General features: G+C 31.2%; 9 protein-coding genes, 1 long non-coding RNA gene and 1 pseudogene across 12 annotated transcripts in view; 7 read left to right on the forward strand and 4 right to left on the reverse strand.

Annotated features, from left to right (window-relative positions):
- LOC121218211 (protein ALTERED SEED GERMINATION 2) overlaps window positions 1-4,897 on the forward strand; it is a 12,389-nt gene extending 7,492 nt beyond the window's left edge. The window contains exons 14-20 of the mRNA XM_041095075.1: window positions 1-210; window positions 558-648; window positions 1,814-1,909; window positions 2,011-2,081; window positions 2,159-2,286; window positions 3,976-4,088; window positions 4,599-4,897. The exon at window positions 1-210 is cut by the window's left edge and continues 140 nt beyond it. Coding sequence (XP_040951009.1) covers window positions 1-210; window positions 558-648; window positions 1,814-1,909; window positions 2,011-2,081; window positions 2,159-2,286; window positions 3,976-4,057 — 678 coding nt within the window. The 3' untranslated portion in view covers window positions 4,058-4,088; window positions 4,599-4,897. The remainder of the gene's footprint in view (window positions 211-557; window positions 649-1,813; window positions 1,910-2,010; window positions 2,082-2,158; window positions 2,287-3,975; window positions 4,089-4,598) is intronic.
- Window positions 4,898-11,136: 6,239 nt separating this feature from the next.
- Window positions 11,137-12,896, forward strand: LOC121218212 (serine/threonine-protein kinase-like protein At3g51990). Its single transcript, XM_041095076.1, has one exon. The coding sequence runs from the start codon at window positions 11,368-11,370 to the stop codon at window positions 12,808-12,810; it is 1,443 nt and encodes a 480-aa protein (XP_040951010.1). The 5' UTR covers window positions 11,137-11,367; the 3' UTR covers window positions 12,811-12,896.
- Window positions 12,897-18,734: 5,838 nt separating this feature from the next.
- LOC121218213 (serine/threonine-protein kinase CTR1) lies at window positions 18,735-20,879 on the reverse strand. Its single transcript, XM_041095077.1, has 3 exons — window positions 19,995-20,879; window positions 19,742-19,836; window positions 18,735-19,222 (listed from the first exon to the last, which is right to left on the reverse strand). The coding sequence occupies exons 1-3, from the start codon at window positions 20,115-20,117 to the stop codon at window positions 19,150-19,152; spliced, it is 291 nt and encodes a 96-aa protein (XP_040951011.1). The 5' UTR covers window positions 20,118-20,879; the 3' UTR covers window positions 18,735-19,149.
- A 20,634-nt stretch (window positions 20,880-41,513) lies between these two features.
- Window positions 41,514-42,694, forward strand: LOC121218214 (zinc-finger homeodomain protein 2). Its single transcript, XM_041095078.1, has one exon. The coding sequence runs from the start codon at window positions 41,845-41,847 to the stop codon at window positions 42,583-42,585; it is 741 nt and encodes a 246-aa protein (XP_040951012.1). The 5' UTR covers window positions 41,514-41,844; the 3' UTR covers window positions 42,586-42,694.
- Window positions 42,695-59,679: 16,985 nt separating this feature from the next.
- On the forward strand, window positions 59,680-63,104 carry LOC121218215 (transport inhibitor response 1-like protein). The gene is made up of 3 exons (XM_041095079.1): window positions 59,680-60,715; window positions 61,027-61,528; window positions 61,610-63,104. Exons 1-3 carry the CDS (start codon window positions 60,129-60,131, stop codon window positions 62,366-62,368), a joined length of 1,848 nt encoding a protein of 615 aa, XP_040951013.1. The 5' UTR covers window positions 59,680-60,128; the 3' UTR covers window positions 62,369-63,104.
- Window positions 63,105-74,552: 11,448 nt separating this feature from the next.
- On the reverse strand, window positions 74,553-79,773 carry LOC121218217 (pyridoxine/pyridoxamine 5'-phosphate oxidase 1, chloroplastic-like; annotated as a pseudogene).
- Window positions 79,774-83,523: 3,750 nt separating this feature from the next.
- On the forward strand, window positions 83,524-85,821 carry LOC121218218 (bet1-like protein At4g14600). The gene is made up of 4 exons (XM_041095080.1): window positions 83,524-83,753; window positions 83,890-84,013; window positions 84,665-84,721; window positions 85,496-85,821. Exons 1-4 carry the CDS (start codon window positions 83,686-83,688, stop codon window positions 85,655-85,657), a joined length of 411 nt encoding a protein of 136 aa, XP_040951014.1. The 5' UTR covers window positions 83,524-83,685; the 3' UTR covers window positions 85,658-85,821.
- Window positions 85,822-86,598: 777 nt separating this feature from the next.
- LOC121218219 (serine/threonine-protein kinase PEPKR2) lies at window positions 86,599-89,881 on the reverse strand. The gene is made up of 4 exons (XM_041095081.1): window positions 89,655-89,881; window positions 88,471-89,337; window positions 87,601-87,897; window positions 86,599-87,277 (listed from the first exon to the last, which is right to left on the reverse strand). Exons 2-4 carry the CDS (start codon window positions 89,219-89,221, stop codon window positions 86,916-86,918), a joined length of 1,410 nt encoding a protein of 469 aa, XP_040951015.1. The 5' UTR covers window positions 89,222-89,337; window positions 89,655-89,881; the 3' UTR covers window positions 86,599-86,915.
- A 5,167-nt stretch (window positions 89,882-95,048) lies between these two features.
- Window positions 95,049-99,218, forward strand: LOC121218220 (uncharacterized). The gene is made up of 3 exons (XR_005914408.1): window positions 95,049-95,356; window positions 95,499-95,818; window positions 98,932-99,218. It is a non-coding gene; the product is annotated as an uncharacterized lncRNA (long non-coding RNA).
- Window positions 99,219-100,623: 1,405 nt separating this feature from the next.
- On the forward strand, window positions 100,624-107,548 carry LOC121218221 (chaperone protein dnaJ 1, mitochondrial). 3 transcript variants are annotated; one of them, XM_041095085.1, is made up of 20 exons: window positions 100,624-100,783; window positions 101,101-101,133; window positions 101,258-101,363; window positions 101,450-101,539; window positions 101,629-101,720; window positions 101,800-101,883; window positions 101,984-102,022; window positions 102,236-102,379; window positions 102,467-102,508; window positions 102,597-102,684; window positions 102,975-103,039; window positions 103,158-103,220; window positions 103,302-103,374; window positions 103,863-103,954; window positions 104,222-104,293; window positions 104,632-104,688; window positions 105,029-105,077; window positions 105,195-105,264; window positions 106,109-106,198; window positions 106,963-107,548. In XM_041095085.1, coding segments are annotated over exons 2-20 (1,344 nt in total). In that variant the 5' UTR covers window positions 100,624-100,783; window positions 101,101-101,106; the 3' UTR covers window positions 106,964-107,548. The 3 variants fall into 3 exon arrangements, with proteins under 3 accessions (XP_040951019.1, XP_040951018.1, XP_040951017.1); XM_041095084.1 differs by having other exon boundaries at window positions 106,982-107,548; XM_041095083.1 differs by having other exon boundaries at window positions 107,018-107,548.
- Window positions 107,549-107,775: 227 nt separating this feature from the next.
- LOC121218222 (protein TRACHEARY ELEMENT DIFFERENTIATION-RELATED 7A) lies at window positions 107,776-109,106 on the reverse strand. Its single transcript, XM_041095086.1, has one exon. It carries the CDS (start codon window positions 109,046-109,048, stop codon window positions 108,008-108,010), a length of 1,041 nt encoding a protein of 346 aa, XP_040951020.1. The 5' UTR covers window positions 109,049-109,106; the 3' UTR covers window positions 107,776-108,007.
- Window positions 109,107-125,225: the final 16,119 nt, after the last annotated feature.

Here is a 125,225-nt window from a genome sequence, read left to right on the forward strand (position 1 = left end):
AGGGAAGATTCTGATTATGATGAGGAGCTGGAATTAGATTTTGAAACTTCAATATCTGGTGATGAAGGCCATGATGTTGAATCCAATATGCTACATGGAAGTTTAAATCTTAGAATTCATCGAAGAGGTGATGCAATAAGGGAAACTGGTCCAAACGGTTCATGTGGGTCTCCATCCTTACCATCACAAAATAAGAAATCAGCTTATCAGGTTCACATCTGCACCTTCTGTTTAATTTTTCAGATGAATCGAATTTTGATAAGCAGATGTCTCCTATTTAGTTATGTCATTATCAAAATATCATCTTGAAAAGTGATTGCAGTTGAGTATTAATTATCTGGGCATGACTATTGCTTCAACTTGTCATGTGCATTAATGCATTATTTCTGATAAATGGCCTGAGATGACTAGCCTATAATAACAATAGCTTGCAAGAGAATTTTGTTTACCATTGCATGTTTACTTCCAGCTGGCCACAGTTTAATCATATTTCTTGTGATGCATTCTTTATTGATCTTGCTTGAGATTTTCATGTCTTGCATTCGTATCTTTTCTAGCCCGAGGCAGTTATTGATATGAAGCAGAGATACATTGGCCATTGCAACGTTGGAACGGACATCAAACAGGCGAGTTTCCTTGGTCAGAGAGGTACGTTTCTTGCATTATCTCATATATAATTTTATCTGCCATTGAAATTATTTTGCTTTTTTTCCTCTCTCTTAAAACCTCTTTAGAGTTTTCTTTATGGTGTTGAATTTGTGCTTTTTCATTAGCATTCACGATACAAGAAAATTCTGGTGCTAGAGTATATTCAAGAATATAGGGTAATTGGGCTGAAGTAGGAGAGTTGATAATGGAGAATTACCCTCAAAGAAAGCAACCAAAACAAGGAAAGGGAAATAGGAATTAAAGAGATGAAGAGAGAATGGGAGTGTTGTACTTTCTTGAAAAATTCATTAGATGCCCACTGGTATGGCTTACACTTATTATTTATACACTGAATACAAGTGCTGTTAACTGATCTTGCAGCCCATTCCTAACTGCTATTAACAGCTTTGCCAACACCTTGAACTAGTAACGGCTTTTGCTGCCAGTTACTGTCACCAACAGATTTCTGAACTACCGACACTAATAGCTAACTAATTCTTAGCTGATTAGTTCTCATATTGTTTCACAGGTCCCCCCCCCCCGCCCGCCTTTTATATTTTGTTTGTTTGTCACACACCATTAAACCCTTGGTCAAGTTTGCTTATATTATCTGTGGATCATCATTTTAGTTTTATGGTTGAGCTCAACACCATTTTGAGAACGAAATTAAAGTTGTAATGACTTTCTATCTGTTGATGATTCAATTGAAAAGAGTTATGGCATTCTTTTGTTGATTTATGAATACTGAAATGAAACGAATATTTTTTTCTGCAACAAAGTTTTTAATGGAATCCACTTATCTCAAAGGAATCGTTGAATATGGATGAGCTCTGTAAGTCATTTATTGGAATCCACAACATTTTTTTGCTTCTTGGACATTTGATTTGTAATAATGAATTGTTATCAAGTCCATTTCAATTGCTTCTGCTGCCTACCAGATAGGGGCTTCTGGGTGAAGTGTCCTATAGTTCCAGGACACCTGATTTGCTTTTATTCGCTTGATCCAATTTCATTGTGGCATTGTTAATATCTTGTTTTTCAAACATGTGCCAATTTTCGTAGCAGAAAAACTGTTTCTCATTGCTAGTGGAATTCGGTCTGCATGCAATTTTAGCAGCAAAACAATTAGGATGACATCCTATGACATCCTCTGATTGATTTGTAGGTGAATATGTTGCTAGTGGGAGTGATGATGGGAGATGGTTTATTTGGGAAAAGCGGACTGGTAGATTGATAAAAATGCTTCTTGGAGATGGCGCTGGTAATATTTCTCCTCTCCAGTCTGATCTTCTTTGCAGATTATCGATTGTACCGTCATCCTAGTGTTTCTTATTCACTGTAAAATCTCATTTTCCTCCACAGTTGTAAATTGTGTACAGTGCCATCCATTTGATTGCTTTGTTGCGACCAGTGGGATTGATAGCACAATAAAGGTGAGCATTACCATGGAAAGAGTATTATATGCAATATTCAAGATCACTTGTCTAATTTAAGCTGGAACTTGGTGTAGCTTTGGTGTCCAACTGCTGCTGTTCCATCAATGGTTGCTGGAGGATCAACAGGGCCAGAAACTTCTAATGTGTTGGAAGCCATGGAAAGTAATCAACGCAAATTATGTCGTAATCGTGAAGCTATCCTGTAAGCACTATGAATAGTATCTCTTGTGTTTTAAAAATGGAACATGCATCAGATGAGAAAAAAAATAATTGTGGATGCCTGCCCTTCCTTTCCCTCTTTCACTTTCTTGTTTTGTTCTGGTTGATCATTCCGGTAGTTGATGCTTATTATTCCAGTAGACGAACTTCTCTAGCCCTCAAACTTTTTCAAAAACAGCAATTAAGCCCCTGCTTTTTTTTGCACTCACTTGGGCACTTGAACTTTCAAAATGCATAAAAAAGGCCTTTAAACTTTTTCAAAAAAATCAATTAAGCCCCTACTTTTCTTTTTGACTTAATTGGGTACTTGAACTTTCAAAAGGCATCAAAAAGGTCCCCAAACTTTTCCAAAAAAAGCAATTAAGCTCCTGTTTTTTGTTTTTTGCATTCAATTGGATACTTGAACTGCCCCTAATTTTTTCAGTTAAAGCCACCATGTGTCACAACTACAGCGTGACAGCGTGACATGTGGCAAAAAAATAGAAAAATAAAAAACTATATAAATATTTAATATTTATTAAAAATTAGGAAAAAAATTATAAAAATCGTAAAAAAATTATAAAATATATTTTTGTAAAGAAATATAAAATTATCATACTAAGAAAAGAATTTTATAATTTTTCTATAATTTTTATTTATTATTGTTTTTTGCCTCATGTCACTCTCTGTTGCGAGACATGATGGCTTTAACTGCAAAAAAATTAGGGGTCATTAACTTTAATGGTTAGCTATTAAATTAATGGTTAAAGGACTTTTTTGATGCATTTTATAATTTTTATAAAATTTTACAATTTTTTTACAATTTCTAATAATTTTTTTAATAATTTTTATTATAGTTTAATAATTTTTATAACTTTTGTTGACTTTTATTTTTTTCCCACATGTCACTTCGTGGTTGTGGCATGGGGTGGCTTTAACTGAAAAATTAGGGGCAGTTAACTTTAACGGTCAACTGTTAAACTTAACAGCTAAAGGGTTTTTTTGATGCATTTGTTAAGTACCCAATTCAGTGAAAAAAATAAGGGCTTAATTGTCTTTTTTTGAAAAAGTTTGAGGGTTTTTTGATAAATTTTGAAAGTTTAAGTACCCAATTGAGTGAGAAAAGAAAGTAATGATTTAATTGCTTTTTTCTGAAAGGTTTGTGGGCTTTTTTGATATATTTTGAAAGTTCAAGTACTCAATCGATTGCGAAAATAAAGCAAAGGCTTAATTACTTTTTTTGAAAAAGTTTGAGGGCTTTTTACACCCTTAAAGCCTTTTTTGTATGATGAAATTTGTATGGCAAAAAAATTACCATCTGATTATGTACAATAATATGGTCGTTTTATTTGGCATGTTAGGTTTTAAATCTCCTACTTCAGGGCATTTCTGCCAAAATGTAAATTTTGTGGAGATCTTTATCTTGTCTTTACAAATTTCCCATCCTATCAAAACATTATTTCATGAGAATGTCATTCCAATAATATACCTGCTTACCATCAGAAGTTGTTTCCAAAAGAGATGGTCAAGCAAGATGAAACTAAGTTATTTGACTTCAAATTAGATATAGTTTGGGACTTCTAAGCTAGTTATTCCTTACACTGATTGCTGTCCGAGAACATTGTGCTTTTTAGTGCTTGGTTCAGATTTCGTTATTGGAATTACATGCAAGGTTGGTAAATGTTATTTGCAGGCCCTTTGAACTTTTGGAGCGGTTACGGATGCATGAATTTTCTGAAGGATCCTTGCATCCATTTGAGTGTGCCCAGAGCTAGTTTGCTTCACAGCTTTATAGAAGGCATGCAGGTAGCTAAGTTAGGCTCTCTTTTGTGGAATAGGTTTTATTTTCAAGTATTTTACCTCTGGATATTTTGCAAAAATTAGTAAATTACAGTTGCATTTACTGGAAATACCGGTGCACAGCATTGTAATGTCATGATGGTTGATAATCGGAAACCATATATTGGGTCTTTTCTTTAAACAGTAGTTGCTAGTTTAACGTCTGGCATTAGTAGTATTCATTCATTATGGAGGTTTACAGCTCACCTCTGTGTAGCTAACTTTGACGTTGTAAATCATATAACTATTTTTCCTATTTGATTTCTTAAAGTGAATGACACCTTGAAACTACCTAGCATAAAAATGAAATCTCATCCCGGGCCTGCATATGTTCTTATAATGTTAATCATTTATTGCTGCCAGATTATTACTGGGAATTTCGGGTCTTATTCTGTATTTTGCGTAAGACCCTCTGTTGATGGTTTTTGGTCTTAAGAGTTTTATCTGTAGCACTTATTATTATTTGTTTGTTTTCAGATTTTTGTTACGATGGTGTCACTAAGCAAAACGGGAAGGAAAGGAGTGGCCTTGGGCACAGAAAATATCCAGCAGGAGGAGGAGGAGGAGGAGGTTAGTTGACCTTTGTAAAGCGTTTTAGTATTGTCAGAATAAAGCTTAAATATCAAATAAGGTATTCGATTAATAGTTAAAGCATGTCAATCAGTTTTCATGTAGATATCCTTTAGTTTTCCAAATATATTTGGCCTGTCTATGTACGTTGTTTGAAATGTTTTTGCATATAGTTGAGGAATGAGGATGCTTGTCGTTTTGGTATATATGTTAATTTTATGTCTCTATATAATAATTGATTTTGTCGTTGTTTCCTGTCTCGACCTTGAACAGTTTCGAATGGAAACCATGCCCCATGTCCATCTTGATAATTAAATTTATGTACACTCCGGCACTTGCTTAGTCAACGGATTGTCGGTTCTCCTAATTAAATAACCTGCTTATGATACCCAGAAGTACTTGGGAATCAGCACTACCATTAAATACTGTAGAAACTAGTCCATAAAAAAACAAATTAAAATAAATAATAGCAGTCATAAGTACATTTAGGGTAAACCACCAAGGGACACAAGTCTCACCTCTTAGCCCTTTTATTATTTTGGCAAAAGGGTCTATTCAAAGTTTGACTTTATAATGCTCACCGTTATGCTACAGTGACTTTTTTAGATTATATTTTCCATCTTTGATCGGTAATCATTTTCATGAATAATAATTACGGGAAGCTTTGGCTGATCATTGTCGTGTCATACTAGGTAAATCAAGTATTGTAGTTTTAAATGGATTTGGTATTTGCATTTACGTGGTATTATGTATCAAATCCAAGTTAGGGAAATACTTGCAACTAAAGTTTAATTGGTTTTTCATGAGATATGGTAAAATTAGGGTGTTTATAATTTTAGAAAATTATTGTCGTTTTTATTTTCTTTTCCTAGAAAATGAAATATTTTCTTTTTAACAATAAATGGGCATTATTTTACTTTTTTTGGTATGACTATTTTAGCCTTAAGTTTTAACTTTTGGTCTTAATTTTACTTAATCACTTTGGACCTCAACTTTAAAATTATTGTTGATTTTGATAACCTGTTTTTAAATTTTTATGAATTATTTTGAAACTTGTTGATTTTTTTTAAATATGTTTTATTATTGCTTTAGTGTATGGGAATTGCAACCTAATGTTAATGTTGTTAAAATGTTAATAGGTAAATTAAATTTTTGGGAGAAAATTTAATTTGATATTTTGGGTACAGTTTTGTTAAATTTTGAAGGCTAACAAAATGATGAAAAATTAAGATAAAATTCTTTTAATTAATAAAAAAATATTTTTTTTTTATTCGATTTTTTTTATTTACGTTGCTTATATTAGTAGAATTACTACTCATTCATAATTATTTTTAATTTAATTACAGCTAGTCCGTTCGTTTATTTTTATTTAAATTAAAATTGTTATTTATCATACATTTTTATGGAAAGTAATTCTAAACTTAAACTACAGTTTAAGTATAGTGTAATCTAATTAGTGCTATTAATTATTTCTTAAAGATCCTTCAACGATCCTATCGTAAACATGTTTTCATACTTCTATTTTTGAAAATGAATTTGCTTGAATCACGAAATGGTAGTTAAATTATACATTTTTATTCAAGTTGATACTTAAATGTTTTGGGGTTAGAAGTGGTATCAAAATTGTACTTGCTTAAATTATATTTTGTTATTCTCTTTTTTAAATAGCCAATATTTCATGACACGTGGCAATTTTAAATTAAATTAAATTAAATAATAAAAATCATATTTAATAAAATTAAGTTTTCGTTATTTTACACTCTTCCCATGATTTTTTTTTCTTTTGACGTATTTTTTAATTGTTAGATAATTTTATTTGTAATTCTCTTACCCTGTTTTTACTTGATTTTTTTCATTTCATGTTTTATCTAATTTTTTTTGGTTATAGAAGTTCATTTAACATTAACTATTTTATATAACTTATACAGAAAAGAACAAAAAAATTTATTTTTAAAATAACAATAATAAATGAATTTTGAATTTGGATGAGAAATGAATTGAAATTGAGATTTAAAAACAGAAAAAAAAAAAGCTCATTGAAATTTAGATTTTGTTATCGAAAACTAGGTTTGGATGAATTTTTTTGATGAATTTTTGAATTTTTTGTAACTAAGTTGTTGGGTGGAAAGAAAGAAAGAAAAAGATGAATATATTTATAAGTGTTTTTAAGAAAGAAGTTTAAGAAAATATTTTTTATTTAGTTAAATATTGCTATGTATCACAAAGTGATTAAATAAGAGATTTTTTTTTAACAGATTGGGTAATTTGAGTAACATAATATAGTTTATGAGTAATGAAGTTTAGCTTAGGTATCAATTATGATAAAAGAAAATAGTTCACTTGTTTTTTTTTTTTTTTGGTTTGAGCCACTGGTTTTCAATTTTCATTTTAATAAAAATTTCCAATTTTCAAATTACAAAATAAAAGTAAATTTTATTATTATGAAAACAAGAAAAAAAAAACTCTCCTAAACCGTAATTGAATTTTTTTACAAGAGTAACAAGTTGATTAAAATTAATTATCAAATTTAACAATATAATTTTATTTGTTTTGCAAATAATTTTTTTTCCATACAAATTGAGGTGGGGATGGGTAACGAGGTTTGAAATTGACAAATAATTGTTTGATAAAAATTTTAATTATCATTTCATATAAGTTAAAATGACTCAATATCAATAAAAAATATTTTTATTTTTATAAATAAATAAGTATATATATTTAATTTATTCAAAATCATGGATGATCCATTTTAGTAAGATTTGTTGGGTTTGGGGTATAAAATATTTTGATAGAACTTTGGATTAATCAAATGTGAGTTTTGTTTGTACTTTCAAAAGGAACATTTGAACAATATATTTGAAAAGAGGCAAAGCTAAAGTCAAAAAAAGAAACATAGAAAACCTAATAATCCAAGTTGATTTTTGACAAAAACAGGAAAATGAGGGTGAAAGCTGAAAGGGTGAATAATTTGGGTAACCCCATTCTCCACTTCCATTTGAATTTTCCGTAAAAATAAGTAGGTGTTGGTTGGAAGAAACGACCCCACTCTTATAACTACTACTATTATAATATTTTTCTTCAATTCGCCTAACTCTTTTAAACAAAGTTACAATATTATCTATGAGAAATTTGATTTACCATTAGACTTATATGAGATGACAAGTGTCTTTTTTTACTTTAATCGGTGATTGAGAGTTCGATTCTCGTTCTGGGTATGGAGCAACTTTAAAACTCGTAATCAACATCTACATCTATCCCCTTAATGGGTTTGCAGAATGCTCTAAATTAATTATTGAGCTCCCTTCAGTAGATATATTGAGAAATATTTTTTTTTGATTTACCATGTGATATATGATATATTTTATTTTAATTTTCTAAATCATTTTGATTTTGATTTTTACACATGGAAAAATTATTTACTCAACGTGAAATAAGAAAATTTAATTTTTTAAAATATATACAATTGATTTAAAATCATTCTTTTACATATTTATATAAGAAATATTGCATATAAAACTAGAGTTAATGGTGATTCTTAATTTTATTTTTAGACAATAAAAAAAATAGTCTTCGAGTTTTACTATTATTTTGTAAATTTAAAATTTAGAGATATTTTTACCAAAAGATATAATAATTTGAGGATAAAGAGAAAGATAGCATGATTTTAATTTTTTTAAACGTAATATGTCCGAGTTATATATATATATATATAAAGGAGTTTACTAGTACAATTATATGTGCATGTATAAATTAAAAATAATAAATGTATAATCAACTGAATTAAAATTATTTAATATGAAGTACGATTACTAAAATAAAAAATATATTCAATCAAAATTTCCACACAATCAAGCTTGAATTCAGAATATTTGGAAGAAATTTGGGATGGATTGATGTTGATTCTACATCAAAGCAAAAATACATTTAAAACAAACTTTCCTTTTGATATACTGTTATAATTAACATTCTTTGTTTTTTGAAAATTTAATTATTATTTCCAAAAAAGATTTACCTACTTTTAAGTTTTTTTATATATATTTAATTAACAGTGTGCTGTCTAGAATCACTGGAGATGTTACATCACTTATTTAATAGTATAGTCGATTAAGTCTTAGTTCGATTGGTATGTGCAATGTTGTTAATGTAGGAAGACGTGAGTTCGAGTGTGTTAAAGTGCATTATCCTTCTATTTATGAGTTGGGGAGGGATTATGAGTAGTTCTAAGTATTGTATCAAAAAGAACATGATATGATCAGAATTTATAATGAAATTGTTCATATTTATAGAGGGAGGGTGGTTACTTGTGAGTCTCAACTATTGAGTTATCTATTTTATAATCGGTGATAAGATGGTAAAGAGATAACCTTGTTCGGGATGTGATTGATTCATTGATATCATTAAATACTCTTCCTTGTATCTCTTTTGAAAATTGTGTAAGCTCACTTGATATGACATGATGTTTAAGTGAGACATATTGTTTCGCCTTGCATAAAGTTGAGTTTCGTCAAATTTTTATAGATATTGAATAAACCGTCAAGAGGGTCTAGGTGTGAGTATAACAATTGGGCCTCTAGACAAAATGCAAGTTTTAAAGTAGTCTAGCTTGAGTCGATTCTTTAGCAAGACTTATTGCTCCTCCTTTGGATCCTTCACCTTGAGTTTAAGAGAGTTACATTTGTTGAGATTTAGAATCTAAATAATTTTTAAATATTCTACTTTAACGAGCATAGTCACAATGACACAACCCAAATTATCACAAAATTTATAATTACATTTAAAAATAAAATATATTCACTAAATTAAATTCTCAAATTTAATTAATAGTTTTAAAATATATATTTGCATTCAAATATATTTATATGTTTTATCAAAAAAACTATAAATATATGAGGAAAAAAATTCAAAATATCAAAAAACACATTGACTCTAGTAGGTATTAGTATCAAAACAATACAATATGTTCATCAATACCACACCATTATTATAACAAACATGAACATTTAAAAATAATTATAATTTTCTTTAAAAAATATAATTTAATAAAAGTATTGATAACTACCCATTTAAAAATAATAAGAATTTAAATTATAATCATTAGTTAAAAAAATTGTGTTAATTTTAAAATAAAATTATTATTTGAATAAAACTCTAAGCATATAGGAAAAAATTATGATAATTATAATTATAATTTACAATTATTAATTAAAATATTTTAAAAAATTTATGTAAAAAAGTTGTGTTAATTTTATTATTGTATAATAGTATTACGACTTGAATAAAATTTTAAACATTTTAATTATCACTTAATTAATATTAGAATTAATTATGTTAATAAATTATTATTTTAAATAATATTACTTTACATTAATTAAATTAAGTAAAATTATATTGTATGTTAAAAATGTTTTAATTATTATATTTTAAAAAATAATTATAATATGCGAATTAATAAATTAATATATTTAATTAAAAATATAATATTTAAAAAACTAATTAAAAATTAGGATACATTTCGTTTTTTAGAATGTTAGCTGTCAAAGGCCCCATTAAACCATTACAGAACAAAAATAAAAAGAAAAGCCTCAAAAGAGCTAATTGGCAAATGTTTATGTTACCTTTATTTTAAAGTTTTAATTTTTTTATCCTTTTAATTTATAAATTAAATTTCTTAATTTTTTTTACATTTAAATATGTGTTATGAATTTAATTTTTAAATTAGAAATTTAAATATTAAAACATCACGTGTTTGAATTTAAAATTTAGAAGTTAATTAAATTTTTTAACAATTTTTTTAATATAATGCTTAGAATTATTTATATCTTCTTCTCAATTCTTAAATAGAAGGATAAAACGCGTCTGAGTACGCTAGAACCCATATCTTTTTTTGCATTGACAAATACTTTTATAAAAAGTAAAATTATATAATTTATGGTTAATAAAATTTCTAGATTTTAATAAATAAATATGATATATATAGTTTTGAAAGTTTCATCAGTACAGATGCATGAAAAGTACAAATATATGTTCGATCAACTATCACGTAAAATCAAATCAATATAATACATAATGGACGAAAAATGAATATAAAAGAATTAGACAAAACTCACTTAAAACATACACAATATATAAAAGAATATTGTAATTATAAATGATGCTCGAGCCCGAACGTTCAAGATCCGAAACCTCAACATTTGCTTACCATGCCAAACTTTATTAGCATAAATATAAAATATTTTTTAATATATTAAAGTTATAAAAATAAGAATAAAACTCAAAATGAAAAAAGTGTGAAGAAAAAAGAAGTATAGTAAAATAATTGGTGGAGCCCAGTTTGGCCCACTTCTTTAAACCTTCCCCGAGAAATTCCCTCTCAAAGTCTCCAACTTTTGCATGGCGAAAATCAATACTCAATAAAAAATATATATATTATAAAAATTTTCAAAAACTTGAAGCTTTGATTGTTTTCACATCTCCAAAGCTGTAAAATCAGTACTCACTTTAAAACACTTTGGATAGCCAGCCAAAGCCGACCCCTTTCGTCTTCCCCAATACCCATTTCTTTTTTCATATTTAAAAGGGTTAGTTTAAAACCTTTATTTTCAAGTTTAATGGTGGTTGCCATGATCAGCTCAAAACCATCCTTTTTTTTTGATTAATCTCTAGCTTTACTCATTTCATGGGTTACCTCTCTTGCAATGCAGAGTCCACCATTAAAGTTTGTGATCCTGGCAACTGGGATTATTATAGAAAAAAACCCAAGAAAAACAAGCCCAGAATCCGGCAGTTTCGTTACACCGATCTTCTTACCGCCACCAATGGCTTCTCTTCCGATAGCTTCCTCGGTAAAGGTAGTCACGGTTCCGTCTACAAAGCCGTACTTGACGATGGCAAGTTAATCACCGCCGTTAAGAAAACGTCAAAGAACTGTAACAGTCCTGCCGACAACGAGATCGAGATTCTTTCCCGAGTTGATCATCCTCGACTCGTTAATCTCATCGGTTACTGCTCCGATTCGCTTTGTAAGAATAAATTAATCGTCGTGGAATATATGCCCAACGGTTCATTGTACGATCTTTTACATTCTTCTTCTTGTAAACCGCCGGGTTGGTCCAGCCGGGTTCGATTCGCTTTACAGGTAGCAAAAGCGGTTCAAGCTTTACATTCGGGTAGCCCGCCGGTGATCCACAGGGATATAAAATCGTCCAATGTTTTAATTGATCAAAGGTGGAACGCTCGATTGGGTGATTTCGGGCTTGCATTGATAGGACACGTGGAGGATGTACGGATTAAGTGCACCCCACCGGCGGGGACGTTAGGATATCTCGACCCGAGTTATTTAGCCCCGAGTGACGTCAGCACGAAAAGTGACGTGTTCAGTTACGGCATTTTGTTATTGGAGATTATTAGCGGGAGGCATGCTATTGATTTGAAGTATAGTCCGCCGTCAGTTGTTGACTGGGCGGTTCCGTTGATAAAAGGAGGAGATTTCGCCGCCATTTGCGACGGTCGTGTTGGGCCACCGGTGGATGAGGAAGTGATCCGGAGTTTGGCGGTGTTGGCGGCTAGGTGCGTTAGGTCCGCGGCGGAGAAACGTCCCGGGATGGAAGAAGTGGTGGAATGTCTGACGGTGGTGAGCAAAAGAGTTCACGCTGGACCCGTTTGGAGCAATCTAAGGCGGTGCGTGAGGTGCGTGCATAAACCGATGGCGATAAACCACCCGGTTTTTGAAGGGAGCGAGGAGGCGGCAAGGAGCTCGAGATGTGGAAGCAGGAGAAACAGCCGAGAAGGTGTGGTGAGATCGAAATCGATCGGTTCGTTCACGGAGGCGGTGGCTTCATCGGTGATGAAGATAGGCCCCACAGAGATTGATATGGACGGCGAGCACGTGGCGTTGGTAAGAAAAAAGCCAGCGAAAACGCCGACGGTGAAGCTGAGCAAGTCGAGGTCAATGGGAGTGCTGCAAAGTCCAAGACTAATGAATCTAAACGGCAAACAATACGTATTCGAGATCGGAAAAAGAAGGAATTCAAGTGAATTCGATATATCGAAGCTGGTTATCAATTTCGATGATGACAAATCCCAAAGAAAAATATTGGAAAAGCCCTTGGTTTTTGTTTAAAAAGATTTGATTTTTTTAAAAATGTTTTTAATGTGTTTATTTGTATCTCAAATTATTTGTGAATTTAAAGTTTAAAACTTTTATTATTATTATTTTTACATTTTGTTACTTCCATTAAATCCTCAAAATTTAAGAAAGTCAAAGGACCTGATTATGGGTCGGGTTGATTCACCCGAAAATTAGGAGGGTTTAGACAAACATATAAACTCAAAAAATGAACTTGGACAGAAAATAAGGCTTATTTCTTAAACAGGCTGGGTCTTGAGTAAGATTTTTTCAAACCTAGGTTCGGCTTGAATAAGTTGACTATTTTTTAATAACAAATTATAATGCTTCTTTTTGTTGTTGTTGGTGCTGTTCTTGCTGTTTTTTTTTTGGGTGTTGTTTTTTTGTGCGTTTTTACTATTGTTTCATTGCCCTTTTTAATATAATTTAAATATTGTAGAACTTATATTTTATTGTTAATTTTGTTACTATTTTAGTTGTAACTATCTTAGTATAAAGAACTTTTAATGTATTTTTAATATTTTTGTTGTTTAATATTTGTTTTAATTCTTTTAATTGTATTTCATATATTATATTTTTAAAATTTTATTGTATATAATAAAATAATTTAAAAAAATTAACACGAGCTGAGCTTGGACAAACCTTTAAGCCTATTTTTCGAGTCGGGCTGACCTGGATTTAAAAAATGAGCCTAAAATTTTGTTGAGGTGTAGCCCAACCAGGCTCACGATTAACTTTAATTCCGATCAATTTGAATGAAAATTTCAATATAATTTAACATGAATCCTTTCTTTTTAAATTGATTAAAAATCGAAATTATTTAAAAATCCAAAATTATCTGATCCGAAAATTAATCCAATATTCTTAAAAAAGGAATTTGATAGGATCCAAAAACAGTACCATCTAACGGTAGATGGGTGTTGGTTTGTATCCACAACAGTATGGAAGAAGAGAATGTGAATGGATGAATTGTGGGTACAAATCACTTGGGATCACACTTGTGATATCAGTTAAAAAAGAAAATGTTAAAATAAAAGTAATTTAATTTCTCTTAAAAAAATCGAAATAATTTAATTCATGTTAATTTTGAAATCGAGCAATTAAAGACAGTTAATCACCAACTATACATAATTTTAATTAGCATCATAACAAAATTTAGCATTTGATATTTATACATTTTGTCGATTTGGTCTTGATTTTAAAAACTTCAATATTTACATAGATACACAAAATATTGCGAGTTAAATTTATTAAAGGGGACCAAATTAATAAAAATAAAATTATTAATATATCAATTACAGTTGCATACATTTAAATTAATTACTCACCATCAAAATTAATAATAATTTTTAAAAAATAGAAAAAAAATATTTTTATTAAAGGAAAACAAAGAAATTGGTAAGAGGCAGAGATGAGTGGTAGAGGCAAACAACTTTTACAATAAATTCCATTGAAAATGGAAGGAGACTGTCATTTAATGTATTCTGGATTTAGTGCCTGCTTCTTTGGCTGCATTTGTTTCATTGTCTAACTAAGCTTAGCCACCTTCTCAATTTCAATCACATATCCTGTCTCTCACCTTACAAGTCAAAGAATGAAGTTCATCCATGGATTCCTTTTTTCTTTTTCTTCCTAGATCTTTCTTTCTCATGATAGATATATCTCTTGCATCGATAATACTATGATGATTTACGAGTGTTATGGTAAGGTATGTTATACTTTTAATAAGAGGACATAAATTTTAAAAACTATCATTGTTGGAAGAGGTAATAATAAATTCTTGAAAAAGGATTTAATTTCATATATCATAATATAGATATAAAAGATACTTTGGTTATTCAAAATAAAAACTCACGCTGTGAAAGGCTCGAGTTTTTACTTAAATTCTGTAACCGGATCCGAGTTTGATTAATCATAAGCTTTTCGCTACTCAAAAATCATAATGTGGAAGTGAACTTTTTCCTCGAGTCTTGAATTAAATTCGAATTTTAGAGTCGATATTGTTGGAGGAGTTTTAACTAAATAACACCCCTGACACGAACAAGACTTCGCTCAAATAGCAAAATTGATGAGGACACACATGGTTATACCAAACAAAAGTTCAAGCTTACCTTATTTCTAGATTAGAGTTAGAGTTCAAACTCTTGTCATGTACAAAATTTTAAAATTAAACTCTAGTAGTTGGTCATTGGTCATGAGTAGATCTGTTCATAGGCTAGGTTGTTTACCCAGGCCCGAAGGCTCGCCCAAATTTTGGGAGGGTTTGGACAAAAATATTAGACCCGAAAAATGGACTTGGGCAAAAACTTAAGACCGTTTAAAATATGGGTCGGGCTCGAGCTTGAACATTTAAGACTCGAGCTCGAACCATTTTTAACTTTGCAGTGCTTTATATTATATTATTTTTATATATTATGTAATTTATAACACATAAAATAAATCTATACTAAATATACAATACTACTATAATGTAAATGTTAAAAAAATGTTAAGACGAAAATATAAGAAAATTAATAAATAAAAAATATTAATTATTAAATTATTAAATATTAGATTAAATTTTTTTAAAATAAAAAAATAATATTTGTAGACCTAAAATGGGTTTCGATTAGCCATTCACAAATATGAGCCTTGGGAAAAATTTTAGGCTTATATTTCAGGCCGAGTTGGGCTTGAGCAAGTATAAGGTGTGTTAATATCATGCTTAGGTCCGGCTCGAATCCGACCTAGCCCATGAACATCATGGGCATTCACCCACAACCTACGTCATAGGTTTGAGTCATGGTGTGTGTTGGATCTGGTGCCAAAAGTGTAGTATATTCGTTTTGTATATTTGTATTTTTTGAATAAGTTAGTTTAATAATATTCATTAATTACATTAATACACTTTGTATATTATCCTTAATATTTTTGCACGCAAAGCAAGATAGAAGCAAATATTTGCTCACTGGTTATCTAACTAACGTTTAACTAATATTAAGTAATATTACGTTGTTGGGTCGTAATATAGAAAAACAACTTGTATTATTAGTTTAATTGGAAATGAACGAATTGATTGAAAGATTAATATGTCATCTATTAAGTCCAATTGGGGAAATGTTTTGTCTTGAGCATCGGGGTGGATGACTCTTAGAAGATAAAGATGTAGATGTAACTAACCAAACTGACAGTGCATCGGACAATTAGGTCCACTTTGGTACATGTACTTTTTTTTGTCCTATTTGATATCTAAACTTGACAACTAAATCCATTTTGGTCCCTAAATTTGAATCTTATTAAGATTTGATGACGTGACTAGTGTTATTAGAATATGACTAGATTGGTCGGTTGAACATGATTTGAATATACAACCTATACATAATAGTAGAAGTTACTTTAAAAAAAATAGAAATCTTATCACACGTGTATGCGTGTGGAAATCACAAATTTATAAAATATATAGTTTGAAACTAATTAATAATAATAGCACATGAAATAGGTACAATGTTAAAATAAAAAAAAATAGATTAAGATTATTTATCCTAGTGTTGTTGTCAATCTTGAGTCGATATTAAATTAAGTTATGACACCAACCCAGTCAAATACATTAATATATGTACACAAATAATTGATAGAGATATTGAAATGTATACAAAAACATTAAAATAAGACTTTAATTGAATGGTAAATCAAAGATCTTTCTAATCTAATTAGTTTGAGTTCAAAACTCGATATATACATTTTTACCAATTTTTTAAATAAAAAAATTATTTTAATATAAAAAAGATATTTTAATAGTTTTTCGAAATAAATTAATAACCTAATTAAGGTGATATTTTAATAAATAATCTTTGGAGTACCTCTAGTCCTCTACTTTTCCCATGTGGTGTTGGAAGGTAGATGTAATTTAGTGACCCACAACATTAAATGATATGTTCCATTCACCTATGGTTAGAAGGTTCATTTCAGTGTCATATGCTGAACCAGAAGGTTCTTTCTTTATATTTCCATCAACCTTGTAGGTTAGGACAATTGAGGGGTTTTTTACAAAATTATTATAAAAAAATTAAAAAATAACTAAAATATTATAACTTTTTTTTTATTTACCAAAATATTATAACTTTTTTATTTACTAAAATATACAAAAAAAACAAAAAAAAAACCTGACACAGCTTGATCAGGCCAATCACATTAGCGGCACCAATGGTGCCAAAGGACTAAAATGTTAGTTAAGGGTAGTTTCAAGGTCCTGACATGAAATTTACCATTTTAAATTTTGAAAGTTAATTGCTGCTGTGCGCACTAAAATTGAAATATGGCTAATTACCTTCTAAGCCCTCCTTATTTATTATTTTCTTTTTATTCCTCTTCAACTCACTTTTTTATTTAATAACTCTATTTTAATTTATTAAATTTAATAGTTTATGTTTATAGATAAAATAGTTTATGTTTCCATTATTTTTTTCCTTTTGATTTAATATTAGTTAAGGGAATATATTAAATTTATAAAATTAAAATAGTTTAATTTAATAACTCTATTTTAATGTAATAAATTATTCTCATTTAATAACTCTATTTTAATTTTAAAAAAATTAAATTAAAATATTTTAATTTTATAAATTTAATATATCCCCTTAACTAATATTAAATCAAAAGGAAAAAAATAACGGAAACATAAACTATTTTATCTATTTATAAATTTAATATATTCTTAATAGACTTATAACATAAACATGTTAGACTATTTTAATTAAAATAGTCTCTTAAGATATTATGAAGCAACAAATTTTATATTTCAGTAAATTTTATATTTTAAATGAAAATAGAGTTATTAAATGAGAATAGTTTATTAAATTAAAATAGAGTTATTACTTAATTAGAATTCTAAGCATCTTAATTATCACTTAACTAATATTAGATTTAATTAAAAAAAATTAATAGAAATACCAGGCACGCCTTATTGAAAAACCAGAAGAAATAATAAAACTGATCACCCATAAATGTAACCCAAATAGAAAAAATAAATTATAATTATATTATATACTCTTAATAACTCTATTTAGTAAATTTTTTAAATAAACTATTCTCATCAAATTATCAAAATAATACATAAAATGCGAATTAGTTTATACTTTTTTAAATAGCATTATTTTAGGTAAAATATATTTACTTTAATAATAAAATAAAGGGCTTTTATGAGTAAAAATCATAGATTAAGAGCTTATTTAACTACAAAAATAAGTTGAGGGCTTGTTTATTAAATAAAAAAGTGAGTTGAAGGGGAATAAAAAGAAAATAATAAATAAGGAGGGCTTAGAAGGCAATTAGCCATATTTTAATTTTAGTGCGCACAGCAGCAATTAACTTTCAAAATTCAAAATGGTAAATTTGCATGTCAGGTCCTTAAAACTACCCTTAATTAATATTTTAGTCTTTTGGCACCATTGGTGCCGCTAATGTGATTGGTTTGATCAGGCTATGTCAGGTTTTTTTTTGGTATATTTTAATAAATAAAAAAATTATAATATTTTAGTTATTTTTTTTATTTTTTTATAATAATTTTGTAAAAAGCCAGACAATTGAGTGAAACAAAGTGTATTGCCATTGTCCAACCATGTCAATTACTTTGTTAAATGTGTTTGATTTAACTTGAAAGGACAGTGGCTAGCTGTCTTTATAGCCTTCTTTCACCCACATTAAAGTATGTGTTGAGTTTTAACTTTATTAACATACTATTATTGTCTAGAGAATATGGGTTAGACAGTAACATAGCATGTTATCCGGATTGGACTTGAGCTGAAAAATGCTTCCCCAAGACAATATTCGATGTCACTGCCACCCTCACCCTCCTCATATCTTTGTATAAAGCTTCACTCTCATTCAATGCTGGTTTGACAGGATCTTAACTCAACTTCCAGTCCATTACAAACACAGCAAAATGAATACAAAAGTAGGGGCTAAAGCAAACTTTTTTTACTTGCTGAATCATCTCCCAAGTTTTTTGTTCCATCATTGGCATGAATAAGAACACCGAAAACACGAAAAGGGAATAACCAACTTATCCGATTTTACATACACTGGCAAATTGCTTTATGTGGGGAAAGGCAACCCCCCATGCAAAACCTACATATAATGAACCCAACTCATTACAGCTTTGCTATATTTTTTCCACCTTATTATTAATGATCATTATAGGCCTCAACTTCTAATGGGAACTGCCTTCCAAATGGGTTAGATAAAACGTCTACAGTTCCTGGAACCAAAAACAAAGGTTGGTGGAATAGAATCTCCAAAATCAGCTGCTTTCAGGTTATTCAAACGACACCCATTGTTACTGTTTTCCTTTCTGCATCGCTACAATGGAGATTTGAGCAACTTCTTTAATGTTATTACTATATTCCCGAAAGACGGCCGCTGAGCGGGATCACTGCAAAAGAGTACATATAGCAACTATCATCAGGAATTTTTAGTATTCTCAAATATAACTTCAGCAAATCCAAGAAATACTTGGCACCTATGTTAGTCGGGATAGATGTGACCGTGAAGTTCAAGTATGTTTAGTGAAACTTGGGTTTTTTTTCATTTCTCTTTTACTTAGGGTGAGTTTGGATAGGCGATGAATTTACCTGCTGTTAGTGTAAAAATAGCGGTTGCGGTGAGATTAGATATTGTAGTGATACTGTAGCGTAAGACAAAAAGTAAGTTAAACGCACCGCACCCAATCGCGCATCCAAACCCACTCTTAGAGAGTAAGCTACTGCTAATCTCTCTCCTTATTGGCCGTAACTACAATAATAAACTGTCAAGGAACATCTACAACAAGCTGCTCCTTGGTCCTACCCGGACCGATGCATTCAGAGAAAAGATAGCTATAGAGACTTCCCAGTCTAACTCATAATATAAAATTAAGTGCAGTGAATATATCTAGGACAAAGTATATACTTACTCGGCCCAACAAGATTCCATGAGGGAAATCAACTTTGGGGAGGTGTTAGGAGGAATGGCAAGCTTCCTATTCTGGAAAGCTACAGCACCAACCACCTACAATTTGCAGCACCACAAGAAAGGGGGTGACGGAATTAAGAAATACAGCATTGAAATACTTCGACAGTTGGTCAATTACATTGATATTTATGCATGCACTTGTTAAGAATAAGAAAAGAACCATAATGAAAAATAAGAAAATCAAATTTATCAACCTGGGCAGTACTGATTCCATTCCATGGTTGTTGCACGGTAATAAGTTCCCATAGGATTACTCCGAAACTGTAAACATCAGATTTTTCGTTTGAAGGCTCTCCGCGAAGGAATTCTGGAGCCATCCACTCAGGCTGAAAATGAAAACAAGAGATTTAGATGCTGATTGATGCAATAGGAAGAAAAGTTTTCAAGGTACATGAGACTGAAAGAAACATCCAACTTCATATAGAATGCAAGTCTGCAATGATTGTATCTGTTCATCATTGTACAAAACTGAACTAGGATTGGTTTTATGATAATGATTGTGAATTTGTGATTGTTGTCTTTAATACAGATTTAATGTCATAATGGATCATCAATACGTCAATGGAGTTCAACATTGTTACTATGGCTTATTATCACTCTACACCATTAATTTTCTATATAACCAGTCTGTCATGCCAAATGCAAGCGTTAGGAATCGACCCGATTAAGCAACAAATAATAAAAATAGCGGAATAAATTGAGAAATTGAACACACAAATTTAACGTGGAAAAATTCCTCCAAAGAGGATAAAAAGCCATGGGCAAAGATAATTTTACTATAATAACAAAAGAATAAAGAGTACAAAAGATGAAGATAAAACTAAACTCCAAACCCCGAAAACAAAGAACACTCAAAACGTAAACACAAAATTCTCTAAATATGTTATGAGTTCTAATATCTAAATAGGTATTTTTTCTAAAATTGTAAAAGAGCCTATTTATAGGCTAAATTAATATGTCAAATAATAATAAAATAATCTAAACTAATCAGTATTTAATTGAAACAAATAAATAAAATTTAACTAAAAAATTATTTCTCAAATTTAACTGAAAATAAAAGTTATGCTTATCAGCAAGCCATCATAGGTTCGTAGGTTCCCGACCTTTATAATAAATTTACAGGCCTTGGCAACCGTGACCTTACCATTGCTCGACCACCAAAGTCAATCAAGTCTGGACCAGCATCTCCATTTGGCGGGCAGATACCTACGATCCGTAGGTTGGTAGTCCAGCTAAAATAGCTGTCCAAAATCTCCCATTTCCAGTTGTTGCATTCATCCACCATCTCACTAAAATTGAAGTTTATACCAATCTCATCAATATGCAGTTTGTGATACTTAGAGATGGTAAAACTCTGATGCCCACAAATTTTAGATCGATTTGTTTTGATTGGAGTGGAATTTTTTTTTTCTTTTGAGCAGTTAGTCTATTGCACTATTTGAAATTATCATTTTATCATTGTATTTGTATAATTATAACAAATGTAAAATTGTAATAATGTATTGTAGAAAAAATGTGTTTTATGTTTAAATGTTTTTCTTAAAGGAGTATATTTAAATATTTATTTGACTTTAAAACAATTAAAAATATTAGAAATAACTAACAAAAATAAAATTAAAATGAAGTGGGGCGAGGTGAGAATAAATGCATGTATCCAAAATTCATAGAGGCACTACAACAGAACAGGTTTTTAGCGGCGCTTTTTAACGCCACTAACTCCATTTCCGGCGCTTCTAGAAGCGCCACAAAAAATGCCGCTAATGACAACGTCGCTAACTTTTGTGGCGCTTACATAAAAAAACGCCGCTAAAGATCATGTTCTTTAGCGTCGCTTAGAAAAAAACGCCGCTAAAGATCATGTTCTTTAGCGGCGCTTGTTCAAAAACGCCGCTAAAATTAGTGTTCTTTAGCGGCGCTTATTTCACAAACGCCACTGTTTTGATATGACTTTTAGCGGCGCTTTTTTAAAAAACGCCACTAATTTTGGGAATTTTTTTATTTTTTTCAGCCATCCTGCAAAAAAAATCAAAAGCAACCAAATCTAAACTAACCAAAAACAATAAATTTTATAATATTTCAAATTAAAGGACTAAAATAATATTAATTGATAAATAAAAGTCAATTCATACTTTTATTTACAAAAGCGTTAAAAGTATTTATGCAACATACATTATGACGGCGGAAGTTGCGACTACTTAAACATCGTCATCATAATCTGAAGCTGCTGTTGAAGTTCGTCATACTTTTTGCTCTGCTCTGCTTCTCTCGATGCCGCATCTTTTTGAAGTCGTAGCTGTAGTTCTTCATATTTCTTTTGAACCTCTGCTTCTATTGCAGCTTCTCTCGCTGCTTCTCTCGCTGCGGCCTCTGCTTGTCTCGCTGTAGCCTCTGCTTCCCTCGCTGCCGCCTCTGCTTTAAGTTGCTGCTGAAGTTCTTCATATTTCCTTTGAACCTCAAATGTGGTCGCTTGCATCTGAGCCATCTGGTCTTTTAACCTCTGAACTTCAGCTTGAGATTGACTCCCCGAAGCCATGTATTGGTGCGAGCTGGATCCAAAATATTGGGTTGGGCTGATAAAAGATCATTAAAATTGAACCCGACCATACTTTTCAGGACCCAAAACTTCAGTAATAATCCGGTTGTCAATGTCTTCAAGATGAACCGAACTATCACTAGAAGCAATCGCTTCGTACTCCGTCTTTTTTTCCTTTAGTTTTTCCTAATAAATAAATCACATAGTTAGGAACGCAATATATAGTAAAAAAAACAAATGCAATATAACAATAGTCGCATTACATGCAATGAATTAAACCATTAGAAAATAAACACTATAAATAACTAAATCAAGTGAAATCGTATTAAGTAAACGTACCATAATTTCACCAGCTTCAGGAGTCATAGCAGATCCATCTTTCTTCTTATGTGTAATTTCAAAAAGTTGAAGGCGTCCAACTTTTTGACCGGACGACCGTTCCTACAATATAGTAGTAAAAATATTATTTAATAGAAAGTTATACATATTTGAGAATATTAAAAAATTAAAAATACCTCCGCCTCAGCTACACATGCAAAACTTCTCGACCCGGCTATGTGAGTGAATTTTTGTTGCTGCCGGCTGCTTTTTCCAAATCGTTCACGATCCTACGTTATAAAATTTTTAGTACGTAAATAGTAAATACTATAAACCAAAATAATTACAATAGTTTGGAAGTACGTCGTACCTCGCCTTTCTGAGAATGCCAAAATCTAACCGCATCTTCCCATTGGTACCTCAACATACCCGACGGGACATTTTGCAATTTCTCATCGAGGGTGGTTTTTGTCTTATAATAATTTTTCTTCAAAGTACTTTTATTGTCTCTCCATCTTTTTCCCAATGCCTTCTTTACATAAAGATCGGAGACCTCTAAAGCAAACCTCGCCTACAAAAAACACAAGTTAATAAAGTAAATATAAATGAAACTATTTCCCAAGCATTATAGATGACATTAACATTTTGTTACCTTAATATTATCGAGGGCTTGGTTTTTGTTGCTATCGGGCATTTGACGCCATGACTCGTAGTTGATAGGCAACATATTCGGATTTCGTGCTAAAATGCCCATGTATCCTGCTAAAAGTCGAGCTTCTGATCCAACAGGCTGACCAAAACTGTTTTTGCATACCTTGACACGCTCGACTGGATCTAACTCGTATAACTCTCTAAGCATCGTATGACCTCGACCTCTACGCGTCCCACCATTTTCAGCTACAAATGGTATATTATAATATAAGAATTTGAAAAATAAATCAATTATAAGTCAACACGCATGGAATTAATGTAAGTTACTTTGAACTTCCGTAGGATCCTCGTGTGTAATCGAAACATTCGAAGATCCAATTGCTGTCTGTTGTTCAGTACTATTTGTTTCTGTCGAGTTTGGATTATTTTGAACAATGCTTTCCCTTATAATTTTTCTTCTAGGCATTTTATCTGCAATACACATAAAATGTAATTAAACTTAATAACTAATTACAACAATAACAGCACATATAAAATAGTTGAGCTATATAATAAGACCAAGATTTAATACTAATGTAAGTTACATACAATTAAACAATCGTAAAACCTTACTACATCATTATTCGTAAATATCTTCATCCGTATCCTGACGAACCCATTGAAATTATGCACTAGTACTAGGGATATTATCGTTTAAGTCTTGTTCTGGAAATGACAAAGTTTCTGATCTGTCGTCGAGGTTATCTCTACTTCCACTGCCCATGTCAAACAAGTCTCTAGGGATATTACGGAGTACAACGTACCAACCCTCATCAGATGGATATTTTGAGTAAAAAACTTGTTTGACTTGACTTTAGAATACATACGGCTCACCTTTCAGTTGTTGTCCTGTGTGAATCAATCGGTCAAAGTTCACCATTGTAAAACCAAATTAATCTTGCTTGATTCCACGAGCTATATTAACATCGGCCCAATCAGCTCGAAATAAGACAACTTTTCATTTGCCGTAGTAATCCAACTCAATTATGTCAGTAAGCTGTCCGAAATATTCCACATTTCCCTCGACGGGATTATTGTCCCTAGCGCTAGCATAACTTGTAATTGCAGAATTAACAACTATTCCACAATTTTGCGTTCTCCTCAACCTCTCACGATATTTTGTATGAAATCTGAAACCGTTGATGAGGAACGCACTATATCTTTTAACCACTCGATTTGGACCTTGGGAGAGCCATTTAACTTCGTCGTTTACTCTCTTCCCATTCCAAACCTATTGAATGGAAAGTAAACTAAGTAATTAAAAATGTTATGAGAAAGCATTATAATTTGTAAGCGAAAGCTCCAACCACATACCGTTTGGCTTAACCATTCATAAAAAGATTCTGAAAACAACTTATTGATATCTCGATGTTGTGTTCTTCGGGAGCGCGCACGAGATCACAATAATTGTTTGTACTCACTATGTTAAAAAAATGTAAGATATTTGTTAGAAGATAAACAATTTTTAGTTTGCTAGATATTTATAAAATTTGTAGAACTTACTTCCGTAAAGGTTCCAATGATTCGTGGTGAAACAGAACATATCGATGTGCTTGTACCCACGATAAATTATCTAATTCCGCAATTTCAACTTTGCCGATTGGTTGTCCAAAACTTTGGAACAAATAAGTATCGGCTAAGTCATAGTCCGTGAGTCCAGCATTCCTATTTGGTTTGTTCAACCTTGTTTCCACATCTTCCAAATATCTCGAGCAGAAGGTCATACATTCCTCTGCCAAGTAGCCTTCAGCAATCGATCCTTCTGGATATCGCTTGTTGCGGCAGTAAGACTTTAATTTGGATAGGAACCTAAACATAATATACAACATTATCAAAAGTTGTAACTAAAGGCATTGAGGTGAATAATTAAAAATTTTAAAAATAATTCCCCAAAACCTTTCTATGGGATACATCCATCGATAGGAAACGGGTCCGCCAAGAATTGCTTCGTATGGGAGATGAATTATCAAGTGAACCATAATGGTGAAGAAGGAAGGTGGGAAGATTTTCTCCATGTTGCTTAAAGTCAAAGCGGCTCGATCCTGTACCTTCTGAAGTTCTTGAACATCCAAAACTTTGCCACAAATGGCTTTCATTATGTTGGATAGTTCAATGATACAAGACGTCACCTTCTTGGACATACAACATCGTAGAGCAACTGGCATTAAATCTTACATCAAGATGTGATAGTCATGTGATTTTAGCGAATATAACCTTCGATCTTTAACACTAACACATCGAGATATATTTGATGCATACGCATCCGGAACCTTTATATCCTTCAACACCATGCAAAACAGTTCTTTCTCCGTCTTGGACATTGAGAAAATAGAAGCCGACAACCGATATTTCCCATTCGGAAGTGGCTTGGGATGAAGATCAGGCCGAATTCCCATTTGGACTAAATCAAGTCGACTTTGAAGATTGTCTTTTGATTTTCTGTCGACGTTCAAAATTGTACTCACAATGTTCTCGCAGACATTTTTCTCAATGTGCATAACATCAAGATTGTGTCGTAGAAGGTGATGCTCCCAATAAGGTAACTCAAAAAAATACTTCTTTTTTTCCACAAGTCCGCCTCATTAGGATCGTCCTCTTCGTCGGAGCTTTCATCGGTTTCATCATTTGATCTTCTGTTTCTCTGCGTGTTTGGCGGTTGGTTCATCTTCCCATAAATGAAATTTATATCTTCCAACATGAAGCAGATTTCAGAGCCACTAGTCTGGGAAGGAGCTTCTCTGAACTCTTCAGTGCCGTCAAATACAGAACTCTGAAATCTAAATCTATGATTTTCCGGTAACCACCGACGATGCCCCATGTAAGAGAACTTCTTCCCATTGTACAACCATTGTGAGCATGTTTGTGCAGCACAACAAGGACACGCATAACGACCCTTAGTACTCTAACCGGATAAATTGGCATAAGTGGGAAAGTCATTAATGGTCCACATCAAAGCTGCACGTAAATTAAAGTTCTCCTTTCTCAGCACATTGTATGTCTCGACACCAGCCCATAATTGTTTTAACTCTTCAATAAGTGGCTGTAAATAAATGTCGATATCATTCTCGGGCCCTTTCTCTCCAGGGATAATCATAGATAAGATAAGGGGAGATTGCTTCATGCAAATCCACGGAGGCAGATTGTAAGGAACAAGCACTACTGGCCAAGTATTGTAGGCAGTGCTCATGATCTTGAAAGGATTAAATCTATCAGATGCTAGCCCAAACCTCACACTCCTAGGATCGCCTGCAAAGCTTGGAAATTTATTGTCAAATGCTTTCCAAGTTAAAGAATCTGCCGGATGCCTTAGTAATCCATCATCGGTTAGTCCATCATAGTGCCACGTCATTGACTCCGCTGTCTACGATGACATGAAAAGCCTTTGAAGCCTTGGTATCAACAGAAAATACCGTAAAATCTTAACTGGCTTCTTCCTCGACTGTGCATCATTTTCATCGTCGTTCCCGTCTTCTGTGTTTCTATTTATCCAACGGGATTGACCGCATACATGACAGCACTGTTGGTTTTTCCGATCGCCCCAATACAACATGTAGTCATTTGGGCAACTATGGATTTTGTTGTACCCAAGGCCTAAATCTTTTATCATTTTCTTTATATCCTTGCATGACTGAGGGATTTTTGCAAACGGGAACATCTCTCTCAAAAACTCTAATAGCATTGTCAACGAGTTGCCGGTCCACCCTCCCAAACATTTTAACTGAAAAAGACGAACACAGAAGGCCATTTTTAAAAATTTTGATCCCTCATACAGTTCTTCGTTCATGTCATTAAGTAGAGCGTAGAACTTCGCCGCTTCTCCATTTGGCTATTCATGAGGTACACTACTTCCCGGTTCGGTAAACGCAGTTCCACCAATATTACAATCATCAGATGCCATAAAATCCCCTGGGAATGATTGCACACCATGACTGTGCATATTAAATGCATCCCGCAACATACCTTCCATGTCATCTCCTCTATCAGACTGATGGTAAGCAGTAACAGGATAAGATACCTCCATCGTTGAAGAAGAAGTACTTCTAGGGCATTCTCCATGAAAAAGCCATTGCTTATAACCCTTAACAAACCCATCAACAATTAGATACTCGTATACAACCTCACGATGATGCCAGTTCATGTTGACACACTTCTTACATGGGTAAAGAATCATGTTCTCTTGGCTTGCATATTGAAATGCAAAACTTAGAAAACTCTGCACCCCGTTTCGATAACCGTTGCTAACCCTTGACAAATTCATCCAAGACCGGTCCATTTCTTAAATCTTGAAGTTTGACGTTGACAATAATTTGCTCGGGTTAGTCAAAACGCCAGTTATAACTATAAATGAATTTTAGAAAGTTGTGATGTGATATATTTTTATGTATTATGTAAGTTATGTAAGTTCTGTATTATGTATTATGTATGCCCCATGTAAGTAATGTAAGCTATGTAAGTAATGTAAGATATTTAATTTATGTAAGTTATGTAAGATATTTAATTTATGTAAATTATGCAAGATATTTAATTTACTTAATTTATGTAAATTATGCAAGATATTTAATTTATGTAAGTTATGTAAATTACTTAATTTATGTAAGTTATGTAAGTTATTTAATTTACTTAATTTATGTAAGTTATTCAAGATATTTAAGTTATGTAAGTTATGTAAATTACTTAATTTATGTAAGTTATGTAAGTTATTTAATTTACTTAATTTATGTAAGTTATTCAAGATATTTAAGTTATGTAAGTTATTCAAGATATTTAATTTATGTAAGTTATGTAAGATATTTAATTTATGTAAATTATGCAAGATATTTAATTTACTTAATTTATGTAAGTTATTTAATTAACTTAATTTATGTAAGTTATGCAAGATATTAATTTATGTAAGTTATGTAAATTACTTAATTTATGTAAGTTATGTAAGATATTTAATTTACTTAATTTATGTAAGTTATTCAAGATATTTAATTTATGTAAGTTATGTAAATTACTTAATTTATGTAAGTTATGTAAGATATTTAATTTACTTAATTTATGTAAGTTATTCAAGATATTTAAGTTATATGAGTTATGTAAATTACTTAATTTATGTAAGTTATGTAAGTTATTTAATTTACTTAATTTATGTAAGTTATTTAATTAACTTAATTTATGTAAGTTCTGCAAGATATTTAATTTATGTAAGTTACCAAGAATTACTTAATTTATGTAAGTTATGTAAGTTATTTAATTTCTGTAAGTTATGTAATTAACCAAATGTTATTTAATTTCTGATACCTAAACTATTATTCAATTATGATTTTTAGTCTAAATGTCATAACAGGGATTATTAAAATTGTTGGCTACTGTAAATAATCTCATACTGTAATGTGACATTTTTAATTACATTTTGAATAAAATTGTATGAAATAAAAAATTAATAATTTAATCGGAAATATAAATTTTATATAAATTATAAATTTAGAACAGACATGAAAATTTACAATAAATACAGAAGAGGACTGATGAATGTCAAAGAAAATTGGAAGACCTAAATTATGGTGTAATGGTGACATGTCAATGGAGCCACGTCTCCCCGTCAAGTGGCACATGCTTTTCCCATATTATTGTCCCATCAATCAAACACCCCCAAAGTAAAAAAAAACACACAACCATAAAGCTTTTAACTTCAATTTTTCCTTCTTTTTCTCTTTTTACAGGAACTGCATCAATTTTTCCTTCTTTGTCTCATCCAATTCCTTCGATCAAAATCCAAACCTTTTCCATCAATTTCCCTACTTATGAAACAAACTGTTTGAAAAAGAAAAAAGATGAACCCTTTGCTTTGTTTTACAAGCATGGAATCCTAGCTCTTGTCAAGTTTCCTCCATGGAAATATTTTTAATTAGATATTTTAATTACATATTTTAATAAACATTCAATCTTTAAAGTAAAAAATAACAGTCATGAAACTGAGCAATTATCAACTGTGGTAGATTACCAATTTATTGTGGAATTACACCTACACAACAGCAATAATTTATTAAACAAATATATATTTTATTTTACTTTTTAAAAATCAAATTTAAAGCTGAAGGCTTAATACTGTAAATTTTATAAGCACCTACTGGAATTTGTAAATTAGACCAAGATATTTAATTTACATCCAGCACCAAAGACATATAAAATAGTTGGAATTTAGTTCTAATTTTAATTTCAAGTATGAGTACTTTTAACAGTAACAAATTTTGAATTTAGTTCTAAAATTACAATTTAACATCAAATATTGAATATACATTTCTAATTATAGTGTTTGTTTACTAAAATGCTTCTAATTTTCAAACAATGAAAAATATTGTTTGAACAAATCAGCAAACTACCCTAAAAACGAGCAGTAAGGAATGCACCAAAAATTCCAAAAAAATCGAATTAAAAGCAGTACCCTTCAGCGATCGAGCAGTAAGAAATGCAGGAAAAATTTTACATCCATTCAACTATTGATAAATGACCAAATCAGCAAACTTACCTAAGTACACAATTTTCAGTTCTCCTTCCTTCAACAGTTAGGCAAATGCAGACTCACTCCTGGAGAACAAGACATGATTATCGAACAGTGAAAGGAAAAAAGTAGAAGAAATAAAAAAGCTCGACAGGATCGCAACCAAACCCTAGACACGCAAAAATTCCCAAATTCCCCAAATTCCAAACCAAATTTGTAAGAATTGCTTCGTGACTGAACTAGGACCCTAAACCCCAAATTCCTAATTTACTCTAAACCTAAACCCTAAATAAAGATACACTGTTTCGAAAAAAGCTTACCTTTTAAACACAGATGACGCAGCTTTGATAGTATCCTCTGAAGCCTTCGTTTCCACAGAAAGATTTCTCCTCTCCATTTCTTCCGTCGTTTTTTCTCTTTCAATTTCACTGCTTTCGTTTCTCCCCCAATTTTGTTTTTGCAATGTAGAATTCTGGCCACTGAGATACACATAAATTGGCATAAGTTAAAACACGGTACAGAAACGACGACGTTTCGTCGAAATTTTAAGAAACATTTGCGGCGTTTTTGAAAACACGCCACTAAATTTTAAAGTTAAAATAGAAATGGCGCCGTTTTAGTAAACTGTAATGCACAATTCTGGCGTTTTCTCAATAAACACCACAAAAAATTAATAGAAACGGCGTTGTTGAATTAATATATATAAAAAAGGTTAGTATAAATGTGTGTACAGAGACGACGCCGTTTAGCAAAAAATTGAAGACACTTTCTCGGCGTTTATTGAAAAAACGCCGCTATAGCTTGTGTATTTGCGGCGTTTCTTAACAAGCGCCACAAATAATGAAGGTTTAACATCCGAAACAGCGCCGTTTTGCTCGGATTTATTGCACATTTCTGGCGCTTTCTTCTAAAGCGCCACTAAAAATTAATTTCCTTAAGTTATACGTCGACGTTTAGCCAATATATCAAGTCACTTTTCTGGCGTTTCAAACACAAACGCCACAAAAAACTAACATAAACGGCGCCGTTTACTTAATATAGAGAAAATGCTAATTTAAGCCAATATTTTAACTTACTTTTTAATTCCATTTACACTAATATTAATTAAATACATCAATTGGTTTAGATTAAATTTTTAAAATATATTTTAAAAATACTAATTAGTACTCTAAACCCAAAACCCTGGTCTGACCCCAAAATTCCTAAACCTTAAATCCCAAACCCTAAATCCATACAAGTGTCCACCAAGCATTGCTATCCCATTAACATATGTAAATTTAAATACAATTAATTAATCTGATTTTTATTCCAGCCAATTGATTTTTTTTTGCTATTTCTCTAAGAATTATTATTTTATCGTGCTTTAATGTGGTGTTTTATTAATTATTTCAGATTTGGTTGGTTAATATATAATTTTTATTTATGTTCAAAAATGTAAGAACATATTTAAAATATAAATTAAAGAAACTAAATAAGATCTAAACCCTAAGTCCTTAACTGTTAACTTCTAACCCCTAACCCTATAACTGTAACCCTAAATTCATATATACAAGTGTCCATCAAGCTTAATTTGTTATTCCATTTACATATGTAAAAGATCTAAACCTAATACCCTAACCCGACCCGCCTAAATCCCTGGCTAAACCATAAATCCCTAACTCCTAACCGGCCCATAACGTCTAACCCAGCTCCTAACACCTAAACATTAAATCTGATCAGCTATTACATATATATATATAGTACTCCTGATCAATTACAATAACCTTAAAATAGTAACCCCGGCCCTAAATATGACCTAGCTAAAATCTTAAATTAATAACCATATATATACATATATATTATACTGAACAGAGCACTAAAAATACTGAACCGAGATGGGATAAGATGGGGATATCCTTCTGGATATAGCTTATATCGATTTTGAATAACCAAATCTTCACACAATTTTAAAGATAGAAATTAATATTATATTTTTTACAATTATATAAGAAATTAATTAATATATAAATTACAAAACACTAGTTAATCTAAATTGTAAACCATAAACCCTAAATTAAATCATAAATCTTTAACACATATATTATCCGGAACCTTAAACCCCAACCTTTAAACCATAAACCATAGACCAAATACGATAAACTAAACATATATATTAACCTACATTATATAATGCATGGTTAAGACCAAAACTCTGCGTTTTGGTTAATACATTTTCCGGCGCTTATCAAAAAGCGCCGCTAATACAATGCTATAGCGGCGATTTCTCGTGAACGCCACTAATTCCAGTATACATCAAGACTTAAACGCTGCGTTTTTGTGAATATCTTTTGCGGCGCTTATAAAAAAGCGCCGCTAATAATCTACTTTAGCGGCGATATCCAAAAAGCGCCACTAATTCTAATATACCTCATGTAAAAACGCAGCGTTTTGGTGAGTATATTTTGCGGCGCTTCTGCACAAACGCCGCTAATACTATGATTTAGCGGCGTTTCTTTATATGCGCCACTAGTAACTGTATACATCGAGACAAAAACATTGCATTTTTGTTGTCAAATTTTGCGGTGCTTATACGAAAGCGCCGCTAATAGTATGCATTAGTGGCGTGTTCGCTCTGCGCCACTAATTCTAGTATACCTCAATACCAAACTCTGCGTTTTGGTTAAGAGGTTTTGCGGCGCTTACCACAACACGCCGCTAATATTATACTTTACCAGCGTTTTATATTAATCGCCACTAACTGTAACATACACCAAGACCAAAACGGTGCACTTTGGTTAGGATATTTTTGTGGCGTTTCCCCATAAGCGCCATAAATTGTAACATACCTCTAGGCCAAACTCTGCGTTTTGGTTAACATATATTGCGGCGCTTTTAGTAAGCGCCGCTAATACTTGCTTTAGCGGCGTGTTTTGTTAAAGCGCCACTAACGCTAATATACAGCGAGACAAAACGGTGCGTTTTTGTTTAGATTTTTGCGGCGCTTTGGCCATTACGCCGCTAATAATTGCTTTAGCGGCGATTTACTATAAACGCCACTAATTATTGTATACATTAAGACCAAAACGATACGTTTTGGTCTTCAGATCTTGCGGCGTGTGGCGATAAATGCCGCTAATGATGTTCTTTTACGGTGCTTCTCATGATGCGCCGCTAATTCCTGATATTTAGCGGCGGTTTATTTTTTACGCCGCTAATGCGAGATTATTAGCGGTGTTTGTAGTGCAAACGCCACAAAATATGCCGCTAAAAGCCTCATTTGGTGTAGTGAGATGGTAGTGACTTTTAAGATCAAATATTCCTAAGGGAAGGAGGCGGGTGGTGGAGCAAAACATACCAACTGTGAAGCAGTAGTGAATTTGGCAATATCCATCCTCGTCTCGCTCCATTGTCATCCGTTATAGTACCACAAAAGACCCAACAAACATCTATCCAAAATTTCACCTCTTATCCTTTTTACCATCCAATACGTAAACACAAATATCTCATTTGTACTCCTAATTAACATCTTTTGGTATGACCTATACTTTTTTTTATACCCATTTTATAATCTATAATTTTTTTTGATAAAATACAATATACCTTTAATTTGAAAATATTTGATCAAGAGCCTATACTTGGTTTATTAGGACAGGTAAAGGTGACTAAAATTATCCATCAGTTGGGTCGGGTTCTTGATAAAATTTTGGGTGCGTTTGATAGGTTTGGGTTGAAAAATGAGCCTAAAACTTTTTCCAGGCCCAACCCGGATAAAAATACTAAAACCCGAGTTCGGTCTCACTTGTATTAAATTAAAAAAATACCTCAAAAATACTAAAAATATTAAAATAAATATTTCCCAACAAATTGAAAATAAATTAAAAAAATATTTATGCTTAAATAACACTAACATAGGTGCAACTTAAGTAGCAAAATGAGCAATAAAATAAGAGATATATAATGTCCAAACAATAACAACGAAATAATAGTAACATAATAGTAAAATGACAATAAAAAGAACGAGAAAACAAGAAATCAACATTTTTTTTTTACAAATTCGGGCCAAATCGAACCAAAAAAACTTTACTTGAGGCTCAACTCATTTTTAACTTTTTATCTAAATCTATTTTTCGAACTTATATATTTTTCTAAACTCTCCCACTTTTCAGACTAATCTTCGGGCTCAACCATGTATACATATGTAAAGGTGACAAAACAAAGCATGGGAATGGAAACTAATCAAACTATTGTCAGCAATTCAATGTCTGCTCTTTTTTTTTTCTTTTCTTTTCAATTATTTTTCTCTCACTAACTACAACATTGATAGATTGATTGACAGCAAGCTTTTCAATTTCATTCTTTAAAACGGAACGGAAAAAGAAATAAAGCATCACAACGTACGGGGTTCCCCTCCTGACTGTACGTGGGGATCTGACATATAAATAAATATATCCGATAAGTGTTTATATTTTATATCAATTTAGTCCTTATTATTTTAGTTAAATTATCGAATTTGATCATTAAATCTTTAAGAATTACTATCTTTTAATGAAACCCGCATAACAATTTACATTAATTCATGCTACTTTTTTTAAATTTTGTATTTTTTTTAATGTTGTATAATTTGTAAATTATTTGTTAACGTGACATATAAGATAAATAATATCGTGTCAACATAAATTACACATAAATTTTCATGCAAACATCATTAAAAAATTAACGTTTTTATCAATATTTTCATATAAAAAAATAATTTGACTCTTTTTAAGACGTCTAATTTATAAAAGAAAAAGTAAAGGTTAAATGTTAAATTCTTCATTATACCATAAAATTTAAAAAAAGAGTGTTTTTTTATTAAATCTGAAATTATGGCAAAATTAAAATAATACTTACTAAAAGGGTTTTAACTTTTAAGCTAAAGTTACATAGGGGATTAAGTAATTTAGTTACTACAAATTTGTAGTTAAAATTAGAAAGGTTAAAATTCGCTTATAGTTCCTATACTTTTCGAAAATTAGGAATTTAGTCTCTTTGTATTTTTAGGAAATTTAACCCTCTATTTTTTAAATTTTAAAATTCAAGTCATACTGTTAACATTATTATTTTTTTAAAATTTATTATTGTGACATTTTGATAGCCACATAAATAAAAAATATTATAATTAACCTAAATTTAACAAAATAATAATAATAATATAAACAGTTTGACCCGAATTTTGAAATCTAACAAAAAAAAATTAAATTCTTGAAAATACAAACACTAAATTACTAATTAAAAAAAGAAGAAGGACTATAGGCAGATTTTAACCTATTAGAAAATAAGTGGGTTGGTTTCCCGCCAGCTGACACGACAGTGACACGCGTACAGAGCGCCAGAGTCACGTCTGATGTATACATACCCAAACACATAAGATAGTTTTATATTGAACACTAAATAATTACATAAATACAAAACTAATTATTGTAGGTAAAAACACCACATCCACCCTCTTCAAACAATTTAATTTATAATTAATTACAATTCCTTTCATTAAATGTACATATTTTTTATTAGTATAATATTAAATTTATTCTTCAAAATTTATATATTTTTTTAATTTAATAAAATTAGCCCGTAACATTTATATATTTTATCAGTTTGGTCCTAATTAAACAAATTTATCTCATACTATTTATACAAAATATATAAAAATTGATGGCTAAATTTATTATTATGTCAATCAAATTTATGTACAATTGACGAAAAATGTTAATGCCGTCAGCAGTGAAGCTAGAAAATTCTTTTAGGGGGAACCGAGCTTAAATTGTAATTTTTACGATAGTAAAAATGTAATTTCATCATTTTAATAGCCTATATCTTTTTAATTTTTAAATGATTAAATTGTTTTTTATTACCTTAAGGGTCAAAGTACAATTTTATCGATGTACAAATATTTCAAAATCTGGATGATATTTTTATATATAATATATTAGTGTAACAAAATAAGATATATAGATATAGATAATGATGGTTGATGATGGATATTGGTTATTGGATGGTATCACATGACAGATGACACTCACCATACCACCTGCTGACATTTGTGTGGAATATTTTTATGCAATTTTTTGGACTGTTTTGTTACGTCCCTATCTTTTCCCACCTACATTACCTCTTTAATTTTAATTCATAAGTAAAAAGGATCTCTTTGTCATTCAAAAATCATATAATATTCTCATGTCAATCCACCCTATAAAATCATTTTCTAAAATAAAATCTACCCAAAAAAATGAAAAACAATGGTTAAAATACGTTGTTAGTCCTTGTATTTTGACGAAAATTTGAGATTTTTTGCACTTTAAAAGTTAGAAATTAAGTCTTTTAACTGTTTTAATTTAAAAATCTGAGTCCAATCATTAAAATCATAAGTTATTTCTGTCAAATTTTGTTAATTTTGCATGTTGAGTAAATTGCCCTCATGCATGTGACATGTCATTGGGGTGTAATCAAGCCGAGTCAAGCCCAAATATTGCCAAGTTCAAGTTTGACTCAAAATTTGGAGCTCAATACTCATCTTGAGCTTGGTCGAACGTCTATTTTTAAACTTGAGCTAGACTCGATAATTAAGATTTGGATTAATAATATATATTAAGGGCAATGATGTAATTTAAAAATATATAAATTGAAAAGCTCGATAAGGTTTGTCAACCATTCAAGTCAATTATGGCGAAGCTCAAATTAGATTTGATCGATAGCTTGAGCTTGAGTTCAGCTCGATAATCACTGAATTGAATCCCATGTCTCAATTACATCCCTACTTATCATATGATTAAAGAAAAATACGGATTTTAAGTTAACAAATTTTAATAGAAACTATCAACAAAAATAATTATAACAATAAAAAATATAAATTAAAAAAAATAAGATTGAATTTTTAATTTTTTAAATATGTAAAAGTATATTTTTGAATAATCTCAATAGGTTCTGATCATATCTGCTTTGTTTTTTAACAATGCCTAGAACTATCCATAGTCCCTCATCAACTCATAAATAGGAGGTAATGCGCTTTAGCACACTCAAACCCACATCTTTCTGCATTGACAATAATACTCATACCAATCGAGCTAAGACTCAATTGTATTTCTAACTTAAAAAAAATAAAGCTTACCTAACATTTCTTGAATTCTTCAAGTCCCAAGGTTCCAAAGTCTACTCTTAAATAATAATATAATAAATCAAAAAAATTGTAGCCTTATAATATTATTTTGGTTTCATGCATGCACTTAGGATATGAGCAAACAAACCAAGAATAAAAAATTATATCTCCATAACTATTGCCTATTTTCAAATGCTAATTTGCTTGACAACAACGTGGTGTGATTTTTCATTAATATTCTTTACGTTTTATATAATTGCTTCTCAAATTTTGAAATGTATTCAAGATTAGTTCATGCACATATAGTCCATAAAAAGTAACAAAGTTCATGCATATATATCTCTTATAGTAGACCTAATAAATGATTAAAAAAAAACTTTAATCAACCGGTTGAGTTCTAGTTCAATTAGTATATATGGGTATTGTTGTCAATACAAGAGGATATAGATTCGAGTGCACTGAAGCGCATTATTCTCCTATTTATGAGTTAAGGAGAAGTTATGGGTAATTTTAGGCATTGTGTCAAAAAATAATAGATATGACCAGAACTTGTTATGAAATTATTCAAAAAATAAAATTTTAATCAATACATACTTACAAAAATTGGATTAATAGTTATTTATGGATTATTTGTGTGGAATATTTTTATACATTATAAACTTTCTAGGTTTGTCTTGATCCTAATCGAGCTGATATCAATATAATATCAACCACGACAATGGAGACTCAATCCAAGTGAAGGGAAAAGAGTGTACACGTAGACTTTAAGTTGTGAATTGACTGGAAAATTTAGAAGACAAATTTTACTGATAACTTTGAAAGTGCTATAACCTCTGAACATTTTCAACAATGAAAAATTCTTTTGATTTTTGTTTTTAGTTAGGCTTGGATTCAAGAGTTGTTTAGATTTGATTTTAGATGGATGCGGGTTGTTTCAAGTGTTATGTTGACTTACTTTTGAAACGGATTTGGACCTCCTTTCTTCAATTGAACTAGCTTTTCTTCAAAACGAGTATGGTGTTCGTCAAAGTTTCTTCAAGTTCTTTAATTTCTTTAGAGATTTCTGTAAAGGCCCTCTAAACTTCTTGAATTTGTGAATGTGTAAAATGGGTTGGAGGTACCTTCACATCTTCTTAACCCAAAATGACTGAGGAGAGGAAATGTTCCTTTTTTTTTAGGTACTCCTGGGAATAGATCCAGTGGAGACTAGGTAAGGCCTGTAGCTCAAAGGATTAGAGCACGTGGCTACAAACCACGGTGTCGGGGGTTCGAATCCCTCCTCGCCCACAACCAGCCCAAAAGAGAAGGACCTTTCCCTCTGGGGGTAGGAAAATCATGATTGAGATAGCGGACCCAAAGCTATGGAACTTGGGCGTGGGTTTTTTGTCGAAATGGAGTGGCCTTTTATTTATTATTTATCATATATTTAATTTTCTATTTTATATTTATATATAGTATTACCAGCAAAAACAAAACAAAATAAGTATATTTTTTTGTTTTATGCCCCGTGACCCTTTTTTATAGAATTTAATTTCTTTCTTTGAGTGTTCTACAATAATTTAATTTTTTATTATTATTTATTTTATATTAATTTAATTAATTAAAGATAAAATAATCATTTCATAATTTTTATTAATTATATCTTAATTAATTTAAATTAATTAGAGAAAAATAATTATGACGCAAATACAATATCATCGTTTTTATCATGGTAATCTCAACTTGATCAATGATAATTTCAGAATGACACGTGACGCTTTGTAATTGGTTTAAAATTTTCTTCATCTAGAAAAAAAAAAGAGAAAGATTTAATGCATTGGAAATGGTCAATGGTGGTCTTAACTTCGCTTGAAACTCTTCTTTTTTAGTATAATCATGAGAGTCTTCATTCGTTTTACGGTCTAAGACTAATCCTATTCAGGCATAGGGTAGTATTCAAGGAAAGCCCTCCCAACAAAATTGATCCAAATACATGAGAAAAAGTTCAGATCCACTTCTTCTAACCACTTGTCGGTGTCGTATAAAACTCTTTGAATAGAAAAAGAAAAGACATTATAGATCAACGTTACATATAACTGAACCAATAAGTATTAAGTGTAAAAGTAATATATATTGCACTTTTAAAGAGGATGCGGATTCGAACCTTATTGAGAAAAGAAACCATAAACTTCGAAAATGGACAATGAAATAAAAATAAAATATTAAAAAAATAATCTTACATGTAGCTGAGGGAGATGGGTTGCACTTGGGCACCTGTGGACATTTTATGTCCATAGCCGTAGGCATCAACTAATTAATTATACAGTGTAAAATCCAAGTACTAAGTTTTAAGCTGATCTGCTACCCAATGTTGAAGCAGCTGTCCCCCTTTTGGGTACCCATATCTCTCTTGTCAATCTTAGATAATAATATTATATATTAAACTCCCACTCCTTATTCCTTTAATATTAATTATGGTTTTAATTAGGTATATTTAACATAATTAGAGACGATGATGGGTCGGATTAGGTTGTAACAAAGTTTCAGGCTTGCTTGATAGATTTGGGCTAGGCTCAGTCTGAAAAATGAGTTTAAATTTTTGTTGAAGTTCGATCTAGATAAAAAGTTAAAACTTGATCCCGGCCCGGCCCACTTGTATTAAAATTTTTTATATAAAAATAAATTTAACAAATATAATCCATCAAATACATTAAAAACATTAAAATAAATGTCGCCCAACAAATTGAAAATAAATTAAAAAAATTATACATAAATAACACTAAGATAGGTGCAATTTAACAAATAAATGCCTCTAAAGTAGTAGTAAAATTAACAATAAAGCAAGAAGTATACAATATTCAAACGATAACAACAAAATAGTAGCAATATAATATTGAAATAATAACAAGACAGTGACAAAGTAACAATATTTTTTTTGCAAATCCGAGCTAGAAAAAGCTTACCACAGACAATGTCTAACGGATCTTTTTTTTCTAAACTTATTTTTCGAACCTATATTTTTATTTAAACTCTTTCACTTTTCGAGTATAAATATAATTTAACTCCTAATTATACGAATACAAATCATATGTCTTCATCTTTAAAAAGGTATCATACAATAAAATAGAAAAATAAAGAAGTGACACCAATTTTCAAGTCATTAAATAATTAACTATTATTGAAACCCATAAACATTGAACAAGGAATATTATTTGTGATTAGATGTGTTTATTCATTGAATAGCTTAATTAAAAAACACTTAAATAATGCCTAATCCTCAACCAGCTAACATTGGATGATTGCATTTTATCTTAATATTTTAAAAATAAATAAATTAGTCTTTATATGATAAATCAAGAAGTAAATTAATCATTCTGTTAAAAATTTCATCTATTTCTATTGTTAAAAATTGATACATTTACGTTAGTATGAGATACATGTGACATGCCGTATGTCACTGTCTAGTTATTCTGTTACCCACGCCAATTTTTAATAGAAATGATCGATTTGCTCTTTGATCTAATATATAGAGGTTAATTTGCTCATTTTTTAGAAGAGTTTGCAAAATGTAATCTGATTTTTAATACAAAAACCTCCATAAAATTTTTAGAAGAGTTGTTTTCCATGCATACATCCTCCAAAAGTACAAGAAATTATTATCTAATTGAGTTGAAGAAATTTTCATATTCAATTAGTATGTTAAAAGGATATAAATTTTAATGCGAACTTAGTTTTCTTTCGATAATAACCTCGAATATAAGAAGGTGTAATAAATACGTATTGGGTACAATGATAAGATATATTATATTCTCAGAGGTTTGAATATGGTTCAAACTTTGAAAAAAGAACATTATTGGTAAAAGCAACCACAAATCTAAGAAAAGATTAAACACATGTTCAAACTTTGAAAAAGACATTGTTGGGAGAAGCAAGCACAAACTCACGTCAGCGCATAATCCCTCCCCAACACCATAAATAGAAGAATAATATACTTCAGTGCACTCGAATACATGTTTTCCTGTATTGATAACAATACCTATGACAATTGAACTAAGACTCAATAAAAAAAAATAAACTAACTTTTGTTAATAATTATTATTTTTTTCTATTTTAATTTTTGTCTTTTTTTGTAACATTAGTTATTGATATTCCTCACAAAATGAATATATATGTTTTTTAATTTTTTAGATTTTATAAAATTTTAATTAATTAATTAATTATTATTGGATTAACAGTCGATCCGATCAGACTGGTTGAATCAAGAATCAGTGGTCTAACATGTTCAACGACTGGTCCTGTTATTAAAATACTGAATGTGACATTCTGAAATTATATCACATCATCACCTGAAGTTTTATATAACTTTTTTATTTTTATTTTTTTAGATGTTTATAAAATTTTATTTATTTATTGTTGGTTTAACGGTCGAACCGATTAAACTGATTGAATAAAAACCAATAGTTTGACATATCTGATTACCATAATATTATTTAGAAATTGATAACTTAAGTATATTATCATTAAATTTTTATATTTTTTAAATTTAGATATTACAATGAAATGATAAAAGTGGACTAAAACATTAGAAATAGTAATGTGAATCAGGTGGAAATTGGAATTAGGTAAGTAAATTGCTTATTTGGTTTCAGAAAATGGAAAGCACATGAAAACCTTTCTAGTAAGACACTTTTGCAGGTTAGGGAATTCATGGCCACACTCTCTTCCCTTCTCTTATCTTCTCTTCTCAGCTAAAACCCATAATTTTTATTCTCCAAAGCCCTTTGTTTTATATTATCTAAACTCGCTTCTTTTTTCAATTATTGTTCATGGTGGATCTGCTGAGTTAACTCGGTCTGCCATGTAAAATCTCCCCCACCCCCAATCAAATCCACAGAACAAGAAAGTCAAAAAAGAGGGCAGTGAAAAAATATGGATTTTGATGAACATGATGACCAAGAAGAAGAAATGGGTATGGCTGTTCCACCAGGCTACGATTCACTGGGTACCTTATCGGAAACTTGGTCGAAACCGGGACCTACCACCACCGGCGGTGGTGATGGCTTGGCGAGAAAAGTGGGGTCCACCACGGTAAGGTATCGAGAGTGTCTGAAGAACCACGCCGTGAGTATCGGCGGCCACGCGGTGGATGGTTGCTGCGAGTTCATAGCGGCGGGTGATGAAGGGACCGTCGAGGCCTTGAAATGCGCCGCCTGTAACTGCCATAGGAATTTTCATCGCAAGGAAACCGAGGGGGAAAGTAATGTTTATAGCTATAACCCTCACTACCACCACCACCAGCAGTACCCCCAATTCTCGCCCTACTATCGGGCACCACCACCAGCCGGATATCTCCACCTCACGCCACCTTCACAGTACAGGCCATTAGCGTTGCCGGCAGCGTCAGGTGGCGGCGGGGACAGTAGAGAAGAAGAAGACGTCTCGAATCCCAGTAGCAGTGGCGGTGGCGGAGGATCAAAGAAGAGATTCAGAACAAAATTCACAGCCGAACAAAAAGAAAAAATGCTTGATTTCGCTGGAAAACTGGGGTGGAGGATTCAAAAACATGATGAAGCTGCCATACAACAATTTTGTGAAGAAACTGGTGTTAAAAGGCATGTTCTTAAAGTCTGGATGCACAATAACAAGAACACCCTTGGTAAGAAACCCTAACAACCATTATGATTATTATAATGGGACAAAAAAATCATGATTAGGGTTTTTAATTTTTATATTTGTTGTGAATGAGCCATTGCTCAAAACTATAAAACATCTTCTCTAACACCTAGCTTTTGTTATTAATTAATCTCTCCCTTTGAGCTCAAAAACTGCAACATCTTAGCTTGGAATTTTATCAGGTCATTTTCCCTTCTTCCACCATTGAAATACTTACTTTGTTTCATCATCATGTGATGATCAATGAGTAAATTTCAAAAATGGAAATCAAAACGTGTTTGTCATGCAAAGCTGCAAAATATTTATTTGTTAACATCTGTCACCTTCTCCATTTTTTTCTCTCTTGTCTTCTGCATTAAATTTGTTTCCACTTACAAATCTCTAGGCTCTTCCTTGTATACCTCAAAATCACCTTATTCTTTTTTTGCCAAGTGATCAGCTTTAGATCATGAGATTAATTACTCATTTTCCATTTATAACCTCTTCTTCTTCTTCCCCTTTTTGTCTCATCTTTCCTTTATCTTTACAGTGGGTTGTTCACCCTTTTCTCCCTTCTCTTTAATTTTTATTTTTCGGTATTAAAAATAATTATAAGCATTTGATTCTTTTATATTTGATTGGATTAAATACATTTTATTTAACTATCCTTAAATTGAAGTGAAATAACTATAAAAATATAAAAATTTAAGACATACTAATATAGACAATACCTGGTTTAATCAACTGATTCTATTAATTAATTTGACCAGTTAATTTTATTAACAGTTTATTTAAAAGTGTTTGATAAAACGTAGCTGAAAATTGATATGTGTAAAATGACAAATAAGGGCATGATACATTTTATTGTTAAGTATTTATTTGTTTATAATATTCTAGTCTTTATTATGAAAATTAATTAGTGAATGTTTTTAGAATTTTAAATAAATAATTTTTTTAAATTCCTTATTTGCAAATATTAACCTTGTGAAAATTGATAAATATTAATAATGTATAAATACAATTGTAAATTATATTCTTAGTGATAATTATGTATGTAAATTAGTGGTAATTATGTTACACTCTAAATAAATTTGTCAAGTAGCATATTTCAATTAATAAAAAGTTGCATAGGAAAACATCTTACACAAGTAAATTGAAAATAAATTAAGAGTGCATAAATATTCAAGGATGAATGGGCTCGATTGAAAATTTCTTGCGACAATGTTGATATTTGTAGATTCATGGTGGAATTTTTTTTTTTTTAGATTTACTTTGAACTTTAGAGATGAAAGTGAAAATTGGAGAATGAAGGCTACTGATATCTTGGCACCCCTGTTAGGTTTGAGAGCATGTTGCATAGGGAGTAATTTTTTTAACAAATATGGTTAAATATGTCATTTCACATATCTCATACCCAATCCATTGTTGAAAAAAGTTGTCCATCCCAACTTTTTTATTTTAAAGGTTTTAGCTCAACAAGCTCTTGCAAACCTCCATTTATCAAATACTATAATCAGAGGGTTTGACTATCCAATCCTTAGGCCCAAAACTCTGTTTATTAAACATTCTTGATATCTAGAATTAAGCATGGTTCCTTCCTTAAATAAGAACTAAATTTTATTTCTTAACTAATAAACAATTAATAAAAAATCACTTATAATAATTAATTGATTAAAATTTGATTCATTAATGTTTTTATTTAATTAAAATTAATTAAGATCATTAATACTACGTAAAATTGTTATGAATCTTGTACCTAATATAAAAATGGTCACAAATTCCATATTACTTAATGTCAGATTAGTTAAGAAATAGTGATACTGAGGTTACTCCATATTAACACATTTTTGCGTTATTGATAATGTTATATCTTCATATTTTCTTTATTTAAACGTGAAAATAGGATTCCAAAATGGAAAATTACCACCGATAATCTTATTTTTATTAACCAAATTTTTGCATCCCTAATAGGAGGATTCAGGTTCGAATATTAGAGACGACATTGTTGGAAGGGATAGTCACAAACGGTTAATGTTATTTGAATATATTTATTTAGATGTAATAGTTTTTAACAGAAATAATATAGTGATTAATTTACGAAAGGTTCAAAAAACTTATAAATATACCTACTTTAATTCATTAATGCCTCGTTTGGTTACTAGTATAATAACTTAAGGAAAAATGCTTATTTAACACAGCTGTTTCAACATGAGAAAAAACTAGTGTACTAACATGATAAATAAATAGTCCATCATTTGGTAGGTAGATTGCTAATCATGTAATAAATGTCAAAATATTAACTTGATTATTTTTTACCATTGAAAATGATTTTTTTTTCCAAAACAATCATTTTTACTATTTACCAAAAAAAGGTAAATAAATTTTTAATAGAAAAAGTAAATAAATTGATTGAGAATGCTTTGTTTTATTTATTCTTGTTATCACTTTTTCTTTTGGTTTTATCAGATTTTCATAATCTTATTTTTTCTAAAAAAAAAATCATACAAGAATCTGACAATAACTTTTTATGAATTGTACAATCTTTTTTTATTTTGATTTTTCTTTAAAAAGCACCAAACAATAAATAAACATATAATCTAGAAAAATAAATATACTAAGTTTAGAAAAAAACCACATCTACTAAATATATCTGAAATCATTCATATCAATACTTGGAATATTCTAATATTTTAAGACTAAACATATTATAACCAATAACAAAATCAAGTATTTATGCCACTAAGATGGCTTTTAGTACTTGAATCATATAATAATAAACTATGCATATTAAACTTTTTTTGCAAATACGTTAGTGAAATAAACAGTAATATAAAATATTGATTTAAATCCCAAGATCGAACCAGAACAATATATATATAATATGAAAAAACAGAAATTAGAAATAAAACTAGATCAAAATTGTGTATTAGTGGGTAGGCAAAAATTTGACTGGTAGTTGAGTCTTGTTTTCATAGTTTCCTTAAAACAGATTCGGCCGCTTCTTTGATGTTGAAGAAACGTTGGTCGACTGTCTCTTAAGATACAACAACGAGATGAGCACGACAGTAGCATGGCTACAGTGATCAACGAATTATACCCTAACTTTCTTTTATTACCAAAAATAGGTTTGAAATATGCAGGGAAAAGATCTCGAAATTTTTGTAGAAAAAATAAAGAAAAGTTCAGTGTGTTTTTCTCCTGCAGATTATTTCGGTTTTAAATAAAATATTTGAAATGAAAGAATTTTATTTATTTGACTAATGGAGCCATTAACGTCCGAGATTTAAGGGCCATTAAAAACCAAAATAAAATTACATAATGGGCTAAAATACCCACCAAAAATATCCCGCAGGCCTAGAAGAGCTTGAGAGAAAATGTCTAGACCAATTTGCCCCCAACCTCAACAGGTTTGGATTTGCACCCCTTGCAAGCAATAATAAGCGCTAAATTAGTCATTCAATAACTACCAAGTTGGTCTAACCAATGTGGAACTAAGTTTTCTAATTTCCTCAACATAATTCACAAGTGGCTTACTTTGAGCGCCAATTTCTCATTCATCACTCAATTATTTTGAACATATGATATACCATTGTAAAGGTCTCATGGGGTAGAATATAAAATCATAATTTTATGATTCAGATCTCCACCTTTACCAATCGAGAATATGCCTCAGAGCTTCCAAAAAATCCATTTTTTTCCAACAACTTGAATACTAATAACAAAAACTAGTAGAATAGTCAATGTTTTTTTTTTCCATGTCTTCAATAATATAGACACCAAAAGTAAGAAATGAGAGAAAGAAGAAGAAAAATTGGGAAGGAAGGGAAAGGAGAACGTTGCATTCTAATCTAACTACCGATCAGAATCTCAACATGTAGTAAAAATATTCCTTAACGCAAGCACCAAGACCAAAGGATATACAAAAACTTAACGATTGAATCAACAAGTTAATTCTTGATAAAAATTCGCACAGAATTAAACTTAAAGCAATGACTCAATAGTAAAGGTTAATTATAAAAGAACAGAACTTCCTAAAGCATGACTTGAACCTCTAACTTTAAACAAAGACATAGAGCATATAGCCACAAATATAAAGATTCAAATTTTTAGAGTATTACAGGACATGCTAAGAAAATTATAAGAAAAGAACATGTAACTTAAGATTTATTAACTAATGTATTATTTTTTTTAAAAAAACCAAACAACTGTTTATATTACTGTATAATTCTAAATAATAATAAATGTGCTTCAAAATAGGGAAAAGAAAGTGTTATAAAAGAGAAAATTAAAAGAGAAGAAATAATAGTAAGTGGGGAACAAAGACAACATGTTTGATGTTGGGGAAAGTCAAGTAAAGAGATGAGATGGTATAGTGGAACTGAAGCTGTCGGAAATAAAAAGCGTTTGGTAAGAGGTGTTAGGGAACCATGTGGGATTGTGGGTTCTCTCTTTCAAGGAAAAAAACTATTAATTGCAATGCTCAAAATAGAGTGTTTATTGTTCAGTTAAAATTGAATTAATCGATCAAATCGATTTAATTCAGTTAATCGATCAGTTACCGAATTTAGTTTGGTCAAAAATTAGTTAATAATTTTTTACAACTTTAGGTATCAATTAATTCGGTTCAAAATCAGATAATTAATCGAAATAAATAATATACAATATATTTTTTTTATATTCAATGTATTTTTTGAACTATTATTTTTTATATTAATTGAAATAAATAATATATATTATATATAATTTTTTTTGAACTATTAAAAAATGAAAACGGACATTAGCAATGTGTTTTTTATATGTTTTATACTTATTTTAACCAAAAGACAAAAAAAAATATAAATTTTAGTTAATTTGGTTAACCGACCGAATTACTCGAAATATTTCGGTTCGGTTAATGTATTTGAAAAAAAAAATCGGTTCAGTTAACAGTTAAAGATTTTTACATTTTAGGTAATTCAATTAATAGTAATTCAGTTCTGTTAATAAATGAAACAATAATCATTTGAACAACCCTATATCAAAGCTTTGTTGTGCTTGTTATTGTCTCAAGGGTTAATATATTATTTGATACCTAAGTTTGAATTTAATATTCAGTTTGATACTTGAAACTTTTTTATCCCAATTTAGTACCTAAGTTTGGTTTTAATGTGCATTTTTGGATTTGAGTTTTTAAATTTTGATACTTGATTTTATTTGTCCTAATTGTGTGCTTGGGTTTAGCCTCAATGTTCAATTTTGATACATGAATTTTTTTTACCCAATTAAGTACCTATATTTTTTTACTAGAGCACATGTGTCAAACATTCATTTGGTTACATGGTGTTGTTTAGTTTGGGTACTAGATTGAACATTGAAGTCAAACTCAACTACCAAATGATATATTAACCCTATATATAACTAATATTGATCCTTACCCACGCTTTTGGTTGGGTTAGTTTTCTTTTTCAGTCAAATTATAGAGTAAAAATTTGAAGGTCAAAATATGTTTCAAGTTTTTGTAATGTTCGTAAATTTGGAAATTAGTCTTTTTACTTTTTGGATTTGAAAATTCAGGTTCAGTTGTTAATAACCTTGAAATTCTTCTATTAAATTTATTAGTATGACATTTTAAATTAAAAAAAATTATTTGTCGGCCACGTAACCAAAAAATTATTGTAATGGAAATGAATTTAATAAAAAAAATTAAAGATGTTAATAGTTCTTAAAATTCATTTAAGTATTTTAATCATAATAAAATATCTAGATTAACTAGTGTTATTATAAAATTTGAGATATAAAATTATGTGAAAGATTAATTATAGATATTAAATCTCAAATATGCGAACCAAAATTAATATTTGGCTATTGTATAATAATAATAATAAAACCAAAAGGTTGTGACATGTGTTGCATAAGAAAAAGCCCATGGCATTCCTTTTATATATAGTAGTATAGATTAAATATGGTTATGTTAGGAACCTCGCCTAATGGTCAGGGTGTTCTCCACTTTAGGTGTGGCCTGTGTTTGAGTTGTGCTAGTTACGTTGTTATTAGGACTTTACCCTCCTCTTGGAATTCATAAAAAAAGAAAATATAGTTATATTAGGTATAAATAATATTTCTAACCCTTTATAATGATTAAATTTGAAATTTAATATCTATAATTTAATTTGGTAAAATTTGTGTTAGGTATAAGCTCTTACTCTTAGCATACAGTCCCAGCAAATTGGTGAGATGAGCATGGACAAACCATGGCTTCCTCCTCTCAAATTGATGCTTTCTTTAACCCAGCAAACCCAACCAACTCCACCAACCCAGCAAACTTTTCAGCTTTGATGAACCCCGCCAACCCCATTTCCCCTAAGCTTCCTTCAAGCCAAAACTTCACCCAAACCATTCCCTTGACTTAGTCACCAGCTTCAAACAGACCCAGTGTGTCAATTTCTCATCCTCTCCCTTCATTCTCGCAGTTATTGGCATCACTTTTTATTCCACCAAATCATAATCTTGTCCTATTTGTTGTTTCTATTCCACCTATTGTTTCTATGGCCAAAAGGGAAGAGAGGAAAAAGAAGAAAAAGAGAAGAAATGAGGGGTGGAAGTGGAGGTGGAGGTGGAGGTGATGGTGATGGTGAAAGAAAAGAGTAGAAGAGAGGAAATTGTGGAGATGAAAGAAGAGAAGGTGGAAGGGGGGAGGTCAGCAAGTTGCCACCGTTGCCGCCCCAAGCGGCTAGGGTTTGAAAACTTACCAGAGAAAGGGGAAAGGGACAAACACACGTGAGAGATAAAATACAATAATTAGAGATTGGTAATTGGTTATTGTTATGATGTGTCTTGGTGCATTTTCAGTGAAAATGATCGAGTTTTACGACATAATTTTGATTAAATTTTTAGGAGTATCTTAGTTTACGATTCATAGTTGAATACATGCATTTGTGCATATATCTATGTTATTATTTATGAGTTTGATTGAGTTGGCATTACCTCAACTCTATTATGAAATTATCAAAAGCTCGTTATTTTTGTAAATCAACAAAAATTATTGTGAGGGTATTTTTGTCTCTTTATATTCTATATAAAATTTAGAAAATTACTTGCACATAATGGGATTTAAACCCCAAGACATTATGATCTTCACTATTTTCAATTTACCATTTCAATAAAAGCCACAGTTGATTTTTATATCAGTTTTGTACAAATTTGTTACATAAAATTTTACCCACATCATAAACATGCCACAGTCAAGTGTATATGTATATATATATATAATAAGTATTAATTTATATCAAAATACTTTGAGGTTGAGAATATTCCTTTTCATGGTTATTATGATCGAATCGAACCAGTTAAATTGATATTATTGATCCAACATATCCGATAGGTACCATAAGATAGGAAAAGGACAGAACCAATAAAAACTAGTTAAACCGCTAAAAAAATTGTCAAACAAGTTTAAAACATGTTGAACTGGGTTTAAAGTTTTAATTTATTTTTATAATTTATAAAATAAATGTTTATGTTTCTTTTATTATTTATTTTTAATTTTATTTTATCTGTTTTTTTTACTTCATAATTTAATTGGAAACTAGTAATCTGTCCATTAACTTTTCTTTTTTTTTTTAAATAAAAATAAAAAATTGAATTTTTAATTACCAATCTAAAATTTTATAGAAATACAAACACTAGCAGCATATATTTTAACATTTTAATAGTGATATATATATATATAACATTCACATATTGACTTGAATCTCCTTTAACAAAGCGACAAATTAAATCTTAAATATTACACATATTCCCTAGGAAACAGTAGCTAAAAAGTAATAAAATATGGTCCCTCACTGATGTAGCCATGCCCCATCACATTCAATGTAGAATCAACTGCCATCTGCCATCTTTTATTTTGGGCAAATTACACCATTAGTCATTAAATTATGAGTATTTTTTTTATTTTGGTAGTTTAACTAGAAAATTTTACAATTTAGTCATTAAACTGTTCAAAAGTTTTCATTTAAGTCACTGGATTGTTAAGTTTTTTTTTTAAATTTCGCCAACGAGCTTCAAGCAATCATCGACAAGTAAAAGAGCATACTTTAGGTCCAATTCGATCTGACGGTTAATGTCAGAGATCGAAGAAAAAATTGTTTGAATTTTGGTTTGGAGATCCGTGATACCCAAAGTTGTTTAATGAAAAAAAAATTGTAGAAGAAAAGATGAAGGAAAGCTTTTGATTGGTGCAAGTAATGCTAACAGAGAAAGCCATTATATCATCATTTTTAATAACCTGGTGACTTAAACGAAAAGTTTGAAAAATTTTAGTGACCAAATTATAATTTTTTTATTAAATGACCAAAATAAAAATTTATCCAGTAGCTTACCGAACTTTTATTTTTCCTTTCGTCTTTTAGCATTTAGAAGTTACAACGACTCCAATTAAATTTAAAGTGGGGTTTCGGAGATAAATTCTTTCAACCTTTTTTTTTTATTCGTAAAACTCGAATTTAACATTCTATTTAAGGAACATTAATCTCTTTACTAGTTGAGTTAGATATATGCCATAAAATTAACCTATGCTCAAGTTTTTGGACCTTATTGTTGAATCCAGAGGCGAAGCTAGGGATTAGCAAGGTCCACACCTCTAAAATGGAAAATTTTTCATTTAAGCTATTTTAAATTTATAAAATTTTAAATTAATAAAGGTAGAATTATACTTTAACCCTACAAATATTTTAAAAATTATTTAATCTTTTAAAAATTATAAAGATATAAGTTGTTAAAATAATGAAATTATATTTTTACTATTGTAAAAATATATAACTTAACTTCAGTACCCGAAAAGTTTTCAGGCTCTAATTGGATCCCTATTTGGTCCAATTTAAAAAAAAAAACAACTTCCAGCTTATGATCCATTGAGTACATTATATTGCACCTTTTAGAAGCTCAATATTTCAGGTCAAAGATGCATGGACATTTTGGGCCTGCCTAGTTTCCCCAAATTTCTAATTAGTACCTTTCCAAGTAGGAGCTATGGTGCATCATCATTTTCATCATTGGAGGTTTTAGAGAGATAACATATTAGAGAAGGCTCTTAACTTTATTCTATTTTTTTAAAAGATAAGTCTGTATACCCTTTTTTAAGTCCTAAATAAGTCATTTTTCTCTAAATTTCAAAATGAAAAGTTGATTTATTTTAAGTTTTTATTTAGGAATAAATTAAGTTTTTAGGGGTTTGATTTGATATTGGTTAAAAGGCTTATTATAGTATAGGTTACAGAGTTAAGGGCATATTTGGGTTTAAAGAAATGTATCGAGACTAGATTAAATGAAGTGGTGAAATTTAAGGTTTGAGCCGAGCCGATGCATAATTTAAGGCCCACTTTTAGGCCTTGAGCATAAAAAATAAGCCTAAAATTTTATCCAAGTCATTAAAATATAAAACTCAAGTCCGACCGTTTTAGATTATAATACATCGAATACACTAAAAATATTAAAATAAATGTTTCTTAACAAATTGAAAATACAAAAAGGGAGAGAGAGAGAGAGAGAGAATAAGCATGTGATTCGAGCCAGGCTCGAGTAAAAAAATATGCACAAGGCCCAACCCGTTTAGAAAATAGGCCTTATTTATTGTCCAATCTCATTTTTCAAGTCTATATTCTTGCTTAAACCCTCTCACTTTTCGGACAAATCTTCGGCCTTGAACGAATGACCCGGCCAGGTCTACATGAGATACAAGTCATCTTTTTTTATCTACAGAAATGAAATTTTCAATTTTAAAAAAAATCACCGAATCTAACGGCTCTTCTTGTCCTTTTATTAGGCTCGCAAAGTTTAATAGATGGACTCAAAACTGATGCCCATAAACAAGTGAAAGAAACCCCAAAACAAAGCAAAAGCCTGCCGACCTATGGTACTTCAATAAGTTTTACATGAATCTCAATATTTTCAATCAAATTATGTGTTTCATCTCTGTATTGTAATATGATTCGTGACTTATTCCATATTTTCACTTTACTTTCGTTTTGACGATTTATGTTCAGAATTTGTGATTATTTTTTTCAACAATGTTAATCCAATATCCTAACCCGTGTTTTTTTGTTTAAAAGTGTAATGTTCCTTATGAATTACTATTGCACCCAACATTTATTACTTTAATTTAGCTAAAGAAAAAAAACGGATTATTTTTATAAAATGGATTTCCAGAATACAGAGAATTAATCACTGGGTTTCTTTTATAATACCAAAACTATAATTTCGCCAATACTTGTAGCTGTTTTGAGCTGAAGATTCACACATTTATTATTGGTACTCACATAGAACACATATACTTACAAAATTGGTTCAAATCTAATAGTTTAATTGGGTTTGTATATACAAAATTGGGTCTGCAAAATTCTATAGAAGTGATAAACTTACTATTCAATTCAATAATTTACATACAGCTAGCCCCACTTTAAGTGACTAATAATTGTTCAAGATATTATGCTTTCACTTATTACATCCACACAATTAAATATTAAGTTTTGTCAATCAAATTTCCTCATTTTTGGAACTTCAACCACTGCTTTGTCTGTCAAACCTATATTCTCCATCATTGAAAGCATAGCTATAAAGCCTATTCCCAACTTTAAGCAACACACATTTTTTACCCTAGAAACCCGTCCTCAAAAGTTAGTCCACATTCATAGTTTAATCATATATGTGTCAATATTTTTTTGTTGCAGGAAAAGAAGTTAGGTATGGAAGCCTATGCTCCTTGGATTTGGAGTGATAAACTGTGAGTTTTTTAGGATTTAAATCTCTGATTTTACGAATAAAGTTTATTTAGGGTTCAACCCACATTTATTGAACTGATTTTATCGAGTGTTATGTGGTGAACCAGATGATACGATGATGTATTAGTTAATTCACTAATAGTATATAGAATTGTATGTATGAATCCTGTATACATTATGATCTTTTACAATTTCTTTTTCTCATATACACAAAGATACACTCTCATGTCACTCTTCCTCCTCAAAACTCTAGTATGCTTAGTGAATATATCTGGCCATAAAGTGAAGGCTACTTTTATAGGAATCAAAGGCCTCAAAGAAAGCTCTCATACATGTGTGGACAAATGTTATCAGAAAAAAGAAAACATAGTTGTCTTTGGATTGATTCATTGAATAAAAAATGAATGATTTAATCAATTCAATTTGTGATATATAATTGAAAACAATTAGAATTGATTTCAACGGATAAAAAATCAATAATAAAAAACATTTAAATACAAAAAAAACCCAATTTTTTTTTAAATTTTAACGAAAGTATTTTAGATTTTTATTAGGACGGTTAAACTAATAACTATAGTTTCAATTAGTTCAACTTTCAATCCAGTTCTTATAATACTGGAAAACAAGTAAGATTTTTCATGTATCAAAATTAGTTGTTTCGACCCGAAATTATTCATATTGGTCTAATGGTGATTCTGAACAGATATTGTTTTTGATATTATATAATCAAAGGAAGGGTATACAGAAAGGTCCCCATAAAAGAAAATTGATGGTGAAAACTCTGATTTTGCACTTTTTGTTCAGAATGGTTGGTTTTCAATGTTTATAATGTAAATGGACAGTTCATATCCTTGTCCAAACATATATATTTTTCAGTGTTCCCTAAATGAAAATTTCTCTAGAAAAATAATAGGTTATTGATATTTTAAGGGTGGGTTTAGATGGACGGTGCAATGCGTTTAGCTTACTTTTTGTCTCGCGCTACAGTATCGTTATAGTATCTAATTTCAACGCTACAACTGTTTTTACACTAATCACAAGTAAACGCACCGCCCATCCAAATCCACCTTAAATAAAAAAAAAAAACCCAAACCCAAACACGAACACAAACAAAAACAAAACAAAAATCAAATCAATGGCCAGCTGGGCTTCCAATTTGGTTGGCTAAAAGTTTTGAAGTAAACCATAAATATCTTTAAAATCACTATTTATTGTTCCTTGCCTCTCCTCTCCTTTGAATGGAATTTATGCTCACAAAATCTTATTTTCAAGATTACTAAAGAATCTTTAAACTAATGGTTGCCATTGGCCATATGCTACTTGAATGTTAATATGTATATACTTATAAAATTTCTTGTAATTATTTTGGAATAACATAGGAGAAGGATGAATAAAAAGTTGAGTATGTTTGTTAGATTAATTATATGGAAAGAATAAAAAAATTTAATGCATTTAAGTTCTAAACTTTATTAATTAAGTCAAATATATTGTATAATGGGGATTAAGTCCTTATATTTGTTACAATAAACGTCGATAATAATGGTAGAATAATCATAAAAAAATACAAATTTTGTGTGGAAACCTTTTTGGGGAAAAACCATAGAGGAGGAAAAAATTCATTAACGTTGAAAAACGAATGTACAATATGAGTTTTGGCTACGTCTATTTAAGGGTTGAAAAACCTTGTTCTAATCAAAATCAAATAGAAGAAGAATAATTCCCTTATTTTTCACTGTATTTATTTTTTAACAAGTGACAGGATTCGGGTTACACAATCTCTAACAATATCTTTACTATATATGGGAGAGATTTATTTATACCGATATGAAACTTAAGTAATTTTACATCATTTCGTAATTTTTTATGCAATTAATATTTTAACAATTTAACCGTCATATTTCAGGTTCCGTTCATGTAAATCATGCATACAAATTAAAATTTTTTAACCATTCAACTGTTAAATATATGTTAATATAGACAATATTTTATATCGATATAATAGAGATATCGGATCAGTTTAAAAATTTAATGCATAAAACAAGTACAAATATATTGACAAATTCAATAATTGAATTGTTAAAATAATAATCTTGTAAAAATTATTTTTATATATTTGTCTTTATTTGGTACGTTTGCTTATTATGGTGGAATTGTTTGGTTGACAAGAAAATGAAGGAAAAGATTCCTCAAATTAAAAAGAAGCCATGAAAATCCACCAATATTTTCTCTCTCTCTCTCATTTGTTTTGTCACTTTCCACGTTGATGATTAAGATATTTTCTGACATTAGGAAAAAAAATCTACCCACAATAGTCATTGTTGCAATCATCCAAAAAAGAAACACATAATATTTTTTTAAATAAATAAAACTAAATATAATAATTTAGAGTAAAAAATTAGATTAGGACCCTTTTAGATTGATGTTTATTTTTTGTGCGGCGTGTTTAGTTTTTTTCTCTCATGCTATAATATTGTTATAATATCTAATTTTATTGTCACTATTATTTTTTCACTAACTGTAAGTAAGCACACCGTCTATCCAAATAGACCCTAATCTGATTAGAGTTAATATAAGAAATTTTGAAGATTTGAAAGTGAAATTTAAATATCAGAGATAACCATAAATTCCGAAATTTATCCTCGAAGCATACATTGGTTTCAGTAAATAGAATGCTTTACAATCTTGATGCATAAGTGTTTTGGAATATTGAAAATTATTTAATACTATTTTTGTATATATTTTAGAATTAATTTTTATGTGAAATAAATAAATTAATTTAGGGATAATATGATTTAAAATTATATATGAAATTTTAGTTTAATGTACAAATTGATACGTAAATTGTGATTTAATGTAATTATATATATGAAACATTGATCGTGGTTCAAATTTATCTATGAAACTTTAATTTTTATTCAATCGCATGCATTTAAAGAAATAAATATATCGATTATTTTTATATTAAATAAATATTATTATTTGTGTGCAATATGTATATATAATGGTATTAGTGGTTTGTAGATATTGAATTAAATTAATATTTCATGCATAAAATTAAAATTTATGTATAATATTGAACATTAGATAAAAATTCGTGCGTAATTTTATAACCTAATTTTATAACCTATAAATTTACGAGATATTTATAATTAAATAAAAATAAATAAATCCATAAAAGATATAATTGTCCTTCTATTTTGTGAATTATTGGACGGTAAGCTGATAATATTATTAAAAAATCATTAAATACTTTTTAGTACTTTTTGAAAAGGTTTTGATTTGTTGTAAAGTTATTGGACATGAAAAATAGAAATATCATAAAATGTTTGAAAATTATATGATAATAAATAAAATAAAATAATGTTGTACTTGTTTCGTTGAAAATAGTTTTCGGAAAATGATTTCTAAAGAATGGATTGATTTTCTGAAAAAAGTTATACTTTTTAATGTTACGATGATTTTGTGTAAAATATTTTCTGTTATTTGATAAATTATATAATATAATATTTTATAATAAGTAATATCGTGTATAAACTTAATAATAAATAATTCCCAAATTACATACATGAGAGTGAATATGATCACATTAGACTTGAAAGGGATAAATGAATGTCAGAATGATTTAATGGATACTTATATTTATATAATTAAAATATTCATTCAATAGTGGTGTATTTATAATTTTAATATATATTTATTATTAAAAAATCAATATTAATATTTTCAGTAATATATTAAGAATATTATTTAAATTTTAAAATTTATTATTCAAATAAACTTGTAATATTAAATACTTTATTAAAATAATAAGCTATATTCATAAATTATTATTTTGTTAAATATAAATAATTAAAAAAATAGAAAAAAATTGATTCAACTATTTTTATAGTACGGTTCATTCGATTTGCAGGTTAATTGGTCTAACCTCTTATTTTGAATCAGTATTCAATCAGTTTTCAGTCTAATCGATTCGGTCTATTGGTCATGTTCTAAATACAATTGCTTATTGTTGATCGAGCCTTAGCTTAATTGAGACAGTTGCTATCGTAGCAATCAAGTTGATGTGGGTTCGAGCATGCTTAAACACATTTTTTTAAAATGATTTAAGGACTAAGAAGAATTATGGATAAAAATAAACATTGTATAAAGAAAAAGAAATATATGTTTATTTTCTTTAATCTATAGATTTCTCATCACAACTTTAATAAAATATTTGACAATTGTATTACGTAAGGAAAAAAATGTGTATTATTGTCAATGCAGAAGGACGTGAGTTCGAGTGCACTAAATCGCATTATCCTCCTATTTATGGGTTTAAAAAGAGTTATGGATAATGATCAGAAGCTAAAAAAAACTGTATTACTAAATATATCTTTTAGTTAAGTTCTAATTTTTTTTGAATTTTGGGTAAATTATATCATTGGTTACTCAACTATTAGTTATCTAATTATAAAAGAAATTTAATTTCGTCAACAACATTATCGTTATTATTATGATTTTTTTTTATGATTCATTCATTACATCATTAGCACAGGGTGAAAGCGTAATTTTTAATTGATATAATAATAAATTTAACTTTTAATATATATATTTTTAATTTGGTCCTTATTCTATTTAAAATTTTAAAAATAAATAATTTAGAAAATTCAAAAACAATCATAAAACAATTCGACTCAATGATGATACTAGTGAAGCCACAATGCTTGATCCAGGACAACGCCTCTCGAACAGAAATAGCCGCACCGACTTGCGGGTCCAATCTCGTGGTAAACGACCTCGAGAAGCCACGCAAAAAGGAGCTAGCTGCATCTCGTAGAACCATCGACATTTCGTCCAAACAAAGATTGTGCCTCCTCCCAATCATTCAATTACGCTTCAGAAAAATGGACAATGGCCGCCGCTGATATGTCATTACTGTTTCAGACTAGCTAATTGCGAAAGTGCAAACAGGAACATATCATAACAGGTTGAAAAATTAAAGGCGAACCCCGCTACAGTCTATAACTCAGCCGCCTTCGGACAAAGTAGAAGAACATGATCCATTGTCTCAGTCGACCCACACCGGTTGCACTGAGGATCAAGGTCACACCCTTTCGCCACCAAAGCTGCCTTACATGGAACGATACCGCGCCCGCACCTCCAAGCAAAGTCCTGTACTTTGGGCAGAAGAGGCAAGTTCCAAAGCCTCTGCCAAGGTCCCTGTACTATGTAAGACTACTGATTCACACAAGCATTCAGCGTAACAGCTAGCTAGATTTTGTATAACACAAGCGTAATGCTAGTTAACTATTTTCACGTAATACTAAATAAAATTAAAAATTACTAGTTGGGTTAGGATTAAAATTTTAAAATTAGAAAAATATAAAAATTAAAAATGATTAAATTGGAGAATATATGACAAATACATTACTTATCATAATATGTTACTAATACCAACAAGTGTTGGGTGTAATGGTAAAACACATTATATTTTTAAAGAGGCAATGTATGTTCGAACCTTAAAAACAACAAACATGAACCGTAAAAGGGGCATGGATGATATAAAAAATAAACGACTAAAAATAAAATTTAACCTAATAAATTTAATTGATATTATTTGGGTCAATACTGAAATTTTAAAACTTAAAAATAACAAAAAAATAAAATTGATTAATTCAAAAATTAAAGGATTGAAATTAAAGCCACAATTTTCATATAACACAAAAAAAGAAATAAACTATACCCAAACTCACTAATTTTTTAGTAAATTTATATTTTAGTCATTCAACTTTAAAAAGTTACAAAATGGTCATTTAACTATTCCAAAGTCTTCATTTAAGCATCTGGGTTGTTAAAATTATTATTGTATGGCTTTCTTTGTTCGCACTACCTGTACCAAGCTCTTATTCCCCTTCTCTTCTACAATTCAATTTTTTTTCATGAACCAAACTTTGAATGTCATGAATTTGCGAATTAAAATTTAAACAACTTTTTTATTCAATTTTAGACACTGACTGTTAGATCAACTTAGATATAAGGTATATTCCTTTACTTATCAATGGCAACTGATCCATTATACTAGTCATCGAAACATTGTTTGGAGCTTGCTAACCTGGACTTAAAAAAAACACTTAATAACCTAGTGAGTTAAATAAATTTTTTTAATAGGTTAGTGACCATTTTGTAACTTTTAGAAGTTAAGTGACTAAAATATAAATTTATTAATAGTTTAGTGACCTTAGGTAAATTTACCCAAAAAAAACTAATAGTAAAACTCAACTAGGAAAACCCAAATAAATGTCAAAACCAGTCAACAAAAGGAAGAAGAAAGTAGAAAACAGTATATACTATATGCATACATAGACAACATAGTAGTAGTTCTTTTATTTACTGGGCTACTACTGTCTACGAAAGACAACAAATTTTTTTTTGGAGAAAAAATAAAGAATAAAATGACAAGCTTGTAAAAAAGAAAAGGGAAAAAAACACACCCCAAATAATGGAGGAGAAGTGTGGAGGGATAGGATATTTACAGATGAAAGAGAAGAGTTGAAGAGGCAAAGGCTAAAAACATGGAGAATCCCAATGCTCTCTCACAGTCATATTAAGATTTAAGAAGAGATACAAACCCCACTCTCACTCTCCACTCCCTTTATTTTATTTTTACTCTCCTTTCCTTCCTTTTTCCTCTCTCTCTTGCTTTAAAAGATTGAACTTTTTATTTATTTTTCAATGCTCTGTTGCTAATTCGATTGAAACCAACAATCCATTCTACAGGGGAAGAAGATCCCTTTTTTTTTTGTATTATTCCACTTTGGGTTTTTTTAGATGTCGGAGCAAATGTCTGATGATGACGAAAGGCAGCAATCTCCGCCGTCAGATCTTGATTTCACTTCCAACAAGGCACGGACTTGTATCGTCACCGGGTCGGTTTCGGGTCATACCGAGTTTCAGTCACCGTACCCGGATCAGGTTCTGGAGAACGTGTTGGAAAACGTGCTTCACTTCCTTACGTCGAGGCGGGACCGGAACACTGCCTCATTGGTGTGTAAGTCGTGGTATCGGGTTGAGGCGCTTACCCGATCCGAGCTGTTCATTGGGAACTGCTACGCGGTTTCGCCGGCTCGGGCTACCGCTCGGTTCACTAGAGTGAGAGCTCTTCATCTGAAAGGAAGGCCCAGGTTCGCGGATTTTAACCTTATGCCACCCGATTGGGGTGCCCATTTCAATCCTTGGGTCCTGGCTTTTGCTAAGGCTTGCCCTTGGTTGGAGAAAGTTTACCTAAAGCGTATGTCCGTGACGGATGATGATCTAGCAACTTTGGCTGAATCGTTTTTAGGGTTTAAGGAGCTTGTTCTTGTTTGCTGTGATGGGTTTGGAACTAGTGGCCTCTCCATTTTTGTTAGCAAGTGCAGGTATTGTTCTTGTTATTCTTCCTTTTTGATGATTATAATGCTATGCGTATATAATTAATGAGTTGATTGGATCTGTTTAAGGTGTTTAGAGTACTAATCTATGGTTTATTGGCTATTAGGCAAAGAGATGTTATGCATTTCTACTGAAAATTTTGTTTGATCTAATGCTTTGGGTTTGTAGATCTGTTATGTTTATTTCTTGATCTGGTATTGTTTGGATGATGGGAAAAAATGTTTTAAGTAACAATGAAAGTTTTTTTTTTAGGTTAAAATTGTATGAATACTTGATTGATGTATTTCTATAATTGCAGACAGCTTAAGGTGCTTGATCTGATCGAATCCGAGGTTTCTGATGATGAGACGGATTGGATATTGTGTTTTCCTGAGGGTGAATCACATCTCGAGTCATTGATATTTGATTGTGTAGAATACCCTATAAATTTTGAGGCATTAGAAAGGTTGGTGGCAAGGTCTCCTTCACTTAAGAAGCTTAAGCTAAATCGATATGTTTCAATTGGGCAGTTATACCGCCTTATGGTTCAAGCTCCGCAGCTCACGCATCTTGGGACAGGGTCCTTTAGCCCATCGGAGATTGCAGGGCAAGGTGATCAAGAACCAGATTATGTAACCGCATTTGCTGCCTGCAAATCCTTAGTTTGTCTCTCTGGGTTCAGGGAAATAATTCCGGATTATCTGCCTGCAATTTACCCTATTTGTGCGAATCTAACGTCTTTGAATTTCAGCTACGCCAACATTACTGCCGAACAGCTTAAGCCAATTATAAGCAACTGCCACAAGCTTCAGGTTTTCTGGGTATGTGTTTCATATTTTGTTCTGTATAAGGCTTTGTGAAGAAATTAGTGCTTTGAAGCTTACCTTGCTTTTGATATGCAGGTCCTTGATTCAATATGCGATGAAGGACTTCAAGCAGTGGCTGCAACATGTAAGGAATTGCGTGAGCTTCGGGTTTTCCCTGTTGATGCTCGTGAGGATAGTGATGGTCCTGTTTCTGAAGTAGGCTTCCAAGCTATTTCTGAGGGTTGTCGGAAATTGCAATCTATTCTTTATTTCTGCCAGAGGATGACTAACGCAGCTGTAATAGCAATGTCCAGAAACTGTCCAGATTTAGTTGTTTTCCGGCTATGCATAATGGGTCGCCACAGGCCTGATCATGTGACGGGGGAACCTATGGATGACGGTTTTGGAGCCATTGTTATGAACTGTAAGAAGCTCACTCGTCTTGCTGTTTCTGGTTTACTGACAGATAAAGCTTTTGACTATATTGGACGATATGGGAAACTGGTACGCACATTATCAGTGGCTTTTGCTGGAGATAGTGACATGGCGCTTAAATATGTACTCGAGGGCTGTCCACAATTGCAAAAGCTCGAAATTAGAGATAGTCCATTTGGAGATGCTGCTCTTTGTTCTGGTTTGCATCACTACTACAACATGAGGTTTCTTTGGATGTCTTCATGTAGACTAACTTACCAAGGTTGCCAACAGATTGCTCGTGCTATGCCTCGCCTAGTGGTTGAAGTGATTAGATCTGCTGATGAAGAAGAGATGGATGTCTGTGTTCAAACATTATACATGTATCGATCTCTTGAAGGGCCAAGAAATGATGCTCCAAAATTCGTTACCATCTTGTAGGCAAAAATGTGGTGCAGAAAGCTATTTTATTTATTCTCATTGTGGAACCGAATACCATGGAAGTTAAAACTATCCCCTTGGGAATTTTGATACAGTCATGGTGTGCATCTATTAAGTATAACCCATGTGAAGGTCCCAACATTTGCAGCCAAGCAAAGTTGAGTAAATAACTTCTGCTTCAAGCTTGGGCTGATACATTGGAATTCAAAGCTAATCCCTGTGAGAGACGAGAGCTTACCTTTGATAAAGGGGGACAAGTGCACAAAAGGGATCTCTTTGTAAGTTATTGAACCATGGATGTTGTTCCAGCGGTAGGCATTTAAATTTTTACTACAATCTTTTTTTTTTTCTTATTTCATATTCATTTTGTCATTAGTCTAAGTTAGCCAGGGAATGGAGGTTTTTGAACTATATATGGAGGGGCAAACATGTGTTGCCTTGTCCTTTGAAGGTTGAAGAATCTGAGGATGTGGGTGGATCTATTTTTCTGTGCTTTCAGCAAAGCATCGATAGGCCGTAGAGGCATTTATCCGCTCTCATTTGTAGTTTTAAGATGTAGTTTTATGGGAGAGCCCCTTACTTGGACATCTCTTACTCTCTTTCACATTTTTCTAATTCCTCCATGTTTGTTATTTTCAAATGTTGTGGTTAGTATCTGACCGTTGAATTTTATTATTGTTCTTGTTAGCCAAAATGTGAGAGAAAGGGGTAATAAATGCCAAATATGCATGGACCATAAAAACTTCACCAAGACACTGTTCTTTTTTCCGTTTAATATTCAATGTGGAAATGATCAAATTGACAGGAAGTTCCATTTAGTGATGTATGGAAAGTGTAGTATATATCAAGTACACATTGCAGGTCCTCTCCACCATGTGAGATTCCCATCTTGTATCCACTACAACCCCAAATCTTAAAAAAGGGTGGGGGTGGTGGATGGTGCATGTTGGATGGTCCTGCCTTATAAATTTTCTCATGTCCTTAGTAGCTTTGAGTTGATGAAATTTTAATGGAGTTTTCAGCTGTTTTGAGGTTGGTAAAAGTAGAGTGGTTATATTAGGAGTCGGATGATATATTACTCTTATTAAAAAAATGAGTAAATTTGTTAAAATCTGGCGAGGTTGGAAGTAACTAATGTGGCTTATTATGCGTATTTGGATAATAGATGTGGCTTATTATGCGTATTTTATTATGCGTATTTGGATAAGTTTTTAGTAACAAAAGTAGATGTAAATTTTAATAAAAAGATTAATTTATTTTTTTGATGAAATATATATAAATTAATTTGTTTATTTTTTGAATAAAAAAATAAAATATAATTTGATGTTGGAGCTTGAGGCAGTGGTTGAATTGGACTCTTGTTATGTGCTCTGACTTCGCAATGCAGATATATATATTAATCTCTTATATGGAAGGTGGGACCAATGATTTGATGATTTGTCACACCCCCTGTGTTCGTGTTATAAAGTAAAGCCAAGTCCACAAGAAAATGGTGACTCTCTCTCTTATAATTAGGATGGAAAATCTATCAGCCCTTTGTTTGTTGGTGTTGTGTATGGCAGGATGGTAAAAGCTAAGTTTATCATCAAAGTGGGATCTGACTCATCTCACTGTGTAATTGAGTAAGTGATGGGGAAGCAAAGGCTTGGCCCTTCTTTCTTTCTATCCACTTGTAGGACTAGACTCGTTCTTCCAAGGTCTTCCACACATTGCTTGGGTTTCTTTTTTCTAAGTATTATAAAATTAGTATATTCCTATTATATTATAATTAGTAAAATTTTATTGTCTTTATAATAGAAGTTAGATTGTATTTTATCTTTTTTATTAAGAAAAATGAATAAATTAGTTATAATGTGTTAAATCAAAGAATGAATCAGTCTTTTATGTTAAAAACTTAACTCATTTGTATTGTTAAAACTAGCTTGGCTGATGAAATAATTTGATAGTAACAGGTGATATGTGATATGTATTTCATGCTAATGTAGAAGGGCAAGCTTTTAATGGTAGAAATGGATGAAACTTTTAACGGGATAGTTTACTTTCCGATCTAACGTATAGGGATTAATTTGTTTAATTTTTTTAGTAGATGTGTAAAATGCAATTTAACTCCTAGTGAAAGGGTTTTATGGTACTTTTTCCTATTATAATCGTGTTTAGAATATTAAATTAGATTTTAATAGTTTTGAGCACTGTACAAGAAGTTAGATAGATATTTTGTCCCCATCATAAAAAAATAGAGTAAATTAGACTCTATACATTAAATAAAAAAAGTAAACAATTCATTTCTGTTAAAATTTTATCTATTTTTACTGTTAAAAATTAGAGTGTGGCGAAATAATCAAATTATTTTAATCTAACGTGTAAAGATTAACTTGTTTATTTTTTTATTAAATGTAAAATATAATCGAACTTCTAGTATAAAAATCTTCATAATACTACACCAAAGATAAGAAATGCATGTCATCCATTCTCTCCTGGTTTGAAGGGGGATGCCATTGATGTAAACTGCATGGTAGCCCCTGCTTTTATTTTCCTCTTGTCATCATCTCTTTACAGTTTATGCCCTTTGATTTTTATCTTTAAATCTTTGCTTATTTCAGCAAACCATCCTTGTCAATCTCCAAGGAAAAAAACAGTGAAAAGGACCATACATTAGGTGAGGATTATGCCATTGGATTCACTTGGGAACTGCCCCTTTTGATGGACCTATTTCTCCTACTCAAACATATCTTATCATTTGAAAAAGAGACTTCAATTTAATTGGATGGCCTTTGATTTTATTGTTTATTTTCAAAAAAGTGCATTACCCTCCCACTTCTGGCTATGGCTGCCTTGCCTGCCACATGCTATCTTACATTTTCACTATTACAACTACAATTAACAATGCTTGGTCTTTCTTCAATTTTTCATTTTCATTTATATATAAAATATGTTGCACCAACAATGAAGTAATTAAAGGTAAAAAGACTTGTTTACTACGTTTCAATTTTGATATTGAGTAAATTAATTTCTTTAAAAAATTAGAACAATTTAATCCTTATAATTTCAAAATCGAGCAACGTTAATATTTTTTTGTCAATTGTGCATAGTTTTTATTGGTATGATAATAAATTTAGCCTTTGATGTGTAAATGTTGCAGACTGAATTTGTTAAACTAAAACTAAATTGACAGAATGTATAAATGTTATGGACTAAATTTGTTAAATCAAGACCAAATTGAAAGAATGTGTAAACTTTAAGGACTAAATTTGTCAGTATATCAATACAAATTATATACGATTGGTGAAAACATTAACGTTATGATTAATTATTCTTAGTTGCTTGATTTAAACTTGACAGAGATTAGATTATTTTTGTTTTTTTAAAGGGATCGATTTATTCAATATTAAAACTGACAAGTATAAAGAAATATAATTTTACCATCTTCAGTTTTTGATGATTAAAAAAATTGTACACCAAAAGATTTTCCTCTTTTAAAAAAATTTATTTGCCATATAACATATCCTTCAGAAAAGCTAGCAGCCTATGGCTATGAGCTTAGACTCTCTTCTTTACAATACTTTTACATAATTAGCTTTTAACAATGTGTCATGTTAATGAAAATTTATATAAAAAATGTTATTAAATAATTAAGAAATTTCACAATAATTAGCAAATGCATGAATGACAAGTGAGATAATATTTTTCTAATATATATTAAGATAATTTGAGTTATTTTTAGAAATAAAAGTAACAGAAATCGACTGCATTAACATAATTTTAATGGGAGTTCACTTTAGTTTCGAGTTTTGAAGATCATCCAACAATAATGCTCGAACACTCGTTGGAGACTCTGTAAAAGTATAAACCATGTTTAAATCTTCAATAGCCATCTCCGTTAAGTAATCCGTAACCTTATTTTATTCCTTTGAAATAAGTTGAAATCTGAATAATTTGAGGTTTTTAAAGATGATTTCAAATTTAAATTAAATTTATTTATATTTTTAAATTATCTTCCTTAATAATACATTCTCTCAATAATATGCATATGAAATTTTATTTTTAAATACCCTCACGTTTTGGTAAAACAAAAAATTAAATGTAATTTTTCTAAATGATCTTTTGGATATTTAAAGTTCTATTTTATATTTAAATTAATTTTTTTTTGAATAATTTCATTATAGGTTCTGATCATATTTTATCTTTTTAACACAATACCTAGAACTATCCATAGTCCCTCCCCAACTCATAAATTGGAGGATATATAATATACCTGAACGCACTTGAACCCACATCCTCCCGCATTGACAATAATACTCATATTGATCGAACAGTTTGAAAAAAATATCATTCGTTAATGATACCAAGAGAATATATTCACACTTGGTAAAGAAAAGAAATAGATAGCAATTATATTTATCACTAGCTTTAGAGGTAATCCTTTCATTATGTTTGATTGAGGATTGCTATAATATCATTTATGAACACCTACACCTATTTTGTTATTCTTTCCTCCTTCATTCAAAAGTTCCACAATTTTATCTCACAAACACATTTCAAAAACATAGATTTAAGTCTCTACATATGTATACAAATGTGCGAATAAACGATAAAAGAATAAAACGTATCGATTCTTGACGAACAAATTTCTTTTCAGCAACCAAAGACTCTTGAATTGAGTGATAAGGTGTTCGATACCCTTTAAGTAAGATATTGAGTTCAAATTCTGCAAATAGGGATAACAATATTAAGTGAGCTTTGTCTCTTCTTTAGAAGTCCAGCTTGACTCGACTCCTAATTTAATTGGAGCCTAATGTGACTACTAAAGACTAGAAATTCTAAAAAGAAAAGTCATGAACAAGTTGTAGCAAATTGGGATAGCTGAGGCAATCTTTATTACTATTGATTGGCTTTATTGGTAAATTGACCTTAAACTATACCCTAATTCTCATATTGATCCTTAAAGTTTTTTTTTTCAAAAACGATCTATAAACTATCAATCACTCATAAAAAATCAACAATTTAATTATTCAACCTTTAATTGTAAAGTAAATAAAAAAATTGTATACGACAGCAAGGTTGAATGTTTAAATTTTGATTTATCATGTTTTAAATCAAAGAAATAAAAATAAACAATTTAATCTTCATAAATGTTTGAGAAGATGTTGAGTTTTGGGATATTTTTTTTTTCTAAATCATTTTAAAATATGTCATGTTAATTTTACTTAAATACAAGGATGAAATTACTCAATTTATAATAAAAGGACTAATTTACTTTTCACCCTAAGTTTAATCTAACTCTCAAAGAATTTTTTTAAAGATTTTCTTAAAACATCAAAATAGATAAAAATAACATTGAGACTTCTGTACCGGGAGTTGGATAACATTTTACAATCTTTATTAAAAATGGGAAACTAATCACTATACATTAAATTAAAAAGTAAATGCATTTATTCTTGTACTGTTAAAAACCTGCACATATTGATATCAAATAGTGACATGTGACGTGCAACGTATACCTCATGCTGATTTATAAAAACTAATTTTTAACAGTAGAAATGAATAAAATTTTTAACAGAAAGACTAATTTAGTTTTTGATATGATACAATAATCTCATTATTACGTTTTACCCACCAAAATCTATGAAATTCAAACACAAATTCATGAACTCACCAACTTCACTTCTCACCTCCAAAAGAGGGTAAATAGGGCCTATGGCTGATGTGAGTGAGAGATAGAACAAGGGGCCCCTTTTTCTTTTTAATTTCACTAAAAGCTGAGAGAGACTTGAAACATGTCACTAATCTGAGAAAAGAAATGAACACTTAACCTTTCAAATAAAAAAGAAAGTGGGGTAGTCTCTCACCCCTTGCCATCAATTTGGCCTTTCAACAAAAGTAGTGTCAGATATCATCTGAAGCTGGTCAAAAGAACCTTGAAAAAGGAATCTCAGACCCTTACTTATTTTAAGTTTTTTCATGGTGGAGCCCCATTTGGTCAGAATTGGCATTGCCCTCCTTCAACTTAACAACAAAGAATTTAATAAATCAAGAACCATCCATGAAGAAATCTCCAAGCTTTTGGACAAAGCTTACACATCAGACCAATTTTTGTTGAAATAAAGTAAAGATGGGATTTAGTCCCTATAAAGTCTGCCTAACCCTTTTTCTTTTCCATTCCTTTTTCCTCCCCCTAAGCATACCAAAATATAATCTCAAAGAAAACTCAGGTCAAATTGTGTATAATTTATTAAAATATGTTTTTTCAGTCTTGAGACGACTTCTTTTTGTTAGGCCATGAAATAATTTAACATGATTTATTTTTTTTTAAAATATGGTGATTATAACAGATATTGTATACAGTTTAATCAGTATTACTAGAGTATGACACACAACGATGAAGGTGAGATGAAGGTGAGATAAGTTAATAATAAACATATTAAACATATTTATTAAAAGTTTATATAGAAAAATAAATAAAATTTTAGTTGAAATGGTGAAATTAAATATTTTGAATTTATTGTATAACGGATTTAAATCTCATTATGATTGAGTTTTTCTAAACCTTAAATAAAAGTATAAAAATACAAAAATAACATATTAATATATCTTACTTTATCTATAAAAAGATAAATTGGTGTCAAATTGACTCGTAAAACTAAGTTTTAATATGTCTATAAATATTTTCCCTACTTCTTGTCATTTCATTTTTAAATGTGAAAAAAAAAAGGTTGTCCACCTGTACTAAAAAATGCCAAGCTATGTACTCATCACATGTTTAAAAGAGAATAACCCTCGTTAAATGAAAAAGCTGGTCTCCAGACTGAAAATACTTGCTTCTAAAAGTAAAGACTAAAAATAACGGGATTACATTAGAAGGGCTAAATCTACAAAAAATGCATAGTATAAGAACCTTCTATAGAAATTGACCACAATCCAATGACGCAGACTTTGTTATGGACAAATAAGAGACGCTCCAATTGAGGGGCAGTGTCAAACCACCATGATTACAAAACAAAGGGTATTCCTTTTGATGGTTATCAACGGTAAACACTTTGAAGTCCTAATCATGAAAATTGGAATTTAAGAAAGGAAATATCCACTAATAAAGTGACTTACCATCATAACCGTCGCCAAAAACTTATGGTGGTGTTTAGAGCATTGAGCCATTTCGGGTCCTATTTGTCCGTTGCACGCTACCTGCTCCAAAAAGCCAGTAAAAGAGTGGTTGTGTTGAACCCCCATAGCCAGTGAACATGGTTCCTGGTCAAATGTTTTACAAATAAGCATCTAGAAAATATATGATGTCATGCACATGAAAATTAAGAGAACCTCTTGTCCAATGCAATGGTTAAGAGGGGTAAAGCAAAAAAATATTTATTATATAGTGCTCCCCAGCATGACTTTATTTCTTAAGACATTATAGATAGGATGCATTGCGGTAAAAATATCATAAAAGTCTCTATATTAGGAGTCAGACTAAATTTTACTCCATTTACTCAAAAAATGACAAATTAATCCTTATACATTAGATAAAATAGCAAACTGGTATTTTCTGTTGAAAATTTTAACTATTTTTACTATTAAAAATTGACATAGGTGATAGGATAATCATATAATTACATGTGGCATGCCACATGTAACTTATTATGACGTACAACGACTAATTTTTAACTATAGAAATAAATAAAATTTTTAACGAAAGGACCAATTTGCTCTTTAATCAAATGTATAAGAACTAATTTATCTATTTTTAAATAGAAACAAAATATAATTTAACACTTAATACAAGAGCTTCCATGGTACTTTTACCGATAAACTATGAGATGATATATTCATAGAATGATATTGATGGCCTACTTGTAAATATGCTAAACAAATTATGAAGACAAGGGAAAGTTTTTTTTTACAAAAAATGCAATTTAGCAAGGGCAATGAAATGAATGGCACTAATAGGGGCTAAAATAACAGTGTAACACATTTATTTGCAAGCAAATTAAGCTTTCATACAATGAGTAAAGCAATATAGGTAAGAACAGTAGTAAATGTAAGGGAAATTTGCCATCTTTTTCTTCTTGTTTTTTCTTTTCACATCTTCTGAAATATGTATGTGCCTCAGTCGAGATTCCATGTAAGAAATCTTGTTCATGCCATGCACTTGCGTCTTTTTAACCCCCAACCAAACTCCAGATTAACATTTCTGTATTTATAACTTGATGCTGTTAAATTTTTATGGTTTAAAATCTAGTCCCTGCGAATGCCAGCAATGAAGTACATCCTTTCATGGTTTGTGCAGAAATTGAAGCAGAATATACTACTCAGGGCCAAACGAATCTCCAAACTTATTTTTCATTGATTTTTTCAGGGGAATATTCCAACCTCCAAAATAGTTCACACATCACCAATTGGACTAGCTTTCATTTGAACTTTAACCACAATTTTAAATTCTGCTCCTGGTCGTGGAATCATGTCCTCTATCTCCAAGGTAAACCAGGCATCTATCAGGAAGGAAGATATTGTGAAGTGAAATGTAACTCTAGTGAAAATCCACTTTTTAATGTACAAAATCTGCATTTTCTGAGAAGTGGGATGGTTTCTTCTTCTTCTTCTTTTAAATAAAACAAATTGGGTAGGGAAGAGCTTTGGGTGGCTTGACCTTGCATGAAGTACTGCCCAAGGTGATTTAACTTCTTGAAAAATATTGAAAGGAAAGCATTGTCAGCTTAAGCTAACATGGAGTTGACTCAATTATCAGCCGACATGGAAATAGCATTTATCCAAATATAGATCCTTAAAAAGGGTTCATATTATCCAAGCTCAAACCTTTATATATGTGGGTTTGAACTTGGGATAGATTTTGGACAAAATCCTCTTTCATTCATATTCTACAGCCTAGTTATTATAGTAAGCAACCTGTTGTGCAAACGAGATGGCTGTCCTTGCCAAAACTTAAAACGCTCAGGTCGAAGTCTGTATCCTCCCCAGTGTTTAGGCTTTGGAATCAAACTCCTACAACAAGGAAAAACATGAGGATTTTTTGTTCTGATTACTGTCGTATTTGAGTCTCAAGCTTTTGATATAGCTAGTCATTTATGATGATGACCTGATGACCACGTTAGATGCAGATTCTAGTGTCATAGGGATAGATCTTTCGTCTTGCGATCTGTGCGGCCTTAGGCGATCCGTTCGTCCAAACTTGCCTAAGTTAGCCTTTACTTAAGTGATGATTCCTTTAAAAGTCCTCCAAGGTACCAATTTGTATAGCGGAAGTAAACTTATGCCAAAAAAAGCTACAAAGAACAATAGAAAGCCACAGAAAAGAACGCATACAGGTGTTTGAGTAAATGCTCTCAGAATTCTATTACTCTTAAGAATCCATATACAATGGAATGATTTACAAGTGAGGGGAGGTTCTCTATTTATAGTTGAGCTCCTCCAAAATCAACGGTCAAGATTAAATTACATCGACGGATAAAATTAGTCTATCCCTTAATTTTGGGGATTTACAAGATTACATCATATCACATCAAATCTATAAGATATGATTTTCCTACTTACTAAAAATAACCTAAGTTGCCATATCTTTGTTATCGAGCCAACCAGGCTTCAATCTGACAAGCTTCTCCAATAGTTTTTTAAATCGGGCCACTTCTCGTGGGCTAAATGTTCCCTATCTAATTGATAGACCTCTATGGGGTGCATCTTGTGCCACAGTCACGGGTTTTGCACTTTGGCTCGTGACATTCTCCCCCACCTATTCTCGCAACGCCCTTGTTGCGACTTTCGAATGGCACTGACTTGATTCACCTTGAAACTCTCTCGTTCCCTTGGTTTCCTCCCGACTTGTCTTGCACTCAAGTTGTCCCCTCTTTCGGAACCTTTGCCTCGGCTTCCGTCGCCTCTTAACTTGAACCGTTACACTCGTTGGTACATCTCGTTTGCAAGAAGTCTCCGTTCTAACTTGCCCCAATTTTAACTTGTTCCTTTTTGAATCGCTTTCATTCTCACACCTTGGCTTTGTATTGCCCACAGTCTCTCAGCCTCCTTGCTTATGAACTTTGAAAGCGACATTGCCAAGCCAACAAGTCAGAATTCAAAACACTATCAAAGTGTTCACAATATACCTTACTCACAGCATTTACTCGTCTCGACTGTTTCTGCATCGCTCATTTTTCCTTGAAACTCGATGCACAACCCACTTTTCCCAAAGGTGTCGGCTCCACAGTCAAATCTGCAGGCTTTATATCGATCTTTTGCGCCACTAACACTTCCAAAAAGGCTTTTGTAGCATTCCGTTCTATCGAGTCAATGTTACTCCCATACGAAACATCCTCGACTAGTTGGATTGACGACAACACCTTTGTCCCAACCTTTACATCTCGATGCACCGACACAACAATTTTTTATAACAGACTGGTAACAATATGAATTTGATCGACCCATGGATATAGAGATGTCTGAATCCTGTTAAGGAAGTTTAATCCAAGAACATAATCGTAATCATCTAATTGGATTACCTCGAATTCTTCCTTACCCTTCCATTCGCTGATTTGTAGCTCCACATTATGAATTACTCCCACAGTTGGGGCCTCCTCGAAATTTACTGTCTTGATCTTCCTATTCGATTTCTTAATCGAGATACCAAGTTTCCCTACAGCCTCCTTCAATATGAATAAGTCTAATGCTCCCGTATCAACAAGAGCACTCCTCTTTTGACCTGCAATGTTGATGTCTACAAACATCAACTCTTCTCCACAATTCCTTTTCTAGGAATGAGCACCATAAAATTGACCCTCGATATCTTTTTCTCAATAGGCTTTACCTTTTCCGGCTCATCATGTCTCTTAATAGCTGAAACTGAAGATACCTTTGGGCAGTCCTTCTTCATATGCGGTCCCTTACAAAGGTAACATTTCAACTTTACTCTCTTCTCTTTCGGGCTGTTAGGTCTCCACTTCTCATTTTGTGGTTTCCTATTACCACCGTCGCTACTACTACCATTGCTATAATCGCTATGTCCCTCTTCATCTTCCTCATGGTACCCACCATTGCCCTTCTTGTTGGGCTTGGAAGATTCAAACCTGTCTCTTCTCGGAACAAGTTCCACTAAGGACTCCACTACCATCATGGCATTGGTAAGTTCCTGAATTCCTTGACGTTGCAATTCTTGCTTCGCCCATGGTTTCAACCTATCCGTAAAAGAGAAAAATGTTTCATTCTCGTTCAAATCAAAAATCTAGAGCATGAGTTTACTGAACTCCCGCACATACTCCCTAACCATGCCTCGTTGCGTAAGCCGCCGCAACTTTGCTCGAGTTTCATCCTCAGCATACTCAGGGTAAAACTGTGCTTTGAACTCCTTTTGAAACTCCTCCCAAGTCCCAATCTCAGCCCCACCATGTCTCACATCAGTAGACCTACGTCGCCACCATAACAAAGCAACATTAGTAAAATACATAGCAATAATATTTACCTTTGTGGTATAATCCTCGATGTTCATCCCATGGAAGTATTGCTCCATTGTTCAAAGAAAGTTGTCCACTTCACTTGCGAACATTGCCCCTTTAAATGCTTTTGGTTTGGGCACATCCATTGCGTGCTGTTTCGGCTTCGAAGCCAACATTCCATCACCCACGGCAACCTTGAAAATCTTGCCCCCTTAAGCTCATTGATCTCTTCCTTCAAAGCTGTCATCATAGCCTCAAGAGAATCATTCTTCCCAGCCAGTTTATTTTCCGTGGAACTGATAATATTCCACACATATTCCTTAAGCTACTCCTTCGTGGATTGCAACCCATTAGTGAATCTTTCATCGACTTTGTCGATCCTTTCCTTGACGTCCTCTATGGACTCCTCGAGAGTGACGACTCGACCCTCCAAAGCTGACAATAAATCCCTTTACTGACTTACTTTTCTGGCCCTTCCACAGGTCTCCATTGGCTCACTCTGACTGACAACTTCTTTCGATATCCCAACAGTGCCTCAGAACCAATAACTCGGATACCATTTGTCACGGGACTAAATATTTCGTCTCGCGATCCGTGCGACTTTAAGCTACCCATTCGTCCAAACTTGCCTAAGCCAGCCTTTACTCAGGTTAGGATTCATTAAGAACTCTTCAAATGCACCAATTTGTATAGCGGAAGCAAACTTATGCCAAAAGAAGCAACAGAAGAACAATAGAAAAAACGCACACAAGATGTTTGAATAAATGCTCTCTATATTCTCTTATTCACAAAGAATAATGAAACAATAAATGGAGTGAGTACAAATGATGGGAGGCTCTCTATTTATAGTTGAGTTCCCCAAAAACCGACGGTGAAGATACATTTACATCGACGGACGAGATTAACTATATTCCTTGATTTTAGGGATTTACAAAATATATCATATCAAATCTAATCTAATCTTTAGAAGATATGATTCTATCAATCTTCTAAGATTAGTTACTAAAATAGCCTAAATTGCCATATCTTCATTATCAGGCCAACCAGGCTTTAATCTGACAGGCTTCTCCAACAGGTTACCGAATCAGGTCAGTTCTTGCAGGCCAAATGATCTCCACCTACACGATAAACCTCCATCGGATGCATTTGGTATGATGGTCACGGGTTTTGAATTGCGGCCCGTAACACTAGAACCTGATTGAAGAAAATAGATAAATGGATATTAAGCCAACAAAAAATAGCTAAATGCAGCACAGAGTACAGAAAATGTTGACACAAACAAAATTATCTGGGTCAAACATTAAAAACGAGTCAACTTACCCATCAGATTGTTTTTCTTCTAGATCTTTGTATTGTTGGTGCAGTACAAGCCGTCCAGGAACTATAGTACTCTGAAGCAAGAAATTGATCTTTACTTTTCTCAAACCTATCATTTTTACTTCTAATGGACATTAACAAGGGAAGAAAAGATTTAGACCTATTATTCATGTTTCCAGAACATTTTAATAGAATATAAAGTCACAAACCTGCTAGCTAACTATAGCTCCAATTTGACTTCCTCGAGGACGACTGTGGAAGTATTGCTCTGATTCCTCGTCGGGAATGTTCTGCACCAATCCTTCCACTCTTACCTGGAAATCACAGTTCATTATAGCCCTTAGATATTCATAATGGAAACCAATGAACAAATTATAAGTTTGCACTATTTAGTCAGATTCTGTTCCACATTACAGCAAACTTCAATTAATAGAATAATTCAAGATATATGCCTAATGGTCCAACACAAATTTCAACATACATCTGCAACATTTCTTTATTCATTAAAGCAGTTATTAGTAGGCTTATGGATAACATACAAAATTACAAGACGCACCCGAGTACCAGCAGGATTTCAGATTGCTCATTAAATTTACTCCCTCAGGAAGACACCTATGCATAAGTACCAAGCTGCTATCATCCATCTCGCCATCCATCATTCGGACTCTTTCTCTTACGGACACACATTGACACATACACATATTGGCAGACATAGGAAGGTCTCCGTGCACAAGGACAGAAACATTTTATCTAAAATCAGCATCCTCTCCATGTCAACTATGACAACCCAAAGCAGTAGCGAGAATTCAATGTTAGCAATAGACTAATACAACTCAGCAAGAAAAGCTTACTCCCTTGTTTTAGTCCCACTTTGCATTTGTTTATACTCCTACTTTAGAACTAAAAATGGTCAATAGCAAAAGGCAGCTGGTTGCAAATGTGGATAATACATCCATAGTGTTAAGAATATGCGAATAGGATTGTGTCCCAAAACGATTGACAGGAAAGTAGAGATCAATTTCCTTCCCTTTATTTCGATTTCCAGAATGACCTATTTTGATTAAGAATTCAGACGCATCAAAGGGAGCTTGAAACCTTAGAAGTCATTAGAGAGGCCTAAATCTCTTTTAGCAGTAAAAATTCTGCTTGGCTTTGTTTTATTCATTGTCTCTTTAAATAGAGATAGCTTATTACAATAGTTAAGGAAAGTCGTATCAAACTAAATGAAGTCCTAAAAAACAACTATAATTCTAAGAGTCCTGCCACATACCAAAAACTTCTACTCGATATGCTGCTTTGTCCACAACAATACTCAGCTTCTGGAGAAAAAGCTTCTCAAGCTCAAAGTCAGGATAGACTTGATGATATAAATCAAGCCCAGTTCAGTCTCACTTCAGTTTCTGGTTTTGAAGTATTTTAATGCGCTAATTCCAGCCAAAAGAGCTTCTCACATTGATGCCTAACGATATTGATTCATCACAACTATAACCTCACCCCTTGCCCTTCTCTCAGCCATTTCTACCCTTGATGAATTTTTTACAAAAAAGGCAGATGAATTTAGAGAATTAGAATGAACCAAATCAGGAGGGCTATGGAGCTCGACATCAAGTCAAACACAATCGGTTAACCCAGCAGTGAACAAACTAATGTGCATATCTGCTCTGACATTCTTGCCCTTGCCAATCATTCCTGGAACTACCATTGGTATTTTCGATTGAACCCATTTGTTTCAGTCTGACATGCTTGCCTTAGCACTGAACTCATTTGTTTCAGGTTGACCAAATCTCCTAAGGGGTTGCTGCTTACGGAAGGATCAAAACAAAGTGAGCAAAAATCTTGGAATTCTAACCAATTCATCACACGCCCTTTAGATTAAGTTGAAAATACCAAAGTTACACTTCACCCAGCACGTTGAAGGCTGCCAAACTCACATTGTCCACAAGCGGTCTTCTGACCCGTCAAAAATAGGGAAGTCTAATTTCATGAGCTGGGAGCAGCTCCTTTGAATGGCAAAACCACCCACCCGACAGCAGTAGCACCGTGCCTCCTCCAGCGTAGTCTGAAACCTTAGGACTCATTAGAGAAACCTAGATCTCTTTTAGAGTTTGGTAAAGTTTGTTTGCCTTTGATCTGTTCATCATCTCTTCAAATAGAGATAACTATTACAGTAATTAAGTAATGTCATATCAAACTAAATGAAGTCCTACAAAAAACAATTCCTGTTTTTCTAAGAGTTTAAGACATGCCAAAATCAACTTCTACTAAAAATGCTGCAGTGTCCACAACATATATTTACAAAAAAGAAGTTTCATATTAAAAATAAAGTACAAACATACATAAGGGATTTCAACAGTTGGCATGAACCGCACTAAATCCTAAAGTCCACCATGACATGTTTCCCACAAAAAAAATCAAGTGTAGAAAAGGAAATGATAGATAATCGGTATCTGAAATAGGTAAACTTCAATAATTTCAATCCTAGCATGCAGAAGTTACTCATATATTCAAATATGAGCCATGTTTTTTTAGAAGAATCATCTTTACTTTCTTCAAAAGATAATTTTCACATCAACAAAAGTCGTTCAATGTTCATAATGAATAATCACAAGCCAAAATCCAATGTCCTACCTGCTGGTGAAGCCCATCCCAGTAGAAAAGAAGTGATGCATGAGGATTTTCAGATAACTCACAGGCCTTTCGACTTTCATAATTGGTATACCTGCTTAAAGTAAAAACATAAAAATATCACCAAAAAACATATATGTAAATAAAAACTACAGAAAACTGCTGTTGAAAGCACACAGTTCCATGATAGTAACGGAACACTAACCAGACAAAACCATCTTTATCCACCTCTTTTAGCAATGCCATTGCTGATGAGCTGCAGCAGACAGGAAGATGGTAAAACAAAACGAGAAAAGGTCAACCAATAAACATCCAAAGCATAAATAAGTACTAAAATAAGCAAATAAACTCCAAAAGAAGCAGCTAACAGCTACCATCCCAAGCCCCATAAGGTTGTTACTGGTTTAAACCAAAAGAAAAATGGCAGAGGTTGATGAAAAGGATTAGCACCCATAATGTTGCATTAACTAAACTCCTTTATTCAGAGGAATACATTTTCAAACTTCAAGCACTTAAACGCGTCAAATATAAAGCAGGTTCATGTTGGTTAAGCTTATATTCCAATGTATGAAAATGGGTCGCTAAACCCAACCGAGCAATAAGTGATTTAATGAAGCGATCTAATCAGACCAGTGAAAATAAGCAATAATACCAGAGCGCACATAGGTATGGAATATTGCATAAGTTTGCTTATTAAAAATTTTGAAATATGTACAAAACACTTTAGCATAAAGAAAAAGAAAAGAGTCCTTGTAGCAGTGATAAAAAAAAACAAAAAAAATTTGAACTATAAGAAGACAATACTGACGAAGAATAAGAGAATCATAGCAGCATCATTTTATTTGCTTATAAAGAGATGGTAATCACAATATTATTGCAGCAACATGAGTAAAAACATAAACTAGAAGTTGAAAGGATTGAAAAAAAAAGGAGTATTAAGTATTTACCACGAAATGAAAAGCCAAACATAGCATCTACTAGAATGTCAAAGTCCTCTGACAAGTCCGCAGGCAGCTCATCCTCCGACAGAAAAGAGACTGACAGAGATTCCAGCTGCAAAACAAGCAGATTTACGTAACCATACAGTTTAGATTATTACAACATCCCTTGTGCCATACCTGAGCAACAAGGCCAGAATAAAGGGGTGGTTCGCTTAGGATAACACACAAAGGGCTTATACCCAAAGTGATACAAATGACGAGCAGCAACCAGCCCGTCACCTCCATTGTTCCCGGACCACAAATAGCAAGAACACAATTATACTCACTCGGTTGATAAACCTGTAACAAGAAAAGCTCCATTTGCACACCAAGAAACTATGTATCATCTTATATGATCTCCAATAGAATTGTCAACAAAACAATATATACTTGACAGTAGTAGTTAGTGGACACTGACGGTAGCAAATAGCAAGACAAGGTAGAGCAACCAACTTAATATAAACAAAAAAGAAGTAGAACCCTTTATTGCAAACTTCTAATGCAATCTTAGATAAACTTAGACGCATCGAAATTCTGCGTGTTTACATTAGTATATGGCAAATAGAAAAAAATTTTAAAATTCAACAAACAAAATGAAAAACGAAAGGTAATAGCCATTACCTCAGCAATCGATGTAGCTACGCTTAAACCAGCCAATTCCTGAAAATTCACATAAACTGAAACCATTCAAGCTTTAAAACAAAAAAGAACAGGAAAAACGAATTGAGTTTTAAAAATGTTAACGAACCATTAACTGATCCACGCTAAAGCCAAGAGGCCCCATAAGAGTCTCATCAACCTCAGCAGCTTCTCGCTGTGTTAGGTACGAATAGAAGCCGGATTTTGCACCGATGACTCCATTCGATGGTCCACTCACTTCACCGGATTTCAAATAAAACGGTCGGGTTGCAGGGCTCGAAATTTTACCCCCCAAAAAACCCAGATAATTAAAAGAATCTTTGCTTCACTTGGTTAAAGTGGTAGTAAGAAGGATTTAGAGAGAGAGACTATGACAGTTTCTATAGAGAAGAAGCGAGGGAAATAGGCATATGATTTGGCTTTTGTAAATGGATTGAGAGTTACTGTTTTACTAGTTTTAATCTGCAAATGAACATGATTATATATGGGCTAATATACAATCTAGTACCTATATTTGGTTTTAATGTTGAATTCGGTACCTGAGTTTTTTTTTCAATTTGATACCTTAGTTTGGCTTCAATATTCAATTTGGTACTTGGAATTTTTATTTTTTTTACAATTTGATATCTGAATTTGGCTTTAAAGTTTAATTTGGTACCCAGACCAAATGTTATCATGTGGCCCAATGAATATATTTCACATGCGTGCTCTAATAGGTACCTAATTGGGACAAAAAAGTAAGTGTCAAATTGAACATTAAAACCAAATTTAGGTACTAAATCGAGACAAAAAAAATTTAAAACTATCCAATTGAAAAAATTCACATGCCAATTTGAATACTGAAGCCAAATTCAAGTACCAAATTGGAAGAGAGAAAAAAACCTATATATCAAATCAAATATTGAAGCCAAACTCAAATATCAAATAATATATTAACCATTTATAAAAACTAGTTTGCATGACTAAAATATATTAAAACATTTCTTCAAATGGTAAACTACATCATTAGTCACTAAAGTATGGGCAAGTTTTAGTTTTGGTCATTTAACTAAAAAAAAGTTACAATTTGGTCATTGAACCATTCAAAAGTTTTCATTTAAGTCACTAAACTATTCAAAAGTTCCAATGACCAAATTGAAAAAAAAAATAGTTAAGTGACCAAAACAAAAACTTTCCTATAATTTAGTAACCAATGGTATAGTTTACCATTCTTTAGAATACATTTAAATAATTGTAATGTTTAAAAAATATTATGTTTAAAAATTAAATCAGTATTTTTGAAATCATTTATTTCAATATTGTTTCTTAATTGAATTGGTGTTATGAGTCAACCATGCACTAACTCAATTAAGTAATGACTAAATTTTCATTGTTTTTATAAAGTAAATTGTATTTATTTTTTAAAGCATTTTTTTTCTTTTTATATATTTAATATAGAAATAAAAAAAATGCACACACATAATAGAATTTGAATTTTTTTAATTTTTTGCTATAGAATAGGATTTGAACTTAAAAAATTGTTGTTTTCATATCTTCACCTTTGCCATTTCAACCAAAACCTCGCTTGTTTTTATATCAAATTTTTATAAATATATTTGTTACATAATTTTATTTTTCACCCACATTATGTTTATGTCGTAATATAGTTGAATATAAATGAATTAATACTTTGTAGTCCGTATCATATATGTGTTAGAGTTAATTCCCTAAGTATAGTATATTTATCTTTGTACACTTATATTTTTCAAATAATTTGGTTTAATAAAAATATCTATTGATTACATTAATATTTCTTATACATAATCCTCAAAGGTTTTGGCACGCAAAGCAAAATGTAAGCAAATATTAGTTTATCGGTTATCTAATGTTTAACTAATATTGGTTGGTATTATGTGGTTGAATTGTAATATGGAAAGACAACTTGTATTAGTAGATAACCTAATCATGCCCTTAGTTTAATCGAAAATGAGAAAAATTGATTGAAAGACAGATATGCCGTTTATTAAGCCCAATTTGAGAGATACTTTGTCTTGAGCATCAGAGCGGATGACTCCTAAGAGATAAATACATAGATGTGGCTAATTAGACTGGTAGTACATCGGATATGACCCTAGTAGAATAGGTCCTAGATCCATTTATGAATCTATTTATTTGTAATGTTCATAGTGTGTCATACTTTAATCATGAGTGGATGATGTATTATGTATGTGCAACTTATATATTTTGATGTAATTAAAAGCATGAGTTCAAATAAATAAGGGACCGAAAATTGGTGCATTGCGTATACGACTTTGCAGTATGTAGTATCATTTCACAATAGTGGAATTCATAGCCCAGCTAAAGGGTAAATGGTATCCTCTCATCGACATTATATGATAGATGAAAAGTAAATGTAACCATGTGTCGTTTGTCATTGTGATAAATGACTTGATTACTATTTGATAGTAATTGACTTTTCATGAACAAAGTTGTAATGGTTATCGTAAGATGAAACAATATCATATTAGGAGAACAAATTTATCCCAAAGAAATTAAGGATATCTTATGAGAATAACACACTTATGACAAGGTCATTGGATAAACACTTATTAAGTGACTTTCGTAATGATATATAATTAGGAAGAGCTTAGTCAGGATATTTGATTAAAATAAATTCCACAATAGCAGAGTTCATAGGTTAAAATTTTAGTTTATATTCAAAAGTGCTTTTTGATCTAAAAATATTTTTAAAAAGTATTGCTAAACTAGTATAAGTGAGTTCCATAGATATTTATAAGCTTTTGCTTTTTGTTTGGGTTGATTGGACAAGTGCCCAAATTTAGCGATTTGCTATTTGGCTGTCCTGTTTTTTTAATAGGGGTAAGTGCTTGATTGAGTTGAGTCAAATTGAGTGAAAAAATATTGAATTAATCGAGTTAGCGAGTCATATTTTATCATCCCAACTTAATTTGAATTTTTTTCGAATCAAGTTACTTGAAATGAAACTCTCGTCGAGAATCAAATGAAATTGTTCAAGTTAAGTTAAAAAAATAAACATGTCAAATTAAAATATTGTTATAGTATAATTAATTCCATATTAGAGCATATAAACTTCAAACCATATATATTTGAAAATTTTTCAAAGCAAAATAAGAAAAAAAAAACACTATTATTTTAAAAAATTTAAAACTATTATAAACTTAAATCATTAATTAATTTATTCTCCAAACTATTATTTTAGAAATTTTTAAAAAATTTAACTTTCTATATATATTCTTTAGAATCTTATTAAAAATTTTTAAATTTTTTTAAAATATAATTTTTATAAAAAATTGAATTTAAAAAATTATTTTGATTTTCTTTTTGTAATTTTTATTGAGAGATAGACCAATTTGCTCGTTTTTAAAATTGACAGAGGCCAAAGGGCTATTTATACCAATATGTTATTTGAATTATTCGAGTTATTCAAATTGTAAAATTTAACTCGACTCGAACTTATTTGAATAAATAACTCGAATTGACTTAAAAAATAAAAACCAAATAATTCAAAATTTAAATTTTCTTCGATTTTTTCAAATTGAATCGAGTTTTACTATTTAAAAAAATTTTAAGTTTATTTTTTCATTTTGCACATTATTAAATATTTTTAACTATTTAATAAAAACTTATATTTTATCTTTTTAAAAGTACAAGATGTTAAACCTTCAGCATGAAGTTTTACTTTAGATTAACATTTTGATTTGTAAGATTAATTTTTGTAAATATTTTAAGAATTATTTTCATTCTATTTTATTTCAAATAACTGACGTGGAAATTACATGTAATTTTATTTTATATTTAAAATTCCATGTCATGTATTTAAAGACCTAATCATCGTGCTGTTAGTGATTTAACGAATATTTGACTCAAAAAACAAATTTGATAACTCAAGTACTATTTTGTAAGTTTTTAAGTTTAAGTGATCTAACTAAAAATTTACTAATAATTGGATGACCTTACCTAGTTTGCCATATATAATTTGAAAATTTAGGGGGAAAAGAACAATTGTGAAATATGAAGAGGACGAAATTTTAATTTTATTTTTCCTTAGACCCTAGTTTGGCAAATTACAAAATCTACCTAAAATTTAAAAAAATTAGAGCCGCACGATTGTTAAACCAACGGTAGATCGTTCTCTCAACAACGTCGTAACAAAAAATAAAAAGGTGTTTGGGGGAAATTAAAGACTATAAATAAAACCTTTCAAAATCGGGCGAGAGCTCTCGCGTCGATTTGTACTTCTTTCAATCCGATTTGACTCAGTTGCCTTGTTTTAAGACGTTTTTGGCTCACTTTCCGGTCGTTCGTTTCGATGGCGTCGACCTCAAACCGAACCGGTGGCGGTTCCTTCTACGGCGGTGCGGCTCCTTACCGATCAAGGTTTGATTTTCTCTTCTTGAAATTCTTTCGATTCGATTCATTTATAATTCAGAGAATCCAGAGAGTTAATTTATTAGGTTTCCTTCTTCATTCGTTTTTTTGCGGTAATTTTGTTTTATTGTTAATATTGAAATAGAGATGGTTTAAGCACGAGACCGGTGGCTAGCTCAGATGAGATACAATTGCGTATTGATCCGATGCATGCTGATTTGGACGATGAGATCTCTGGTCTCCGTAGCCAAGTTAAACAATTGAGAAACGTAAGACCTTTATCTCCTATTTGTTGATTTATTTTCTAAATTCATGTTTTATGATATATTTGATGTTCCCTTTTATATTGGAAGAATTGCATAAATGATATAATTGAATTGATAAAGTTCAACAGGATTTTGCTGATAATTTGATGTGTGTTTTTTTGCCTTCATTTGTTTGGCTTTTAAGGATTCAAGCTAAAGTTTGAGTTTAATTTATTGCTTAGATAAAATATTGTCATGCATTTGGATAGCTTTGAGTTCTCAGAAGATGCCATGATGATGTTGTCATTGTTTCTCTGGGCATATTCATTCTTGAAAAGAAAATTGAAAATTAAAAATTAAAACCAACGTTTATGAATATCAAAGGTCAGTTTGAAGTGAGATAAACAAGGCTTATAAGAATTTATCTTCTAATGGCATTGAATATGTTTTTCCTTTTCTTGTTGGAGTTATTTTGTATTTTTGTCCATACCGACTTGTATCTTGACACTTGAAGCTAAGTTTAGCTTCTGATTTTTTTTTCTCCCTTTTGGGTTTGGGGGCGAGGGGAAGGGTTCTTTTCCTTCCTATTCATTCTCCACCCCCTTTTCTTTTTGATGAAATATTCATTCTCTACCTTTAACTGACTGAGTTGTGTTAATCTTAAATCTGTTACAGGTTGCTCAAGAGATAGGATCAGAAGCAAAATTTCAGAAGGACTTTTTAGATCAGCTGGTATTTATTAATTATTACTGCTAAATCTACGCTTTCTTCACAGTTGTTCTCTTTATAGTTTCTTGCATATGAAAAATTGCGATGATGTATTGTTGCTTGCAAATAAGGAATGACCACCTTAGTTTATCAAACACATTTTTGTGGTTTTACTATAATATCAAAGTGAAGTGGAGGGGCAATAAAATTCTGAATTCTTTGAACCATTGTAGTCATGGAAAATAACCTGAAAAAAAAGGGAAATAATAATCATTGCTTATCTGCACTTGACATGGTATTTATCAAGTGTATCGTGTAAAAAGATGGTGATAAAATCTTCATCTGTCACTAGAGTTATTAAGGAATAGTTTTCCCTTTGGAATTTGTATGGTAGGAAATGTCCTTTTCTTTATCCTCTCTGTTCATATGCTGTATTGTTTAAGAAAATATTGATTATGATTGAACATAATGCACCCCCTTGTTCTATGATTCATCCTGTTATTATTTTTCTCCATCTCTTTGAATTTTATGGTAGACAAGGAAGTGAAGTTATGATAGTAATCAAGTTCATGGTTGCTAAGCCTTAATGCAAAAGAAAACTATTATCTGCAGTGATTCTCTGCTTTTTATCATGCCTGCTAATAATTTCTATCAGTTTCTTGTCTTGAACGATGATTGTTGGTTGAAGATAGCTAAAGATAGCACGGCATAACGTAGTGCTTTGTGATTTATATTTGAAAAAAAGGCTTTCTTTTTTGGTTTCCCGCTTCCTGAACATATAACCTCACTTTATGACAGCAAATGACCATGATTAAAGCTCAAGCAGGGGTGAAGAACAACATCAGGAAACTGAACAAGAGTATAATCAAGCATGGGTCAAACCATATTGTTCATGTGGTTCTTTTTGCACTGTTTTGCTTCTTTGTTGTCTACATGTGGTCCAAAGTATCCAGGAGATGAAGTTCGCAAGACTGCCGGATACATTGTTGAACGGGGATCGAAAATTTATTCAGCAAAGTTGGTTGTGTATAACTTTGTTTGTTCATGACTTTATCAGCTGTATAATTGACAAAGACATCAATGTTTCTAGGTTTAATGCTATGGTAAGAACGCTATTTCTTTCATCCTAAAGAGATGTTTTGCGTTTATAAATCCCTAGTTTCTAATGCATGATTTGTATAATCCACGCTGCTATTTTTTAATGTTTTGGATGTTTTTGCCTTCTGTTATACTGAACTTGTAAATCTCAACATAAATTTTAAAGATATTGTTATTTATTAAGATTCAACATCCAAGTTTTTGCTTCTTCTTTTTTTTTTTATGGCCTTGAAAATGTTAATTTAAATCAAATTATGCCCAGCTGTTTTTAATTAATCTGTATTCATTAAGAACCCCAAGCTTTTGTCTGATACTCATATGTTAGGTTTAGAGGCTTCAACTAAATCCAAAGTTTGAGTGATCCTCGTATATTAGCCTTACAACTGAGTCGATGGGTAAATTAATTTTTATATGATAGTTTATTTTATTTATTTTTATTGTTAAAAACTAATATAATTTATAGAATAACTAGTTATTCAAGGCATGCCGCATGTACTTTATACTATTGTACATATATAATGACTAATTTATTCATTTTTTGAGAAAAAAATTAAATACAACCTGACTCTTAATACAAAAATTTTCATGTTTTTTTACTGATATCAAACTTCTAACACACATTTTAACAATTTTGTTTTAATTAAACCGGATCAAAAACTGAATTAGAAACTGACCGAAGTATCAATCCAGACAGAGATTTTAAATTTTTAATAATTTTTTAATCTAACCGATCAAATAATAACCTGATCGATTTGACCACCAATTCAATTTAAAAAACATTTCATTTCAATAACAAAAATAGCTTACGTCACTAACGAAGGAAACCTTTTTCATTTCCATTACCAAGTACCTGTACAACTGAGAAGTGATTTTGAAAGTAACTATTTACATCAATTCTATAGACAAATGCTCATCAGGCTAGTACAATTATTTAGTTAACACGATTTGCTTGGAAGCCAGAAAAAGATGACAACATTGTCACCAGGATTGATGTTTCCATCCATAATCATCATTTTAGGCCACTGAAAATTGCAACCAGGGTGAGTTAATTCTCTCTAAATCCCCCAGCTCAAAATACAATGGAGAGATAATCATGTATGTTAGCGGTGTCAGCTGTGGATCAGAAGGCTCGACAGAGGTTGTTAGCAGTCAAATTAGATGAACACTGCTGCTCTATAGGTCCAGGGGGACTACAAAGTCGACTCCTCTTTGGTTCTGATATCCTCACATGGGAAATTGCTACTGCAAGCACATCCACCACCCCGTTTTCATCTAGTTCCTCAGACTTGCAGCTTGAACTGTTTGACGATAAGACTAGATGTGGACGTTGACTACAAGAACCACTGTCTATACTCGTTGCACTTGACTCAGATCTGGGAGAATTGAATTTTTGGACCGACGGTTCTACTGGATTCTTCGACTTCGATTTAGTGTATAATGTCTTTAATGAGTGCTCGGTATAGAACAATATCCATGGATGCCCTGACATTACACAATTCAATAAAATTTAAGTTATTTCAAAGAACTGTAGTGTCAGCAACCCCTATTCAAGTCCTAATATAAATTTCTAACTAATAACAGATTGTTCAGGAAAAAAGGGAATATAAAATGACCACATAAATCCAAAGAAACGAAGATAACATGATAACATTCATCTACATTTCATAGCCGAAGACCTAAATATATAATTAGCAAAATGACATGATTCATTGATGGATGCAAGGGTGTTTGACAAACTTATAGTAAAATGCATTTATTATTTAATTATTCTACGTATTTTAGAAAGAGAAAGTTGGGGGCATTACTTAGTACTTCATCGGCCGTTATTCTTGATGAAACATCCCTCGTCAGCATTCTTGCCAATAAATCCCGTGCGGGTTTAGATACAGACTCCCACTTCCCCGAGTGAAAATCCAGCTTTACATTCTTGATGGCCTCAAACACTTCCTTCAAGGAATCTCCTTGAAATGGAAGAACACCGACCAAAAGTGCATGTAAGAGCACGCCAGCACTCCATATATCAACCTTCTCGGAATAATTTCCCAACAGTACTTCAGGCGCAACATAAGCCGGACTTCCAGCCAAACCAGACAAAGTCTGACCTGTAGTAAATAGTAAGTTGTGTCACTTAAAAGCATTAGCCACAGCTTAGAGAAAAATATAAATAGATTTGGATATAGAAAGGGTAATATGTAACGGCCAGACAGGAAGAAAATTTTCCTTGTCGTCTCATGCAACAATTTAATTTGGTCTCTACCTCTTCCTTCGTGCATGCGTGCAATGGATTTGAAGACAACCTCAAAGTTATGATGTTTCCATATTTGATAAACAGTGGGACCATATAAACTTAACTCTAGGTCTCCAAATATTTGGATAGTGAGTTGCAAGATAATAAACAAAGCAACAATTTAAAAGATTCGATAGAAAGGGAAGGTAATATTCTTCAAAGTAGGTTGAATATATTCAACCTCTCCTTCGTGCACGTGTGCAATGGATTCGAAGACAATCTCAGTTATGATGTTCCCATATTTGATAAATAGTGGGACCATATAAACTTAACTCTAGGTCTCCAAGTATTTGGATAGTGAGTTACGAGATAATAACCAATGCGACAATTTAAAAGGTTTGATAAAAAGGAAAGGCAATATTTTTCGAAGTAGGTTGAAGATATTCACCATTGGAGATTCTCATGGCAAGACCAAAATCTGCCAGCTTTATCTTTCCTGAAGTTGTGAGGAGAATATTTTCAGGCTTTATATCTCTATGCACAACTCCCATCTCATGACAATACTTAATGACTAACATCACATCCTTAAAAATATTAGCAGCACGTTGCTCGGAATACTGACCCTCTGCCATTTGGTCAATCAAACGACCTCCAGAGCACAATTCCATTACAAGATGAAAGCAATCCGGTTCCTCATACACTGCCTGCAAAGTCACAACCCCCGGATGACCAGATAAATGCTGCATTATCTCTACTTCTCTATGAACTGTCTCTTCTCCCTTATGCAAGGTTTTACATGCAAACTCTACTCCACTAGTCTTAGACCTACACAACCAAACCAACCCGAATTTCCCCTGTCCAATTGGGTCGCCTTTAACATAATCATCCTCAATCTTTTTCTTCCGACCAGTTCGTGTAATGACCTCAATACACCCTATCTTCCTCTTAAGACCTCTTCCCGGAGGAACCAAAGAAGATGCACCGCAAGGTGGGGCGGTCGCGACACCGGCTAGTCTACTTTTACATGAACCAATAGGATGAGCATCTACATCTTCTTTGCACCTTTTTTTGATCCTTGCATAATCTTCTAAGGAATAATGGGACCTAATGTTAGATGATCTAGAGTCACAAGTGGGTGCAAAATTGTTGGTTACCTCCGGAGATACATTGGTTTCACTTCCTTTCCTCTTCTTTCTCATCAAGTCAATTATTCAATGTAAACAATCTTATCTAAAACTAGATCTTCGGTACATTGAAGTTTCAGGGAGAGAACAAATTAAAGATAATCAACGAAATACCCAATTTTACTGCTTTCCTGTAAATCAAGAACGAAAAGAAATAATTATAAAAAAATTTGATTCAGTAATCCATAAAAATTTTGTGAGACCCAATTAAGCGAAGGAATTAAAAATCTAATATATTTAATTAAAACGGAAAATTTTTTTTTTTAAATGAAAATCAAGATACTAAATTTGATCCTATTTGCTTTTTTTAGTGGATTCTCCTGGGACCAGATAGAACCCAAGATCAAAATCCTATTATTCTTCCATGATTCAAAAAAAATTCAACCCAATCATAAAACAATTAAGCCCCTCAAAAAACACACCCAGAAATTAAAGGCGAAGAACGAACCTTTAAACAAAGCGAAAAATGCCACAGATTCCAATAGAAGGGAGACCTCGGTTGAAAAATGGTAAAGAGAGAATGAAAGAAAGTAAGAGGGGAAGAAGAATCAGTGAAACCAAATATAAGTATTATAATTGGGAAAACCCCGGGAGAGAAAATCGGAGGATCAAATCGGAAAACCTAGAAATTTCCGGGCCAAGAGATTTCGGGGTGATTTTTTTTTTATCTTATTCACACACATTTAATAAATTATATTATTTATACTAAAAATTTTATCACCCGATTTAAAATACAGATGTTATTTTTAAATAACATTCAATAAATAATAAAACGTATGGTTTGAAGTTAATTAAAATATTTGAAATATATACGATATTAAAATAAAAATATTGAGATCAACCCGATTAAGCAAAAAAAAATAGTGGAATAAATTAATAAATTGAACACAAAAGTTTAACATAAAAAAACCTCTCCAAAGAAGATAAAAAAATTACGGGTAAAAATAATTTTATTATAATGATAAAAGAACGAATAGTACAAAAGATGGAGATAAAAACTAAACCCCGAAAACCTGAAAACAAAGAACCCTCAAAACGTAAACACAAAATCCTCTAAATGTATTATGAGTTCTAATATTTAATAGGTGTATTTTCTAAGATTGTAAAAAAGTCTATTTATAAGCTAAATTCATAGGTCAAATAACAATAAAATAATCTAGACTAATCAGAGTTTGATTGGAACAAATAAACAGAGTTTAACTGAAAATTTATTTATCAAATTTGACTAAAATAGGAGTCATACTCAACAAATCTCCACATTGACTCATATTTCCACAATGCAATCTTTGCCAAAGCTTGCCACAAGCCTATCTTGAACTATGCAAAAAATTAATTGAGTCGAATCTGTGCTTAAAAATTGGAAGACTTCTAGCCTTCGACTTGTACGCTGTCGAATTAAAATTAACCCGAGACTGATTTTCACAAACATAATGCCCTAACTTTTCAAAACTTGCATCCAATGAAGAACCTTTCTTTAATGAAACGGTCATAGCTTTTTCCCTCCTATGATCAAGTTGTCTCCGATCCAAACGAGCTGAATTCGACTCTGTAACGGATGAGGGACGCCCGATTTCACCGATCACTATAGAACCTTCCAGAATATAAAGACTGTCGGTTCTTTTACCTTTTAACAAAATGAGAGCTCCACGAGATACTTTAATATCGCTCAACTTGATGTTGATTCTGCATCCTTTCAAGTCTAAAATACTCAAGGAGATGAGATTCTTTCGTAAATCAGATACATACCTGACATCTGAGAGTGTTCTAATCGTCCCATCGTGTGTCCTAATTTTAACAGTATCAATATCAATTACCTTACTAAATGAATCTTTTCCCATGCGCACAACTCCACCTTTAACTGAACTGTATGTGGAGAACCATTCTCTATTGGGACACATGTGAAAAGAACATCCCAAATCTAGGATCCACTCGAACATGAGCTTAGAGTTATCACTCGTTAACACTAACAAGAAATAATCACCGCTTTGATAGACCAAATTAACACCAGCTACATCTTCCTCGTTACTCTCAATAGCTCTTTTATTTTGCAGTTTATAACAATCTGCTTTGACGTGACCTAACTTTTTACAATAGCGACACCTTTTGTCTCGTTTCTTTGATGCTACCAAAACGGAAGCTTGCCTATCTGCCTTGCTATCCAAACCAAACTCATTTTCGAGTTTGTCTCTACTCAACAAATGACCCTTCACATATTCGAACGAGAGTTTGTCTCTGCCATAAATCAGGGTCTCCCTAAAAGACTTGTATGAATGGGGTAAAGAGTACAATAATAGCATAGTCTGATCTTCATCGTCAATATGAACCTCAACGTTCTTTAAATCATTTAAAAGAGTAATGAATTGACTGATGTGATCTCTAATAAGCTCACATTTGTTCATGTGAAACGTAAATAGACGTTGTTTCAACATTAAACAGTTAGTCAGAAACTTAGTCGCATAAAGAGTTTCTAACATTTTCCATAAGGAGGATGAGGTGTTTTCCATCAATACCCCCTGCAATACCGTATTCGCGAGGCACAACTGGATTGCAGACAAGGCATTTTCATCAAGCTTTTCCCATTCTGTTTGATTTAGATTCTCAGACTTTTTCCTGGTAACAACCTTTTTCAAGCTGGTTTGAACTAGAATTGTCATCATTTGAATCTGCCATAGATTGAAATTTGTCTCACCATTGAACTTCTCAATTTCAAACCTTGTTATTGTCATCTCTGAATGGGCTGATCTATGAAAATTAAACTAGCTTTGATACCACTTGTTGGGATCAGCCCGATTAAGCAACAATTAAAAAAAATAGCGGAATACATTGAGAAATTGAACACACAAATTTAACGTGGAAAAATCCCTCCAAAGAGGATAAAAAATCACGAGCAAAGATAATTTTATTATAATGACAAAATAATGAAGAGTACAAAAGATGGAAATAAAAACTAAATCCCGAAAACCCAAAAACAAAAAACCCTCAAAACGTAAACACAAAATTCTTTAAATGTGTTATGAGTTCTAATCTCTAATGGGTGTATTTTCTAAGGTTGTAAAAGAGCCTATTTATAGGCTAAATTCATAGGTAAAATAATAATCAAATAATCTAGACTAATCGGAGTTTGATTGAAACAAATAAACAAAGTTTAGCTGAAAGATTATTTCTCAAATTTGATTGAAATAAGAGTCATACTCAACAAAAAAACTAGATTAAATTATGAATAAAACGAAATTTAAACATATAAATATCAGATAAACAATATTAAATGCAGTACAATATTTTATCATGATTTTTTCATCAATTGTGAGCTAGTATCGAGTTGATTTGTGATACCAACTTAATTAACAACATTATTAATATATACAACTGGCGGAGATAATAAATCGTGCATATTAAAATGGTTTATAAAAGAACATCAAAATAAAACATTAGTTAGTAGTAAATTTAAGGTTTTGTTAAAATGAAAAGACTAAAATACCTTAAAAAAACTATAATTTATTTTTATTACGGAAGGATATTTTTATAATATTCTAATTGAGTTAGTGACCCGGTTGAGGATGATACCAACTCAGTAAAACACTTAATAAATAGTAAGTACGAATATACACATGGTGGAGATAATAAATTGTGCATATTAAAAATTTATTAAAATAAATCTTTAGTTGAGTGATAAATTTAATGTTTTACTAATATAACCAGTATGGGTTCAAATCATATCATATGCATATTTTATTAGTTTTTATTAAAATAAAAATACTAAAATATTATTGAATAATATAACTTATTTTAATTATGGAAAGATATTTTTGTAATATTCCTAACCGGGTTGTTGAGAATCAAATTAACTTTAGTAAAACACATCATAAATGGTAAAGATTTTTAATTAAATTACTAGGTCAAATTTCAATTTCAACCCCTTTACATTTCTAATATCTTTTATTAGTCCAAATAATACTTAAATGATGTTAATTATTTTATTTAAAATAATTATCTGAATTATCTTAAAAATACCCTTTAAAAAACTCATTCAATATCTTAAACTAAATTAGTTAATAGTCTTGCTTGGAATAATTAAGGATTAAATATAAAATTTATAGAAGGACTGGAATCATAATTTGACCTAAGTTATTATCAGGCATTTCAACGGCGAGGAAATTGGGGAGGTGTGGAGTTCTTAAACGCTACGCTTCGGGGGGTTTATTTAGGTACCCGGTTTTCAGAGAACCGGATTGGTTGGGCTTAAGTGATTCAGTGGTATACGTGGCCTTGAGATGTGTGCACTTTTATGTTTCTGTTAAAGCACGTGATGAGATGTGAAATGTTGACTAACACGCGCGGGTCCAGGACGTGGACGTAGATCTTTTGGTTCTTGTCGATATCTCCATTAAACATGTCTTTTTGTACGGGTTGTTGTAGTTAGCTTCTCGACATTGGGTCAAAGTTCTTTTCTTCGGCCTGAAGTCTATCAAATTACATATATATTTTTTAAGTAAACTAGTAGAGAAAGGTAAATATTTTGATTATTAAATTAACATATAGAATTTATTGAAACCCATATATTAAAATCTAAAATTAATATAATAATTAAACAATAATTTAATTATAAAAATTACCAAGTCATCTAAATAAAATATAAAAAAACAATTATATTAGAAAACTTCCCTTTTTTAAACATTAAAACATTCCTAAAAATATCATTAAAATATTTATTTTTCAACTAAATATAACGATGTAGTATAATTATATTGTTTGATAACAATAAAATATATTTATTTTTTAATTTTAATCTTAATTTTATTAATATAATATTTTATATTATTTAGATAGTTTTCCATAAAAATTAAATATAATAATTTAAATATTTATTTTTCAAGAAAATGCTATTATATTTAAAATTTTTTAATAAAATAAAATCAACTTAATATTTTCTATATTAAATGACAAGTAATTATTTACTTACCTATCTTTTTGATACAATGATATGGATAGAGGATGAGGTAACACAGTTTGAACTTATGCCAAATAAGTGCTTGACAAGTGGTTTAGCGATCAATCCATACAAGTCAAGATATCTATCTATTTATCTTATTCTAACACTTCTTTTTTTGTTGAAAATTTTATTTTAAGTAAAAATTTAAAATAATTATCAAACACATTTAAAATATTGAAAGTTAAAATTTTTTATTTTCAATTATAAAAAAAAATTGTTTATCAAACATACAAGATAAATTATTTTATATCTCACTTGGTTACAGGTGTAATAACATGAGAAAAATGTATATTTATCACATATGTAGTACAATAGTTTGACATAAAAATTTCCGTTCTCTTTGCTAAAAAAAAGTAATAATAAATGACTAAATATCACAAATTAAATTAATTTATTGCTCACTCATATTTTAGGCTAAATTAAGCTCCTATTTTTTTAATTGGCCCAATAGACTTTTCTTTTTCCTAAAGATTTAGGGAAATGGACTAATTTTGGAGAGAAAGTGTGAAAAGTGCGTCCATAGGCATGTTTTCTGCACAGTTGGTAGAAAATATGTTAGGGAAAATGCGCCCAGTTAGACGAGTTTATTTAGAATTTTTAAAAAATGCTTCCAGTTAGACGCGCTTTTACACTCTCTTTAAAATTGACTTGTTCTCCTAAATCTTGAAAATAAATGACCTATTTAATCAATTAAAAAAAACTATATACGCACAATTTTTTAATATTCTTACAAAAATAGCATTGGTAAATTTAAAAACATTTTTTTATCCTAAGACTGAAGTAGTAATTTTCAATTGTAATCATGAAATAGCTTCTAAATAAAAATACCAGTGTGTTTTACAATGTCTCATACTGAAGAAACCAAAAATGCTAATATTAACCCCAGTTAACTCATCCAAAAACCTTGCTCAAGCCCTCTTATTCCCATCAATCTATTCATTTGCAGCAAAACCCAAGTCCATAAACTATCCCAAAGTCTCCTTCTCGGTTATTTGCAGCCAAAGCCAACAAAAATATCCACCTTTCGATTCTTTGCTCAACTCTTATCGTAAAGAAGAAGTTCGTGTCACCATAAAAGACACGACTCAATTCACAGTTGTTTATCAGAGACTAATCTTCATTTGACAGCTTCTGGTCTGAAATCCAAAACTAGAGGCAAGGTAGAAACATGATTCTTTTCTTTCTATTTTGCTTTACGAATTTGTCTTTGTTATGATTTCAAGTTTTGTGCTTTTTCTTGGCAACCAAACAAAGGGTAACTTCAAAAAGATGGGATTTTAAAAAAAAAAATCATCTGTGCAGGTTAAAGATATATATGATGGTGGGGGTTATCTTGTATTAGTGACTACTGATCGTCAAAGTGCATTTGATAGGATTCTTGCCTCTATCCCATTCAAGGGCCAGGTTTTTATTCTTGCTACTTCTTGATGATGGTGAATATTTATAGTAGTAATTGAGATGAAGGGATCATTGTTGGGATGTCAAATTTCTGGTTCTTAATGAGACAAGTTTGTGGTGGTTTAATAGAACACAACATATTACTCCAGATGCTGTTTTGTCAGTACCAGATTAAAATGTTGCTACTGCTAAGAAATGTTCTGTCTTTCCTATTGAATTTGTGGGTAAGTTTCTTTGATATTCTCATATTTCATTTTGCCATAAAGATGGGGTAATTTCATAAGATATGGAAGATAAAAGACTTGTTTGGCGTTGATGACTAAAGTTACCTTTATGCTAATTTTAAAAGTTGTTATAATTAGCCTTTAGTGACAAAAAAAAAGTCAAAATTGAATAGTTATTTGATAATATTATAATTTTTCATAATTTGGTGATCAAAAAAGTAATTTATTAAATTACTAACAATTGGGTGACTATAAGTATAATTTACCCTATGTTTTGTTGTTAGTCAATATGTTCATATGTCAAGCATCGTAGCTTGTATAGAGTAATATCGTTGAAGGTTAAAATTGTTGCTAGGCCAATTTTAAAAAGTTGTTATTGTTAGCCAGTTGGTGATTAACAAGACAAAAATAATAATTGTGTGACAATTTTGTAACATTTCATAGTTGGGGACAAAAAAATAATTTACTAATTAATTGAATGATTATTTTGTAATTTTTCATAATTGAGTGACTAAAAGAAAAACTTATCAGTAATTAAATGACCACTAATATAGTTATCATTATTTACCATATTACCCCAAGTTATAGTCTATTAGTTGTATGTTCAGGTCACCTAAAGTTATTACTATCTATCAAATTATCCAAAGTTGTGATTGTTCAAATCACTAAAATTATTAATATTACCTTTTTACCCTATTGTTTGTTATATGAGTCATAAAAGTAAATTTGTTTGTTATGTCAAGGAGATTCCTTCTTATCATGTTTGTCTGTAAAAATAGTCTCAGGAATAAGTCCTAAAAAGCTCATCCTCCAGATTTTTCCTATATATAAGGGAAAACAATTTTCAGTTGTAATCATCGAATAGCTTCTAAATAAAAATAGCAGGTTGTTTTAAAAACATGTCTTTCTACATATTTCCTGTTCTCTTTTTGATCAACATAGGCCAATCTTTAAAAGAAAATCTCCCGTGAGTTTAAAAGTATGCTCTGTGCTTGCCATACAATGGATCTTGCACAACTGAAATTAAACTTAGACTAGGGGTACTAATTGATATTTGATTTAAGGAAGTATTTGGAATTAATGGTTTGACAGCTAAAAGGCAGTGCCTTTTTTTTTTTTTGCCAAGGAGGAAGGCCCAATTTCTGGCATAGCATACTTGTTGTTAAACCCATTAATTTCAGATATTTTGACCTTAAATTCTATAAGCAATTTGGTATCCGAGCTAGTGCTCCAAGATTTTCTTTTATTGAGATTCCTAGTTGAAAAGGAAGAGATTTCTCCAAAAAATGAATTATAGACTTTCTACTTCAAAAGCACCAATTTCCTTACCTTCTTTCCCTTTAAAATCTCATTCTGCGAAGAAAATATCCTCATTATATGAGGTAATCTACTTCACAGAGGAAGAAAATGTTCAAGCCACGGACTTGCCACTTGTAAATCCATACTCTACCTATCAAAGACCTAGTTTTTCCCCAATAAAGAGTATAAAGTCATTAATCAGTACCAGTTGCAAGAATGTTCGAGAATATGTCCAGTCCTCGAAGTTCGACAAGTATCTGATTTAAGGAGGTCATAAAGAACAATTTGTTACTCTTGATATTCCTTCAAATTTCCCACAGGATTGGATTCAACATGGATATTCACATATCCATTTTGGTGCAGACAGATTAGCTCTCAATTATCATGGAGCATCTGGGAAACCAGTTGTTTCCAGGATTGCTCTGTTAGATTCCAGGTATAAAAGATATCAGGACGCTTGTATTGGGACAGTTGAAGCCACTCTAAGTTCAGGAATGGCGATGGTAACCTTATTTCTTAACTTTACCATGTCACTTCAAGATCCAAACTTGTTGGATGCCTTGAAAGTTTAGATCCAGATTATTGGTGCTGAAATGGTTGAATCAGCAATTACATTAACCCTTCACTATCAAATAGTGTACAGGTTTCAAGATCATGCCTTTATGCTATCGAATCATAATTCTGAAGATTCTCTTCTCATTTCTGTTAATACCAGAGAAGAGCCTCACTGTGTGCCTGTACCAAAACAAATACCCAAGCAAGAGTTGTTGAAACTTTTTCCAGAAAAGTGGGTAACAAACTATGGGCAAATCCACCAGCATGATCATGATCAACCTATCAGATCAACCAAAAGTTAGATCATCACTAAATCAGATGGAACCAGTGAAGTTCGATTTGATCACAGCCGTTTGCGATATCAGCCTACACTACCAATCTTCCCAACACAGTTGATGATGTAACCTTTTCAAATTGGAAGTCCAGGATCAGAGTCAGCTCTTATAGAGAGTTTTCAAGCAGATGGAAAACCTCTATATTATTTTAAATATCCTATTATAGGACATTGCCCATGGGATCTTATATGTTCCTGTGAATTGTGCCATGAGCTAAACTTTGAAGAGTGTGTTGTAGGCATGGATAATGAAGCTTACAAGCCTCACAAGAAATTTTTTTACAAGAAATTAACATAGTTGAGTTTTACAAACGGTGGATAAATGGTGATCCAAATATTAGTCCTCTGGGAGTGGATAATGTCAAATTTGTTTATCTTGTTGATTGTGCTGTAGATAAGCTGAAAAAATCGTCAGAAGTTGAACAACATCTTTCCTCACCACCTCCACCACCAAAGAAAGATCCTCAAGGCCAAAAAAAATGGTTAATCAAGCCTTTAAAGTAGCCATGTTATAAAAATATCAATAAATGGGTTCAAAAACAAAATCAGATCCAATCTTGTTCCCAACAAGTCTATAGATGGAATTGAACATATACCCATTATTAAACATATCGAGTTATTCTCTCTTAAATATTAAACATATACCCATTATTTATCATTAAAACAACATGGAGTGAATTTTGGTCATTTATAGAGAACGAAATCTTAACAAGTTAAATAATATATAATTATCAATGAGGTTTTGGTATTGTTGATTAAAAAGAAGGCTTAAGATGCTTAGGCTCTGTGAACTCTTACCATATTTTATGATTCTTCTTTTTACTTAACAATGGAAAGAGAATGAAATGCGACAACTTTCTCGAGAATTTGATATGGGAATTCTTCTTTAATCTTTATCAACAATATCCTAATTTTTATTTTTAAGGACAAGGATGCCGTGAAGAAAATAGCATCGAAATGTGACAAATGAAATGAGTCGGTTCAACAGAAGAGAGTAGCTTTGGTTGAATATTTTCTGTATTGTAAACGACACCCTCTTAATTGTTACGAGGTTCTTTCAAAGGGGAGCAATGGAGTACACTATTTTGGTAGCTAAAACGACGAATTTTCTAGCTACATCACTCACTCTTTATCTAAGGGCAACTTTGGTTGAATATTTTATGTTTTGTAAACGACATATTCTTAATGGTTTATGAGGATCTTTTCAAGGAAGCATACTTGTCACCTAATGTCTCTTTTATTATGACCGTTATCAAGTCGATACTTTAAAATTCAAATTTATTTATTTTACATTTAATTTGATTATTATTTTTTAAATTCGAAATTGAGTTAATTAAATTATATATAGACCCACTAAATATTTACATTTAGTAAATATAAAAACAATTTTAAACAAAATTTTTAAAAAATAAAGTAAATAACGGATTCAAAAACAAATCCAAATATTTATTATTCGAATCCATTATTCACAAAAATAAAATAAATTCATATTTAATTGTTAATAACCTCCTTCACTCCTCATTTACTATGAATAAAAATCAAAACATTTAAAATTAAATATGATCTAAATCTACAACTTTACAAAAATTAAATTAGATACCTAATTTCTACTATTCATTTTCATCTTTAGATTATATTACCCTATTTACTAATGTTGTGATGTGAGTAATTGATAGAGGTGCTCAAGGGCCGATCTGGGTTTGGCCTGGGCTCATGTAAGATATTTAGACTAATTTTTTAAGTTTGGGTCTAGCTGGGCTGAAGATATGAGTTTATTTTTTGTCTAAGCCCGACTCAATTTAAGAAAAGTAAATCCTAGCCCAACCCGACATGCTCATATTTGATTTTTTTAGATTAATTTTTATTTAAAAATAATTTTTTACAAAATATAATACACTAAATACACTAAAAAAACGCTAAAATAAAAAATTTCTAACACATTAAAATGTATTTGTATTAAAAACATTACTATAAATATAATAAATATTTTATTATATTAAAAAACACAAATAAATACAATAAATATTTTATTATATTGCATATATTTTTTAAAATTTTATATTTTGGATTGAGTTATTTAGTTGGGTAAGTTTTTATTTATTTATTTAGATTTTGGGTAATGTATTTAATTGTTATTGAGTTAATGATTTAATATAAATATAAATATATATAACTATTATTTAACATATATAATTAGTACAATATTTTTTTATAACATAATATATTTGGGCTGGGTCAAGTCAGGCTCGAGCAAAAAATCTTGCACTAGGCTCAACCCATATAGAAAATGAGCCTCAAATTTTATCCAAAAATATTTTTTGAGCATCGTATTTTGTCCAAACTCTCTTGTTTTTCAGACAAACCTTCAAATTTGGACAAGTGGCCCGAACCATGAATAAGCCTAATAATATTTAGGGATTGTTTGGTATGCGAAATAGAGCATCACTTTTGATAATATAAAAGGGTAAATTACACCGTTAATCATCCGATTTTCATAAATTATTATTGTAGGTACAAAAAAAATACATTTTAAATACTACAGATAAAAATTATTTTCATCTTGATCCTTTATCATTAATTTAGTGAAATTTTATTTTGGTGACCGGTAAAAGCATTACAAAAAGATTGAGTGGAGGCGTGCCAAAATTGGCAGATCATTCATCAATTGGCTTTTCTGGAATTCACCTTCTAAGCCCACCACCTATCAGTGTCGTCATGGACGAATAATTCAGCTCTCAGTTTCTTTGGCGCTTCAAAGTTGAGAGATAAACTCTTCGGTAAGTACTGAACCCAATAGTTGGAAAAAGACGCTGCCGTTTTCTTGGACGCAATAAAGCTTTTTAAAAAAAAATAGTCTTAAACCCCTTCTTACATAAAACCCTTAACTTTCCAGTTTAGAATAATTTACCATTCCACTGCAACCCAATGAATCGCCCCCATTTCTTCTTCCCCTTTACTCTCTTCCTTGCGCAACACGACTTCTTTGAATCTTTTTATTGCCTTTGACATCTAAACATTTCAACAATTCTTTTTTTTTCCCATTTAAATTGTTCATCAAATTTGGTTCAAGGTTTAATATCTTTCAACATTTCAGCTCCTAATGGGGAGACTCAATTGGCTAAGGCTAGTAAGTACGCTCGACTCAATTTTTTTTATTGACCATTTATACTGAATTTCAATTTATTTCGGCGAATTATGCTTCATTTTTGGCTCTTTATTGATGATTTTATTTCGCGGGTATTCACGTGCAGTGTCGACGGCATTGGGTTTCAACCATGCCTGTCGAATGGACGATTGATGGAGGCGATGGGTTTAGGAAATTTTCTACAGTATTCCAATCGTTAAATCGTGAAAGAGGTATTACAGCTTAATTTTTGAATGCCCATTTCTAATAATAAGCTAATAGTAACAGTTATCTTTATCTTTTTTTTTTGGGGAATTAGCTTTGCACAGTTGCAGTTTTGGTACTGGGAAACCCCTTGATTTCATGACCCCAGGAATGTCGTTGAAAGAGCGATATTTTCATTCAACAGGTTTTTTCCCTTTACTTTTTTTTCTTTTGAACTTGAGGGATTGAAATTGTTAAGAATTCAAATTTTCTTGAGGTAATTTGTTTTACTAGGGTCTCACTTCTCTGCTAAACAAGATTACTACGAAATTCTTGGGGTGCCCGAAAATGCCACCCGAGATGAGATTAAAAAGGCATATCATGCAGTGAGTAGACTAAACTGTTAATGATTAACATGTAGAAACCATCTGGGGAATTCTTTTATTGTTTTGTTTGGTTATGCAGCTTGCCAAGAAGTACCATCCTGATGCTAATAAAAATAATCCTTCTGCAAAGAGGAAGTTTCAAGAGATAACAGATGCCTATGAGGTTTGTAATTTCTAGTTGTTGGTTAAATAAATATAAAAGTATTTTTTTGGAAATCTTGTTAAACATTTTCCATTCAATCGTTTATTGTGTTTAATTGCAGACTTTGCAAAATCCTGAAAAGAGGAGAGAATATGATACGGTAACTAATACTTCCCCCTTTTTCCTTATTAGTTGTAGTACTTGCCTTTTCTTTTACCTTCCAGAAGTGAATTGCTTATACGGTTTTGCTACTATTGGTGCTTTAGGCTATTGTTGCTACCATGTTTTGTTCGGATAGGGCTTTTAAATTATCCGTAGTTTGATGTATGTTGTTTCTAAACTCATTGAATCTCTCTGAATCTTTATGAAAAAGATGCGTGCCGGAAGTTCAGAAGACATGGGATATGGTGCAAATGGTGCTGAAGGGTTTGGATTCTATGGTGGAAGTGGTGCAAAGGGGTTTAGATATGCTTATCAAACAAACTTCTCTGATTCATTCTCTAAGATTTTTTCTGAGGTATTTTGTGTTCCCTCTGTCTATTCTTGTCTTTATGGATTTGGCTATCATGATGGCTCAAAAATGCTGAAACTTGATGCGTTGCAGATATTTCAAGATGAGATGGATCAATTTGCACCAGATATCCAGGTCAACACATTTTTCTATCCTGAAGGTTTCTACTAGCTTCATGCCTTACATTTCAAGTTAAAATATGTTCTGTTTGGAAAACTTGTAGACAGAGATCTCGCTCTCTTTTTCTGAAGCTGCTAAAGGATGCACGAAGGATCTACAGTTTGATGCATTTGTAACTTGTGATTCTTGTGGTAAGTAGCGCCTAAAATTTGTTGGAATCATGTTGTGTTCAAGAACCATACAAGCACAAATGTAATCCACTAAATGCATAATCCCTGTAGCACTCAATTTACATTTGTTTAATATGTATTCTCATAATCTCGTTACTGTTAGAAATCAATTTTTGCTTAATTTGTTGCAAATATTTTCCAGCATCTTGTTGGATGTGTTTGTATTCTCTTTCCATTTGTCTGAAGAATTGGTTTCTTTCCTCATTATACATGATATAGTTTTCTTGTGCCTTGTTTATTGCATAATGCAGATGGGCGTGGCTATCCGCCTAATGCCAAAGTGAAAGTTTGTTCAATTTGCAGAGGCTCAGGGACAGTGAGTTTTTTGACAATCTATTTTGATGGTGATTAGTATTTAAGTCTTTCAAATGGTATTCACTTTCGGAAGATAACCCTGCCATTTTATTTATTATACTGTATTAACTCTTAACCAGATTACAATTCCTCCATTTACATCAACATGCCATGCTTGTAAAGGATCGGGCCGAATAATCAAGGTCTGATGTGATTTTAGCAAAACATTCCCATTTCTTCTCTTACTTGTACACCATGTTGACAAGGTTTCACTCACGATTCAGGAATACTGCATGTCATGCCAAGGTTCAGGGGTTGTTGAAGGTGTTAAAGAAATTAAAGTTACAATACCTGCAGGTAGTATTAGATATTTGTCTTGGATGAAGCAAATTTTAATTTCAGAAGTTTGATGATAGCTTTGGTTCTTAGCAGTTTATATGCGGAAAGTGGTTGCACATGTATTTCTATAAGATTTAGAATGTAGCTTTAAGATAATCTTTTACAACTACTTTGTTTATATCTTAGGATGAATTTGCAATCCTAATATATTCTTTTTTTTTCCTTGTTTGTTTTTGGTTTTGATTGTTCAGAAATTTCCTATGTAATATTGTTAATTAACCCATCTCTATGATAAGTTCATTTTCTCAAGCCAGCTAGATCAAAGATGGCTAGGGCTACTTTTAGTTTCTGAATTTTGCATGGATCTATGAATGCCAAACAAGTTCTAGGATGGAACATTGTTCACATGAATGGTCTACCTTCAGTGGAAAACATAATATGTTGCTTAAGATAGTAGCACTAAGTTTGTTGATTGCAGTTGTTTTTCTTCTAAAATAATGGATTAGGTGTGGATTCTGGAGATACAATACGTGTACCAGAAGCTGGTAATATTAGGCGACAAGGAAGTCAACTTGGTAACTTGTTCATTAAGATAAAGGTGGAGTTACTTCTATTGCCTTGTATCTCTATAAAGCTCACTTAAGGGCTGTTTTCTTAAGGGTGATTATGTGCAAGTGTAGACTGCATTTCATAATTCTGGTCATTAGATTTGTGGTTCTACTTTTTGTTTGAGCTGGCATACATGTGACACGTTTATCTGAAGCCAGAATATGATAAGTTTTTACATTGATTTGCTAGTTTGAAGCCAATAACTAATTGCTATTTGCTTCTTGAGATATATATCGCCTTTGATTTTGTAATCTAGGTTGCAGATGATCCTGTCTTTACTAGAGATGGTGCAGATGTTTATGTCGACTCCAATATTAGCTTTACACAAGTAAGAATTTGTTCCATGCGAAATACTTACTACTGCATCTGATTAGAGCAGATGGGCAATTTCACCGTATTTGAAACATTTGATATAGAGCTTTTTTTTTTTTGGTTACTATATGTTTGTTTCCTGATGTTGTTTCTCTCACCTTGATCTTTTTTATGTGCTTATACTATATATTATCTCTTATTATTAGTAAAAACATCTCAGTCGGTTTCTAAGTGTGTGCATACTTTCTCCCTTCTTGAACTAAACTTTATGTTGTTTCTCTTACCTTATCAAGGAACTTCTATTGATTTGTTTAAAAAATTCAAATAATTCTATCAATATTGGATTTCTTACAGGCAATTCTTGGTGGTGCAGTGGAGGTGCCTACACTATCAGGAAAGATTCAAGTGAAAGTAATAATTTTGGTTTTGTACCACTTTTTTATTTGTATTACACAATTTACCCTTCTGTTAGAGTTGATTGAAGGCAAAAGTAAATTTCTGTTACTAGAGTAGCTAATCTAGTTATGCAAAATAATGTTCTGAGTTTTTAAGATCATTGGACATGAGCCTCAGTCTTATCCAAATTTGGACATGTTAAAGTATGAAACCTGGAATGAACTTCTCATGTTTATAAAGAGACGTTATAATTTTTTAGCCCACTGTCTAGAGCCCGAAATATTTATTAATTTTTCAACAGTTGACATGCATCAAGGCATCCAGCATTAACCATTTTGTATTTTGAAATGATCAGATCCCAAAAGGATGTCAACATGGACAACTTCTTGCTCTAAGAGGCAAAGGCATGTTTTAATCATTCCTCCCTACTGCCACTCCCGCTCCCTTTTCCTAGGTGCTGCTTAAACTTACTCTCGTGCAATTTCCTGCCATGAATGTGCTTTCTTTGTGAGTTCCTGCAGGACTGCCGAAGCATGGTTTTCTAGCATATCATGGGGATCAATATGTCCGTTTCCGTGTTAATTTGCCCATGTAAGTTTCATTTAGCTTATTCCAGTTTATATCGTTGGTTGGATTATCTCTACATTTGTGATTGTTGATATGAAGATATATGGATCTGTTTGGAGAGGATGGCACCCGAGATATTTCATTCCATTGATGCATGCCTATCTGTCTACCTTTTTAACTGAGGCTTAGTTGAGTATATTATGCTTCTGGCCATTAGAAAAATTCTCATGATGCTTATTAAGATGATGACTCTGGTTACAGAGTTTACTTCTCTCTCTCCCTCTCTCCTTTAATGTGGAGTGAAGTTGGATAATCTGCTAAGATCATTTTAATTCAATAGGCTATTTCATCAAAATATAAACTGAAAGCTAAGCATACTATACCAGTCATAGTTAGATTTGTGGGAACCATATTGCCTCAAAAATGCTTGATCTTATTTATTGTTTACTCTGCTGATCATTTCTGCCTTATGGAAATGGAAGCTTTCATCGTTGGTGCACATACATGAGTGCTTGCTATAGCTGAGTATCCGACTGTGCTGGTAGAATCAAAGTTGCTTCATGTGGTTATTTATACTTGTAAACTATCGCCTCTGTCTAATCCCTATGTGAATTGTGGTTGATAGATTGGTAACTGCTATCTTTTTCTGTCTAGTCAGTCTAAAGATATCAGAGCATTCTGTTATATGTGTCGTTATTATTGCTGTTTTCTACTGAGTGTTCATAACTTTCTTTTGGTACTGTATGAAAACTTTCTTTTACACAGGCCCTGGGTTTTATCTTTTATTCATCTTAGACCAATATACTACTGTGAAAACATATTTCCTAATTTTTATTGTCTCATTCTTCTTTCTCCCTACCTCCTTCAGTGAGATAAATAACCGGCAACGTGCGATTTTAGAGGAACTTGCAGAGGAGGAAATTAATAATGAAAATGAAAGCACCGATGAAGGCAACTGGTAAGTGTACTTCACAATAAGCTTGCATCTGCAAGTCCAGTTCTTTCAGAACTCATTTACATCCTTATTTTAATGGGTTCATATTAGTATTGTCAATTTTGATCCTAACTTGAAAGCTCAATTCAATCTAATTTGATTATAAAAAAAGTCAATGATTCAAACCTGAATTGACTTAAACCTAAAACAATCTGAATCTAAAACTACTTTAACTCGAAACGACTTGAACTTGAACTTACTCAAAATGATCTAAACCCATAATGACCCGACCTAAAAACCAAGTCTCAAACTTGAAAGACTTGAACCCAAAACAGCTTGAACCAAAACAACTTGAACCTGGAATTGACCTGAACGAAAACTAACCCGGCCCATCCAATTAACAGGTCTAGTTTAGATTTTGGCACATTTTGTTCTAGGCATAATGCAACGACTTCCATGATCTTAGATGTTCATGAAAATAGCTGTTTGCATCTGCATGTACCAATGGCGATGGCTGATGTTGTAATTGGGAATGTCATCATGCTCCTGATTTGCTATCTTTTAGAATATATTTTATCCTATATTCCAAAGTAGATTTTAGATTAGCTGTGTCATTTGTTGATAAAGTACAGACTTTTAGTTCTACTGACCAATGTTCAATCCCTAACAACCTCAAATACCAAAAATAAAAAGGGACCAGTTGATTTGGATTCTAATACATGTAGCAGTCATAAGTTGCCTGATTATTTTTTGGGGTTACTTTAATAATTATTTTGATTGTGATGAAGACCCTGAAATGGACAACAGGCTTTACCAGCAGCTATCTACTGGTTGAACTTACAGGTGGGAGAGAATTGTTGAACATGTAACAGCTCCAAAGTTCATGATTGAGATTTCTCTACTCTTGCTAATCCTGCTCTTCCTCAAAAAGACATTGGCCTAAACTCACTCCAATCACAATATATGCCACAACGGAGAGGATATAGGAAATGCTCCGCCACCCCCTTTTCTTTTTTCCAGTGGCCAGAGATGGGGATTGCTTGTTATGGTTTTAGAGGGTTAAATTCTCTAACTACCAATAGTTTGCTTGATTCATCTGGTTACTGATTACAAGGGCATCAAAGAATGCATCCATTCCCTCCACCCCCCTCCCCCCCAACAGACTTTTGGTCTTATTAGAGTGCTCTAGCTGTCTGCATATGGTAGTTGTTGTAAAGCAACTATACAATAAATGAAAAGGAAATATGCTTATTTATTATTTATTATATAATAATATACAGCAGCATCTTAAATTGACTGTTGAATATATTCTTGGAGAGAGGACAAACACTTTCTTTCTAAATAAAAGAACAAGAGATATTTGAGTTTAAATTATTTTTCTTTTGTTTTTGTTTAGTTGATTCTTGTATGTATGTGATATTCTAATGTTTCATGTCCAATAATGATAAAGTTGTTAAACTTTTTAAAAAAGTTTACAAGTATGGTGATAAATAATGTGTTTAAATTATTATAATTAAAAATATCAGATTAAAAACTGGACTTTTCATTTTAGGCAAAACTTAATTACTATTTGCTAAAATTTGGTAACAATCCTTATTTATTTCTTCAAATTTATTACAATACAAGTATGACATGGAAGCTTCGCAGTATATATTTGGCTTCTGTCATGTACCAAGGTGCTCTCTAGCATTAGGTCTACGAGCACGTTTCAAACAATTAATTAATCAAATACACAGCAATGAAACATTATAATAAACTGGGACAAGAACAGAAGTAGATAGGGCTACAACATGCAAGAAACAATTTAATAGTTACAATTTGGAAACAAAAAATTTAGCAATCTCGATTATGAGACGAACCATCCACACTGAGCCCTGGTTCACAATGAGAGCCGCCAGCACCTACGGCTTGAATATTAGAGCCCTGCTGATGCATTGGTACTGCCATAGTTTGTTCTGCTGCATGTGGGGTTGTTGGGGATGAGGCGCTGGTTCCTTCACTTTCTTCATCGGAAGAGCTAGCTGCTGCTGCTGCTGCAGGAGCCATGACTGGCTTCTTTTTCCTTTTGGCTAAGCAAATGAGACCAACCAGAAGGAATGCAAGGAAAAATGCACCACCGAGGGATACACAAACGGCGATAATAGTTGTGTGGTTGCCACCTCCTCCTCCTCCTGGTAGTGATGGCGGCACTGTCACCTCTGATTCTGACGATGGTGACAGAGAACTGAAAGATGGTGTTGGTGCAAGAGGCAAGCTACCAGGTGATAGTTTTGGTGGTGGTGAGTATGAAGGTGATGAAGATTTTGGTGGTTTTGCTGCTCCTGGTGGTGTTTTACTAATGTATGGTCCTGGTGCAGCAGCTGGCGGTGGTACTTTACCTGGTGGTGATTTTGGTGGTGGCGAGTATGAAGGTGACGACGAAGATTTTGGTGGTTTTGCCCCTGCTGGTGGTGTGTTGCTACTGTATGGTCCTGGTGCAGCAGCTGGCGGTGGTACTTTACCTGGTGATGATTTTGGTGGTGAAGGAAAGTGTGGAGGTGATGAAGATTTTGGTGGTTTTGTTGGTGGTGATGAGGAGTGAGGTGGTGATCCCTTGGAGGGTATAACCGGTGGTGCAGCAGCTGTTGGTGGCATTGGAGCTTTACCAGGGCTTGGTGGATGTGAAGGTATAGACGGTGGTGTTGTCTTTCTTGGAGGAGTGGTTGTAGGACTAGAGGGAATGCTTGGAGTAGGTTTTGGCGGAGCAAAATGATGTGATGGTGCATGTGGAGGTGACACCGGAACTGTCGTCGGGGTCGGTGGAGACACTGGATACGGTGGAGGAGAAGGCGGAGATGATGGTGGTGGTGGAGGAGAATAGTAATAATAGGCCATTTCTTTTAGTAGAAAACGAGATGTTCCAAAGCTACCTATGAAGTACCCTTGCTTTGGATTTGGGCTTCTATCTATTTAGAATACTTAGAGGCATCGGACGTATTCAGGTTTTAAAACCTATTGTGCACATTTATTTAGCTGTCATTGAATTTATAAATTGGATGACTTTTGCTTCTATTTTTTGTTTTCATATGATCAAATATATACTATAAATAAATTGAGATTAAATATTTTATCAGACTCTAAAGCATTTTGGAGTTGATTTGTAATATGATACTCATTATTATCGACCCGCTACCCATTTGGGTCTTGATCACTTATACTCTATATGGTTTGCACTTTGAGTTTACGTGTAGTACGCGCTCACACCCTTCTGTGAGACTGCACGATGTGGGTTCGTACCATCATATGGGCGAACTCACATCGTATAAACATGTGTTAACCCTAGAGTAGGGTGCATGTCGATGTGTATGATAACCTACCTATTATAGCACATCCATAAACAATAACCATATCACATAAATACATAGTTTAACCCATACATACACAAAAACACTAACAAGATGAGATAATGATGATGATACATTTCATATAATTTATTTTATTAACTATTTATTATCTCTCCCTAATAATAAGGGCATTGTTGATTGTCGATAAATTATGTTGTGAATAATAGAAGGGGATAATCAACATATTTTCCTAATCCTTTTCTAGGACACATCTTTGTGTATTGTAGTGGAGCACTTGGAAAGTATATTGCACATCCAAAAATTATAAGATGATTAATGTTTGACTCTTGACTAAAAGTCAATTGTAATAAGAAGTATTTATGATAACTTGTTGGTCTGATGCATGTTGAAGCATGTAAAACAATATAACCCCATTTCGAAACAGGAAACCTTGTTATTATAAGTAATGTTTAAGCAATTAATTAGAGATAACCCCATTTCGAAACAGGAAACCTTGTTATTATAAGTAATGTTTTAGCAATTAATTAGAGATACTTGATAAATGATTATGCTGGACCATTTTATGTATGAACATAAATAACGAGACTTTTATTTTTTATTCCAATAATATACAATGGTCATTGAAAACTTGTACCCTTAATTTAATTATTTGCGCAGGTAATCGTGCAAATGTTATGTCGCGAGTTGACAATAAGCATAGATGTGACTATCAATAGATGTATTTATTAAAACCATGAAATATTTAAATGGTCACATGGTGGGTGAATAGGTCTACATACATCACATTGGATACTTTCTAGAAATGCAGGGGATTCTTAATCCGATCTTAAATGATGAACGTCTAATAATCAATTTTTTATGAGAACAAACAATTCACGAGAATTCCTCGATTTGAAATTTCTTCTGATTTTTCAATAGATGATTATGTGAGTTCTCAATTATTTTTTCATCATTGATGATTTGGATAGGGTTAGGGATAGAGTTGTCCATGGGATGGGCCTTAACAAAATTTTAGGTTCGGGTCCAGCATGAAAAATGAGCCTAATTTTTTTCCCAAACCCGACCCGAATAAAAATGCTAAAATTTGTGCTCGGTTGGTCCACCCATATTAAAATTTTTTATTTTACTTTTTTATATATAAAATTTTTAATATATATAACACATCAAAAATACTAAAAATATTAAAATAAATATTTCTCAGCAAATTGAAAATATATTAAAAAAAGTATTTATACTTAAATAACACTAATATATGTGCAATGTAACAAGCAAATGTCTCTAAAACAGTAACAAAATTAACAATAAAATAAGAGTTATACAATATCTAAACAATAACAACAAAATAGTACCAATATAACAGTGAAATGATAACAAAACAGTGGGAAAATAGTAGGAAAATAGCAGCAGAATAGTGGGAAAACAACAATTTTTTTTGTAAATTCAGGTCGGGCCGGGCCCGAACCAAAAAAACCTTACTCGAGGCCCAGTCTGTTTTCTAAACAAACATTATTTTTTGTCCAAACCCTCTCACTTTTCAGGCAACCCAACCCGACCCATGGACAAGTCTAGTTGGGAAGGGGCTATGAATACTTCTAGATATTGTATCAAAAAGAATATATATGATAAAAACCTAAACGATTTCTTGCTTTTCATGACTTTTCTACACATCTCGTATTTCTTAACAATAAGATCATACAAATATCATCTCCTGCAACATAACTAGCACATTGTGGACCATTCATCTTCCTACTATGTCTTAGCCAATAACAATGATAAGCTCCATTCACTTTGTACGCATCATATAATTGTTACCGATGTCACTAAAGTTATCATTGTTTGCAAATTTACTTCAATATCAGTGTCATAAATCAAATGCTTCTACGCACTACTTCCTTTCGTTTTCTCTTTAACTGAAGTTTGAATGAAACGACATTTAAGTATTACATAAATTTTTCTGTACTTTTTGAAGGGTTGTTTTAAGAACTTTGTTATTATCTCATTTATCTTTTTCTGGAAAAAAAAATTATAATTAATCACCCAAAGATTGTTATACCCATCACTAATCATGGTTACAACTATAATTACAATTTTGTATTTTTTGAGATGATTATGTTATGCTGCATGGGAATAGAGTTGATGTGGTGAGACCAACTTTCATTTTCTTCTTTCAAAATTGATCCATAAGTTTTTACTCGCATTTTTTATTCCATATATCTCATGTACTGGTAAAGAAAATCTAATAATGATAACCCTACACATGTATATACAAGGTGATCATGCAATATCTTCGATAATTTATGCTACGAATTTACCTCCATAATATTCAACAATATTATTCATAATAATTTTTTTTTACGAAATCCAACAAATAAAGATAAATAAAATAAAAAATATTACACCTTTTATTTAAGGCTTTTAATATAATAATGAACAAATCAATTTAGTAAATTATTCTATAGCTATTTGGTTTTGTATACATGTTATAAAATAATCAAATAAAAAACATACTAACCAGAGGCCCTTAAAATGAAAACTTGTCATTTAGGCTCTTTAATTTTTTTTTAAATTTTAAATTAGTAAAAGTAAACTTACACTTTGGCCTCCCCTAAAATTATAAAAATCCAATTTAAGACTTTAAAAATTATAAAGATATAGGCCATAAAAAATTAAAATTTCATTCGGCCTCCCCTAAAAAATTGTTCTGGCTTCGCCCCTGATACTAACTCTAAAATATCAAGCGAAAAGTCAATTGAGTCTTAATTCGATTGATAGGGTTATTGTTATCAATACAGGTGGATGTGAGTTCAAGTACGTTGAAGTGCATTATCTTCCTATTTATGGATTGGGGAACTACTATAGATAGTTTTAGACGTAGTATCAAAAAAGAGTAAATATGAGAAATTATTACTCATTTATAAAGTTTTATTTATAGGTCCTTTGCATTCAATTAACTATAAATAATAGACTTAATTATTTTATTAAAAATTACTTTATTAATTATTTTATTGAATTTGTTAAAAAAGATCTTCTTCCCTAAAGTTCAAAAAAAAAAAAGAAAAAAAGAGAGAGAATAGTCGTGATTTTTATTTCTCTGCTTGGCTGTGCCAGACCAAGCATTGTCCATTTCTGCTTGGAAAGAATTAATGCTTCAAATCATCCACTACTTATAATCTCTTATTAAATTGAATTCAAGTCAGGTTGGATTTTTAAATAAAATTTTTAATTTTTTTTATATAATACAAAACTTGAATTTAAAATTTTGTTTAATTGACATAAGATTTTTTCCGATTTAATTTAATAAGTGTTGGATATAGTGAATTCTTAAGAAGAGATACATGTTCGAACCTTAAAAATAACATTATTAGAAGAAACAATGAAAAATTTTCAAACATAAACATTATAAAACAAGCATAAACGATAAAAGGACGACAGTTCATCCGAGACAAGAGTAAGACTAACCATCGCATTAGTACCACAATAATGAAATAGTTTAAACATAGATATAATAATAATAATAATAATAAAAGTTTTCATAATACTAATTAATTTCCTATAATATTTCAATATAATAATTAATAAACATGTAATGTTTAATGCATTTATTATATTTATGTTATTTTTTTCAGATTAAAAATACAATATGCACAACTTGTTGTCTATTATTATAAACTGTGTACCATATGCATAATATCATATACTATATATCCATGACTGCTGTCCTGTAAAGTGTAAAGGATAGTGGTGTTTATGGATTCTATTTTCCTACATTTAAATAGTGCCATAATTATTTTTTTATTTTTTAACCTATATTTTGCATAACTTATTATTAATATAATTCTAAAAATCATTTATTATTTTTAACAAAAACATTTTTTATTATAATAAAAAAATACACTTTTTTATTTAATTGATTAAATCAAAAATTGATATAAATTAAATAAAAAAGTTCAAAATCAATCAAAATTGAAAATTGAGAAAACCATTAAAAATTGGTAAAAATTTATTGCTTTTAATAAATTTTTATTTTTTGTTATTATTTTCATATTTAATTTCTTTTTTAAATATAAATTGTATTTTTTAAAAAATTAATTAATAATTTAATCTTTTAATTTAACCTATTCAACTGAGGATTAACGGAAAAGAGGTAAACAAATAAAGAGTTAAGAGCAAAGATTAGGAGTGAACATGTGCATACCTGCCCAATTTTTCCTTTTTTTTTTTGGTGAAATCTTATTATATTTTATAGTGATATTGGATTTTGATTTAATCCGAAGTTGAGCCGGATTAAATCTTTAAAAAGTAAAGTTCTTTCAATAACATTTTTTTATGACATTTATTTAAAGATTCCATTATAGTGAGTTTCGTGAAGTCCTTTTAAATCAATGGTCAAAAAAAAAAAGAGAAAGAAACATCAATCATAGTTAATTATGCATTGAAAAATGTGAAATTACCTTTTTAACCAATTTAACTTATTTAAATGCTAAAGAATGAGAAATGAATTTCTAGAGAAAAACATCGTATCTAATAATTAATTTAAAAATGTCTAAGTCATCAACAAAATTTCCTAATTTCTAATGTGACTTAATTAAATGGTTACAGTTTTCTTCTTTCTGTCTTTTAACCATAATTGTTTATTTTAAAAAAGATCCCATGGAATCTCATTATATCTTACATTAAACATTATTGTTTTCTCCATTTACAAAACCTAAACTTAAAATTTTGTTTAAGAGAAATCAAATCCGTTGCCACTCGATTTAACGATAGATGGTATTAATAACCCTAATTAGATATCGGTAGTTGGTGGAAAAACTGTGATTCAACTTAAAAGAACTTGATTTCGACTTTCACTCAATACCCAATCTCTTGAAATGAATTTAGAATTTAATTTCTATATTTTTAATTTTAAGAATTTAGTCTTCCTACTTTTTAAATTTCAAATTTCAAATCCAACTGTTACTATTGTTAAGAATATTTTGTTAAATATAAGTTCATTATGTCATTTTTTTAGTTACATGGTTACCAAATGAGTTTTTTTTATTACTATTATTTCAAAATGTAAACCAACAAATTTAACAAAAAAATTAACAATGTTAACAATTGAGTTTGAATTTTAAAATTTAAAAGTAGAGGAATTAGATTCTTGGAAATAAAAGTATGGGGACTAAATTTTAAATTTGTGAAAATACAGGAATCTATGGCATATTTTAACCTTATACAAATTATGACTTGAAAATAGTAGAAAATAATTCAAACTGTTCTTAAATAACATTTTTTTCTATTAAATGCTTAACATATAATAAAAATATTTTTCTAATATCTTTTAAAATTGTACAAATTAATTAAATTATATTATCTTCAACAATTATTTAATAACAATAGTCTTTTAAAAAAATCATAGAAAATAATCAAATCCTTTATATATAACCATTTTTAATATATATATATTCATCTCTAGAATTATATATAAATTAGATGAATTATATCCTATCAATTTAAAAAGGTGGATTATAATTTTAAATTAATAGAAGATAATATATATGTTAATGGTGAACATATTACAATTATGTAGAAAATAATTTATATAATTTATAAATTTACAAATTGTTTATACAATATAAAAATTATTTTTTAAAAAATATTTTATTATTTTACAAGTTATTATACATAAAAAAAATATTTTTTCTATGAATCCCAAGTTGTTGGCTGTTGGTTGTATGTTCACCTTCCTTAGGATTTGCATGTGTTTGAATCATAGAAGATAAATTTAAAAATATAGGCTTAAGGGTGAAAAAAATCCCTCAAACTTTTTCAAAAAAATCAATTAAGTTCCTCTACATTTTTTTTGCGCTCAATTGGGTACCTGAACTGTCAAAATTCAGTAAAATGGCCCCTTGACCGATGTTGACCGTTAATTTTTAATGGCCATAATGATGTGGCTGTTAAGTTTTACTTTTATTTTTGTTTTTGCCAACTAAAATGCCACCTCGAATGCCATGTGTATCATCATCATTTTTTTTCTTGATGTGGCTTTTTTATTTGTTGTTATAACTAAATTAATTTAATAAATTTAATTTATAAATTTTGTAATGAATTGAAAAAAAATAAAAACCCTAACCTTTAAACTTAAACGTCACATAAGAGAAAAAAAAACAAAAAAGCAAAAAATCACCAAAAGGAAATTTTGTTTTCCATTTGAATCTTTGTTCAAATTTCATTTGCCAATAACCTTTTTCTTTTTCTTTTTCAGTTGAAATCTCATATTCAAAATCAAAATCCTGTCACTGTTAGCTTTCAAGCCACAATCCGTCCCATAAAACGAATCCACCAAAGCTTTCTGTTTAGGGTGGTCAGGTAAGCAACAAAATTGTACCCAATTTGTAATTTTACATTGAAATCTGTTTGTGTGTAATTGAATAGTATATCATTGATTGAAAGATTTTACGAACCTCTTGCAGGGGAAGTTTTTTAGGATGGGAATAATGTTAGGGACCTTGATCTCAAATGGCTTAGACAACAATTTTTTGTCTTTCAACGAGCTTTCACTGACAGAAATTTTAAAAAATGAAGATAGAGCAAAGTAGGAAGTAGGCGAGCTTCTTTCTTTTCTTCTCAACTTCCCAAAAAAGTTCAAAAAAAAAAGGGAGGGAAAAGAGGTAGAAATGGGTTTTGTGATATGGAGCTCTTGCTATTTGCAAACTCCCATTTCCAACTGTCAACTACTATTTTCTTTTCGCAATCCGTTTTCTTTAACCTAAGAAATGCAAAGTCCAAGAGAAGAAGGTAGAAATGGGTTTTGTAACTAGTGCAGCGAAGATTAATCATCCCAGCACCGGAGCCTCAATTGGGACCAAAACGGCACTTAGACTTAGTAAATCTTAAAATTTTTTATGAAACATGAAATTGATAGCTATAGGTTTTAAGTTCAATGTTCCTCTAATTGTTGCTTCCCTTGAAACATTGGTTTATTTAAGCTATATTGAAATTAATATATATTATAGGTAGAATTTTAATTTTTTTTAAAAAATGAAAATCGAAATTGTTCTTCGATGTTAAAAAAAATGTAATGATAGACCCTATAATTTTAGAAATGATATGCATACGTCTAAAGAATATGAATTTATCACAATTTATATTAAATGAATAATAAATTTTATATAAATATAAAATGTCTCGAATTATGACGTGTGAAAACAGAATATTAGTATTTATCAAGTTTTGAAAGATGTAATTATTATTGTTTAAAACGTAATGATAAAAGTGTTATTTATGTATATTTGTTAGAGTGCTAATTGAATACAATCTGTATGTTTGTTTGTATGACATCATTTATATATTTATGTATGAAATTAGTTTATTTGTTTGTTTCTACTTATGCAGAATGGTGTATGTGTCAAGTTTTTTCATGGTGGAGAGTTTGTCCCACACCCTAAATTTGACTATGTGAATGGTAGTTTAGAAAAGTTTCTAGTGGACCATGATTTATTATGCTATTAGGATATTATAGATAATGTGAAAGACTTAGGGTATGAATCTTTATTATAGCATCCCAAATGTTGCATTTAATAAGGACGGGTTAGTCCTATACATGATGACAATATTGTTAGGCAAATAATAGATATTTTGGGGAAAAAAAGGGGTAATATAGACCTATATGTGAAAGGTTAGGGTAGTGAAAACTTTAATAAGGGTGAGTTTGGTGTTGGCGATGATTTAGTAGATATTGTTGGTGAGGGTGTTATAGCTGCCACAGGGGTTAGGATTGGGGAAAACGCTGGGGCTAAGGTGAGAGCAAATTCTAGGACGGAGAGTAGAAAAGATGTTGGGATTGTTGATGGGGACAATGTTGATAGTGAGGGTGGGGAAGATGAGGATGCATTTTTATTCAATATGGAGATAGTTACTGATGTAGATGAAGAAATTGAGGAAATTAAGACTAGGTTGAGAAAAAAAAGATTAAGGGAAGTACAACAGTTAATGAAGGGTTAAAATGTGAGTTTGAGAAAGGTGGTGAGGGAGATAGTGAGGTTGCATTCGATGGACAGATACTTGTGGGGGATGATTTCATAGTAGAAGATGAGATAAAAGAAAATAAGGGAAAATTGAGGGGAATGAGAGTGAATATATGGACTCATCTGAGCCAAGGGAGTATGGGAACAGTGAGTTTTTTGATGATGAGTTTGACGCATCTTACTTGGGTAAAAGAATTGTTGGTCTTAGGTATGATCTTAATTGCATTATCCCATTGTGGGATATAGGACTTAGGTATGAAGATAACCAACAGTTCAAAGAGGCGCTAAAAAAATATTCCTTTGCAAAAGGAGTAGTATTAAAGTTTATTAAGAATGAACCCAGAAGAACAAGGGTAGGTTGTAGAGATGGTTGCCTTTGGAAACTTTTTGCTAGCTTTGACCATAGAGAGAATTGTTTCATTGTGAAAACTTACACCTTGTACATAAATGCTTCAAAAGTAATAAGAACCCATTACTGCCTTGTAAGCATATACAAAAGACTTTTAGGGATAGAATAATTTTTGAGCCAAGGATGAAAGTGGCAACTTTGAAGGAGATGTGTAAAACTAAATTAGGACTTTATGCTAGCTATAATATGTGCCAAAGATGTAACACCCGTAACTCAAATCTGTTGCCAAAATAGGGTTACGAAATATTATCAGAATTTATAAATCAAGCAGACAAAAAATGTAAACATTTCATATCATATATCATTCATGTCAAGAACTAATCAAAATCATACATATTGTCCCTTATCTGAGCCATCGAGGCTCAAATTATGCATCAGAAACAAATCGAGACTAAATCGGAAACTCAAATTTTTTTTCAAAAACATTTAATATTTTCAACATTGCAGGGGTCACACGCCCGTGTGGTCAGGCCGTGTGAAAAATTTAAGCATACTAACTTATGCAAATTAAAAGATATAGGGGACACACGGCCATGTCACCTGGCCGTGTGTCACACACGGTTGAGACACACGCCCGTGTCTCTGCCTGTGTGGACGAAAATAGGCCATTTTACAAGCCATATTTCTCACCCAATTTTGTGTCAACCTACAATCAAATTTGTGCATATCTACAAACCATAATTAGACATAAAAAAACAAGTCAAAATCAAGCTTTAAACATATAATATTGTCGCTTACAATCAATATGTTTTTAGGCACCTCAAATATCAGATTATAATAGGTATATTCATATTTTCAATATATTCATATGTATAACTAACTTATATGCATATTTGTACCTAAAGTTTACCAAGCTAATTTGCATTATTTCTAACCAAGTCACTTACCTACCAAAACTTACCATTTGATGCCAAAATGTATTTCAAATACTAACATATTTAGTTATATATATACCTTACATATCATGGTACCGATTCATGCTCAATTTATTGCATCCCAAAAAACATGTATAGAAATGCACCTTTATCTAACATTTTACCTTTCACCATACAACCATAAACCAAACCACACATCAAACATTTAAAAAAAATATGCACCAAACCAATATGTACCAAAACACAAGCCAAATAAGTGGCTAATATTAACAAAACTCATATAGGCCAACATTAACCAGAATACCTATACATGCCATTATAACCAAATCAAAACATTTAAAAGTACCGATAGAACTGATAGATAGTGTGATATAACTCCGACAAAATTCTAACCCGATCGAGCTTCCGATAATTTAAAAAGTAAAGGAAAACAACTACGTAAGCAACGGATGCTTAGTAAGCTCGTATAAACTTTAATCATATTAATTCATTTCAAATATGAAATCTATACATATCAAGAATAACCCAATATTGATACCACAATACTCATGAAGCTATATTCATCAATTCACAAGGTGAATAAATCTACAGTATCACATATACATATTATCCCAAACTTAGTAGGATTTTATATAACTTTAACTCTTCCAGATTTCTTTATTTTCATTTGCATTTCTTTACTTTCCACACTTATTCCATATGCATGACACACAAGTCATAAACATATCATTCCATCATGGTCACAAGCTAGTGCATTTAACCAAAGCCTTTTTTTTAATTGATCACATGATAAGTTATTTCATAAGAAATTTCATAATTTAAAACCTTACCACTTTTTCATGAGCACTAGCATATTTTCACTTAAATACTTACCAATTCAATGCATTTTATAAATAATCATATTACCATTCAACCAATAGCTTGGCACTTGCCTAAGCATCAAGCAACAACACTGGTTAGCAAACTTGCACATATTACATATAAATTCAACATTGATAAACTTATTTTCTCGACATGTCACACTTGAGTTTATTACTCGTCTCAACATACATAATTTCCTTGTATCAACACATCAAAGATAGTCACATATTTACATGTCATGATACATATCATTCTCTTGTCGTTTCTTCATAAACATAAATCATTCATTTCATTATATCAAGATTTCATGTATCATCATTTTCATGAATTTCGTGTATATTTATTCCAGTAACAGTTCATAATCATGAATATACATAATTATCAAGCAAGTTTCACATACATGTATTTTCCATGTCATGTTTCAATATATCAAATAAATATCAGTTCCTTCAGGTGTATACCGGTAATATTTTATTTCGAACTCATGTTATCTCATATCAAAACTTTACTCGTTGAATCATTTAAAATATCGATGGATACAAAGGTAGTACACATGAAGTGTACGAATCTAAAATCCGTCAGTTCATATTTGGGGGTACTCATTAGAGCACATAATCAAAAAGCACTCTCTCGAGCCATATAGCAGGAAGCTTATCTGGGCTATAACAGGAAACTCATAAGAGTTTATAACAGAAAGCTCATGTGAGCTTAACAGGTAACTCCTAAAAGCTATTATCAGAAAGCTCTAGATAGTCATATATCAGGAAGTTCAAGCGAGCTATATTGGGAAGCTCATGAAGAGCCATATATTAGGACACTCATAAGAGCTGCGGTATGTCCGTAATACATGTAGGATCAATACCGATCATATAATAGGATGCTCAAAAAGAGATGCGGTATGTCCGCAACACATGCAGGATCAATACAGATCAGGATGCTCATAGGAACCATGTAACGGGAAGCTCGAGAGGGCTTATAACAGGACGCTCTTTTGAGCTATTGTATGTCTACAACATATGCAAGACCACATCCAATACGAGAAATCCTGTATCAATCGAATTTCATTTATTCAAACGGGACTTTATATTTATCAAACATCATCAAATATATGATCAATTTCATATATATATATATGACATTTACACAAATTTACAAATACAACATTCAATTCAAACATATAAATATAAAAAATTTAGTTCCACGAACTTACCTGGCTAAATTGCAGAAATACCAAGATTTAGGGGTATTTTGGTAATTTTTCATTTTTCTCGATTTTCCACCCGATCTTGATCTAAATTAATAATTTCATTCAATTTATTAATTTAGACAATAAAACAATTCATTTCCTGTAATTTGGTTTTTTTACATTTTTACAAAATTGCCCCTAACGTTTTACTTTTATTCAATTTATTCCCTAAGCCTAAAACATGCAAATCAACCATTTTTAATGTAAACCCATGCTAGCTGGATATTCATATATATTTTCATCCTCCTCTCCATTCCACATCCTTAATGTATATAGCATGCTAATATGTAACATTATCTATAATTTCACTATTACTTATATGTTAATATCAAAGCTGTCCACTTGAGTCATAGTCACTAAATTATTTATATCTTGAGCTACAAAATTCTAAATTAAGATCCACTTAATGTTTTTGAAACTAGACTCAAATTTATTTCTACCATAAAAATTTCAGAATTTATAATTTAGTCAATAAGTACAGTAAAATCTTCAAATTTATCCCTATTCTGCTGTTTGACAGCTTCGACCTTTCTTTACTAAAAATTAATTATCTCTTAGTACGAGGTTTGGATGATGTCTCCATTTGTTTATCTTGAAAATATACCCATTAATAATTTAAACATATAAATTTAAACCCCTAATTATTTTTTTTAAAAATTTTTGATGATTTTCCAAATTCAGAACAGGGGAACCCGAAATCAATCTGACATTGTCTCACAAAAATTCATATATCTCATAATATGAAAATATTTTGCTTACACTGTTTCTTATATGTAAACCTAGACTAAATAAGGTTTACTTTGATACTTTAATTAGCCACTAATTCAATTTCTACAATTTTTGGTGAATTTTCAAAGTCAGATTACTGTTGCTGTCCAAAACTATTTTAGTGCAAAATGTTGATAACCAAGTATATAACACTCTCATTTCCTTTCTCTACAATATTTCCCTTCACTAACATATCAAGAACATAGAACCTTATATAAGAAAAGTCTACTTTAACATTATTTTCATGCTTTTTCAATAATATCAAACTTAAAAATATATTAAAATTTTGATGTTTTTACCTTGTTCTATTGATTTCAATCTTTAACTTTATTTTCTCTCTCCTCAAACTTCTATTTCTTGAATATAACTTGATATTCTAGCTCCTCATAGTCTCCTTATTATTTTACTCTCTTGGTAGCTATAGAAATTCTTTTGATTTCTAAGTGAAAATGGTGAATTTTTTGTTAAAGGACCAAATTGTAAAGAAAATTTTCTTTCTTTCCTCATTCTCTTCTCACGTGGGTGCATGGAAAGGTGAAGAGAATTCTTCATCTTTCTTTCCTTATATATTAAATAAAATAATAATAAAATAATAAAATATCTCATTAAAATATTAATAAAATAATATTTATCTAATTAAATAATTATAAAATATCATCAAAATATCTCTAATATCATCATTGCCTTCTAGAGTTGTCTCTATTTCTAATTGGCCATTTTTCCCTTTATGATCTTTTAAAATTCCATCCTTGAGTTATCACTTAATTTGGTAAAATTACGATTTAATCCCTCATGATTCTTCACCTATTCAATTTGGTCCTTATTCATCTATTTTTTTTAGTTTCTAGATCATTCCCCCTTAAAATATTTTCACTATTGGTCTTTCAACTTTTTCATATTTACATTTTAACCCCTCAAATTTTAAGTATTTACTCTTAGGCCACAAAACTTTTTTTTTACTTTTTTGATTTAGTCCTTTATTGAATTAATATATCATAATATACTTCCCAATATTGAAAATACTCAAAATTTCCTTTTTTGTCACTTTATTTTCTTACTTTACTATATCAAGGATAATATTTTACTTTCTTACTGTAGTAAATTTTTGGGGTACTACAAAAGAGCTAGGAGAGAAATTCTTAGGGAAATGAAAGGGTCATATGTAGAAGAATATGCAAATCTGTGGGGGTATGTTGGCTAAGCTAGAAATAAGTAATCCTGGGAGCATAGTTTCAATCCAAGTCCATAGAAATCAATAAGGCAAAGTTGTGTTCCATAGGATTTATGTGTGTTTCGAAGCATTGAAAAAAGGGTGAAAAGCGGGTTGTAGGCCTTTTATTGGAATTGATGGGTGTTTCCTTAAAAGTGTTTGTAAATGAGAGATGTTAGTGGCTGTTGGCAGAGATACCAACAATCAGATATATCCATTGGCTTGGGCAGTGGTGGAAGGGGAAAATGCCTCTTCATAGAAATGGTTTTTGGAGAAATTATTTACAGATTTATGTCATCCAATGGGTGTTGGATTAACATTGATATCAGATCAACAAAAGGTAATTTATTAGTATAAATATGTTCATTCTATTTATTTTTTAAGATACATATTTTACACTAATTGTATGATTAACAATCTAAATTTTATGATTGTTGCAAGGGTTGATCAGTGTACTAAATGAGTGTTTTCCAGATTTGGAGCATAGAATGTGTGCAAGACACATTTATACCAATTGGCAAAAGACTTGGAAAGGGTTGAATAGGAATATGCAATTTTGGAATTGTGTCAGGTCAACTTTTGTTGAGGACTTTGATGATCAGTTACAAAAATTAAAAGCAATGGGTGAGACATCCACTGATCAATTATTAGAGATCCATGTGCATCATTGGGCAAAGTCATATTTTAAAGGGACATGCAAATGTGATGTTGTGGACAATAATATGGTTGAGGCATTTAATGCATGGATACTTGAAGCAAGATGCAAACCTATCATCACCATGCTTGAAGAAATCAAAGTGATAGTAATGACTAGGATGCATGTGAAGAGAACTTGGGCAGAAAAGTGGAGAACTAACATTTCCCCTGTTGCATTGGAAAAGTAGGATAAGAATGCTACAACCTCAACTAAATGTATGCTTGCATGGAATGGTGATGGAGGGTTTAAAGTGATCCATGAAGACAACCAACACACAGTTGACTTGAAAGAGTTGAAATGCACTTGTAGAGAGTGGGAGCTTACAGGGATTCCTTGTTGCCATGTTGTATGTGCCATGTACCATGACGGGAAAAATCTAAAAGCCTAAGAAAAGCAGAAGAAAATCTAAGGATGAACAAAAAAAGAGCAAGTTTGGAAAGGACACTAGGAGAGGCCTTAAAATGTCATGCTCTTTGTGTAAACAAGTAGGGATAATAAGAAATTGTGTCCAACAATAACAATTATGAGTCAAAATTTACAGGTAATTCATGGACCACTTTATTTTAGATAAGTTTTTCTTTACATTCATATTTGAAAGCTAGCAGCGAAAGGATTCTAATTTTGAATATGAGATTTCAACTAAAAAAAAAACCAAAAAGGCTATTTTCAAATGAGATTTGAGCAACCATTCAAATTGAAAACAAAATTTCTTTTTGGTGATTTTTTTTTGTTTCTTTTGGTGATTTTTTTTTCTCTTATGTGATGTTTAAGTTTAAAGGTTAGAGTTTTTATTTTTTTTCAATTCATTACAGAAATTATAAATAAAATTTATTAAATTAATTTAGTTATAATAACAAATAAAAAAGTCACATCAAGAAAAAAAATGATAGTACACATGACATCCGAGGTGGTATCTTAGTTGGCAAAAAAAAAAAAAACAGGTCAAACCATTGCAGATCGAGTTCTATCACAAGTACCCAACACAAAGAGTGAGTTCTTTCCTCTGTTGGATATGAATTTCCCTCTGTTGGATTTACTTTGATTCTTGAGGTTTGCTCCTACTAAGAGTGACTTCTTTCCTTCTTTCTATTTTAATATGATTTGATAGAGCTATATATCACCTCTTTTTGCATTCTTTGCTATATATCATAGCTTTGATATGACTTTGTTTGTAGCTTTATTATTGTAATTAGAATTACGTGTAAGAGGTGTTTTCTCAATTAGTGTTGCTATTTACTAGCAACCCCATGTATCTCGGGATAGAAAATTATGAGATATAGTGAGGTGATTATTCACCTTATCTTTTAATCATGTGATTGAAGATTTGATTTTCACTCATAAAAATATAGTATATTTTATATCCAGTCATTATCGAGGATGATTACAATAAATAAATAAATAATATTATTCGCATTTATTGTTTGTCAATGTGACGGCAATTATCATCTTACATTCAATATTCTTATTGTATGTTAGTTGTAAAGCTTATGAAGTCGTTGGAAGTTATTTTGTTGGTTGTAATGAAGTTATTTTGTTGTACTTTCCCACCAAATACAAATAAATATGGCTATTCTTTCTTCTATTTGCATATTCTATATATAAATAAATTAAAAGTCTCTTTAGATAGACGAT

The sequence above is a fragment of the Gossypium hirsutum genome, chromosome D06 (assembly GCF_007990345.1).
Source record: "Gossypium hirsutum isolate 1008001.06 chromosome D06, Gossypium_hirsutum_v2.1, whole genome shotgun sequence".
Lineage (NCBI taxonomy): Eukaryota > Viridiplantae > Streptophyta > Magnoliopsida > Malvales > Malvaceae > Gossypium > Gossypium hirsutum.

Excerpts from the sequence above, each read along its gene's own strand:
- LOC121218212 (XM_041095076.1), top strand. The coding sequence starts at position 11,368 with ATGGGTTACCTCTCTTGCAATGCAGAGTCCACCATTAAAGTTTGTGAT.
- LOC121218213 (XM_041095077.1), bottom strand. The coding sequence starts at position 20,117 with ATGGCTCCAGAATTCCTTCGCGGAGAGCCTTCAAACGAAAAATCTGAT. Across the intron at positions 19,837-19,994 it reads ATGGAATCAGTACTGCCCAG|GTGGTTGGTGCTGTAGCTTT; the intron begins GTTGATAAATTT and ends TGCAAATTGTAG. Across the intron at positions 19,223-19,741 it reads ATGGAATCTTGTTGGGCCGA|TGATCCCGCTCAGCGGCCGT; the intron begins GTAAGTATATAC and ends ACTCTTTTGCAG.
- LOC121218214 (XM_041095078.1), top strand. The coding sequence starts at position 41,845 with ATGGATTTTGATGAACATGATGACCAAGAAGAAGAAATGGGTATGGCT.
- LOC121218215 (XM_041095079.1), top strand. The coding sequence starts at position 60,129 with ATGTCGGAGCAAATGTCTGATGATGACGAAAGGCAGCAATCTCCGCCG. Across the intron at positions 60,716-61,026 it reads ATTTTTGTTAGCAAGTGCAG|ACAGCTTAAGGTGCTTGATC; the intron begins GTATTGTTCTTG and ends CTATAATTGCAG. Across the intron at positions 61,529-61,609 it reads ACAAGCTTCAGGTTTTCTGG|GTCCTTGATTCAATATGCGA; the intron begins GTATGTGTTTCA and ends TTTGATATGCAG.
- LOC121218218 (XM_041095080.1), top strand. The coding sequence starts at position 83,686 with ATGGCGTCGACCTCAAACCGAACCGGTGGCGGTTCCTTCTACGGCGGT. Across the intron at positions 83,754-83,889 it reads GCGGCTCCTTACCGATCAAG|AGATGGTTTAAGCACGAGAC; the intron begins GTTTGATTTTCT and ends ATATTGAAATAG. Across the intron at positions 84,722-85,495 it reads AGGACTTTTTAGATCAGCTG|CAAATGACCATGATTAAAGC; the intron begins GTATTTATTAAT and ends ACTTTATGACAG.
- LOC121218219 (XM_041095081.1), bottom strand. The coding sequence starts at position 89,221 with ATGAGAAAGAAGAGGAAAGGAAGTGAAACCAATGTATCTCCGGAGGTA. Across the intron at positions 87,898-88,470 it reads TGCCATGAGAATCTCCAATG|GTCAGACTTTGTCTGGTTTG; the intron begins GTGAATATCTTC and ends TATTTACTACAG. Across the intron at positions 87,278-87,600 it reads AACGGCCGATGAAGTACTAA|GGCATCCATGGATATTGTTC; the intron begins GTAATGCCCCCA and ends GTGTAATGTCAG.
- LOC121218221 (XM_041095083.1), top strand. The coding sequence starts at position 101,107 with ATGGGGAGACTCAATTGGCTAAGGCTA. Across the intron at positions 101,540-101,628 it reads GCGATATTTTCATTCAACAG|GGTCTCACTTCTCTGCTAAA; the intron begins GTTTTTTCCCTT and ends TTGTTTTACTAG. Across the intron at positions 105,078-105,194 it reads TCTTGCTCTAAGAGGCAAAG|GACTGCCGAAGCATGGTTTT; the intron begins GCATGTTTTAAT and ends GAGTTCCTGCAG.
- LOC121218222 (XM_041095086.1), bottom strand. The coding sequence starts at position 109,048 with ATGGCCTATTATTACTATTCTCCTCCACCACCACCATCATCTCCGCCT.